This window comes from Tiliqua scincoides, chromosome 5 (genome assembly GCF_035046505.1).
Source record: "Tiliqua scincoides isolate rTilSci1 chromosome 5, rTilSci1.hap2, whole genome shotgun sequence".
In the NCBI taxonomy this organism is placed as follows: Eukaryota; Metazoa; Chordata; class Lepidosauria; order Squamata; family Scincidae; genus Tiliqua; species Tiliqua scincoides.
The window spans coordinates 64,228,275-64,372,453 of NC_089825.1; the positions used below are offsets into that span (position 1 = coordinate 64,228,275).

Sequence of the window (144,179 nt, forward strand, 5' to 3'; positions counted from 1 at the left end):
TGTGGGTAGCTTTTGTTTTTAAACCTGGTTCTATAAATCCATTGTCTGGTTAGAAAAAGGGTTTACTTTTTCACAGTTTGCTGAAGAGTAACTGCTCAATCCTTGCGTTTCCTTTGTGCTGAAAACCTGGATTGCCTGTGAAGTTAAGGTTCCTCTTTCCTAAAGACATGCTGAAGTGAAAGTTGTCTTATTTCAACAAAGAAACAATGGGATGATCCTTGGTGTTTGCCAGCTTGTAAAACAAGGAAAAAGGGCATAGCTGTGCAAAGCCCTTAAAGATTGTTCACAGTGGGCTGAAGGAGTTGCATTTAACTTCCAAGTGCCATTGTTTGTGAGACTTGGGTATATTCTCTTTCAGTGTTGAAATAAGATACGATAGTTCTTTAGGGTTTGAAATCGAATGCTGAAGAGAGAAATGCATATACTTCACTGAGCAAGCATCATCAGCTGGGGGATGTAGCTCAGTGGTAGAGCGCGCGCTTCGCATGTGTGAGGTCCCGGGTTCAATCCCCGGCATCTCCAGTGTTTTTGCTGTCAATTCAAGCCTTGTTCTTTTTCTAGTGCATACAAAATGCACCTTTTTATATTTGTCTGTTGGATGTATGCATTTCTTTGTTTGGAAAATGTTAAATGCAGACATACTTCTGCAGCTCCCTTCCTCATTTTAAGAGACACAACTTTTATTGACCTTTTAGAAAACAATTTTAGTGAGAATTTTGTGATGGTTGGAAATTGCAGTACAAAGAAAAAGGTAAGTTGCATTGGCCGGGAATCGAACCCGGGCCTCCCGCGTGGCAGGCGAGAATTCTACCACTGAACCACCAATGCAGATGTAGAAAGGCATGCTTCAAATTATCCTTCAGGGAAAGTTTGTTTTAATTCAGTAGGCCAATCCATGTCCATTTGTTCTGCACAGGCACCACTCTCTAGCCAGTACAAAGGTTAATGTTGCTATTCTGTTTTCATGAGTGGTGAACAGATTCCATAATGTCCAGGTCTTTCAATTTCTTTTGTTCCCTCCTCTGGACTGCAGCTCTTCTGCTGTTTTGAATGAGAATTCTGAGAGCCCTCTTTTATCTTCCCCTCCCCATTCTGTACTTTCCTAAATGTTTTGTTTTTCACAAATATGAAAGGAAAACAGAAGAAACCACACAGGTTGTATTGAATATTATAAATTCAGACCATTCAAACTCATAGATCAAAATGTATAAATCCAATCAAGGCTGTAAGATGTCATTGACAAGCCAAACCTCAGAATTACATAAGAATAGGCCCTCAGTTTGGCTGTACTTGTCGTAAGAGGCGACTAAACAGCCACTGGGTAGATGGGACTCGTTAGCCTGGGAAGGCAGCTCATCTGAGAGAAGGAAAACTCTGATGCCAAACCTCCACTGCCTTGTGGCTACATCCAGTTATGGAAAAGGCTTCAGGAGTCAACCTCGAGGCAAAATCCGGAGCCGGAGTCCCTGAGGCAGTTCATGGCTGAACACAGTCATGTTCTGGCAACTCCTGTGATGCCGCTGGAACCAACCGTATTGGCTTCTGCCTTTCCATTGGACCATTTCAGCAATGTGGAGAGGGGGGATTTGCTGCATGGGTAACAGTCTAACCTCCATATCTACCTTACCCAGGCTTCGCGCGCTGGAGAGGACACTCCATTCCAGAACACTATTCAGAGCGCGTTACCATAGTCTTCCGAGGCTGAAGGATGCCAACTACTAATTAAAATGTAGAATTCAAATTGTTTACCATGGAGGTTTGAACAAAAGATTCTTGTAGAATAATTCACAATCCTATGTTTGCAGTGTCTGAACAAAATGCAAGATTTAAATTCTGTTTTTTAATGTATGCATGATTAAATCAAAATGTGATAATTCATTTAAATACTGTGTTTTGTGCATTATGGCCAAACCCCATAGTTTTAATCAGCTGTCTAAGTTTAGGGAAAACAGCTGCCTTTGTTGGTTAAGATGATCTTGGTCTGGTTTGCTCTATACCTTTCAATCCAGTGCACACTTACATAGATGTAAATCCAATTGAACATTGGATGTATTTCTGAGTAAAAATGCCTAGGATTGAACTCCACTCTGGGGCTTAGTCAAGAATAAGAACATAACAGCCCCACTGGATCAGGCCATAGGCCCATCTAGTCCAGCTTCCTGTATCTCACAGCGGCCCACCAAATGCCCAAGGGAGCACACCAGATAACAAGAGACCTCATCCTGGTGCCCTCCCTTGCATCTGGCATTCTGACATAGCCCATTTCTAAAATCAGGAGGTTGCGCATACACATCATGGCTTGTACCCCGTAATGGATTTTTCCTCCAGAAACTTGTCCAATCCCCTTTTAAAGGCGTCTAGTCTAGATGCCAGCACCACATCCTGTGGCAAGGAGTTCCACAGACCGACCACACGCTGAGTAAAGAAATTTTCTTTTGTCTGTCCTAACCAGCCCAACACTCAATTTTAGTGGATGTCCCCTGGTTCTGGTATTATGTGAGAGTGTAAAGAGCATCTCCCAATCCACTCTGTCCATCCCCTGCATAATTTTGTATGTCTCAATCATATCCCTCCTCGGGTGTCTCTTTTCTAGGCTGGCCCAAACGCCATAGCCTTTCCTCATAAGGAAGGTACCCCAGCTCCATAATCATCTTAGTCGCTCTCTTTTGCACCTTTTCCATTTCCACTATGTCTTTTTTGAGATGCGGTGACCAGAACTGGACACAATACTCCAGGTGTGGCCTTACCTTAGATCTGTACAACGGCATTATAATATTAACTGCTGCTTCCTGTGTTGTGCCGACGCCGTATGGCGAAGTTGGAGTGTTCTCTCCATTGCGCGAAGCCTGGGTAAAGAAGGTATGGAGGATAGGCTGTTACCCATGCAGCAAATCCCCCCTCTCCACGTCGCTGGAATGATCCAATGGAAAGGCAGAAGCCAATACGGTTGGTTCCAGCGGCGTCGCAGGAGTTGCCAGAACTTGACTGTGTTCAGCCATGAACTGCCTCAGGGACTCCGGCTCCTGATTTTGCCTCGAGGTTGACTCCTGAAGCCTTTTCCACAACTGGGTGTAACCACAAGGCAGTGGAGGTTTGAGATCAGAGTTTTCCTTCTCTTAGATGAGCTGCCTTTCCAGGCTGACGAGGCTCATCTACCCGTTTGTCTCACCACTGCTCCCTCTTCAATTTCCTGATACCCACAAACATTTTTCTGGCAGGGAAAACCACCAAATGAAACCAGGGAACATGGTGTTGGCTTTGCGGTCAGAAATACCCTGCTGAAATCCATCATCCCACCTACTTTGGGAAGTGAAAGAATTTTGTCCCTGCAGCTCCAGTCATCAGCAGAACCTGTCACTCTCATCAGTGCTTATGCACCGACTCTGTCGTCTCCAGCAGAAGCCAAAGACAAATTCTATGATGACCTGGCTACTGCTATCAAGAAGATCCCCATAAAAGAGCCATTGTTCATCCTCGGCGATTTCAATGCTAGAGTTGGTGCTGATAACAGTTCGTGGCCCACTTGCTTAGGTCAGTTCAGCATTGGGAAGATGAACGAGAATGGCCAACGCCTGCTAGAGTTTTGCTGTCTTCACGGTCTCTGTGTTAGCAACACGTTCTTCAACACGAAGCCCCAACATAGAGTCTCCTGGAGACACCCAAGATCAAAGCACTGGCACCAGCTCGACCTGATTCTCACCAGACGCTCCAGCCTTCCCAGCATCAAGATCACACGCAGCTATCAGGGTGCTGCTTGCGACACCGACCATTCCCTGGTGTGCAGCAGAGTGAAACTGCAAACAAAGCGACTGTACCACACGAAAAAGGAAGGAAGACTTCGCATTGATACCAGCAAGACCCGGGATCAGAGAAAAATGGAGGAATTTGCACGAGCGCTTGAGGAATCTCTTCCAGGCCCGGTCGATGCAAATGCATCCAACAGATGGGAACATTTCAAGAATGCCGTTTACAACAACGCCTTGTCCATATTTGGCAAGAAGACCAACAAGACGGCAGACTGGTTTGAAGCCCACTCTGAGGAGTTGACACCAGTCATTGAGGAAAAGAGGAGAGCTCAAGCAGCATACATGGCCTGTCCCAGTGAGCGCAACCTGCAGGTCCTCCGAGCTGCTCGCAGCAAAGTCCAGCAGACTGCCAGGAGATGTGCTAACGACTACTGGCTCCAGCTCTGTTCCGAGATACAGATAGCAGCTGACACGGGCAACATCAAGGGGATGTATGATGGTATCAAGCAGGCCCTAGGTCCAACACAGAAGAAAATTGCTCCTCTGAAGTCTGCCACAGGCGAGGTCATCCAGGATCGGATGCAGCAGATGGAACGCTGGGTGCAGCACTACTCTGAGCTATATTCCAGAGAAAATGTAGTCACCGAAGAAGCGCTGAACAACATTGAGTGCCTGCTTGTGCTGGAGGAGCTTGACAGTGAACCAACCCTAGAAGAACTTCACGTGGCCCTGGACTCCCTTGTCTTTGGCAAGGCACCTGGAAAAGACAGCATCCCTGCTGAAGTCCTAAAGTGCTGCAAAGAGATCATCGTCACTGAGCTGCATGAAATCCTCTGTCTCTGCTGGACAGAAGGTGGAGTACCTCAAGACATGAGGGATGCAAACATCATCACGCTGTACAAGAACAAAGGCGACGGGTGACTGCAATAACTACCATGGCATCTCTCTCCTTAGCGTTGTAGGAAAGTTGTTTCCCTGAGTTGCACTAAAGAGGCTCTAGGTACTTGCAGAGAGCGTTTATCCAGAATCACAGTGTGGATTTCGAGCCAACAGGTCCACCACTGATATGGTATTCTCCCTTAGACAACTGCAGGAGAAATGCAGGGAACAGCGACAGCCACTCTTTATAGCCTTCATAGATCTCACGAAGGCCTTCAACCTGGTCAGCAGGGACGGCCTCTTCAAGATTCTCCCCAAGATCGGATGTCCACCCAGGCTCCTCAGCATCATCAGGTCCTTCCACAAGGACATGAAGGGCACTGTTGTCTTCGATGGTTTCACATCAGACCCCTTTGACATCCGAAGCGGCGTGAAGCAGGGCTGTGTTCTTGCACCAACCTTGTTTGGGATTTTCTTCGCTGTCCTGCTGAAACATGCCTTTGGAACTGCAACAGAAGGCATCTATCTCCAGACCAGATCAGACAGAAAGCTCTTCAACCTCTCCAGACTGAGAGCAAAGTCCAAAGTCCAGCTGAAATGTCTGGGTGACTTCCTCTTTGCCGACGATGCAGCTGTCACTACCCACTCTGCCAAAGTTCTCCAGTAGCTCATGGATCGTTTTAGCAAGGCCTGCCAAGATTTTGGACTGACGATCAGCCTGAAGAAAACACAGGTCATGGTTCAGGATGTGGACTCACCTCCCTGCATTACAATCTCTGCGCATGAACTGGAGGTTGTCCATGACTTTGTGTACCTTGGCTCAATGATCTGACACTCTTTCTCTCGATACCAAACTAAACAAACGCATCGGTAAAGCAGCTACCACATTTTCCAGACTCACAAAGAGAGTCTGGTCCAACAAGAAGCTGACGGAACATACCAAGATCCAGGTCTACAAGAGCTTGCGTCCTGAGTACATTTCTGTACTGCAGCGAGTCATGGACTCTTCACTCACAACAGGAGAGGAAACTGAACGCATTCCACATGCGCTGCCTTCGACGTATTCTCGGCATCACCTGGCAGGACAAAGTTCCAAACAACACAGTCCTGGAACGTGCTGGAATCCCTAGCATGTATGCACTGCTGAAACAGAGACGCCTGCGTTGGCTTGGTCATGTCGTGAGAATGGATGATGGCTGGATCCCAAAGGATCTCCTCTAGGGAGAACTCGTGCAAGGAAAGCGCCCTACAGGTAGATCACAGCTGCGATTCAAGGACATCTGCAAGAGGGATCTGAAGGCCTTAGGAGTGGACCTCAACAAGTGGGAAACCTTGGCCTCTGAGCGGCCCGCTTGGAGGCAGGCTGTGCAGCATGGCCTTTCCCAGTTTGAAGAGACACTTGGCCAACAGTCTGAGGCTAAGAGGCAAAGAAGGAAAGCCCATAGCCAGGGAGACAGACCAGGGTCAGACTGCACTTGCTCCCATTGTGGAAAGGATTGTCACTCCCGAATTGGCTTTTTCAGCCACACTAGACGATGTTCCAAAACCACCTTTCAGAGCGCGATACCATAGTCTCTTGAGACTGAAGGTTGCCAACATTATAATATTAGCTGTTTTGTTCTCAATACCCTTCCTAATGATCCCAAGCATAGAATTGGCCTTCTTCACTGCCGCCGCACATTGGGTCGACACTTTCATCGACCTGTCCACCACCACCCCAACATCTCTCTCCTGATCTGTCACAGACAGCTCAGAACCCACCAGCCTATATCTAAAGTTTTGATTTTTTGCCCCAATGTGCATGACTTTACACTTACTGACATTGAAGCGCATCTGCCATTTTGCTGCCCATTCTGCCAGTCTGGAGAGATCTTTCTGGAGCTCCTCACAATCACTTCTGGTCTTCACCACTCGGAAAAGTTTGGTGTCGTCTGCAAACTTAGCCACCTCACTGCTCAACCCTGTCTCCAGGTCATTTATGAAGAGGTTGAAAAGCACCGGTCCCAGGACAGATCCTTGGGGCACACCGCTTTTCACCTCTCTCCATTGTGAAAATTTCCCATTGACACCCACTCTCTGCTTCCTGGCCTCCAACCAGTTCTCAATCCATGAGAGGACCTGTCCTCTAATTCCCTGACTGTGGAGTTTTTTCAGTAGCCTTTGGTGAGGGACCGTGTCGAACGCCTTCTGAAAGTCGAGATAGATAATGTCCACGGGTTCTCCCGCATCCACATACCTGTTGACCTTTCAAAGAATTCTATAAGGTTGGTGAGGCAAGACTTACCCTTACAGAAGCCATGCTGATTTTCCCTCAGCAAGGCCTGTTCGTCTATGTGTTTGATATCCTATCTTTGATGAGGCATTCCACCATCTTACCCGGTATGGATGTTAGGCTGACCGGCCTATAGTTTCCCGGGTCCCCCCTCTTTCCCTTTTTAAAGATAGGCGTGACATTTGCTATCCTCCAATCTTCTGGCATCATGGCCGTTTTGAGGGACAAGTTGCATACCTTAGTCGAGATCTGCAACTTCATTCTTCAATTCCTTAATAACTCTTGGGTGGATGCCATCAGGGCCCGGTGACTTATTGATCTTTAATTTATCATTGAGGTCTGAAACATCTTCTCTTTTAACCTCTATCTGACTTAACTCCTCGGTTAGGAGGGGCCGTTCGGGCAGCGGTATCTGCCCGAGGTCTTCTGCCATGAAGACAGATGCAAAGAACTCATTTAATTTCTCTGCCATCTCTAAGTCTCCTTTTATCTCCCCTTTCCCTCCCTCACCATCCAGAGGGCCAACCGCTTCTCTGGCGGGTTTCTTGCTTCTAACATATTTGAAGAAGCTTTTATTATTCCCCTTAATGTTGCTGGCCATGCGTTCCTCATAGTCTCGCTTGGCCTCCCGTATCACCTTCTTACATTTCTTTTGCCAAAGTTTATGTTCCTTTTTATTCTCCTCATTAGGGCAAGACTTCCATTTACGGAAGGAAGCGTCCTTGCCCTTCACAGCCTCTCTAACTTGGCTGGTTAGCCATGCGGGCACCCTCCTGGATTTAGTGGAACCCTTCTTTCTTTGCGGTATACACCTCTGCTGGGCCTCTATTACTGTTGTTTTAAGCAGCCTCCATGCACTCTGGAGAGATTGGACTCTTTTTACCCTCCCTTTCAATCTCCTTCTAACCAGCCTCCTCATTTGGGGGAAGTCTGCCCGTCGGAAGTCAAGGGTTTTTGTTAGAGATTTTTCCTGGTATTCTTCCCCCAACGTGCATGTCAAAACGGATCGCAGCATGATCACTGTTCCCCAATGGCTCAGTAACATTTACATCTCTAACCAGGTCCTGCGTACCGCACAATATTAAATCCAGAGTCACCTCCAACACGCCCCTGCCTGTCCCTCCTGTAGAGTTTATAGCCCGGGATTGCGGTATCCCACTGATTCTCCGTATTCCACCAGGTTTCCGTTATGCCCACTATGTCAATGTTTTCTCTTGTCACCAGACATTCCAGTTCTCCCACCTTTGCTCGTAGACTTCGGGCATTCGCATAAAAGCATTTGTACATGGAATGCCCCAGGATGGGCTGCTTATTTGCTCCTTTGTCCCCCCCATCCTCTCATTGTGCCAAACCGTCTATCACATCTCATCACGCTACCTTTCCCAATTTCTTCTCCTACTCTGCCTTTGTCTTGTTGTTCTCTAACCTCCCCATCCTCATCCCATAGGTATGAGGAGTCCCGAACCGGATGCCCCTTGGCTCCTGTCGGCCTTCCCCCAGGGATCAGTTTAAAAGCTGCTCTGCCACCTTTTTAATGTTATGCGCCAGCAGTCTGGTTCCATTCTGGTTCAAGTGGAGCCCGTCCCTCTTGTACAGGCCCCGCTTGTCCCAAAACCTTCCCCAGTGCCTAACGAATCTAAACCCCTCCTCCCTACACCACCGTCTCATCCATGCATTGAGACCCCTGATCTCCGCCTGCCTAGCTGGCCCTGCGCGTGGAACAGGTAGCACTTCAGAGAACGCTACCTTTGACGTCCTGGCTTTCAGCTTCCTGCCTAAATTTGGCCTCCAGGACCTCCCAGCTACACTTGCCCACTTCGTTGGTGCCGACATGCACCACAACAGAACTGACTTGCCTGATTGTTTCCCCCCAAAAAGGACTGATAAGAGCAAATACAGATCCAACCTTGTTATACATGGATTTGACTCTACATGAATGGCCACTGCAAATGAGAAGGAATGTGCCAATCCCTGGAGAAGGGGAAAAATGCATCCCTTTAAAATCACAGTTTTAAAAACTGCTTTTATTGTTGTAGAAAGACAGTCATGGAAGTGATTGCAGGTATAACCTAATTATCCATGGATTTTTCATAGGGGGGAAATCCACAGATTTCTATCTCAATGCTGAGGAGGAGTACACTTTAAGTTAAACAGTCCTTTAATACTGTTTAATAATGGGAGAGAGGGCAGCTGGCTACAATCCATCAATCCTTCTCTATCCAGGCGTCACTCCTCTCTTCGCCCTGAGCACATGAAAGAAGGCTAAATGGCAGTTATTATCACCTTCTCCAGTCTTTCCCCCTCAGTGCACTCCTGGTGAAGAGAGGGATTGCTGCTTCCTAGTGAAGCCTAAGCGCCTGGAGAGAGACTGATTGCCTCTTTGTGCATTACCAAAGGTCAGCAAGGCTGTTTTTAAATCACTTGGGCAAAGGGACTTGGTTTTTTAAATTGATTTGTTTTAAATCAAATCAAATGTAAAGAAAAATGTTCCTGAATGTAAGAAAATGCTATATTCAATTTTTGTCTTTTCTATTACTACTGTTTCCTTTTTACTATAGTCTTTCAGTTTATTTCTATCACTATTCACTCTTTACCATCGCTATTTTTTCAAACTCCAAAAAAATTTTCAGTTTCATCTATAGGATTTTAAATGCAGCATTTCTTAAACCTTTTAGATCAAAAAGTTGTAGATATCTGATCTCATGTGGATTTAATCCAATGACAGAACACAGGTGCACTAGGCCTTATTACTTTCTCTGTATTGATTTATTTTATTTAAAGAATTTATACCCTACCTTTATACCCAATTTTTCTCTTGTTAAAGACAATCAAAGTGGCTTTCAGAGTTTAAAATTAAAACAAGACAAACCCCAATGGAACACATAAAACAGTTAAACATTACATTTGTTTAAAATACTAGTCCATAATATCAGGTATCGAACGCCACCCTCAATAAAATCTCTCTCTAATAACACCACCAAAATGTCTCTAAGGAGGGAGCAGTTCTTAATTCCAAGGGGAGGGAATTTCACAATTGGGGTGCCACCATGAAGAAGGTCCTTACTGCCAACCCCCTCACTTCCAGGACAGTGAGGACCCCCTCTGGTTACTTCAGAGGACAGGTCGGATTATATGGAAGGAAGTGGTTCCCCAAATACCCTGGTCCGAAGTTGAAAAGTACTTTGAAAGTCATACTAGCACCTTGAATTATGCCCAGAAATTAAATGAAGCAGCAGCCCAACTGAGTAGGCCCTGCAACCACATAAGCAGCCACATTCTGCTCTAATGCAGTTTCCTTTGAATTTTCAAAGGCAGCCCCTTATTAGATTATGATCCCTTGCCAGAAGTTGTTATGTGTATAAAAACTTCAAATGAGTAGGAGGTGTGATCTGAAAGTTGATCTGCCAATTTGCCTGAAAAAGCTAAGCAGGATCAGTTGCTGGGATGATAGACCAAGGCCAATGTCTGTGCAGAGGAGAGGAGTGGACGAGTCAGCTAGCCCAAAAAAATCCATGAGAATCCGCTCTGAAGCTTGGTTTCCAATCCTGTGAGAGCTTGGATAGTGCAGGAGTCAGCAGCCAGGATGAGGACTGCAATATGAAGGAAAACACCTGGAGAAATGGAAGTTCTATGAGATTGTCTCATGGAATAACACATGTAAAAATGTCATTGGGTGGATTTCTGTTCAGCTTCCCTATTTAAACTACCCAGAATCTATAATGAGGAAGGTGACATATAAATATCTAAATTGTAAAGTGCTTAATCACTTCTGCATCAAGCACCTTCAGTTGACACATCATTACTTCTGGTATGTCACTCATTTCTGTGGTGGTTTTCTTCATTGCTGGTGTTGGGTTCCATTTGAATGCATGTAGCACAAGTGTTCCTCTGTTCTTAGCACCAAATGATGTTTGGTGATGCAACCTTACGCCTTTGTGAGAACTGACCACCCCCTTGATTTGGAGACCATGTCGAGAGAATGGATTTTGGGGTGGAGAAATCAGGTTCAACCTGCATTGTCCAGTATCGTGCCAGGGGACAGTGGGGAACAGCATTGATGTTGTGCATCCAAGAAGCAGGGAAAGGATGGGAGAAGCAGAGAGTCATTCTAGGGAAAAAACTTTGTGTGGTAGAATGGCAGTTGGGAAAAAGCAGTTGGAAGGGCAGTTGGAATGTTGGAAAAGAGCAGTTGGAAGATGCTTGAGAAGGGCTGACGTACATGTGAAGTGTTCACTGAAGAAGAGCAGCAAGTGGGAAGGGACTGAGGCTCCAGCCCAATGAGTAGCAAATATGAGTACTTGCCTCACTGGTTAAAAGTTTATAGTAAATTTTTTTTAGAAGAAATTCTGCAGTCCGTGTTGCTTGATGGAGACTATGCACTAAACTGTCAAGTCCAGTTGCTAAAGAAATTGACCATGATGTTACACATAAATGCTGCCCTGGTGCTGAGGAATTAGAAATGTACCTGAGAGATGTAATGAGCACAAAGGTTGGGGTGAGCGAAACCTTTTACTGGAAAGAGGCACACTAACAGCAACCAACAGGAAAACAACTCCTTACATTTTCCTCACAGATACACACTCAGGCTCCTCCTGCCAGGCTATCTGACCAGCTCTGTCTCTGACAGGTTCTCACAGCAGAAGAACCGAACTTGGTTGAGCTGCTGACATGGCAACAATCTGTCCCCTTTGTCCAGGCTGACAAGCAGAAACAATCTCTCTCTTTCTCTGACAGGCAGAAACAGCCTTTTTGTCCAGAGCTGCACTGCCTTAACACTGAGCACACTTGACCCCACTATCTGATGCAACTGACTGGACTTTACCCCCCTCCCGTCAGTTGGGTCCATTATAACTCCCTAATCATGGAATGATCAGACCAACTGCCTAACTGTTCCATAACTGCCACTTGATCAGTTCTTACTCTGGTCCTGTAAATAGTTAACCATTTAAATCCCTTAACTTTATAACAATTTAAATTTTGAATTTTATAACAATGGTAACGTTACCAAGTGGGAAAAGGGAGTTCAGGATCCTGTTCTTATCAGATAAAAGTGGAAGCAGAATATCCTGAACTTACAGATATTGATCTGAAAATTCTTCCGTTTTCAGAAAAAAAGTGGGCCCACACATTCATTAAAAATAGTTTTCTTTTTTCCCTAAATAATGTATAGCGCCCTGGGAGCGGGTCCTTCAATCCTGGGGGTCCCAAGGTTGATCAGGTCCACGAGAGATAGTAGCGGGGCCCTGCCGAGCCTGGCCCAAGCATGGCCAGGCGAGCCCAGCTCCAAAGGCCTCAGGAGGGATGTGGGGGAAGGGGGTTATGCCACTCTGGTCCTTCTCCCCAGTGTGTCATAGGCTCATAGGCTGGCCAGCTTCTGCATCAACTGGCAGTCTCACCAGCACTGGCCCTCATCACAGTCTGGGCCGAGTTTTTATCCAGGAAGGATCAGGCCCCCGCAGGTCCGCCCTTCCCAGGGGTATAATAATGGCCAACCTGGAGCCACAGTCCCTTCCCACTTGCTGCCTGGATCTGGCCCTGCCCCAGGTCTTCTCTGCAGCTGAGGCTGCTAGCCAGAAGGGGGCAGTGCCCCCAAGGAGTTCTGGCCCCTTGGGCCAGCCGACAGGGGAGTGGGAACAATGCCTTGGTCTCCAGGGCAGCCACCGGTCTCCTCCCTGACCAGGTTGCCACCCACCCAGCTTGGTCTGGCTCCCTCCCCCCCCCCCCCCCCCGCAACCCAATCTCAACCTCTTCACCCACTGACGGGCTATCTGGGCAGCAGCACCCAGCTGTGGGCCGCAGTTGACAACAGTGGCCTGAGTTAGCACACCTGCAGCCCTGCCTGCAAGGCCCCAGCAAGGCTGTTGGAATGGTGGTCATTCCAACAGCACATTCTGTAAGATATTTGTGTCTTACACTTGACATTTTCCGCTTATGGTGTCAGTACTCAAAATTTTGGAGGATTTTGGATTATTTATTTTAAAAATTTATATCCCACAATTCTCATGCAGAAGCAACTGCCCAAGGCAGTTTATAAAGCTCTGAAATAAAATGTACTATGTATCACAGCAATAAGTAGAAGCATTTAAAAACAGAAGCATATACAGAGAGATATTAGGAGGGGGAGAACTATTTGGTTCAGAAAGAAGCAGTCAAGCCACACCCCCTGCTGCCATTTTCAGCATTGTGTCAAGTGCTTGTGGCCAGGTGATGAGCATCCCATGATGCCGCTGTGTGTTTGATGTGCTGTCTCGAGGAGCTGCACCTCACAGTGTAGAAACCACTTCCTTATAGGTTTGGAAATACCTCAGAATGATGCCTGAAGTCATAGCTGACCTATGCCAGATGTTTTCTCTTCAGGGTGCCTCTGTCTTAGGCGAGGGGTAGGAGTGGCTAGCTCCCACTCCTTGAGGAAGCACGTCTGTTTATCAACACTTTCCATATGAGAAAGTGCATTGGGACCTTTCAGATGATATTGTGCACAAAATCAACAGGTTCCCACAATAAAAACAAAGACACCACAAGGTGGCAGACATGTTCCTTTTCAGCAATTTTTGCTTTTGAAGCAGATCAGAACTAAGGGGATGAACACACTTTTCCACTGAACACCATATGCATTAATAAAAAAAAATACAGAGTGCCTTAGTGCTACAGAGGAATGTGTCATAGTATTGACAATTCAGAAAAGTAATGCTTTGAATGTTACATTTGAGACTGGAAAATAGTGGAAGATAAATGTTACCACTTTAGTTAACTCTTGCTATTACCCAATCCACAAATCAGTTGGCTCTCCCCTTAGCTTCTGGTTCAGGTTACAGTGAGCCACTCTAGGCACAGCCCTTGCCTTGCTGTAGTCAGAAACACTTAGCTGTTTCCTTTTTTTCTCATAAATCTTCCCCTTATCCTTCCTTTTGTTCCTTTTAGAGAACCCCAAAACTTCCACTGTTCTTGGATTTCCAACTCATCTACCTACATCCATCCTGCGCCCACATTTCCCCATCTTCATTCTACCCCTTTTTCTTTCTACGGGGCTTTTCTGTCTGCCCTTCTCCTCCTAATGTCTTTTCCCCAGCCACTGGATATGCTCGCTTTCTGCTGTCTCCCCCACCCCCCAGCACAGCAACTTTGCAGGAACAGCTGTGAAGTTCTCTGGCGGAGTTCTTGCACCAGATCACCCTGTGCTGTTCAAAAAAAATCTGGAAAAAATGTTCTATCTCTAGTCTTGTTTTGCTTAATATCTTCAACACACTTATGTGGACCAGCTTATGAACATGAGCCCAAGAACTGTTTTGGTACTGCCCCATGCCACCATTTTGGCAGGAAAACAACATGCTTGAGGGCTAAGAAGACAACCAGTGGATGTGTTCATCCACCTTGTTGAAAACTGTGGGCAAGGTTAGGGTGTGACTGACCTGGGAATCTACCATGATGCAAGGGCTAATGGCCCCTGAGAAAAGGTTGGATGTGACCATTTGTAGATTGTTACCAGATGCCACAGAAAAATAAATGTAGCAATAAATGCCATCAAAGGTGGCAACAAAAGCAAACATTAAAAAGCCAAACATGTAATTTTAGAAATCCTCACTCTTAGTTCGAGGATAAATACATAAATGCCAGTTTAAATGAAAATGTGTTTAACCCTCACCAGGGGCTACTTTCCTTACCTGGGGGAAGGAGACAAAAGTCCCCTTCTCCTGAGGTGCCTCCTGTGGCTGCTCGAGCTGCACAGGATGCGATGGTAGCCGTTTTCGGTGCCGCTACAACCACACGCCACAGGAGCTCAGAATTGGGCTGTTATAGGTATAACCTAATTTTCCACAAATTTTTCACCCATGGTTTTATCTCAACACAAATAGCCCTTTTAAATTAAAGGAAAAAAGTCATTTAACAATAACCACGTTAATGTGAGAGAGGGCAACTGGCTGACAATCCATCAATCATTCTCCAGGTGCTTAGAACAGCCTCACTCAGAGGCAAGCGACCCCTCCTTTCTCCTGCGCTGTGGCTCTTGGTGAAGGGAGGGATTTTGAATTCCAAAGACATTTTCTTGGAGGGTGATGGCTTGGTGATGGACACTATGTGAGTACACTTTGCACTGTGTGCCATATCTTGAAAAAGTTTTATGAAATGGCTGTGCTTCCCAGTCATTCCTCAAGCTCTGTCAGTACAAATACAGGTGAAGCCTCTTTATTCGCAATATTTTTAACTGTGAATCTGGCTCAACGCAGGTCCCCAGGACCTGCGTGGAGCCAGACTTGGCCCTACCTGAGTGCTCCAGAGGTGACTGCAGTTGTGCAACCTCCACGAGCCTCACAATGGCCTCTGGAGGTCCTAGAGAAGCACTTTCGGTTTTCTGCCAAAAACTGGAAGTGCCTCTCTAGGACCTCTGGAGTCCATATGGAGGCCTGTGGAGGCTGTGTGGCCTCGAGCCTCCACAGGCGACTGGAGCATAGCTCCAGTCACCTCTGGAGAAGTGGCCTCCGAGGCTTTCAGGGCCCTTTCTGAGGCCTGTGGAGGCTGTGCGTGGCCTGCACAGGCCTCGGAAAGGCCCCTGGAGGTCCTAGAGAGGCACTTCCAGTTTTTGGCCAAAAAAATCTCCAGTTGTGCTAGGCGGTGGGTGGAGCCCAAATTTTGCGTGACTTGTTTCCACGCAAAATTTTGTATTTGCGTGGGCTCCAGGAATGGAACCCTTGCGAATAATGAGACTCCACCTGTACCTACACACTTGATCTTGAATGTTCAATCTGCTTCTGGAGTCCTGAAATGCACGAAAAGGGCACCACGATGCTATTCGTCCTTTCAGTGATTTCCAGAAAAGCATCTCATTTCTTTGTTGTGGTCATGTACCCTTTCAGACATCTAACTCAAGCCAAAAGAAAACTGGGCTAGGGTAAGGAGTAGTCCGTTCCTTCACAACAACCATGTCTCCACAAGGTTATCAGTATAATTCAGTTTGTTAGGGTAGTTTGAGCCCAAATTTATTACAGAAAGGCAGCAAAAATCTTTAACATTTATGTAATCACAATTTTAAAACCAAAAGGTGGAGGGGAACACAAAAGGTTAACTTCTCAAGCTTACTCATCGAGATGACCAGAGAGAAAATGAAGCTCCCCTCTCCCAGCTCCAGAACTCCTTTATATTATCAACCTCCAGACAAATCAGTTGACCAGACTTTCCCCTCTCACTAATCAAGTTAATTCCTCCCAGTTTGTACGAGGCTATCTAAAACCTTACAAAGACAGAAATGAACTGAAGCCTTAAAGGAACCTATACCTTACACACTCCTATCGTTCTTGAAATAGTGAATGCCGCACAGTAATTGGGCACTGTTTTCAACATTGGTAGATTCATCGAACTGGACCAAAAAAATAAGGTGTTTGCCTCAGTGATCTCAAATGTCCTCATTCAGAAGTTGAATGCAGTGCACAATTATAGTATCTGACAAAGTGATCTTCTCTATTCTTTTCTTTGTAGCATTTCCCAACTCTAGCACATCATAGATATTGTTGATACATGCAGCTGTTAGTTTTTCAGCTATCGTAAATAGTTTACAAGCTAATGCAACATGTGATGCAACTCTGTAGGAGGCAATTACAGTACCACAATCACAGTGTTTCTTGAAAATATGAGTTTATTTCTGTTGCTGCAATCTGCAGAGTTTGCACTCCAAACTCCTGGGGTTTTGATGACAGCTGTGGGTGCTTGGTTTTCTGAGTTCCATTCATTTTTGATGGTTCCATACTCTTAGCACCAAGTTTGTTTGTTACAAACAATGCATTGTGGTCTTCTATTGTTATCCATAAATCCGAAATCAATATATGCTTCAACGTATTTCCTTTTCTTTGATGTCATGGTGGAGATATGAACCAAACTGAAGTGGTTCACTGATCAGATGACACCTAGCTGAGCAAAAATTCTGCAAAACTAAACAGCTATGCTGTTAACTCCACCTACACCTTAGTGAAGACCTTTGAGGCAGTGACTAAGTCCAGAGGAAGAGCTCTGTATTGACATTGCAAAGAGCCATAGGAGAAGCGGAGGTACTGTCTCTGTGTTGTCTTTGAATGGGTATATGCAAATATGACTCCTTCAGGTCAGATAATCCTGTCTCCAGAGAGACCAAAATCGATCTTGTCATCTCCATCTTAAACTTGTGTTTGACTATAAATTGGTTTAACCACTTGAGATCTAGAATGGCTCTGAGCTCTCTATTTCTCTTTGCCACCAGAAATAGCACCAAATGCACTCCTACAATCCTCTCTATGAGGGAACCTGCTCGATCGCCCTTATCTAGTAGGAACTTGATTGCCTTGATCATTGTCTTATGTTTTGCTGGTCTTCTGGAATTGGGTACCTTTCAGAAACAATCCCTCAAGAGAGAGAGAAATTCCAGGGGGTACCCGCTTGAGACCGTCTCCCAAACCCACACATCAGCAGTAGTAGGATACCACTTACCTGAAGATTGTGGCTGTTCGGGCCTGTGCAGGATCAGCATACAGTGGGAAAGCCCACTTCATGTTGTCCTGGTCTCAATGGCCTGAATTAAAAAGATCTGTCGGTAAGGTACTCAATTTGCTGTAGCTTGCAGAGCTACCAAAGACCCCAAGCTAGAAGACCCTTTCCCTAGAAGGAGAAGGAAGCTTTGTAGCTATGTATTCTACATAGCAACTTTGTAGATTATCAGTTAGTGAACCTTAGGGGAGGGGCTGATGTGAGAATGTAGGTGACCTTTCTCTACCCCTCCCCCACCCAGGCAGTTTCAGAATCAAGATAAACAGCTACAGACTAACAGCTTCTCAATGAGAACAGTCAGGTGGGTTTGTTCTGAGAAAGAAGAGGACTGACTAGAATTGGGAGGTTAGTGTTGGAAAATGTACCACACAAGTAAGTTTCCCCTCAATCTTTTACTCTTCAGGTTCCCCATTCCTACCCTTGTTCCTGTCAGTGGATTCACACCAGCTATGGTGGGATACCCCCTCTTGGCCTCTCACCCACCTGGTGGGATACCTCCCTTGGCCTCCCACTCACCTGATCCAGCAACAATAGTGGGATGCCTCCCTCTGCCTTATACCCACCTGAACTGTCTCTATCTAGCTAGTGCCGAGGAGCCCAATCCTATTCAATTTTCCAATGCTGGTGCTGCAGTGCCTTTGGGGTATGCACTGCTTCCTGTGTTGGGGAGGCAGTCACTGAGGCCTCCTCAAAGTATGGGTACATTTGTTCCCTTACCTCAGGCCTGTATTGTGGCTGCACGGGTGCTGGAAAGTTGGATAGGATTGGGCCCCAGCTAGGATCAACGCCAGGTCTAAAAGCAGGACCTGTTCTTCGTGATCCTGGTGGCCACAACTGTAGCCTTCTGGAGGAGAGTTCTGTTGGATCCCACTGAGTCAACATTCCAATCTCAATGAGACCCACACTCTCCTTACTCTAGTGGTGCCAATCCCTTACATTTGTCACTCCATTGGTAACCACCCTGCCTCCCAGCAACCTTGGAACCTGAACGACACAGAACCTCCTACTTAGGCTGCTCATTCAGCTTTATTGACAAGTGCTTGGTTCAGGACTGCTCGGCAGGGAAGTGATTTCAGCTCTTGGGCAACTTGGGCCAGGTCTTTGAACGTAGCATCACCGTGCGACTTTGTGAAATGTCTTTTCAATAATTAGCGATCCCCACACTTCATAGACTGAACTCAAAGCCTCCCATATTAGTCCCAGTTCCTTCTCAGTCTTATCCTTGCTACCCAACCTTCCCGCTTCCTGTTGGTGTTTGGTTTTCAATATGTGACACCCCTTCCTGGTTCCTGCCCTATAAGCCACCAGTGTGGATCAAATACTTTCCCTGGGATTTATTTTGATCCCCAAGGATAACTTGAGTTCCCTAACATCCTGCCAACAGTTGCTTAGTGTGTATGCCTATCATACTGGGCTCAACTGTTGGGCTCAACTGTTGAGCCCAAGACCAGCAGTGACTGACAGAGGGGAGCCACGGAATACTTGCAAAAAACCGCCTGCCCTCTACAATGTATAAGATTGTAACCCTAATGGGGAGCCATGACCAACAGCCCAGTAGGTCAAAGGAGCTGCCAATCGAAAAAGTTTGGCAACCATTGGTGTAAAGCAATGGACCAAAAGGGTGGACGACTTTGAGAAAACCCTTTTACTAATTCCACACATCTAGAGGTTCACTCATTCATTATTGTGGCGCACCTTCCTAATCTGATCATTTTGTCTCATGACTCTCAAGGTATTCCTCTCAAAACCAGCATTGAGAACATACAGAAATATCTGCAGATAAAAGCTAGAGAGCTACAGAAGGAGCTACCAGTGTTAATCTGAAGGCTCAGGGTCCACAGAGGAATCAAAGAACATCAGACTCTACAGGGCTGAGAAGGATATGGGACATGCCAATGAGTGGGGGGAAGGTCAGGCTGCATGCTGTTAGTGTGGCTGAGCAGGGTGGGGGTTTTTACATGTTCTTCCTTGCAATGTGTGTGTACGCCCCACCCAGCAGCCTCTTTAGAGCAACAGCCCTTCCCAAAGAATGACATCTCCCAGGAAGCTCTGCAGCCAATCATCCTATTGGTTGTGGCACCTGCCAGTGAGTGGCGGGGGGAGGATCAGGCCACGTGGGGTCTTCTAGGGCTGCTGTCCCTAGAGGGTTAACAACCAGTGCCGGGTACATGGGGACAATGCCGTCTGGTGCACACGTGCAGGATGAGAGCCACCACCTCATTGGCACACAGCTCAGGTTGGGCAGCTTTGGCGCCCCTCCACAAATGGTGTCCAGGGCAGGTGCCATGTGTTGCTATAGGGAAGATATGCCACTGGGGTTGATGGATTACTGTTACAAGGTGTGTTCCACTAAAAGAAAATGACAGTGGAATTTTTGTGTTCCAAAACTCAAGTATCTCAACATAAACCAGCCTGTCTGATTTTCTGAGGAAGACACGCCTACGGTGCAAAGAAAGATTTACAAGGCACTCTGTGAATGCTAGCTAATAGTTGAATAAAAGGAGGAGACGTAATTCTGTGAGACAATAACTTGGTAAAACCTGCTTCTTTAAAGAGATGAGGCTGGTCCATCACAGGTATGAAGTTTTAACCTTTATACATCATTGGTTGACAGTTATTCTGAAATTTTCAGAAATAACAAACTTGCTTTAACAAACAAATTTTCAAACATTGAAAATACACTTGCTTCAGAAAGCTAATTAACCAAGATGCAGGTAATTGAGAATCTGTATAAAAATGAGACAACTGTGAACTAACAGAATCAACCAACTTTGAAACCAATGTAAAATTTAAGTAATATATCCAGTAAAAAGAAGAAAGTCAGAAGTAGAAAAGAATACTTATAATATTGTCATCAGCTTTCAAGCTCACAGTATCAGGAGCAGGTGGAACGAACTCTCAGAATGCTACTCAGATTGTGAAAGGGTGATATTACCAAACTGTCGAGACAGATGGCATTATTGAGTCTGGAGAACAATTAACAACAGCAACAGCAGCAGTCTCCTCTACAACAGCTGCACCATTCCCTAAATCTTCAACATCCTCTGTTTTACACTTTCCAAAGACAGTGTTGTTGAGTTTTCCTAAGAATCGGATGGACAAATGCTATAGCAGTTATTGAATTCATACTGCATCAGTGCATTTGCAACCGCCAGAGGATCACAACACACCTCTCCTTCCAAAAGGGCTGTTTTTAATTTGTAGGATATTGCTTATAAGAACCTGTCTTATGTTAAAAGGAGTAGGGGTGGGGTGGGTATTCTAAGCTTGTTATTTTAATTGTTGGTTGTGTATTGCTTAATTGTATGAGTATATGCTGGTCCTTGGTTAATAGGCACAAGGCCTTGACAACTAACATCTTATGCCAACACAAGCAGACCCTGATGCTTCAACAAGTTCTTTTAATGGACATATGCACATTTAAGCATATGCATAAGCAGTGTCCAAGAGGGGAGACTGAAGCATGCAAAACAGAGCCATTGTAACTCCCATCTTGTTTGCTGCATTAGTTTCTACAGTGACTAGTCCCTGACCCTTTGGCAGTGTTGGGAAAATCCAGCATGGTGTGACTCGAATTGAGTTGCCAAGTCACCCCCCCCCCACAACTTGACTCGAAAAAGAGCTATCAGGGGCACTTTCCAAGTTGCCAAATCATCCTGTAGTGACTCTAATGGACTTGAGTCGAGTCCCCCGCTTTGAAAAGTCCTCCTTTAAAAAGTGGAAAAACCAGGGCTGCTGCTGCTGGTGTGTGTGTGTGTGTGTGCTGGAGTTCTCTTTACTCACTCCCTTGCTGTCCCTGCCCTTCTGTGAAGAGGGCAGGAGGGGTGGGAGGGATGGCAAGAGAGCTGGGACAGAAGTGGCAAGAGGGAGGAGGGACACGAGCAGCAGCTGGGAGGCTTACCAGGATGACCCGATCCTTGCAGCTCTACTCAGAAGTAGTCCCACTGTATCCATTCATTCAATGAGGGTTGCTCCTCCTCCTGCTGTCCCTCAGCCAATGGAAATGCCTGTCCTTTGTCCAATGATCATCCATTCCTTTGTATCAGAGATGAGAAAAGAGAGCCCAGTCCTGCCTCCCCCCTCCTGCCCATACACTGCATCCTGCATCCTGACTGGAATTCCCTGCTACTCACCATCGGAATGCTTGCCCCATGAGGTTTTCCACGCTGTGAAAACAGCAGGTACCCCCAGACACAGGCAGACTCAAGTCAGCATGTGTGGGGTTGAGTGATGAGTCAGGGGGGCCCTGACCCAAGTCTTATTTAGAGTCTTCCATGTATGTGACTCATGAGTTGCTGAGTAAGCAAAAGTCACACATTTTTGTGACTTGAGGCTGAGTCACTGACTCAAGTTCCCAACACTGCCTTTTCTAAGACTAATGCACACCACACGAAAGAGAGGTGCTTCATAGAGAAACATTGGAACAATGCACGTTATTAAAATGTTTGATGACTACACTAAAGTTTGTGCACCAGGCACTTCGCTTTGCATTTACTTACATTTTTGTGTCAGTTGAACTGTTTTGGCATTTCTGTAAGTAAATCTATGACTAGAAGACAAATGTATGAATAAGTGTTTGGATATTTGGAAGCCCATTTCAGAAGTGTATGTACAGACTATTAATATTTGTGTGTGTGTGCAATCTTTTTTAATCTTGTCCCCCTTTTTTCTTTTTACATTGTTATTTTGTTTAGCAATTGAATTATTGTTTAATTATTTACCAATAAAGGAAAAAGAATTTTAAAAAAATTCTTCCCAGGTGACAACCTAAAAGGAAATGGTCCTTAAGTGTCACTCTGGTGTTGCTTATCAGCAATACTGTTGGCTCATTCTGGGGCAAATACCTGACATCTGACAGGATTGGGAGGAATAAGCCAGTGGAGAGCTTTGAGAGGCATAAGAAAGCTGTGAAAATATCCTAGTTGTCATTTGTATGCCCCATGGAACATAATTTTGAAGAGAGGGCAGAAAATAACAGCCTGAAGAGGAACAAGCAGGAGGAAAGCTGCAAAGTTTATAGCAAATTAGGGCCAGCAATAATTTGAGCAATGTGTGGGTAGTGTCCTAGTGTATATCATGTTATGACAGCATGACACAAGGACAGCAACCTTTAACACTGACTAATCAGGTTTTGTACCGTAGAAGGTTCAAAACAGTGCTTGCACTGTTTTTTTTCTGAAGTGCCAGATACAGAAGAACTGCCAGTATATCCCTGAAAAGAACCTTGCTTAGTACATTTAGCACCCATTTTCAGAACCTGTTTCCCTCCTTTTGACTCCCGGAAGAATGGAGTGGAATAGAATAGGAATCGCATCTGAACACTGATGGCAAGGGCAAAGAAGTGTGAGCATTCACAACATGCAACTCTTGTTAAGTGTAGGGAAACTCTGGATCTAGACCAGGGGTCTCCAAACGCTGGCTCAGGAGCCAGATGCGGCCTGCGGCGAGCCTCTATCTGGCCTGTGGCCAGCCTCTTGTCCCCTGAAAACCTCTGGCCCACTTGGCCAAATATGACTGGAACTATGCTCTGGTTGTGTCTGGAGGGTGTTCAAGGGCCAGAGAGGTTAAATGAATGATCCCATTCATTCATTTATTCACGCATCTAAGTTCTATCTCTAATTTATCTTAATAAATTTTATATTTAATTTTTTTTTCCAGCCTTCAACACCATGCCAGATATTTGATGCGGCCCTCTGGCCAAAACGTTTATAGACCCCTGATCTAGACTGTGGTCACTCAGCTTGTAGGACATTCCTTCATAGCACAATGTAACATTAATCTGATCTAACATTTGGATATGGATAGCCAGGATCCAAAGAAGTGTATAGCTAGTTGGGTGAATCAGCAGGAGCTATAGGTTGCAGTCTTGAGTATGTTTATCTGTGAGTCAGCTCCATTAATATAAGGGACAAATAGATTGTGCATTGGAAGGCTGCTTTCCTTCATACAGCATTTGCTTCCACCCTCTGACTGTGAGGCAAACAGCTTTTGAAGCAGGGATGTTTAGAAGCAGTTTTTAATAATAAAGCGTAACAGGAACGAGCTGTTCACAGAGAGGCAAAACTTCTGTTAGGTTAGTGCAAGCCCTTTGCATGAACCTACATAGGACTATGGATTCGTCACTGTTTATGTATAACTGTACATAACTGTAAACACTGTATAAAACATAACTGTTGCAGCCTTTATGCAGCTTGCTCTTTAATCCCCAGAAAGACTCTCTTTGCAACTGCAGATGTCTCTGCATCCTGATGAAGGAGCTAATTTCATGTTTTACTTGTGCTCAGGCACAGTGTTGAAAAGGATGAAAAAAGCAGGTGCATCTTCTACCTTTTATGATGTGGCTAGTAATGAAGGGAATAAAAAGGTGTGTGTGTGTGTGTGTGTGTGTGTGAGAGAGAGAGAGAGAGAGAGAGAGAGCGAGCGAGCGAGCGCGTGAGCAGTTTTCTATTAACGCTCTTTGCTATTCTGGTGTGATTAAAGTCAGAGCCATCAACAGGCAGCTGAACTGTTCATTATGATATTGTACATTTTAGATCCCTGCCAAGAGAAATTTTCTGCTGAAGGGCACCCATTGTGATAAAGCATTATCTTGTCGGCACACTTCTGCCTTCTCAGCCAAGTATCTTGGCAAAAGTTCGTCTGACCCTTGAGATGTCAAAGTTGTCAGAGAACTGTTTTTTTGAGGGATGCAGCTGTACTGTTGTTTGTTCAGCAGAGGCAAGGTTAAAGCTTTTTAAAAGTAAAAATATTTGAGGAAAGGCTTGCTTCTAAGGAACAGGCTAGGGGGATGCTCTGTGAATAAAAAGATTAGCCGGAAAAGGGTGGCAGGATATAATATGCAGAAAAGTGATAGATTTGGTCAGATGCAGCTTATGATCACACACAGATTTAAAAAGGACACATAGACATGTTCCTCTTTCTCCTTCCCCGTCATTTTACAGCTCTGCGTTCTGTGAATGGGACACCATGACTGTGTCTTGTGGGTAGTTTCCAGCTGTGCCTTTTTCCCCCTGGAGGATCCTGGAATAGCTGCAACATCCTCATCCTTCTCAAGCCAAAGCAAGCAGCAGGGGAGAGGAGGGGGGGAAGGGGGAACAAGAGAGGAAATGGAATTGAGAGCTGACTGTTGGCAGCAGTGGCTGCTGCTTACATCTTTGTGTAAGGAGGAGCAGAAGGGTGGGATTTTGTGCAAGCAAGCCCCCCTCCCATCAGCACCAAGTTCCTGATCATGACTTGATGCTGTGGAATGAAGCACAGGTTCCCTTTTGAAGCGTGTGTCTGAAGAGAGAGAGGTGTGCGCTTCTGGAGGATTTGGGTTTCTTCGGAAGTGCCTCTTTCCTTCCTCCATGCGTGCTGCATCCCCCCCAAACTCCTGGTTGCACTTACTGCTATTGAAAGAGTCAGAATGGAGATTCACGCTTTCTGGTTGGCGCAACTTTTCTTCTTTGTACTGTGGGGTAAGTACAAAGATATTGCTGTTCTCAGTTCATGACATTTTCTGTGAAAGAATTGCTAGTACCTTTTTGTAGTATTTACTATGTTGGTGTGTGTTAGGTTTGAGAGATGCGTAATTTCTTTGAGTAAATTGCACTAGAGTGGTATGTTTTGGCAATGCAGTGGTATGTTTGTCTAGCTGAGAAAGACAGAGTTTGCTGAAGTAACAGAGCTGATATTAAATTCCTTTTTAATCTTGTCTGCAGAATCAAGGAGGTCCGTATAGAAGTGATTTGATAAAGATTTTTATTGCATACCCAAAGAAAGAAAAAAAAATAAAGTTTTCAGTTAAATGCAACCACCCACACTCCTCCTGAGCATCTCGCTGGAATTATAGCTTGGCAATGTTTACACAAGCTTATGCCTGCATGGATGCAATGCTTGTGGGTGTGCTTAAGGCAAAAGCACTGAGCTGGATGGTGTAGATTGCTTCTAGGACTGGTGCAGCTCTTCTTTGGTATTGCAGGGGTGATATTAACCACTTGCTGTTTACATTTTTAATTGCCCAAAGTGTTTTGCAATTTTCATCTCCATTTAAACTTATAACTCTGGCTTTCAAATTGATCAAGAGGAATTAACTACAGGAGCGGTGCTTGCCAAAGTCACCCAGTAAGGACCATTTCGAATTTTCAAACATGATGGGAGACAAACTCAGGTTTGCCACAATGTACATTAAACAGGGAGATAACCCATGCATTCACTTGCTGTTTGTAGGTGTACATTTTAATATATATCATCCTTTAAATGTGTGCAAAAATTTGAGAGGTGACTTCTGTAACTAAAGAGCTTGCATCCAGGTTCATTACCAGCACACTGTCTGATCCCATCTGGGTCAGTTGGAACAAGAGGTATCTTATATGTGGAGATGTTAAAACACTTGTATACTGTTTGTATCTGTTTTGTGTAGGCAAGGTGAGCATGGCTGTGGTTACTCTTTCTTTTGCTCCAGGTTGAGTTTGGTTTTCTGACTGTTGCTTCCATAAAATGAAACATGTATCATAAGTGAGCCTTGACTGAAAACTAGTAAAAGTGATTTGTCTTTAAAATAATGGATTATCTGACAGGAGTTTTCTTACAACTCTTCCCTGTCTGTATTTTCTTGGGACAGCAATCTTCTGTTCCCAGAACTCAAGTATCTGGTGGGAAAGGAGACTTTGCCTATTCCAGTTTTCTTCCTCTCCTCTTTATCTTCTTCCTCCCCCACTACCCGCTAGTTGCAGCATGAGAGATGCTTGTTTCACCTAAGGGCTTGGAAGTGATGTAACACTCATGGAATGGGCTTCCCTGCTGCACAGCAGATGGTTAGAGATGGAAACCTGAAACAACTTTAGAAATGAAGCTATATTTTAATTGTCTTGGCATAATTCATCTTTTATTGTATTTTTTTCTATGTGTAGGTGTAATTTTCTTAATGAAAATAAAATTAAAATTACATTATGTAAAAACAAAGTCAAACTTATACTTACAAATACTACCAATAATTTTGGACATTTACATTAAAAACTGTTACACCCTTCCTCCGGAAATGTCAATATATGACCATAATAAAGTTTCCATTCTGTTAGCATAAGAACTTAAATAATGACTTTGGAAATAACAAGTAGCCTAGCATATTATCTGTTCCCACATTGGAGCCATTTCACACATTAAAGAAAAAAATATGAAATGTGTGCCTGAAAAATGTAATATGTGAATGACTCAAATGGGTTTGGAAGCCTGTGCATCATATATTTGCAAGCTTGGTTGTAGCTCACAACCAAGTGTATTTTCAAGAAGTGCTTTATAATGAGTAGAATGGCCCTCCAAGGAAAGATTATATTCCTTGATCCATACCACATACCCTCCCTCCCAAATGTAAAGAACTTTAGTATGACTGAGAACATCTCACAGGATCACACAGTTGGCTCCCCCAAAGTCAGATCACCAATAAATCATACATCCTTTCACCACTCAGTGATCTATTAGCTATTAGTTTTCAGCTATTATTAGTCAGCTATTAGTTCTATGAGGAGAGCTGCTCTGGGCAATGGCTATGTGTGAGTATGTGGCTGAACCACCAACTTCAATGTCTTCTTCAGAGTAGGCTGCCAGGACCAGAAAATCTCAATGCCATAGCCACTATGGCAGAGAAAATCTGTCTCTGCCATAGCCAGAGACAGGATTCACATCTAGGTAGGTAGCTGGTATTCCTCAGGTTGCTGGATGTGGCACTGGAGTTTTGTGTTGCCCATTCAGAACAATAAAGCCTAGATCACATGCGTCATAAGCTGTTGAAGGAAATTAAAAGTAGTTTCCTCTTTGGGGGGGAAGCAGAGTAGCTTAAGCATCGGACCTCCTTTCTTGGGTATCACCCCAGGGAACTTCCTTCACCGGGCTGACTGCTATTCAGTGAAAAAAGACAAAGAGGCAATTGCTTGTTGAAGTTGCAAAAAGAAGTTTATTTACAGTTCCATTGAGTGTACATTTACAGCCTCTGATTAGGATCAGAGGTTCAGCTAACTTAGAGATAGCAAGGCCCTAGAGCTGCCTCGCCCTGCATGGACATGTGCTCAAGATGGCATAGGCAGCAGAGCTCTGCTGCGTGCCATCTTAACAGGTCAGTGGTCAGAGAGCAAGAGAGAGAGAGTGCTCAGAGGAGAAGGGAAGGAAAAAGGGTTAGGGCCACACCCCCACAAGGATCACAAAGAGAACAGGCACTAAGAAAGAGTAGACATTGGGCCATAGCTTGATCGCTTCTGGACAGCATCCTGCCCCCTCTGGACAGCAGACGGAGTTGTACCAACTCCAACATAAGCAAGATGCCAGACTTAACAGCACCAAAGTGATGACGGAGCAGTTGAAGCAAGTAAAACAGAAGGAAAAGCTGTTCCTTTTCTTAAAATATCATTAGCGTATCTGACCTGAAGCAGACTAATACCTGCCAGATCCCAAGTGTGGCATTTTCAGTTAACTCTAAGCACATTATACAAAGAGTATTAGAAATACAGTGTGAAGCCGGCTCACTTGTATATAGTGAATTCCACATTTGGTATGTTTCTGTCTGAATTGCTTTTAAGTTAGAATCAGAGTTTGAATGATGCTACAGCATACCTTTGCTTTGACTATTTTTTATATCAGGGTATAACGCTGAAATGTTTAAAGTAAGACTAGATAACAGTAGCCCTGAGTGGGTGCAGAGTGCATTTCTCTTACCAGGAACAAGGGTCTCCAAATCAGAGGGCAGTGTTTCTATGTATACCTGATCATACTTGCATCCTAGTGAAGTGAAGCACTAAATATGTAGTTTTCATGTTTCAGATGCATAGCATGATTGAGGGTGCAATGCAAAACTTGTGCCCAGCTGGCGCAAGTTCCTTTCACCGGCCTGGAAGGGTCACAAATGTGCCGTGTGTGTTGTGTGTTGGCTGGGCTGGCGCAGGGTTGTGTGTCCGCCTGCAGAGGATGTATTTAGCCTCTGCTGCGCCAAAATGAGGTAGGTTTGCGCTGACCTAGCTTAGGCAGCACAGGGTTCGGGGGGGAGGCGTGAGGAGGAGGCAGGAGGAGGCAGTTTGGGGAAGGGAGAGGGTGAGCAGCGGGCAGTTGCATGGGTGAGTGGGGAGTAGAAAGGGGACAAGATCCAGCAGTTATGCAGGATCCTAACCTCATTCCTGGGTGGTGTGGAGTGGCTTCTGGCTGCTCCAGTCTGCTTCGATCTGTGCCACCTTGTCAGAGAGACCAATTGGGGCCACTGTAGCTCTTCTTGGGGTTAGGGAAACTTTTCCCCCTTGCCTTGGGTTAAGCCTCAGCCAGCCCCAAACTTGCACTGACTACAGTGCAGGCCAACTGGCCTGCATGTTCCAGCGCAAGTTAGAATTGTGCTGTTTGTTTAGCTTTGCAGTTCACAGAGCTACATATAGAATCTGCAAGTAAGAAAGCTACAAAGGAGGATTTCTAGTTGTGCTACTTATAGAGCTAACTAGTTGTTACTTTTTTACTTAGCATGTGGAATTGCAACATTCCTTTCACACTATAACAATTGTAGTTATTTGGGGGACACACAGTGGACTGACCCTCTTTACCCTTCCTGTTGTGATTGGTCTGTTTTATTCGGACATGCATCTCTTAAAAACAGATGGAACAGTACACCAGCAATCCACAACTGCAGTCTTAGTTTTGCTGTTCTTAAACACGTTAAATTTTCTTCATTTATAAGTGTGAAAATGGAAGGTGTGGATGGCAATGGAATACCAAGTGAATAATAATGATTAAGAATATTTAGATACCACTTTTCAACAAAAAGTAGTTGACACATCATCATGTCAGTCTTCCCATAGTAAATACCTTGTCTGAAAGTTTGTTTCTCAATGCTTTTTGATTGGATAAAGGCCTACTTTAGTTTAGCAGTGCATGTAGGGGAGCTGTTTCTCCTCCAAAGGAAAGCTGAGGAAGCAAAGAGAGAGGTCAGGATGTGCGTGCACCATAAATACACAAGTCGTTTAAACTGGCATGAAGGCAGTTTGAGGAATGACTTAGGCTGCAATCCTATCTACACTATCCTGGGAGTAAGCCCCATTGACTATAATTGGGCATACTTCTGAGTAGATATGCATAGGATTGGGCTCTTAGTGTGGCCCAGGTAGAACACATTCATTATGTATCCTTTCATTGAATGCTATATCCTACTGAGTTTGGACGTTCTTCGATGAAGATACAGTTTGGCAAAGGCCTAGATAACAGTTCTTTTTTCAGGCTCATTAAACATGTATTGTATGGGTATCATTGTCAGGATTGGTTATCTGCCAATACATTCAGTGTACATTCAGTGGTTAATGTCATTTTGAGTTCTTTGGAGGACACGCAGGTTGTAAGTGATAATAAATAAACACACATCTTGTGTTAATACCACAATGTGAGTGAACTGGACTGAAATTCTGTTTCACATCCAAGGGTTGTAACATAGCTAAAGGTGAGTATGCTCATAATGTGAACAGGACAGGATGTGAAATGACCTCTGCATTTGCTCCTGTTTATCCCTTTCCTCATGCTTCAGGTAATCTGTCCACCTTCTTTGTGCTTCATTGAATAAATATTTACTTAAAAAAAATAGTTTACAGCCCAATCCTAACCTGCCCTGGAGCAGGCAGGCTGGCGGGTCTGCGCTGCATCCAAGGCAGGATTGGGGCTGAAAACGGCTCAGCCCAAGGCAAGAGGAATTGCTTCCCCTTACCCCAGGTAAAGCTGCAGCAGCCCCAATGGGGCTACTCGGATATGTGCCACCTCAAAAGGTGGCACAAATCTGAGCAGCCCAGGACTGTTCAGGAATGGGGAACGGGGTTAGGATCTGGCATAACTGCTGGATCCTGGCCCTGCCCCCCACTTCCATTTTGCCCCCAGGAATGTGCACCACCTGCCCTTTTCCTGCCCTGAAATGCCTCCATCTCACCTCCTCCCCGCCCTCCCCATGCCCCCCCAGACCCCTGTACTGGCCAAGCATGGCCAGCACTTTCTTACGTGGCCCGGAGCTTGCATTAGTGCAGGCCTATCTTCCTCTGGAGTGGTGCAAAAGAGCTTGACAGCACTTTTGTGACACTCCCGGGCCAGTACAATGTCACATTAGGATTGCGTCCTTAGTGTTTCTTTGAAGTATTTTAAAAGCTATTCAGAGAGGGCAGGAAATTGATTTTGACTACTTAACCAATTTTTCGCAACATAATATTTCATATACATATATTTATTTGTATAACTAATCCATGTTTGTTGGATGACCATTGTTTGTTGGAAAAATTGAGCGGTTAAAAGCTTTTCCTTTACAATTCAATTCTGTTGTTTCTATGTAAGCCGGACCTGAACAGAGTAGGATGAAATGAAAACGGCAGGGGAGGGGAGGGAAACTAAGATGGTAAATCAACCAAACCCAAGGGGTAGTGTAGTGAGAATTGGAAAGTGCAGGGGATCTTCATAACACCTTCCATAGCCAACCTCTGCCTCTGTAGCCAAGCCTCACCCCACTAGTCTTGACTTAGTAGTCTAATCTTCAGCACATTAGAAAACATTAACTTTTTAGTTATTTTTTAAATGTCAAAGAAAATGATCATACACAGAATAACATTCTGACATTTTTTATTGGCGATTCAAAACCATACTTAGTGATTGAAAACCATATTGTTGAGTATGCAGTTTCCAGAAATTCAGAAATAAAGACCATCTTTGAACAGTCACACACAACCCTCATACCTTCAAATTATTATCTGTAAAAAGGGTTTTGGGGGCAGCATCCAATTCAGGCAATTGCCTGGAGGGGGGTTAAGCTTGGGGGAAGGAGGTGCATTCCTGGTAGGGCAGGGTAGTGATGCATAGAGAAGCTATTGCCATGCCTTAACCATGCTTCTCTGCACAAGCACAGAGCTGGATGAATCAAATGCTCTGAGTGGCTGATCCAACAGGTATCAAGGCATACGAGGATGGGGAAAGAACAATGGTGTGTTGCTGGTGGAGCAGAATTACTGCTAACCCTGAAAAAACCAGGGGGAGCACTGATTTGGGGTATCTTCATTTTTGGACAAAAAAACCCCAATAATTTGTTTATGCAGTTCATTGTTTTAAACATTTATCTTCTAAAAATGAGAGGATTATGAACAGGAGCAGATAGATCCATGTTTTTCAACTGCTGTGCCACTGCACACTAGTGTGCTGCAGGGCCAGAGGAGGCAGGCAGCAGAGAAGGGAGAAGTGGCTGCTTTGACTGCGGCCACGGCTGAGCAAGAAGAAGAAGGCTGCAACCTCCTCATTTACCTGGGGATCCTCATTTACCTGGGTGTAAGCCCCATTGACTATTATGGGGCTTACCTCTGAGTAGACACGCGTAGGATTGGGTATCCATTGTTTGCCTGGAGTGCTGATTGGGCTTCGAGAGAAGCCTGGAGGAGGTCTGGGTGGAGTGAGTGAGCACAAGGGAGCCAGGGGCAGGCAAACAGGTGCTAAGGAGTCTGCCGAGGCCAGCAGCCTAAGAATGGGCTGGCTGAGGGTCCAGGAAAGTCCCTTCTTGCCACAGTTGCCTGCAGTTCCCCAAGGAGACCCTCCCTGCCTTGCCTTTGCCTTTCAGAGGAAGGGCGCTGGGCCACAATCCTATCTACACTTTCCTGGGAGTAAGCCCCATTGACTATAATGGGACTTACTTCTCAGTAGACATGCCTGAGCTGGGCTGAGCTCTCTGGATCCTCTCCTAGCCCCACTTTCCTGGGAGTAAGCCCCATTGACTATGGGACTTACTTCTGAGTAGACATGCCTGAGCTGGGCTGAGCTCTCAGGATCCTCTCCTAGCCTCACTTTCCTGCGAGTAAGCCTCATTGACTATAATGGGACTTACTTCTGAGTAGACATGCCTAGGATTGGGCTTTTGGTCACACTTCTTTCTGAAATACCAGAGCAGGCAATGGGGGGGACGGAAAATGTGAGGCAAATGATTCTGGATCTTTGGAAGGTGAGGGGAGGGACAGTAGGAGAGGTGCTAATTACAATTATGAGATGGGGGGAATGTGCCTGTGGGAGGGGGTGGGGTGGGGTGGCGGAGAGGAGGAGAGAGAAGTGCCAATTGCCTGCTCCTGTATTTGAGAAAAAAGAGTGCAACCAAAAAGCCCCATCCTAGTCTTGTCTACTCAGAAGTAACTCCCACAGGCACATCCCCCCCCAGTGTCCCCCCAGTCTTTGGCTGCAATCCTAACCACACTTTCCTGAGAGTAAGCCCCATTGAACAAAATAGGACTTACTTCTGAATAGACCTGGTTAGGATTGTGCATTTTGTAATGTAATGATTTAATTGTATTAATTATATTAATTAAAAATTAATTGCAATGTAGTAATTTAATGTAAGTAAAAAACTGGGAGTGTGCCTTGACAATTTTAGTGCCTTGACAGTGTGCCATGAGCTGAAAAAGGTTGAAAATGGCTGAGATAGATGAATAGAGGCATAAACTGTCCTCCAAGAGCAAAGGTCTGTTTTTTTGAGGCCTGCACAATTTCAGAGTAATTATCTGATAGTCATCATGGCTTTGCACTGCACTTTGAAAGCAAAGGAAACAAAAGCAGATATTCTGTACTTCCAAGTTTGGCTTGGATCTGGTACAGACTGAGTCAGTTTTGTCATCCATCTTTTTGTACTTAGGATAATTTGTATGTCCTTAAGACTATTCACATAGGACCCTTAGCGAAATTGATTTGTGTTGAAATTAAAAACAGGAAGCTAAAATGTGTTGCGGCGAACACAGGCATACAGTTGAGGGCAGCAGAGAGTATTAAATAGTCAGGACAAACAAAAATAATTAATAAAAATATAATTAATCATATTAATAAAATATATATTTATATTTTATATAAAATATAATTAATAATTGGTTTAACAAAATGAGAACAGAGTGAAGTAAGAAATAGAGGAGCAAAGGCAATAATGGATGAATGTGAGCAAATTCAGTTACATGCTCTTAAACGAGAACATGAATCCTCAACACTCTACCTCATATTACAAGATTTGCTGTTGGTTGATTACAGCTGTATGTAAAGTCACACTACTGTGCAGTGAGTGGGGCTAAAGTGTGCCTTGAAAAAACTAAATTGCCATAGATGCATTTACTCCTCTGTGCCTTGTGAGTCGAGGAGACCCTGTGCTGCACAGAAATTCCCTGACCTAGTCTGTGCTGTAGCTCATAGGCAGGTACAGTCATGGGCAAGGAGCACTATACAAGGTGAAGGACAAGGCAATGAGTGGTCACCAGTGTGTGCGCTGAAGTTAGAGAGATGAGCTGGCAAGGCAGCAGGACAGTTACTCTCCATTAACTAGTGCAAGTACTAGAACTAGAGCAAGGCTGGAGCAGTAGGCTCTCAATGGAGTTTCCCAGGGTGAACAGCAGAACCAACAGAAGTCTAGCTGGAACTGAAGGGTTGATACAGAGCCAGAGGTAAAAGCTGTGTCCTCCATCTGGGTTCCCATAAACTGAAAAGAATGCTCCCATCTCCAAAGGTCTCTAAAACCACTCCCTTTTCCAACAACTAGAAAGACTGATGCTGCCTGCTCAACTGTTTTATTCTGTAAACATCTGTGATTAACTCTTTAACCATTTGTTCATATAGAATCTTTTTCCATTCTTTTCTAGCTTACCCCACTGAATTTACATCTGTTTTGCTAAAACCTGCCGGTGTTTGATTGAGGCAGTGGCTTCTCTCATATAATTTGATAGTGGCTATTTCATCGCTGGTGTCAAATTGAAATTTATTTTTCCCCTTTCCCACCATGTTTTCTCCCAGATTGTAAAAACCCAGCTTTTCCCAAATATTTCCCATACAACATTTCTGTTTGTGCTTTCACTTAATGATTCCAGCTCACACTTGGCCCACTTAGTTCACAAGTTGTAGACCAGTAAGATCACTCTTGGGATCTTGGGGACGATATGAAAATGTGGAGCATGTAAGCACAATATTGCTATTTCTGTTGACATTATTGCTGGGCATGGTGTAGTGTCTCTGGCAAAACTCCTCTCGCACTGAGCACTTGCAACAAAGCAAGAATGGCTTTATTTTTTTTAAGACCAAAGTTTCTACTATATGCCTTCTGACAGCAAATTACCCTTATGTCAACCATTATGGCTAGTAAAAAGGGCCATGAAAAGAGGAGGTGGTTTCTGCAAACTGAGGAATGTTCCCAATGTTCAGGAAAACTAAAATGAAACAAAACAAACCCTTCCCTAATGGGAAGACTGAGGACTGCACATGTGTACAGCAGTCTCACAGCAGCAGTACAAGGTGCCAGGTTGGCTGAAGGGAATCTACTGCTGCCCTACAACTTAAGCCTTACTGATGGGGCTATTGTAGTGGGGGATCCTTTAACCCTACTTCATCCCCCAATCTTTAAGCTGTTAGAACAGTGGTTCCAAATCTATTGGTCATGACCCATTGGTGGGTTGCTGCCAAATTTTTGGTGGGTCCCGTAGCCATGAGCAGAGCCTCCAATTAAAACTTGGATAATGGAAAGATCAGATAACTAATTGCCTCAAGCCCTGAGGCTATTCAAAAATCATATAGTTGCTAATTGACCTGCAAAGAGCAGTTTGCAAGCATGTGTAAATATAGGGTTAATGTGTGAGCATCTCTTTTCTGGTTATTATTTGTAAATAAATAAATAAATAAAATATTTCTTTCTTGACCCCCTTTTTAAAAGTCTCATAACTCTAGGTCTCAATGGAGTGTCATTTTTAAAAGTGGGTTTTGGTGCTAAAAAGTTCACTTTTAGATCACTGTCTTAGAGGGTCTCCCACAGCAGCTTGAGGAGTAGTTAAAGTCTTGAATTAGACAGAAGGAAGAATTCCCTGTGACCCAAATTAATGTTACTAAAGAACTAAAGCTGTAAAGGGGAAATACTCTCATACTGTTTGAAGGATCCTGGAAGGAAGCAAGTTAAGGATGATAGCCATGCTTTGTGAGTTGTTTACCTTTGACTCAATTTTCCCCTGAGCTATACTCTGTATGAAGAGGAGGTTAACAATTGTCCACTTGCTGTATTGAAATGTTTCAAGGGTGGCCACCCCATACTTGAACCCAAGTGCTGTTGTGGTATTAGAGCAGGGGTGAGATGAGATCTCCCTATGAAAATGGTTCCCACACCATGGGCTGAGACCCACTGGTCACAACCTGATTTCTGGTGGGTCCTGTAGCAGCAGAGCAGAGCCTCCAATGGAAAGATCTGATAACTGCCTCAAACCCTGAGGCTATTCAAAAATCAGATAGCTACTAACTGCAAAAAGAGGTCAGCTACTGCAGTTTACAGGGAGCTGAGCACTTGCGGTTTGCAAGCACATGCAAATATAGGGAGATTAAATGTTTGTGCATCTTTTTTCCTGGTTATTATTACTTGTAAATTAAAATATTTCTTTCGACAGTAGATATCCTTTTAAAAAAGTCTCATAAACATAGGTGGGTCCTGGAAGAGTGTCATTTTAAAAAGTGGATACCGATGCTAAAACGTTTGGGAATCAATGCCCTATGATGTCTTGTGAGCTCCTAACTTGTTAATAATGCATAATGCCAAATTGCCAACTGACATATGAATTATCAGAAGCTCAAAGTTTGAGCTGTGTTGTTGGATCACATTTGTTGGAAAAAAATTAAAACAAACTATGGAGCTCTGTTTTGTAGAACCTTAATGGAGTTGGAGGTGTTGAAATACAGAACATCCAGAGTGCTTGTGGAGCTGTGAACTGAAATAAGAGATAATCCTCTTAAAATAAGGATAATTTTGCAACCTCATTTGTATGTGTTAAGAAGGCAACATGTGTTCTGTAATTTTACAATCCCTTTTCAGCAAGGTTAATGTTCTGTTACTTAACAGTATGTGTAGTTTCAATATGGACATAAAATATATGGTTATGGTTGAAGTTCTCAAACTCCTTGGGAGATTGAGAACCAAGGTAACTGTGTGTGGGGGAGGGGTTAAGGCAGCAACACGATCTCCAGGAACATGCTGCTGCCGGGGACAGGAGAGTTTTTTTTACTTACCAGGAGGCAGCACTATCGTCCTGGGGGGTCCAGGGACCCCTCCGCAGGGCTCTCCATACATCCAAATGTTTAAAAATAGGAAAAAGGGCACTTACCATGCATTCCCCAATAAATACAGCCGACAACAGGTATGGGATTAAATGGGCCACTTTATTAACTTACAACAAGCGCAACAAGGCAAAATAGGAAACAATACCCAAACTAAGTGTGGGGTTCTAAATGGGGGAAATGGCCTAGCCGTCTACGTCCCCCAGTCTCATGGGGCGTCCACCCAACTCCAGGCGTAGCTCAATTGTTATTAAGCCCGCCTTTCACTGTCGCCCAAAGAGGGTAAGCCAGCCAAACTACTCTGCCTTCAGGTCACCCCTGCAAGGCCCCAAAGTTCAGACCAGGGGCTAGCCAGCCTGCCTCCTCGAGCCGGACAAGCATCCAAAGAGCGGTTCTGGCTCACCCCTGCCCTTGCTGGCTTAGATTGGACGCCGGAGAAGGTCTTCTGTCTACCCACCCCGCACTTCTACCGCCACAAGGGAAGGTCAGCCTCGCGCTTGGCCTTCCCTACACCCAAAAACAGGGCCAAGCCTTGTTGCAACTCTGAAAGAAAGCGCCCATAACCCATAGGAGAAAGGTGAACCCCATCGCCACGGTAAAGAGCAGGCTCCTCAAAAGCAATGCTGGGATGATGGATAGCCGCTCCACCAAGCTCCGTGACGACCCTGCCCAGGTAAGCATTGACCCATTTTTGTGCTACCTCAATTCTTTTTACACAACTCGCCCAGCGCCAAATTCTCCTAGGCAGCATGTCAGACCACAGGATAGTAATCCCGGGAAACTGACGGACTAATGAGTCAAAATCCTTGCGGGCCTGGAGCCTCAAGGACATGGACGTCCTCTGACCCAAGTCGTTTTCGCCCAAGTGCACCACGATTACCTGCGGCAGGGGGTTACCAGCAATGTACTCCAAAATGGCTGGGAAAAATTGGCCCCAACACATACCCCTCTTGGCCAACCAATCAGTGTGCGCAACATCACCCAGCGCCAGCTGAGAGCTGAAACTGGATGACATGGCATGCTTCCAGGCCCAAAAAACTATGGAGTGTCCGCAGATCAAGACCCTGGCGGGGCAGCTCCTTCGTGGACCTGTGGGAAAAAGAAGCACATCGAGAGATAAGCTCACTGGACAGGCCAAGAGAAAGGAGGAATCCTTCCTCCGCTCTAATACTCACTCCCATGGCCAGTCACGGACAGTGACCTGGTCCACCTTAGCTAACTTACAGGACCCCACCTACCCCCTGCGCCGACACTGGCGCGGCAAACGCCCTCCAAGCGCTGCCAACAGAGCCTACGCGGCTCTGACACATCTCGCCAACACTGGTGCGGCACACGCCCTCTGAGCGCTGCCAACAGAGCCTACCCGGCTCTGACACATCTCGCCAACACTGGCGCGGCACACGCTCACTGAGCGCTACCAACAGGGCCTACATGGCTCTGACACATCGTGCCAACCTGGCAGTGCACACATTGTGCCCGCTGGCGTTGCACACAGAGCCCTGGCGGCACCTTTCCGCACTTAGGATTTAAAGGCACCAGAGCGCCATCTACTGATGCGCCTGATGCCCTGGGGGGAGAAACCAATGCTGGCCGCAATGGATGCTGCCCCAATCCTAAATGAATGCTGCCCCAATCCTAAATGGATACTGCCCCAATCCTAAATGAATGCAGCCCAAACAATTCAGGCCGCAGGCCTAATTGAGACTGCGCTCGTTTAATAAATGGCCCGAAACTGGTAAAGGGGAAGGGGTGGGGCGATCCTCGTGGCGGAATAGCGGGCCCACTCCTGCAGGAGCCATTAAGCAGCACTGTTCCCTGACAGATACTGGACAAAGACACCGGCTCGGAGCCTGTTACAACTGAATCCACTGCCCACGCCCTAACTGGTATGTTATGGATAAACTCCCAGACCGTGACACACAGTCCCCCCACTGAAGGACTCTGTTGGGGGGGCAAACCGTGACCTAACCAAAGCAGCCGTGGGGGCCTGGGATCCGGACACAGCCTGGCTGCAAGGCCAGCAGCCAAAAGCGTTCCCCCTGAAATCGAGAGAGAGCGTCGGCCATGCTATCTTCAAGCCCCGGCTCATGTCTGGCTGATAAAACAGTGGTGACAGCAAGACACTGTTTGACAAAGACTCTAACCAGATTCATAACCCGGGACTCTAGGGCGCTAGTCAACATCCCTATCAGCTTATCTAATTTGTCCCCTGGTAGGCGGTTGGTCTGTGTAACCGAGTCCAAATCGATACCTAAAAGGTGAGCTTGCCAAGGCCCTCTGTCTTCTCGTGTGCCAGGGGGACCTCCAGCTGCTCACATAGCACTGTAAAGTCACCCAGGAGCCGAGCACAGACGCCAGACCCAGATGGTCCCATAAAAAGTAGTGGGCAGTGGATCGTAACACGGTTCTGAAACGCACAGTCATTCCAAAATGTACTGGACGCCTCAAATTCCGAACAGGAAATTTAACACCCCATTGGCAATGCCCTATTGTCTGGCAGAAATCCTGGGGGTGCACTAGAAGTGATCAAAAGGCAGACTGAATATCTGCCTTGGCCATCAAGGCCCCAGGGCCACACTTCTTGAGGCAGGCAACCACCTCGTCTAAAGAAGTGTATCTGACTGAACACCGGTGGGTCGGTATCCCGTCATTTATGGAGGAACCCTTTGGAAAGGACAGGTGGTGAATCAGTCTAAATTGGCCCTGGGCTTTTTTAGGCACCACACCCAGGGGGGATACCTGCAATTCCTCCGTGGAGGAACCGCAAACGGTCCAGCTACTCTACCCGCTTCTAACTCCTTGGCTATTTTTACCTCGCGCCACCTCCTCCATGTCAGTCACTGACCGGAGGTTGCGAGCGAACGTGGGGCTAACTGGAGGCGGGGCTAGGATCTCGAAACCAAGCTGAAAACCCTCAAATACTCTGGCTGCAGAACGATCTGTATAAAATTGCAGCCAGTAAACCAAGGAGGGAATCTCAATTGGCGTCGGGCCCTTTGCCAACACCAGTTGAGGGTCCACCACCTGGCTTTTTACCACGGAAGGGGCGGAAACCTTGCCGTGGTCCACTGATCCTTGGACATTTTGCCACGGGATGCCCAGCCCCACACATGGGGCAGCCATGGGAAAACGAACATCCTGGCCTGTTGCATTTGCCAGTGGCATTAAATTGGAAGCAAGCGCGAGGGGATTGAACCCACTGCGCACCCTCAGGTGATGCAGGCTGCTCGGGTCTGGAACGAGCAATCAAATGCCCGCTATCCACCCTATCGCCCAACGTTGCCCTAGCCAGCAGGACTAATTGCACCCAGAGTTCCCACTGGGGTATAGTCCAGTCCAAAGATGGGTCCTGCGCGGCTCTGATGCGAAATTGACGGTCATAAGCCATCCAAGCCGCACCAGCATGATCACGCAAAGTGCGATGAATAATGTCCAGGTATTTGAACAGTTTCCCCACCTTTTTGGGGTGCAACTGGACAGTGACCCCAGCATAGACAATGAACCCATTCGGCCAATTGGTCCAATTCTTGTCTATCTTCCTCTGCCTGACGGTTTCCTCGTCACGCACAGGGTCTCCCACTTTGGGGGTAGGCTCAGGCTCAATGTGAAGGAGACTGAACATGTCCACAAAGTCACCCCGCCATATCTTCTCCTTGACCGACATGGCAAGGTGAGAGCCCAGAGGGATGGCGATGATGCCATACGAAACCGTAGGCTTCTCCCTCTCCACCACCAATCCCAATGACTCTTCCCCCCAGTCCACATCCTGCTGGTCCAACTCTGTGTCGGCCGTGGCAGGATAATGATCACACGGGGGGGGGTGCCCTGCTGGCCCTGGGACCAGATTTGGGACAGGGATACGTCCGACCCAGGGCCCAGGGGTACTGGGGGTAATTGGGCCCCTGCCAGAAGGAAGGAGGCCCCCAAGGAGACCAGGGCTGATCTGGTGCAGCCCGGCTAGGTGCCCAAGGAATGCCTTCCTTGTCTTCCCACACAGACTCTGCATTGTGAGCATAGACAGAGGGTTTATGGATTTGTGCTATTATATCTTTGAGCTAGTTTTATCATAACCTATTTTAACACAAAGAATGCAAAGAGGGAAAGGGCCTAACAGATTTCCCTCCGAATGCAATAAAATGACATTTCTGGCTTCAAAACAAGGGCATTTCCTGAGGAAATGTAAATCTGACATCCTGCACAAGTCAGGTGGGCATGAGCATTTGACTACGCAGGAGGTGAAATAGATCGGAAGTATTGAATCTGGGCATTGGGGATAAGCGCCTGTGTTTCCCACTAATCACCTTAAAATGCTTGGCAACTGTAATCTCAAAGTCTGGGGAATAAGCCTACAACACCCAGAATTCCCAGGCATTCTCAATGGTATAAGCCTACAACACCCAGAATTCCCAGGCATTCTCCATGGTATAAGCCTACAACACCCAGAATTCCCAGGCGTTCTCCATGGTATAAGCCTACAACACCCAGAATTCCCGGGCGTTCCCCGTGGTATAAGCCTACAACACCCAGAATTCCCAGGTGTTCTCCCTGTCCAGCAGTAACCAGGCCTGGCCCTTGCCTAGTAACAAAATGGCCCTGCGCCCTTATGGGCCCCCCCGTGCCATGCGGCCACCCTAAAATGCCTCCGCTGCCCATAAGGCGTGCGGAGCCCGCGGCCTCCTTGCCGGGTGTGCGACTATGCGGGCGAGCCTCAGCCTCCCCCTGCCTCGCCTTTCGACGGGCCTTTTCTTTTTGTCTCGTGTCGTAGCAAGCCAAGGCCTGCAACTGTGGCATTTACTCCTCATCATACGATAAGGAGGAAGGGAGGGGAGGGGGGGCCATGCTAGAGCTGCCTTTTTGGTGGCCTTGCCACCCGACTTCTGGGCTTTCTTCCCCATGTCCACCCCCCAAGTGAAGGAATATCCCCAGTGGGGCCCCCCGCCCCCTGTGCTCTAAGTTTTAACTGGATACGATACGCCTCAGCAGTCCGGAATCTTGGCCTTCCGCGCTGTGTCAGCAGACCGCTGTGACTGGAAGTTGCCCAACTCTGAAAATAAGAGACCCTTTTGGCAGTTGGGGCCCACAAAATGGCCGACAGGCTGTATTTAAATAATCAAAATGGCGGAGCACCACGAGGCAGGGCCCAAAATGGCGCCCAGACACGAGGCACCCCCCCAATGGCTGCCAAAATGCGCCCCAACAGGCAGGCCCGCCCCAGGAGGAACGCGGGGCGGCCGCCCACCACGGGCGCCTGCCGCCCCACCGGACCCCCCAAATTGCACCCGCAGCCGCGGGGTGCGCAGATCCGCGAAGCGCTGCAGCCCCGCGGCCGGCAGAGTGCGCAGCGGGCCGCCCCCTACGGCTGCCGCTCGGACAGAGCGCACAGCGGGCCGCCCCCTTCGATAGCACCCTGCAGAGCGCGCAGCGGGTCACCCCCCCTGACGCCGTCTGCAGAGCGCGCAGCGGGATGCCCCCTCAAGCTCTCACGGGGCCGCTCCGACGCTGAGCCCCGGAGCTAAAGTCGCAGAGCGCGCAGCTCAAGAGAGGCTACCCACTGCCCGAAGTGACGGGAGCCTGCAAGCGTGGATCTCCGCGCCTCAAGCCCCGTCATGGGGCAGCCTCTCGCCGCTCCTGGATAAGCGACCTGCTCGGTCGCTTCCAGGAACGGAACTGAGCCGGGTCTAGCGCCTGCGCGCTAGATCAGGCTCAGTTGTCCCGCCCCCAAGGCCAGCCAGCCAATCAGCTGGCAGCAAAGCCCTGCTGCCGGCTGATAGGGGGTTTAGCCTGGCAATCAGCGCTAGCGCGCTAGCTGCCTTTCTGGTTTTTGTGGTGAAACTGGAAGTGCCTGATTTTTTTTTTTCTATTTTTAAACATTTGGAGGTGTGGGGAGCCTTGGATGACTGCCGTGGCTCCTGGTAAGTAAAAAACAAAAACTCTCCCATCCCTGGCAGCAATGCCATACAGTGCCATTCAGGGGATCGCTTTGCTGCCTTTCCACTTAAAGTGATAGGGACAGGGCTTCCCTGGCTGGGGCATCACAATGCCCCATTTGGGTTACAGAATTAAACTGCATTTTGACGTTTGCAGACTGGCATCTTTATCTATTTAAACTATGGGTGATCTGTTAGATCTCTGTTAGAAATCTGTTAAATCTCTGTATTGAACCAGGACGTATAGTAGAGAATGGGCTTTTCCCCTGTATTCCAAATAAGTTTTCCTTGTTAGTCCTTGGTTTCCATTCTTCTCCAGCTCCCCCAATTTAGTATCCCTGAATTGGGATGGGGCTTACATGGATGGAGTAAAAAGTATTGTGATATTCTTGTCTATCCTTTACAGGTGGGGCCTCAATATCTGTGAGGGATCCATTATCGAACCCCTCGCTGATACAGAAAATCGCAGATAATCAAATTTGTGAATTTCTGCCCCTTTCTCTATGGCCCATAGAGGCAAAAAAACAACACCACTTCCATTTTCATGAGGGAAACCAGAAGTGACATTTTTATGCCTTTTAAGGCATTCTGAGGCCTGGGAAAGCCCTCTGCCGGTGGATGCATGCTTGCCTCTGCAAGCTTCAGAAAGCCCTTCAGAGGGGATCAGAGTGCAGCTCCAGCCCCCTTTGGAGGATTCAGGTGGAACTGAGTTTGGTTCAACTGAGTCTGGGGGGCCCGCGTTGGGCCAGATCTGTGGATGAAAAATCTGCAAATAAACAGGCTCTACCTGTATTTAACTGTTCCCATTCCTGTTACTCAAGTAGTCATTACCAAGTTTCTTAAGTCTAAACGTTTGCTCTTAGGTCTTCAAGTCTAGAATAACACCCATTCACAAAAATATAATACTCAGCATTTTATCCTGTTTAAAATGATACACATCTAATTCCCAGAAAAAGATGCCTTGCATAATCTCACACTCCAGCTGGTTCTTTGGTTTCAGCGATAATCTTAGACTGTAATCCTGTGTATATTTACTTGAATTAAGCATGACTTGAGTTGAAATTTAATATACGTATGCTTCAAAGAGTGCTGTTTGCATGTCACCTTTCACAGTCAATTTCTTACATCTTTAGCATGAATGCTACTTATCCATGTTGTTGCACAGCAGGCCTAATGACTTGTGATGATCATGTAAGACTGTTTTCAGCATTAGTGGTTTGATAAATGAGGGCCAAACTACATGCCTTGCTCAGTTGCTTGCAGTTGGTCTTCAGTGGTTTGTCTTTTACAAAATGCAGGCAAGGGATCTGCATACTAAAATGGAATACCCTCAAGGGAAAGGGCTTCTCAAACCCTCCAGCTGTTTTTGTTCAATACAGAGGAAGGTTCCTTGGGTGTGCCCCCCTTTTTTTGTTTTAATGGAAAAAAAACTGACAGGAAAAAGGCTCCCTCCTCCCACTCTTCTGCTTTATACTGCCTTTTAACTCCATTTTGTAAAAGGAATATTGTGTATAATTTGTCCTCAATTAACTGAGGTTCAGATGTAGTTTGGACCTGGGTGTCTTTCCATCCAGGAATGGGATTTCATAAGAACTCCCTTGCTGGATCAGACCAATAGATTGTGTTTCCAGCAGCCAGTCATAAGTCATCTAGAAGTTTGCAAATGAGCAAGACGGTGTTGGCCATTGCCTGGTATTGATCTTCTATTCATGGTGGTTGCATTTTGTTCTCGTACTACAAATGTTTCCTCTTTCACTTTCTCTGAACCCTTTTTAAAAGTGACTGGAAGCCCAATCTTAACTAACTGCCCCCCTCCGCCAATGCAGGTGCGCTAATGGAGCTCATGCTGCATTCGAGGGTGAGGGCAGTTGCAGATGTCTCCTCAGGGTAAGGGAACATTTGTCCCCTTGCCCTGGGGAAAGCCTCCACTTTCCCTATGTGTCTCCTTGGTCCTGTGCCAGCCATTTCATGTTTATTCTCCATTAGGGAGGGCCATGCCCTGGTGGTCAGAACCAGTTGCCTCCTCCCATGGTCAGGTCAACCCATAGCCCATTGTTCACTCCTTGGAGTCCCCCATGTGGGTTGTTGCCACCAACTTCCATCAAAGGGTACAGGGCAGGGCTCCTTTTCCAGGGTGTTCTGTGAAAGTGATATAGAGTTCCAGTCCTCCATTGTCACCCCTGAGCAACCTTGCCTTTCCCTTCTCCTTCTCCGGCCTGCTGCTTGTATCCTTTTTGTTTCTCCTGCACCTACACCCACTTGACCTCAAACTGACACAGCTGATGCTCCTTTGGCTCAATCACTGGTCGTACACTTGCTGTGACCCCTGCAGCTTGGCCTTCCTTGCCAAGGGAAGCTTGACCTAACAGGCCCTGCAATGGGTTGGGTCAACTCAGGTGCAACAGTGGGGGCTTAGGGGCATCTTCCTCCACAGTCCAGGCCCCCTCACGTGATTCAAAAGGGTCTCTCCAAACTTGGTGAGTGGGCAACCAAATGGCAAACGTGGTTCAATGTCTGTAAGTGTACAGTGATGCCCATTGGGGCAAAAAAAAACACACAAACCCAACTTAACTGATGGGATCTGAGCAGTTGGTGATGAACCAAAATATAACTTGGGGTTGTGATGGATAGCTCAGTGAAAATGTCAACCCAGCGTGCAGCAGCTATGAAGAAGGCAAAATTCCACGCTTGGGTTCACTAGGACAGAAACTGAGAATTGGACTACTAGTATTGCCCCTGCTATATAAATTTGTTTAGTTGTCGCATTTGGAACACTGTGTACAATTCTAGTTGCCACACTTCAGGGAAAATATTTTAGAGCTGGAAAAGGTGCAAAAGTGGGCGGCCAAAATGATCAGGGGATTGGATCACCTTCCTTGCAAGGTAAAGCTATAGCATTTGAGGTTTTTTAACCTGGAAAAACAGGTGATTAAGGGGGGGCATGACTTATAAAATGGTGCATGAAGTAGAGAAAGTGAATAAAGATTTTTCTGCCTCTCTCACAATACTCATCGTGAAATGGATGGGTAGGAGATTTAGGATGGACAAAAGGAAGTACTTCTTCACACAGACCGTGGAATTCATTGCCACAAGATATGGTGATGGCCACTAGCTTGGAAGGCTTTAAAAAATCTGTCAGTGACTATTGGTGATGATGGCTGTTGGTTACCTACAGTTTCAGCAGCAGTATACTTCTGAAAACCAATTGCATGGGAGCAGCCATGGGAGAGAATTAAGCCTTTTTCTCCTGCTTGTGAATTTTCCAGAGGTATTGGTGAGCCATCGTAGGAAACTATATGTACTTGTAGTCTGATCAAGCTGGGTTTTCCTTATGTATATATCGCAACATGAAGATCTGTGAATATTTAAAGCTTGGCTTTCTGTTTTGCCAGGATATTTTTTATTTTTTTTAGAAACATTTCCTCATTTAAACCTGGGAGGGAGAGTTTGGCATCTTTTAGTGGCTTATTTTATATTTAAGTCAACATGACATTTTCTTCTTGCATTCCGCTACGTGACCTCATATCACACATTCCAGTTAATTTGTTGTGCTTTGGGGGATGCTGGTTGTCACATAATTTTGTCTGATGAGCAGAACATTTGGTTGCCTTAATAGGCTAGAGATGTGCTTTCTTTAGCAATAATAGTATAGTGTGCGGCATATAAGCGCTTTGAACTATCTTAGATTCACATGAACAGTTCTCTTTTTGCAAGCAGTAGAAATTGATAGATTACCCCTGGGCAGAAATGCTTCTCAATTTTAGATGTACTCTTTTTATAACATGGTCGGTGCTGTGCGTGTGTGCACATGTGTGTTGGTGCTTGAATGTATTAGGTCTTGAGGCCATACTGAGTGTCATGTGGGAGATCTGTGATTGGATCTCCCCCGCCCCTCATTGTTTTATAAACTTCAAAGTGTCCATATGGACTCTCAGACAAGTTACTCTTGTCTAGACATAAATGTCTGTCATATTTTTTCATGACAATATCTTTGAAGGCTTCTGTTTATGCCCTGCATCCTTGCTTTTTGCATCCTTCATTACCCCACTTTGAACTTCATTTGCCTCATTTCCTTTTGTCTTTTTGCACAACTTTATGATTGTGCTCCTCCTTCCACAACAATCTGCTTTGTTCATGAAAGTCAAATAATATAATGGGCACTTAGTTAACATAACAAAACAGAGTCTTCCAAACAGGACATGGCTGTGTGATTTGTGTAAAGAAATGAGGAGAGGTTTTTTGCAATTTTAAAATAATTCTTTTTGACTTATAAGCCTTATTGAAAAAAACAGAGCTTTGATACTATCTTTGTCTTTGGTGTTGCCTGACACAGAGCCAAGGGTTGTCATCACACGTGAGTGCTGTTTTCTGAAGCATGCGGTCGAAAAGAATTTCTTCTTCATAGAGTAGTTTTTAAAAGATGACAAAGGTGCAGTTGTATGAATTTACTTTGGTACCCTTGTTTGTTTCATGTGCAAAAGATTTGATATTTGGCAAATGCAAATGAATGATCCAGTATACTTCACTGTAGAACGTATCTGGTGGTAAAGAATATGACCTGGGAAGTTTGCTCCAACCATGAACTCATGAGATGGCCTTAAGCCTCTGTTCTTTTAGCCTTGGCTCCCCCCCTGGTCCCCATTCACATTACTAGGATAAAACTGACAATCTTACAGCTAAAATAACATATGAACTATTTGAATATTTCAAACTGCTGTATAAATGCTAAATTTTAATATATTACCCAAATGCTTTATGTACAGAATCTTTTGCCTACCACTTTTGTCTGGCAACTCTTTCCCCACCTCCCCACCTTGATGATGCTTTACAGGAGGGCTGTGGCATCTCAGGTTTCAGTCTATAAGGGCAGCTGGCCCCATTTTCCTTCTCAGTTTTGTGACATTTGCATCTAACTCATTGTGGCATGTGCTGCTTCCTTTATCTCAGTACGCAGCAATTGGCCCTAGGTGAATTCTATATAAAGTGTTACTCAGCCTGCCTTGTTCTATTCACCTTAGTTCTTGTAGGCTAAACCCAGGGTACCAGAACTTAGTTGTTCATTCCTCACGTGCTCAGTTGAAGTTGTGTGAATGGATATGATAGGAGACTGTTTAGGTGCAGTAGCTATTAGATGTTTATGTGCAGTAGCCAGAGTCTCAAATACTTGCATGCTCTGTTTAGAGCAGTGTTTCTCAAACTGTGCGTTGGGACCCACTAGGTGGGTTGCGAGCCAATTTCAGGTGGGTCCCCATTCATTTCAATATTTTATTTTTAATATATTAAACTTGATGCTACCTGGTATGTAACTGCATTTGGGGAAATGTTACAGATCTGTGCTTTGAACAGGCTACTAGGTACAGGTAGAGCCTATTTATCCGCGTTAGTTCCGTTCCGTGACTTGGTGCAACTAACAAAAAACGTGTTGTGCTGAGTCCATAGAGTCCATAGAGCAAATAGGCTGCAGCCTGACACTTCTGGTTGGAAGGAAACTAAGGCAGCTGTTCTCAATTCCCTCCCCTCCGTACTCAGCCCTCCCCTCGCCAGCTGTCCTGCTTCTTTCACAGTTGGAATGGTGAGCTTGCTTGGAAAGCTTCTGTGTCCCAGGCGGCCTCCCAACAGTGCTGCAGGTTCTCCTCCTCCTCCTCTTTGCTGCTGCCGCTCCTGCAACCCTCTCAACTACCATCATGGAAACTCCTCTGCCCCAGAGCATTCTGGGACTTGTAGTCCAGCTCTCTGCTCACCTGTCTCTCCAAGGCTTCCCAAGAGCCTGCATCATGGGGGGGGGAATTCAGCAAAAAAGCAATTCCCTCTCCTCCCCCTCCTGCCTCCCCCTCCTGAGCCCTTCCCGTTGCCAGCTGCCCAGCTTCTTTCACAGGTGGAATGCTGATCTTTTAGGAGTCCAGCCCTATGCATTTCTACTTGGAAGTAAGCCCCATTCCAGTCAATGGGGCTTACTCCCAGGAAAGTGTGGAGAGGATTGGGCTGTAAATAGCATGCTTTGCTTGATGGGAAGGCTTTGTGATAGCCTGCACCATCTGGGGGGGGGGATTCGGCAAACACTCCCTGGGTTCTTTAAAGCAATCCCCTCTTCTCTTTTATGGCACCTGCCCCTGTGTGTGTGTGTGTGTGTGTGAGTGAGAGAGAGAGAGAGAGAGCTCCACTTCTATCTCGCTGCACCTGTTCTGGCTACAGAGGTTCTTGCCCCCCCTTCCCCTCTTCAGCCTCAGCTGGCTCAGGGGCTCCAGGAATGTTACTGTTTCTTTGCAAGGGGAACCTCTTCCAGGGCTCCAGGGCTATTCCCTGCCTGGGCGAGGCGGAGCCTTTTTGCAGTGTTTTGGGCTGCCTGGAAACAGAGCAAGATGCCAGCGCAGGGCAAAGGAGTGTGTGACATTCAGTACCCCACCCCATTTGCAAGTTAAGACAAATCCGCAGATAAAGAATCCGTGGATAAATAGGCTGTACCTGTATAGTCTTTAACAATGATAGTAAATGGGACTTACTCCTGGGTAAGTGTGGCTAGGATTGCAGCCTAGGATGGATAAAAATTTTCCTGCTTGATGACGTCGCTTCTGGTCATGACATCACTTCCAGTGGGTCCTGACAGATTCTCATTCTAAAAAGTGGGTCCCAGTGCTAAATGTGTGAGAACCACTGGTTTAGAGAATGGTGCAAAGGTGTGTGCTTCTGCCTGGAGCAACATGATTCTTCCCCCCCCCCCCCGCATTCCCGGTGATGGCAGGCCAGCTATAGAAATGTCAATACATAAGGTGAAAAACAGGAATGACCTCTGCACAAGTTATAAAATAGCCACTTACAAATATTAAAGATCATATCTCTGTCACGTCTGCATTCGGAAACTGTATCTGCATTTAGACTGTGGCCATTATGTGATGTGCCCTGCACATCTGCATTTTTCATTAGGCATGTTTCCCCTTGATTAAGTGCTAAGAGCAGGCACATCAACACTTGCTTTGAATCAATTCACATACCAGCCTATACCAATGCTGAAACCGCCAGAACCTCTTTTATATCCCAATAACCTGATTAACAGGAGTTACCCCAAAAGTTGCATGTAGGCATCCACTCAAAAACCCCTTCAATATGGGATAATTTTGACCAGCAAGCTGTTACTCTAACCTGGTATACAAACCCCCATGTATGATGTATTAGGTTAGGATCCACTCAGAATGTTGGGCTCCGGGCAAGATTACCCCCATCAGGAACCTGGGTAACTGTAATTGCACTTCAGACTCTTTCCTTTTAGACAGGCCTCCCTTATGTCTCTTCTCCTCCTTTTCCCATCTTGGCTTAGGAACTGGGGTAAAAGTATAAGGATTTCCTTGAATGCTTTTCCTAACTATTGCTATTTATATTTTCTGTTTCTGCTGATGCATGTAACACATATCACATTTACATGTGTTCACCCCTATAATTAGTAATACACGTAACATATCTGTCAGGGCAAATGGATACTTCTTTCATGATCTTGTGGTAAAAAGGGTATATATTGTATTGTTATATAATATTGTTTTGTTGTATATGTGCATTGTTTTTAACATGTTGTCTTGTATAAATCTGTGATCTCTTTGATTGAGAGACATTTCTCTCAGTCTCTTTGAGCGAGTGGGATTCTCTGCATTACACTAATTTGTAGGTAGCCCCAAGATTCCTGTTATCAAACAGCTCTGTGCTTTATTTTGGCAGTAGTTTCTCTCTGAAAGCTGCAGTAAGGGCTAGTCCTCCTGCACCTTAAAAGAAATAAGTATTAAAATTCCTCTCACTAGTTCTTTTGGTTACACCATTCCTCCATCCTATGGATAATCAGATGTCTCTGATTCTGATTTCTACAAAATAGCCCTGACCTTTAGTTTCATGCTGTGCATTTGTGCATGTGCACTAAGGTTACACATTACTGCCCCCCTCCCCAAAGGAGTTTGGACTTGGTATTTAGAAAGGGATCTATTATTTTATTCTTTTAAGTTTAGGATGCCTTTCAACAATAGAATGTAACAAAACAATATTAAAAAGAATGCCAGTGAGCAACAGAACTAAAACGATTCAGAGGAAGGGTAAAGGAGGGGAACAGGGAGAAGGTGGAAACCTCTGGCTCCATGAGAGGGGGACAGGGGGCGTGTGAGTTCAATGAGAGGAGGTGTTGTATGTAGTAATAATTTAATAGTGAAGTGTGAGTGACTGAATACCGAGTGGAGTGTGTGGTCAAGGTTGTGTGGTTTGTGGGTCAGCCCTGCCGAAGGGCAATATGTTTGACATCTCAAGGGAGTTGGGGGGGTAGGAGTGAAATACTTTGGTATTTCTTTTGTTAGCCACCTTGAGTGCTCTTTTCTGGAGTGGAAAGGCGGAATATAAATTCTGCAAATAAATAAATAAATAAATAATAAATAAATAATAAAACATGGTTTTCCATACATGTTTTAAAATGGGCAGTGTTGGAGATGATCAGGGCCCCTAGAGGAATGGAGGGAGTTGTACAAGTGGGGGACTGCCATTTAGTACCAGCCAGATTGCTGGAACCCTGAAGCAAAACTCTGTACTGAGCCCACCGTGGACCCCCTCACCTGTTCTCCTGATGAAGCATTGGGTGCTACCACTGCCACCAGTACTGAGGTTTCAGTTATTGCTCTGGCCAGATGGACCCTCTAATGGGCACAGGCTCTCAGCCAGTGCCTAACATGGCCAACTTTAGACGCTACCCCTGGCTGTCACTGAAAAGACGCTGTCCCCACCAATCTGCCTCAAATAAGGATGGGATTGAGCATCAGATGAAGAAAGCAGAGTGCAGGAAGATTGATTCAGGACAAGTTAGTCCAACTGTTATGGGTTTTAGAGGTAATGACTAGTTCCTTGAATAGGAAACACATTGGTAGCCAATATAATTCATGGCACACTTACACAATATGCTTAAAATGGCAGATAGCATCCTGTCTGCTGCATTCTGCATCAGTTGCAGTTTCCAGACAGTGTAAAAGGGTGGCCCCAAGTATATTGCATTGCAGCAGTCCAAATGAGATGTGATGAAGGCATTTATAACTAGACCTCCTTTCTCTAGGGAGGCTGCAGTTGCCTTACGTCCCATGGAGCTCTGATGTTCTAAGGAAGGGGATCATGTTTTTTGAATAATGACCCTCTAGGACAGTGATTTTCAGGTTCTTTCATCTCATGGCACATTGGCAAGGCACTAAAATTGTCAAGGCGCACCATCCTTTTTTTGACAAATGATAAGGAACACCATGCTGCCAGTGGGGGGCTCACATCCCCCAATGGCCCTACTAATAAATGACCCTCTCCTCTCTCAAACTCCCATGGCACACCTGGGGACCATTTGCAGCACAGCAATGTGCCACAGCACAGTGGTTAAAAATGGCTGCCCTAGGAGTTCTTTTGTGTGATGAGGTGGTTGCCCTCCTGCCAAATTTTCTCATATATGTATGCATATGTGTACATGTTGAAACTGCAAATAAGTCCACCTTGCATTTTCAGTGGAGTTTAAAGAATGCTGGATGAATGTTTTCTTTTAAATAGCCATTTTCAAATTTTTACTGGCAAGCATTTCTTCTCTCCTGTTTAATAATTTTTAAATACAGAGTAGGTTTTACAGACTTTTCCTTGATAATTTTAAATTTCTCTTTGAATGCAATGGCAATGGCTTGCATACATATTATTTTCCATGGATATTTTTATAAAGATACAAAATTTAGGGCAATCAGAGGAAGAAAAGATCACTGGCTGTAATCTAAGTTTCAGGTATGCCGGTATTTAAAATAATGTATGCATTGTGTATTTGAAAATAGTGCATGCAGAATGATACTCAAGAGATTAATTGGAAATACAAATTAATAGTCCAAGAAAAAGAGGAACATATGGCAGGGATCTGCTATCTCTGTACTGGGCCCCAAAATCCTAAAGGCATTGGTATTCCAATTGATTACTATGGTCAGTGTCTGTCACAGCTACTGGCAATATGGTCCTCTTAAAAAAACAGATTCACATTCCATTCTGAGCAGGCATTTCATGTTTGTTCAGTTTATATCCCACTGTATCCCATGGGCCCAGAAGGGCTTAGAGTGTTTTTCTGCATGTTAATAGTCCTGTCCCTGAGGAACTCACAATCTAAACTATAATAGTTTGGGGAAATAAAAGAGGCCAAATAAATTCAAAATGACATTGTAAACATCAAAGCTGCTTAAAAAGAGCTTAATCCTAAGTGCAGTGTGAATAGTGTCTCGGAGCTTCACAAGCAGGTGTTAACTTCCAAATCCTGGAACGCTCTTCCTTCTGTAGCTGGCAATTAACTGGTTTTTAGTTGAAAAAATGACTGTTGAAAAAGAAATTGCCCAATGGGATGTGTTGGGCGGGACGTGGGCAGAGTCCTAAGTGAGCTGGAGCTCCTAGACATTCTGCTTAGGAGACAAGCAGACGATTACCTCCAGGTCGAGGAATTCATGATCACTCTAATGAAACATTGGATATTTCCACTGTTGTATCTGCACTGCAAGCCGCCGAATATTTATTCCATCCTCACTATCTTATCTACCTATTGTGTAATTCACAGACAGCACATGCTAGTTTCTTACATTTTTTGGTCTCCAAAAATATTGCACCCCTGTGTATTTTCAGGTTCTGTTTGCCAGAGCTTCCAAAGCATTTATCGTTTAAAAAGAAAAGAAAACTAGGAAGGAGCTCTGTTTCTGGTGCAGTGAAGTAAAATTCCCCTATTTGATCTTTGAACTGATTCACACATTCGTGTGTTCTGCATACTGTTCCTTGAAAACCAGCTTTCTCTGTTTCCAGCTCATTTTGCTTATTGCTCCTTTCTTCAGACTTTGTTTAACTCTGGAATATCTATCTCAGGATTGATTTGCAGTGTGTCAGAGTCCAATCCTGAGCTGCCCAGGTGCACAGCTGTGGCGGCACCGAAAATGGCTGCCACCGCATCCTGCTCACCCAAGGCAGCTGTGGGCGGCACCTCGGGAGAAGGGGACTTTTATCCCCTTCCCCCGGGTAAAGGGAGTAGCCCTGCAATGGGCTACTTGATTCACTGCCGACAGCCTCTGTGTCAGGTGGCGAGCCTGATGTGGAGGTTTTGGATCCACCAGCTTTGCTCCACCAGTCCCACCTCCCTCCGTCCTCGCTCCCTCCCCTGTCACATCTCCTCCTGCCCTCTCCCCACCCGCCTCCCCCCTCCCCAGGATGCTGCCTCCCCTCATGTCCCTGCTTTCCTCTCCGCTGCTCAGCGGTCTATGTGACCGCTGAGCAGCAGAGGCCAGGCACAGGTGCTCGCCAGGTGTTAGTGCTCACAAACGAGCCTTATGGCACGTTTGCCACAGTGTGCGCCGGTGGTAAGCCAGTGCACGGAGCTCAGGTTTGGGCTCTCAGTTTTTGAAAGAAATTAAAACTAAATGCTATTTTAAACTGAAATGAGATCACAGGAGTTGATAACCATGTACTGTTCTGCCTATTAAAAGTCAGGATGACAGTACTGAATAAAGACAGAGCTACATGGACCATTTCCCCCAATTGTTGCTCCAGTTTAGAGGGAGAAGCTGCTTCTGTGAAACTTTCACTTTTCTTGAGAAGAAAACATGAATAATATCCCTCTTGGAATTTGGTTACCCTACAAAATGTGGCATTCATTTTAAAAAATGCACTGTCTTTACATGTGGGAGTTTTGGTGATAGAGTAAATCATAGGAATGATTCAAAGTGCCCCAGAACTTGGAGGCGTAGTGACTTCATGTTCATAATTATAGGGCAGAAATCCTCCACTTACAATTGCAGGAAATTCTGATTTTGATCACAATGAAACTGCCACTGGCGTTCATCAACAATTCTGCTGACAGGCAATCAAGGTAGCCATTTTGTTTGATGTGAAAAAGACATTCTGTAGGTGATCTGCAACTGGGAATTTTATCTTGAATCTTGTGGATTTTAAATTTTGTACATGGTGCACCTAAACTGCCATTTTAAGGGCATTTTTGTTTTTGTTTCTGTTTTGCCCTTAAGATGGTTGTTAGCATCTAATAAAAAGGCTCTGAGGCTTTGATATATAGGTCATGCCTTATAAGCCATGGGGGGGGGGTGTTCTGTTCTGTTCCATAACCCCCAGTGGATAAAAAATATCAGTGGAAAAATAACTTTAGAGACCCAGGTTTCTTGCTCCTCTGTTTTTGCCCCAGAATGCATTGGTATAGACAGAATACTGCATTCAGGGCCCAATCCTATCCAGTTTTCCAGTACCGGTGCAGCTGTGCCAATGGGGCATGCAGTGCATCCTGTGGTGGGGAAGCAGTCACAGAGACCTCATTATGGTCAGGGAATGTTTGTTCCATTATCTTGGAGCTGCATTGTGGTTGCACCAGTGCTGCAAAGTTGGATAGGATTGGGCACTGAGTCACTAGATGGGATGAATAATGGAATGAAATTATAATTATTTAACTGCACGAAGGTAGGGAATTGGATTTTGGTGCTTTTTTCCTTGTTACAAGGCATTTAAAGGTGGACCTTGGTATCAGAGGTGAGTGAAGTCAGTGGATACTGAAGCTCTACCTGCATAAACAAGTACACAAGGTTTGTTCCACGTCTGCTTCTGCAGATGATCCTGGAGTGCCACATGGCTAACTACACTTTGCGTGGAGAAGATAATTTTATTTGCGCAGAATTTTTTGAATTGAAAACCTTTCCCCGAACCTCATTTAAGCTGAGGATAAGGGATTAGTTGTTGTATGTACAGAGCATATAATGAAGACGGGCATGTGTTATACCAACCAAATATCTTTGGGGAGCTTCCAAGCAGGCATGAGGGCCACAGCATTGTTTCCATTTTTTGATATTCAGAGGTATACTGCCTTTGAACCTGGAGGTTCTATCAAAGCTGTGGTAGAGCATGTAGGAAGAACTTTGGGTGGGCAGATAAAACTGAGGACTGATGTGGATGAGAGTAATTTGACAAAGCTGATGGAACTTGTAGCACCTACCCCAAATTTTGAAAGCACAAGTTGCCCCTGCTGTGTACATATGTAACAATATAAAATGTTTGTCTTCAGGTTTTGGCTTACTTAATCCTGTCTTCCATCTAGCCTGTCATCATCACTACCCACTATGTCAATATTTTCCCTTGTCACCAGACATTCCAGTTCTCCCACCTTTGCTCGTAGACTTCGGGCATTCGCATAAAAGCATTTATACACGGAATGCCCCAGGATGGGCTGCTTATTCGCTCCTTTGTCCCCGCATCCTCTCATTGTGCCAAACCGTCTATCACATCCCATCTCCCTACCTTTCCCAATTTCTTCTCCTACCCTGCCTTTGTCTTGTTCTCTAACCTCCCTATCCTCATCCCATAGGGATGAGGAGTCCCGAACCGGATGCCCCTCGGCTCCTGTCGGCCTTCCCCCAGGGATCAGTTTAAAAGCTGCTCTGCCACCTTTTTAATGTTATGCGCCAGCAGTCTGGTTCCATTCTGGTTCAAATGCAGCCCGTCCCTCTTGTACAGGCCCCGCTTGTCCCAAAACGTTCCCCAGTGCCTAACGAATCTAAACCCCTCCTCCCTACACCACCGTCTCATCCACGCATTGAGACCCCTGATCTCCGCCTGCCTAGCTGGCCCTGCGCGTGGAACAGGTAGCACTTCAGAGAACGCTACCTTTGAGGCCCTGGCTTTCAGCTTCCTGCCTAAAAGCCTAAATTTGGCTTCCAGGACCTCCCAGCTACACTTGCCCACGTCGTTGGTGCCGACATGCACCACAGCCGCTACCTCTCCCCCAGCACTGTCTACTAGCCTGTCTAGACGAGAAGTGATGTCCGCAACCTTCGCACCAGGCAGGCAAGTCACCATGAGGTCCTCACATCCGTCGCAAACCCCCCTCTCTATGTTTCTAATAATCGAATCCCCCACTAAAAGAAGCCCCCGACCCCCCTCCCGCCGAGGAGTATCCCGAGTGCGCTCGGATACGGGCCCATCCCCTGGAGAAGGGACCCCCCCTAGGGGATTGTTTCCCTCCTCTCCAGGATGACGTCCTCCAGTCCCGAGACTTCCCACCCGGGCAGCCGAGGAGCTGCACGCCTGAGGTTGGGACGAAGCCTGATCGTCCCCAGAAGTCTCCCCACGGTCCTCCTCTGGCTGCCTGCGCTTCTCCAAGTCGGCCACCAAGGCTTCAAGGGAGCGGACGCGTTCCCTGAGAGCCTGGAGCTCCTTGCACCGAGGACACACCCATGACTTATGCCCCAGAGGCATATAATCATACATGTGGCACTTGATGCAGAACACTGGATAGCCCCCACTCTGCTGCTGGCTGTCTGACTGCATAGCTTTTTTGTTGTTGTTGTTGCTTTATTTAGGGGTCCTTTTAAAAACCGTACACTGGATAGCAGCCCTTTTCTCTAGGGCAGAGGAAGGGCAGTGTATGGGGCCCTAGCCTCCTCACCCTGCTGCTGAACTCGCCCAGATGCTAAACTCTTGTGCCTTACCTGGCACTTAGTTCCCAGAGGCCACACGCGTCTGCAGAGAGCCTCCCGTGATGGCCTGCCTAGCTTTATACTCCTGGCTGGCTCCTCCCCCCTCCTTCCTTCCTGATTGAAAGGGGGCTGGCCTTCCCAGGTGAGTTTACAAAAGCTCAGGAAGGCAAATGGCTGCTGATGACCTACTCTGCAGGCTCCTGAATGGACTGCTTGGATTAGCCTACTGGGGCTCTTAATGGGTTGGGAATTGGCCCTTCCTAGGTCCTTTCCCTCCTAGTTCTGTTCTCTTAGGCTGGACTGTTTTTGTAACCTCAAGCTAGTTTTTATTTGGGTTTGTTTAATTATTTATTGCTCTCTAGATCCTGTGTCCCAATTTACTGACCTGTTTAGGTTATGTTCTAACTTAGATTAGGTTTAACCTGGGTTAAGTATAGGTTTAATTTAAGCAAGTAGAAAACGTGCTTTTCACTTTATCCTCCTCCCTTTCTTCGATTAAGTGCTACCTTAGGTGCAGCTAACTTTCAATTTTGATTTAAATGCCTGACCCTTGGGCACTTACTCACGAGTAGGACTCTGCTCTTACTCACGAGTAGGACTCTGCTCCTACTCACGAGTAGCCCTATGTACCTCCCTTAGGTGCTAACTTTCAATTTTGATTTAAGGTTGCTTTAAAGGTAAGGTTAAGGTTAGAAGACAGGGAGTTAGAAAGACAAAGCGTTAGAATGAGTACACTTACCTCCTCCTCCTGCTCCTCCTCCTCTCCTTCTCCAAAACTCAGAGGTCTCCTTGACTTCTCCTCGCCCAGATGCTAAACTCTTGTGCCTTACCTGGCACTTAGTTCCCAGAGGCACTTGGTTCCCAGAGGCCACACGCGTCTGCAGAGAGTGTAGTAGTGATGATAGTTCTTATGTAGTGATGATAGTAGTGATGATGTTCTTATGTTTTTATGTTCTTATGTTCTTACTACCACCACCAAAAGTATTTCTTAGTATTCTATCAATGCTGTTTTCCTTCTCTTATATTGCTGCTGTGTGTATCTCTTCCCATATCTACTTTACATTGTTCTGTCCCATTTGCTTTAATTTTCCAAAATGCTTGCGTGGAATCACTTTAAACTTCTCTAACTATCCATGGGGAGTATGCTAAATGCTCCTATGGAGCACTGTAGATAAAATTAAACTTTGGACATCTGGTATGCTAATTTGAAATGGTAAGGGATTTTTTTAAAGTACCACTTTAATTAAGAAATTTGAACTCTTTGTTATGATTACTCAGCAAGTAGATTGCTACTGGAACCTCCAGCAGCGTAACTGCAGCATAATCTGTAGAAACAGTGTGCATTTTGCCATTGCCTTGTTTTTATTCTTGTAGATCTGGTTTTCCTCACTCAGCATCACTTGGGAAGGTTGCCCCATCTATCAAACTGCCCATGTTTCCACTACAGATTGGTTTTAAGGGAACTCCCCCCCCCCCCAATGTTGAGACTCTGTGTTATACTGGGAGGAAGGCTTTCCCAAGATTGCATCTTTCTGTCTGAGCTTTTTAGCTTTGACTGGCAGCATTAAAGATTACCTTTGTCCAGTTCAATCTCAGTTTGCCCAGTACAGAGGATGGAGCAGAGAGAATGGGAGGTGGTGGTGCCGGTCAGTAACCACTAGGGATTTTGCCCTTCAGTTTCTGTTAATAATGCCCCTGCCTTCAGATCTGTTAGACATGTTCTGAGTGTTACCTGATTTTATAAGGACAGGTCTGAAAACTGTTTCCCTTGAGATATTTTCAGCATTAATTTGACATCATTCAAACAGATAGGGCCCTGAACTGGTGCCAAACCAATGTGCAAGCCTGGATGAAACATTTTATTACAGTCATACCAAAATGCCTCTGTACCAGGAAGTGACCATTGGTTATAAATGGAAATGATACGTTATATATTTTACACAAGAGGACTGTTTACATGGTCAGTATCCAAGATACTAAATATATCACACTGAGGGCACAATCCTAACCAGGTCTACTCAGTTCTATTGTGTTCAATGGGACTTACTTCCAGGAAAGTGAGGTTAGGATTGCAGCCTGAGACTTCAGTTGACCCCTGCTCTGAACCTCCATGCATTCTGTGACCCTTTGAGAGCAGGGTTGACAAATGGAACCCTTTACACCTAATTGGTATCTGGGGAAGAGGAGCAGGATTGCAGAGAGTTTCAGAGTCCAGGGATGTGCGTGTTTCATTTACAACAAACCTGGCAACACTGGAGCTCCTCTTGATGAGTCACAGAAGTAGGTGCAAAGCTTTTTGTTCACTATGCTGTCAAGCGGGTGGTTGTACTAAATGTCTTTTCTGTTATACACAAGAATCTACAAAATCCCCATCCAGTTCTGAAGTACCTCTGGAACACAATGTCCAAAACCCTATTTTAAGTGTTTGGTTTGTTTTATTCATTTTGGATTACATTTCAAAGTGAGCACTGCAGTTCTTAGAAGAGTTTTACAGTCATATATTTTGGGTGGAGGCATTAACAGAAGTAGGATATCCAACACTTGGGAAATGGTTTTATCTGTCTGCTCAGTCCTTGTAACACTACAGTTGAAGCACTTTGTTTTGAACATGACAGTTGAAGTAGTTTGCTTACAAATTGCAGTTGTGTCACTAGGATTCACGTCACCCGGTGTGGGAGGCCTAAGCGTCACCCCATGCAGTGGGCGGGTAATGCCCCAAGTGGTGGGCGTGGTGATGTACCATCGCCCTGCCCCCGCTGGTTTTTTGGCTGTACCTTTTGTTAGAACACAGATATTTCAATGTGGTTTGTTTCATTGCATTCTGCATGAAATTACGCATTGATTGATATATAACATAATGGTATTATTCCTCCAAACTGTGATTTTGGTCACTAGTGGTGTCACCCCCCAGGGTGCCAGCTTACTAACACCTTATTGCAGCAGTTCTCAAACTTTTAGCACTGGGAACCACTTTTTAGAATGACAATCTGTCCAGGACCCATTAGAAGTGATGTCATAACCAGAAGTGACTTCATCAAGCAAATTAAAATAAATAATTATAAATAATTAAATTAAAATAAAAGAAATAGTTAATTAAGGGGGAGCCAGTCCTGCTTCACCAAGTGAATCTACTCTGAAGTAAGTCCCATAGTGGTCAATGGGGCTTACTCTCAGGAAAGTGTGGGTAGGATTGCAGCCTGTGGCCCAATCCTATGCATGTCTACTCTGAAGTAAGTCCCATAGTGGTCAATAGGGCTTATGCTCAGGAAAGTGTGGGTAGGATTGCAACCTGTGGGCCCAATCCTATGGATGTCTACTCTGAAGTAAGTCCCATAGTGGTCAATGGGGCTTACTCTCAGGAAAGTGTGGGTAGGATTGCAGCCTGTGAGCCCACTCCTATGCATGTCTACTCAGAAGTAAGTTCCATAGTGGTCAATGGAGCTTACTCTGTAGTCTGCCTGCAATAATACCCCCTGAAAAAAAGAATCAGTGAAATTTTCAGCCCTCCCCAGTGCCCAGTTTAAAATTCTTCTATTTAAGGCATATCAATACAAAGACCCACCTGGCTTTTCAAGTGCAAAATAGAAAACTTCCCCTTACCACCTGAAGCCTCTTTTTGGTCCTTTTTAGGATGGGGAGGCTGCCTTCTGGAGCTGCCTTCTGGAGCAGCTCCATCGAATTGGGACCATTGTGGTTTCCTCACATTCCCCTTTGCCTGGCCTGACCACCAGCCAAGGCACGTCTGCCTGCTCGCGAGTAAACACGACCGTGAGGCTGCTTTGCTTTCCATAGAGCTCAATAGTGCAGCTGGGAGGCTGACCTACTTCTCGGGTGTTTTGGGGGGCTGCATTCATTGGATCAGGACCATTCTGATGTTGTTGGAGTCCTCTCAGCCTGCCCTTTCCGACGGACTAAGGCAAGTTCGCCTACTCGTGAGTAAATGCGGCCACATGGCTTCGTTTCAATAAGGCTGAGAGGGAGGTAGGGACCTCCTTTTTGGGGGCTACATTCATTGGATTGGGACCATTCTGGTGTCGTTGGATTCCTCACAGCCTGCCCTTTGCAATGGACTATGGCAAGTGTGCGTACTCATGAGTAAACGCGCGATACGGCTCACTTTCACTTTCCACAGATATCCATTCATTTTTTCTTTCTGGTTTTTTGGCCATAACTTTTGAACGAAAGGAGCTATTGCAATTCTGTTTTTGCATTGCACTCCGCTGGCCATTCTGCATCCAACGGTGTATGGCACGACAGGCTAGCTCTTAATGCTGCGATTTTACCGCGTCCTCCCCCAGGATGCGTCACCCCCGGCACGTCACCTGGGGCGGCCCGCACCCCCCGCACTCTCCGAGCAATGCCACTACAAATTGTGACAGAGTACAGAGAAGAGAGATCATCCTCCTATCTCCTCTTTGCAGGCATGGGCAAATCCAGCGTGGCTTGACTTGAGTCGAGTCTAGTGTCGCCAACCCCCTGCAATTTGACTCAAAAACGAGTAATAATGGTGGCACTTTCTGAGTCCGTGAGTCACCCTTTCGCAATTCTAAAGGACTTGTGTCGAGGAGCCCCCTTTGAAAAGCCAGCTGTGGAAAAAAATTGGAGCTGCTGCTGGGGTGTGTGTGAGACAGAGTTATCTTTAAGCACTCCCCTGCTGTCCCCACCCATCTGTAAACAAGATGAGAGGGTGGGAGGGACTGCATGAAAGCAGGGACAGAAGTGGCAAGAGGGAGGAGGGTCACGCACAGCAGCTACAAAGCTTACCAGGACAACCCAATCCTTGGCAGCTCTACTCAGAAGTAGTCTCATTGTAGCTGGTCATTCAATAAACTGGCTGAAGCCCTCCCCCCCCCCCCCAATCTTATCCCCTTATTTGTCCAGGGGAAAAGCCTCCCTCTGCCTTCCAGGGCACACTCATCCTTTGTCTAATGATCATCAGTTTCTTCCTTCTTATCAGAGATGAGCAAAAGTGACCCCATCCTGGTCGGATACAAACGCAAACATTAACCCTTCCCTGCCTCATGGCTGGAACTTCCCTGCTACTTGCCTGGTATGAATGATGGCCCCATGAAGTCTTTCACGCCGTGAAAACCATAAGCAAGCACATCCAGACACAGGCAGACTTGAGTCTGCATGTGAGAGGACTGAGTGCCAAGTCAAGGGGCCCTTGACTTGAGTGGTTTTCAGAGTCTTCCACATGTGCACTGACGAGTCCACAAGTCTGCAAAAAACAAGCATTTTCGTGACTTGAGTCTGAGTCACCGGACTCGCGTTCCCATCTCTGCCTCTTTCTACCCTTCCCCCATTTTTTAAGCAAACTACTTAAAGGAGGCTTGAATGCAAAACCATACAAAAAGGTTGAGAGAGCTGAATATTGTCAGTTCAGGAAAGAAAGCAAGAGGGGTGATGTGTTAGTTGGCATGCACAAATGTTTGCCAGAAGAAGAGAAACAACTATTCTCTGAAAAGCAATTAAAAGGGAAATTTTGATTTAAGTAAAATACTGGGGAGCACTGTTCACAGAAAACAGATAGCTTGGGGTGGATGTGGAATTTCAGTTATTTTCAACCTTTTTCATCTCACAGCACACTGACAAGGTGGTAAAATTATCAAGGCACACCACACTGTTGGTCAGGCTCACGTCCCCCAATGCCCTACTAATAAATGACCCTCCCCCAGAGTCCTGCAGCATATCTGTGGACCATTTGCTGCGCACCAATGTGCCACGGCACACTGGCTGAAAATCACTGACTTAGGACCCAATCCATATGAATGTGTGCCAGCTTACTGCTGGTGTGCAGATGACTGAATAGCTGCTGTAGAACCGAGTAGCCCCATTGCAGGGCTACTGTCCCTACCCAGGGGAAGGGGATGCACAGCTGCCTGGAGTGCCTTAGGATGCTGCGGCAGCCATCTTTGGCGCTTCGGCAGCCCCACACACTGGGCAGCTCAGGATTGGGCTGTTAGTGGGTTCTCTCAGCATTGAGTTACCTGAACTGAGTGTATCCAGTTATAGAGGACTTAGAGCAGGATGTGGGGTGGGATGGGCTGTCTGAGAGCACCGGATTGTCAGGACTGTCAAAATTGAGATCTGTGGTCGTGTCATTCCATCTTGAATTGATACCTTCCAATTGGTTTGGGTTATTATACTCCATGTGCCTTTGAGCCATGAAATTTCTTTTTTCCCCCTCTTTTTTTATTTAACTATAATAAACATAAAATACATAAACAATACTCTAATGGTGTAGCAAGAGCGAAGCCAAAAAATTCCTACTACTTATATTTTAGATACATAAAGTCTAAACATTAACAAATGTTAATCTATATTATTTATCTAATCCTTTAAAACCAATCTTCAAATCCATAATACATTCAATTATTGTTTTCTCTCTGTTTCAAAAAATCAATAATTGGTTTCCAATTTTTCAAGAAGTTTTTGTTGAGTTCTCCTTAAGTAAAGTTGTGAGTTTGTCCATCTCTGCAAAGTTCACAAGTTTTGTCCACCATTCTTCTATCGAGGGTATGTTTATAGTCTTCCAATTTTGAGCATAAAGTATTCTGGCAGCACTTATCATATACAAAAATAAAACTTCATTTTTTCATTCCACATATTCATCTGTCATACCTAATAAAAATACTTCTGGCTTCAACTGTATATTTGTTTTTAAGATCAACTGTATCTGTGCATGAATTTGTAACCAATTTTTTTTTACTTTTGAACACGTCCACCACATGTGGTAAAAGGTTCCCTCTTGTTTCTTACATCCAACAACTATTGGACATACTTTCATACATTTTGGCTAATTTACTTGGTATCATACCATCAATAAATCATCTTATATATATTTTCCTTAATGTTAACATTCAGAGTAAATTTTATCTGTTTTATTCATAGTTTCTCCCATCTGTCCATTGAGAGTTCATGGCCCACATTTTAGCCCACTGGATCATGCATTGTTTGACCTGTTCATGTTCTGTTTCAAATTTCAAAAGCAATTTATGTATTTTAGATATTACTTGCTCATCTGATCTTAGTTGTTTCTCCAATATTGACTCTCCCTCTTCAAAGTCATATAATTTTTTTATCAATTTTAAATCTTTCTAATAATTGTAAATACATAAACCATTGGCAGTCAAAACCCTCTGCAATCAATTCTTCTCTAGACTTCAACATACATTGACCTTGGTTAAATTTCAATATATTCTTATACAATAACCATTTGTCTCTCTGTGCTATTCCCAAACCAAAATGTGCTTCTTGTGGTGAGGATGAGAGTGGAATTTTGTTATAAAACCTTTTCTTATAACGATTCCATATCTTCCACAGTGCATGTCTAACATAATGATTCTTAAATTCCATATTCACTTTCAACTTATACCAAAGATATCCATGCCAACCAAATCTTAAATCATATTCTTCTAATTTCAACAGTTTTTTTTTTATTTTGCAGCAATATCCATTCTTTAAGCCACAGAAAACAACATGGTGCATAATAAATCTTCAGGTCTGGTAGTCCTAAACCTCCTCTTTCTTTTGCATCTTGCAAAATCTTAAATTTCACTCTTGGTTTTTTCCCTTGCCATATAAAACCTGTCACATCTTTCTGCCACTCTTTAAAAGGTTTATCAGAGAGTAATATTGGTATATTCTGAAAAAGAAAAAGCATTTTCGGTAATACATTCATTTTGATTACAGATATCCTTTCCAAAAAAGATAATTTCAACCTTTCCCATCTTGCGAAATCTTTTTTGATTTCACCCCAAACTTTAACATAATTATTTTGAAATAACATACAATTCATGTTTGTCAAAATAATACCTAAATACTTAATTTTTTTCTCCACTTTGAACCCGGTCCTATTCATCAACTTCGATTGGTCTAGTATATTCATATTTTTAGATAAAATTTTAGTTTTCTGTTTATTTATCTTAAATCCTGCTAATGATTCAAATTTCTTCAACTTAACCATCAACAACTCGATGTCTTTTAAAGGTTTTTCTAAGATCAAAACCATATCATCTGCAAATGATATGGTCATTCCATCTTGTCTGATATCTCTACACAACACTTCTAGGGCAAGTATAAATAAAAGTGGTGACAGTGGACATCCTTGTCGTGTTCCCTTTTGGATCTCAAACACTGTTGATAGTTCTCCATTTACCACTACCTGCAAAGTTTGTGATGTGTAAACTGACTTTATCCATTGAATAAAATTCCCTCCAAAATTCATCTTCTCTAAGACAGTAATCAAGAAAGTCCAACTCAAATGGTCAAATGCCTTCTCAAAGTCTAAAAAAAATCAATACTAATTGTTTCTCTATTATTTTATCATAGTACTCCAACGAATCCAATAATATTCTGATATTATCACTCGTGTCTTTTCAGTAAAAAACCACATTGATCTTCATGTATGAGATTTTGTAATATCTTCTTCATTCTAGTTGCTAAAATTGCTGTAAATATTTTACAGTCATTATTCAACAAGAAATAGGTCTGTAATTTTTTATGTCCATCAAATCCTGTCCTTCTTTAGGAATCAAAGTTATATTTGCTGCTTTCCATGAATCTGGCATTTTCCCGGTCTGCAAAATATCATTCATCGTGTTAAGCAATGGTAGACTTACTACTTCTTCTAAACATTTATAAAATCTACCTGTTAGACCATCTGGACCCGGATGGCCCAAACTTTATCTGTATTAATCTTCTTTATTGCCTCTACAACTTCACATGGAGTTATTCTATTATTTAGAATTTTCCTTTGTTCTTCAGACATTTTTGGTAAGTTTTGTTTATCCAAGTAGTTCTTTACTTCTACTTGATCTATTTTCTGACTTTTGTATAAATTAGCATAATAATTTGTAATTATTTTTTTATATATCCTCCTGATCAGTATACATTTTTCCTGCCTCCTGTAATTTTAAAATTACTCTCTTCTCTCTCTCCTTCCTCAATGAAACTTACTTTGTCTCTCTTTTTTCCATTCTATACTTTTCTGAATAAAGTATCCTCTCATAAAGGCTTTACTAGCGTCCCAGACCGTCCTCATTTCTGTTCCCTTATTTAAATTCAGATTAAAAAATTCCCTTAATTTCTGCTTAGCATCCTTTATTATAACCTCTTTTTGTAACCATTCAATCTCCATCTATATGTTGTAGGTTTCTTCTTAATAGTCATAGTTATTGGTTTATGATCTGAAAAAGTCTTTGATAGAATTTCTGTCTTAGAAGTTTTTACTGCAATGTCCTTCGTCACCCAAAACATATCTATTCTTGAAAATGATCTGTGTCTTTCTGAATAATAGGTAAACTCTTTTGTATTTCCATTCATTTGTTGCCAAATGTCTACAACCCCTAAAGCTTCTACCAAATCAAAAAAAGTTTTTGGTAATTTCCCTTGAGAAATCTTAATCTCTTTCTCAGATTTTTTGTCCCTTTGTGGTGACACAACTGCATTCCAATCTCCCATCAAACAATAACTTGGGTATGAGTAATTTAAGAGTACATCCAATAGTTGCCTAAAAAAAACTCTTGATTTGGAGCATACAAGCCCAAAAGTAAAGTTCTTACTCCCGAAATTATAACTTCCACAGCCAACCACCTGCCTTTTTCATCTGCAAACACAAATTTTGGTTTTAAATAATCTTTAACATACATAACCACTCCATTTTTCTTCTTTGAATTTGTTGAAAAAAATTCTTGTCCTAACTTTTTCTGTATTAAGTAATTTGTATGACCTATTTTAATGTGCATCTCTAAAAGGCAAATCACATCTTTTTTAAGTTTTTTCAAATAATAAAATACTTTTTTTCCTCTTATTTGGAGCATTAGCTCCATTAATGTTCCAAGATAAAAACTTATACTCCATAGCTAATCTTCTGAACTAATTGTTTGAAAGTCTATTTGGGCTTGTTGCATGTCCTTTTGATTTTCCTGTTCTCTTCTTCTCCTCCTTCAAAGAGGCGGAGCGTGATCGCCCCACTCTCACTTTCCCTGACTGGAGGAGCCCTGCAGGCGCTCGCGCCCGGCTCCCCACAGCCAGGGATGGCTGCTGCAGGGACTGGAGGGTGCACCCCAGTTCCCAAAAGGGTGCACAAAAGGGGAAGTGGGCTGATCACACACCACTTCCAGTTTAGCGGAGCGGGGCGCAATCGCTCCGCTGTCACCTTCCCTGGCCTGGGGAGCCCTGCCAAAGGTTGCACAGAGCTCCCCGCACCCCCAGGGGGCTGCAGGGGGCTTGGGCAAGTGCACCAAGCCCCTGCAGCCCCCCTGAATAGCGCAGTCCTGGGGATCGTGCCGCTGCCTCCCCCGGCCCCCGCAAAGACCTATTGCAGAATCAAACTGCCTGCGAGTTTGAAAACCGCAGGGGTAGGGGAATGGGGGTCCATTTAAGTGTGTGCTTTATTTCTTGGGCTGTGTTCCTGCTTGGAGAAGTCCTGGACATTTGAGCCCATTCATTTATTCATTCATCCAAGTTCCATCTCTATTGTATTTATTTAAATATTTATATTTAATTTTTTTATTCCGGCCCTTGACCTGGTGCCAGATATTTGATGCGGCTCTTTGGCCGAAAAGTTTAGAGACCCCTGCTCTAAGCAATTGGTTGAAAGGTTAGCTGCTTTTCAGAGGCCTTTATGGAGTGGAATGCTGGAGGCAGAGTTTGAAGAGGGAAGCTGAGCTGATGATGGGGTATGAGGACAAGAGGACTGAAAAGGACAGGGATGTCTGAAGGAGTTAAAAAAAAGGGTCCTCTGAAAATTGGGAGGGGGGAGTCAGTTGATCGCTGCACAGCATGAAAGAGCAAATGGTGACTATATAAGCAAGGATATAATACTGCAACTAGATCAACATACTCCAGCAATAGTATTGAAGACAGCTGACAGGGATGAATATAAAACTGGATGGATCATGATTGATGTCCCAAACATGTCCCAAACATAAAGATCACTGTTCAGTACTTGAGAATGGAGAAGTTAGGAGTGGATTTATGGGCATTGTATTTCTCAAGGGGGATTAAGTGTTCTATAATTGTGTGCAGAGTTGATAGAGTAAAGTAGAAATCCATATCTATGGAAATGTGGGGATTTTCAACATTGACAGGATAGATTGTTCCCATTGTTGGGTTTAGAATAAACTCTCTTAGTAACTAATTTTGATGAACTTTTGGTAGTGCATTGCATAAACTTACAGTAGTTTTATATGTGAATTAATAATTTTGGTAGTGTTATGTTATTATATAAACTTTGAGAAACTAGATTATTTTGTAAATTGATTTTATCAAATAACATAGGCCAACACACATTTTGCTTCCTTAAACGTTACACCAATTCCTGGGTATATTTGGGGTGCTGATTCCAAATATGGCATCCATTTTGCCCTATCACGTCTAGTTTTAGAGACACAGCATAGCCTCTTTAGTGAATGGTTCAAGCAGCTTCCTCATGAGGAAGCCTACACCATGACTTCCTCATGAGGAAGCTGCTTGAACCATTCACTAATGAGGCTATACTATATCTCCAAAACTAGGCATGATAGGGCAAAACGGGTGCCATTTTTGGAACCAGCACCCCAAATTCATAACAAACCACCATAAAGTTGGGGGAAAACTTTTCTGACCCTCAATTTTGTAGGCCTGTGTAACTGATGCCGTGCAATGGTTTTCTAAAAATTTTATCTTTATCTTTCTATGTGACATTTGATCTCTCACAAGGTTTCCAGATTTACAATAAAAATGAGAATACTAAATGCTCCCGCACCCAGCACCAATGCACATCATAGCCACATTCTCTGGGTTCTGCATTTGTTTGGCAATGCTGAACTCAGGGACACATTCTCTCTGTGGTTTGGAACTCTGTTTAATCAGTGCTCCAAGTCATGGGGAAAAAGTGTCCCTGGGTTCAGTATTGTCTTCAGACAAATTCTGGATCCAAAGTTAAGAAACATGTTGGTTCCAAGGCCAGGACCAATTGGAGAACTTCGATTTCCCCTCTATCAGGTGGCTAATAAGCTTAACGTAGACTTATGTATTGCATTTGCCATTCATGAAAAAGGTCATTTGTAATTCAACCTGGAATAATTATATTCTAATCACTTCTTGTTGAAAAGCAGTATAATTATAAAATAATTTTTACAGTATTTATAACGATAATTTTTTTTCTTTCTAGTTAATGGTCTAATGACAATTGGATTAGCAGGTAAGAAACGTATACTATTCTTTTACATTGGTCTTATTTATGATAATTATTTAAACATGGCAACTTCTTAGAGAGATTTGTTGTGCTTCACTGTTTTGACTAAGTGAAAACATCATCATTCCTGCCAGTTTTCCACTGCAAATGTTTTCACTGCTACATTAGAGTTATATGAGAGACGGAGACCCCAATCCTAAGCTCGCACTGCTGACAGTGTCACAAATGTGCCGTAAAGCACGTTTGTGACCCACATCATCAGTCCAGCACCGATGCTAGCTCAATGCTAGCCAATGCTGGGCTAGCACTGGTGGATCACCAGTGCTCCACAGCTTGGTAGTCGCATGGACCACCAGGTGATGAAGAGGTGAGTGGAGGAATGGGGGGAGGTGGGGAGGAGGTGTTCCGGGGCCAGGGGAGGTAGAGGAAGGGTAGGAAGAGGGCGGTGAGGAGGTGTGCCAGGGGGAGGGAGTGGGGTGGGAGGGAGGAGGGACTGGTGGAGCTCTGTTCCACCAGATCCTGAGCCTCTATGTCAGGTCTGCCACACGACATGGAGGCTCTTGATTCTGTGGCGGCTCTTGGGTTGCCATAGAATCAAGTAGCCCATTGCAGGGCTACTTGCCTTACCTGGGGAAGGGGATGGAAGTCCCTTTCCCTCAAGGAGCCGCCAGCAGCTGCCCGGTTATGTTGAGATGCCGTTTTCAGTGCTGCAGTAGCCCTGTGCTCTGGACAGCTCAGGATTGGGCTGAGAGTTGGAAATCTCATATTTTTGTTCGTTTCAGAAAAATTTAGCTCACTGCTAGATAGCTGCCACTTCGTGGTGTATATGTGAATGAGCCATCACAGAACCTTAAATTCACATAGTAACAAAGGCTTTTCAATAGGATCAGTCCATCCATTCAGCTTGAAAGGATGAGAAATCGAGTGCATGTGATGTGCACGCCCGTGTGAACTAGTCCACACTTGCTTAGTGACTTAAAAACACAGTCTTCCAAAACTCCTGACTTTGTAAAAGGTAGGAAGAGTGATCATTGTTCTTTATTCAGTGCTGGTGCCAGGGTGCTGGAAATTCAGTCCTGCTGAGGCACAGTGAACCTCCACATCCTCCACTTACTTAATTGAAGGGGCAGGCAGCAACTAGGTCCCATCCTTCCAACCAATGATTGGAGGAAAGTCGTTAGCAATGGCTGCTTCCTTGATGTTGGCCAATTATTGATATTGTACCAAAATTTGATATTGTGTCAAATATGACACAAGGGCCTCTGGTGAACACTTCCATTTTAAAACTGGGCATAGCAACAGCACAAGTTTCTTGGCTGACTTGTGCCACCGCAGACATTAGCATTGAGGGTTTAGGGGTCAACCCAGCCAGGTAGAGCCTTCAAATGGGCATGAGTTCTTTCACTTCCCTGATTTGGCTGAACTCTGACATCACCCTTGGTTATTTATTTCTGGTTTAGAAGCCTGTTTGTGACCACAGTTTCTAAACAGGCCAACCATCTGAGTTTATGCATATTTACTGAGAAATAAATTCTGTTGTGTTCTGTGGGGATTTTCTGCCACATAAATATGTATAGGATTACAGCCCTCATGAACAAAAGTACTGGAATAATGAAATAATTCTCATGGAATTGAAAGCCTACATTGAATTTCCGTATAGAATTATAGAATAGTTTAATATGTTTGTTTTATGATTTACAAGGAACATGCATATACTGAAAGGTAATGCATAACTGAATATACATCATCAGAGTTCTAAATATTTACAGATATAAATAAACAGATCATCCCAGTTAATTTTGGGCTTCTTTTTAAAAGATGTTTCATGCACCTTTAGAATCAGTGATAAACAGCTAAGGGCCCAATCCTATCCAATTTTCCAGTGCCGGTGCAACTGTGCTAATGGGGCATGCACTGCATCTTGTCGTGGAGCAGCAGTCACAGAGGCTTCCTTAAGGTATGGGAACATTTGTTCCCTTACCATGGGGCTTCATTGTAGTTGCACCGGGGCTGGAAAATTGGATAGGATTGGGCCTTAAGTCTACATAATTTGCTTTTAAACTAGTTAAAGTGAAAAGTGTTATCCACAACAGGCAATCTGTGTCACCCATTCTCTATCAGCTGCTTTTAAAGTGCAGCACAAGCATGATATGTAGAGGCAGGGCTGGCCCATCCATTTGGCCAACAGATGCGGTTGCCTTGGGCAGCAGATTGCAGGGTGGAGGCATCTCTGTCTGCCTCCTTGCCTCCACTACTCCTCTTGCTTCTTCCACTGCTTGGATTGGAAAAGGAAGTGAGGGGCAGAGAGGAAGAGGATATGTGGAGGGGAGGAGATTGAGCATGGGAGCTTCTGTGTGCAAAGCCTTGGCTCTACCCCTGTATTATGGTATGGCGTCTCTCAAGGGTAGGACTGTTGACACTGCCTTATGCAGCTATTGTTGTGTCCTGATCAGCCCTGAAATGTAAAACACAAAACAGTCTTTTTCGTGTGTGCACGTGTGTGCGTAAGGGCACCTGCCATATCTTCTTGAGTGTTTTCAAATGCTGTCTCCTGCTGCTGTCCAGATATAAGATTTAAGAAGATTTCAGATTGTTTTAAAAAGATATTTCCGTTTTTTTCTAGGTGCACAACAGCGGATTGTCTGCAATGAATCCCTTATGTTGCAAAACTTGCCAGGGTGTGGAAGATCCTTTGAAGAAATGATGCACAAAGTGGACTCTAAAAAATGGTGCAATCTCACAGAATTTATCCTGTAAGCCTCATTTAAAAAAATACTAACTGATGAGAGTGGTGTTATACCTTTTTAAGGCATGGATATCCAGTCTGTAGTATGATTGGCACAGGTTGCAGGAGTTTGTGGCCTTTCTGGGCAGGACCTGTTGAGTTTGTAGACTTGTCTATGGCATTGTGTCATCTGTGCCACTGTGCTGTAGTTTTTGCCCAACTCAGGCTGCAATCCTATTCACACTTATGTGGAATTAAGGCCCATTGACTATAATTGTACTTACTTCTGAGTAGACAAGCATAGGATTGTGCTCTCAGTCAACGAAAACCAAAACCGTGTCAAGAAATGAGCCCTTTTTGAATGAGGTGTAAATTTTGACAGCATTGAAGTTTGCAGCATGCTCAGAAGTGCGTTAGTAACCTCTGTTGGGCTCCATAGCTCTACCCTAACTCTCTCCTACTGGGCAGTATTTAAGTAAAGAGACAGTGTCTACATTGTGGGGGTGGGAAGTGGGGAGGATCAGGAGGCAGAGTGGGCTGGTGCACTCTCAGGCCTTCCATAAGCAAGAATGGTGTCTGTCCTTATGGAATATCTTTACATGGCTGTGGTGGATGGCAGATGGTGATGTAGTGACGATTGTATTTTGGACTTGACTGGTGGCATATTTTCTATGACAGGCTAAATAGCAGAATTCCCAAAGCTATGATTGGTCTTTGGCTACTGCAGCATTCCACATATCCCAACATCTTATATTGGGGCACATTCCACACAAATGTAAAGAATATAATCCTAAGTAACTGTTGGTGTAAGCATTAGATGAGTCACAAGTCTGGCGACCATTAAGTATTCCCTTGGCTTTTCTTAACTGGCTCTTCCGCTTTCCATTACATACTATCTCACAGCCCAATCCTATGCATGTCTCATCAGAAGTAAGTCTCATTAAAGTCAATGGGGCTTACTCCCAGGAAAGTGTGGATGGGATTGGGCTGTAATACAAGTAGAAATTAGGAACATCCCTCTTGACACCTACATTTGTTCAAACAACACTGTAAAGGCTGTTTCCAGCTGCCATACATTGAGCTCATAAGAAATAGCTGTTAATTTAACTTGTGATAATGATCCATTTCTCCAGACTCAGCATTTGTAAGGAACTGACATCCTTGGTCCTGTGCTATGCCTATCTAGAGCTACACGACTGTAGGGAAAGCCATCATTCCTCCTTTCTGCTATTCAGTTAGTAGAACTTCTACTTCTGAATGATGGCTGCAGAAAACCAGTTTTCGACTGAATCCATCACATCCAAGTGGTTCCAGTTTGTTTTACTGCCTGCCACATGTTAGCTTTAAAAGCTTAATACCACCTGTTTCTTTTGTTTTTTCTTCCTCGCATACAAGGGATTATGAAGTTATAACAAAGTATCGTTCCTTTCTTCAAGCTGTCAGCTTCTTATCTCTTTCTTATCACTTTCTCTGCTTAGGAGGCACAAGAGACAGATGAAAACTGTGTTTAAAGCACTACTGAAAAAGTTGATCTGCCCCAAACTGTCAGAGCTCATCTAACTGGATGGCTTTTTTCATTAAAAAGGGAAAAAGACTCTTGTCTGTTCAGACTACTACATGGTCATGTCACATACAGTTTTTTTTTTTTTTAGTTCTAAGCGTCCTTTGTATTTGCATGAAATTTATTGGTGCTTCCAGTCATTCAGCATCTTGTATGCTCACGACAACTAGCTTAAATAATTTTTGAATTGAACTCTGAGTATCGAACCTTCCATTGTATCATTTGTCATCTTTGCTCTTCCCACCCCCCCCCCCCGGTGTTGGCTTTTTGGCTGGCCTTGCATATCTTGGACCTTTCTAGCAATCACCTCCCACCTGTTCAGCGGTCTCACTTCATCCTCATGACAGTCCTGTAAGCTGGCTCCTAAAGTATTATATGAACAAGTCTCCACATGTTCAGAGGCTCCTGATGTCTGTGGCAGCTATTGGTTCTGACAGCTGCTCCAGGCACCCGTAGAGAGCTGAGCTCTCCCCTCCAGCCATCTCAAGTCCACGCCACTGTTGCTCACTCGCTCTCAGGCAGTGCTTGGCTGCTTCTGGCAGCAAAGTCTCTCTGCAGCATTCCTTTACTATCACTTCCTTGTTCCTCTCTGGCGCCAGGACAAGCTAGGCGCTGCAGGAGGGTGAATGAGTGAGCAGGCCTCAGTGCCAACCTGACAGAGCTGGGAAGAGGCTTTTCAAAGGGACGTGGAACAGCTTTTGGAAGAACAGCCATATATACCACATGGAGGCTTCTGAACTGGGGTTTTCAACTCCCTCCTCCAAGTACTACTTTTCCAATATCTACTTTTGCACATATCGCTTTTGCAAGAGACAGCTGCTATGGGCAGGAGTTGGTGGTTTGCATCACAGTTGGGACTTTACTATATCTTCCTTCCCCAAACATGCCTCTTTCAAAAGGCCAGGCAGCTACCCAACCACCGCTTGCCCTCTGGTGCCCCACCACCAAAGACTCTTCCAGTGCAGTCAGATGAGGCAGGCAGTGCCACACAGTCACCATGGCAGTGGAGCAAAGTACCATGTTGTAATGTACCATGAGTACTGGTTGAAACCCACTACTGCTGGACAAGTGGTGGCTTGCTCTTAGGCTTCTCTGTGAGCCAGCCTTTGGTGGTACATTATGCTGAGAGTCAGAGCCAGAACAAATGATTCGTTATTATGTGGGGATTTATCTAGGTGGGATTCGTTCTTTGATTGTTTTCTACCTGAAAACGTGATCAGAGAATGAAGTTATGCACTCATGGGAAAACTCAGTCAGATCCCACCGCTATCTGTGTCAATCATCTTGTTGAGTGCTTCTGAAAACACACTCAGAATACTGCCTATGTGAATTCCCCATCGAACATTAAGTGAGAATCAGATGGGAAAGATGAAAACCAAGGTTTTGGGGAGGGGAAAAAGGAACTCTGTCAACTATGTGGAAAAGCAAACCATGGATGCAAATGTCTTCATGGAATCAGACATCATAAAACCATACGAAAACACCCAAACCAGGCTATGAGAGTCTTGTTTATTAATGCCCAAGTGTCTTGCTGAAGACAATACTGTGAGCTTCATACTCAATCCCAGGATTCCTAGTCAAAAAGTCAACCCCCCCATCCCTGTTGAAATTTGAACATGTTGCAATAGCACACTCTTTCCCCTCTTCCTCAGTGCTAACTGTAGGTGTTTTGACACTAATGAAAAAAGAGTATTTTATGTGCCCAAGCTAAAGATAAGCCTATAAATTGAATGACACAGTTGGGCAGCTGCAGCACATTTTCTGATCATCTGATAAATCTGAGGACAAGAAAGCAAAGACAGTAATTTTTCACTTGGCTGACCCAAATCCTTAAAAGTACTGAAATACCATTTAGTCCAGGGAAATAACGTACTTGCTGATATGAAACAGTAAGGAACAAACATTGAGGGGGAAAGTTGATTGTATATAATAAGAGCAAATATTTGCGCATCCCAAGAGGCAGACAGTGTAAGTGGCCATCTTTGTCTTTGTCAGGTCAAGTTCCTTTATTCAGCAGACAGCAGAAACAACTGACTTTTATTAGAGGATGTTTATATGTTTAGAAGTGTTAAAACAGTATAGGACTAGCACTAAATAAGAGAAATTGGAAGTACAGGAGGCATACCACACAGATACTGAGTACTTGCTGTTACAGAATATTTTGTTGAAAACAGATAGCTTTTCTATGTGTTTGTCCATCCATTGCAGTTATGTCCTGCCTTTTCTCCAGGGTGGTCTAGGCAGCATGCATAGGGTTTCCAGGTAGTCTACCATTCAGGCACTTAACAGACTCAGGTGCAATCCAGAGGGCACCCTCAATCGACGCAAGTCCCTTGTGCAGGCCAAAGAGTGTCACTCAAGTGCAGTAAAGCACTTTTGTGCCACATTCTGAGGAGGGAGACCGGTCCAAGTCCCATTGGGCTGGCGGATCAGTTAAGCCTGCACCAGCCAAGTCAGGCTAGTATGGGGGCCTGGGGTTGGGGAGGGCGGGTAGGAGACATTTTGGGGCAGGTGGAGGGTGGGCGGCAGGTGGGCCCGTTGGTGGGTGGCAGGTGAGCAGGGGCGGGGCCACGATCTGGCACTTGTACTGGATCCTAACCCTCGTCTCATGCTGTCCAGAGCAGCTCCGGGCTTTAGGTGGCGCAGATCCAAGTGGCCCCATTGGGGCTACTGTAGCACAACACGGGCTAAGGGAAGCCATTCCCCTTGCCCTGGGCTGAGCTGCTTTTGGCCCCAACCCTGCTCCGGATGCAGGGCAGGCCAGAGAGCTTTCCTGCTCCAAGATAGGTTAGAATTGGGCTGCTCAACCTGCTTAGTGTTAGCAAGTTTGCTGCATCATATAGCTTCAGACTATATATTCAGATTATGTACTGTATATTTTGTCAAATGGGATGAAATACAGAGTACATCAGTATATATCTAGTTTCAGTGAACAGGCTGTTCCTGTGCTCTGACTCCCATCAGAATCTCATTTTCCACATAATTGGTGCTGGCACGTTTGATTTCAGCCCAGCCTTTTCCTGCCAATTATTTTTTTAGCAGGTAGAAATATCAGAAGGGCAAGAAATTGGCTTTTTTCTGTTGGTTTTTTTATTTTGCTAGTACTTTTATTCTGAGTAAGTTGCTTGTAATATGTTATATAGTGGTTTGAGTACAATGCTTTTTGTAGAACGGAAATGTGTAAATTTTAGGATAAATAATAAATAAAGTCTTGTGCCAGGTTTGGAAAGTTCTGATGCGCTGATATCTTCATACATCATCTCCTTAGTTAGATTCTCATATCATTTGTTCACAATAGTAACTCTAGCATTTTGGATTCATATTGTTTACAATATTTTTGGTAGAGTAGCAAGCTGAAAGCAGTCAGTCTTCCTCTTCATAATCTAGGCATCTGCAGTATACCCAATAAAAAACATTAAGTATTTTTAAAAGTCTTGGTGCTTAGGGTGAGGTCATATGCCTTGCACTCTGTGACAGCTAAGGGGTAGGTTGCAACAGGAGATTTACTCGTAATGAGTTTATTGTCAAATACTTATCTGTTGTTTCTGGGTTCTAGTGTAGTTAAGTTGCTTGCACCCAACCACGGCAGTCACAGCATGAGAAGTGAGACTTCATGTCAGATTTGGGATTAAGGGTGAATAAAGAAGGGTCTTCACTCCCAAAGTCACCATGATTTTATCCAGTGACTGCTTGTACATTTTAAATAGCCATGATGATAGAACCCAGTGAGACTTATCTCACATTACATGGTCTTTCCCAGACAATCTATTCAAAGAATGTATGGATCTAATGTGATTCATGCTGCTCTCTTCTAATATTACAGTGTAGCCAACACTAAGTGCAATTGGTTGTAATATGTCTGTGAAGACAGAGACACACAGGAATTAGACAGGGTAGTTGATAGGAAGAGCACTAAATGGATGTTTCAGAGCTAGTGAATTTCAATTATCTGGCTTTCAAAGAGGCAGGGAAAAAGAGAAAGCAGCATTAATTTCCCCTTGAACAGTCGGACAAATTGTGAATATAAGGGGATGTCTGTTGTAGTTTTACTTGCTCTTGAGTAACTTGCTTGATTAATTCAATTCACTTCACACAATTGGAGGAGAAAATGTGTATTTGTACATGCTGAAGGACAGAAGTGAGAGGTAGGATTCTGTTTAAAAATCTTCCAACAGGATAATTTCAAATTCACTTAAGGAAAAGGAAGTTGCCAAATACCTTTAAATTATTTAATGGCTGAAAGATTTACTGGCATTTCATACGGAACTCTTTATTTTTATGACACCAAAGAGGAGAAAATCACTTTTGGCTTCACAGTTAGTCTTGTATTGTATGGATCTGAGGGAATATTTTCTCATTTTATGAGTAAAAGCAGCTAGACTGAATTACATTTCTTCTCATTAGACAGAATCCTTGGGTAATGGGGACCCCATGCTACTTGCTCGTTTTGGAGGGGAAAAAATGATTTATACACTAAAATAGAGAAGATAAATAGTGCAATTCTGAAATACTGGTTTGAGCCTATTACTGTTCTCTAATAGAATGTAAGGTGGCTTTTTAAAAAAAGAAAACAACCATCTCCTTTTTCTTTTTTTTCAATTTTTTATATTTTATTTAATTTAAGATATGGGTACAGGGAAAATCAAAAATACATATGTTAGAGGTAATACAAAGGGAAAAACACTAGGGAATCGCAGAACTGTAGCTAATACTATTTTGTTTCTATAATTATCATCACTTAGATGGATCATAATCGTTTATCCAACCATTCATATAACGGGTTCCATAATTTCTGTATTCTCTCCATACCACCATCCCTCAGTCTTTCCATCAAAACATCTATTTCAATAATTTCATACAGTTTCTTGATCCACATTTCTATAATGGGAGACTATTATAGAGACTAAACTACAAAGATGCCAACCAAGGAGAGAAGCGAAAATAAAAAATAAAAATATAAAATGATGACATCAGATACTCAACGATATTCTATCTATAAATCTTAACGGATTAAACTCACCACAAAAGAGAGAGAGGATTTTCCATCAGTTAGAGAAAGAGCATCTCCTTTTTCAAGACTAAGCTGATCCAATTTAATAAGATAGAGATGTAATTAGATGCTGTATTTTCTGTATATTTGCATTAAAACATTTATTTAAATGCATACTTTGCAAAATATTATCACATCAGTTCTTTGGGTAGGAAATATGTGGTAAAAGAAACTTTTTGTTTCAGGGCCAGAAAAAACATCTGAGAATTTTAGTAAAAGAGGACTAAATTGAAATAGAAGAAAATTGTACAGCATTTGAATTGGATGGAAACGGGAATATCAAGCCGTCCCTAATTGGAGCACACTTGGGATAGCAGATGGAATTGCTCAGAGTATAGGACTGTGGTCTTAAGAAGCAACTTTCTGTATGTGTCTACAGAGAAGTTGAGAAACTGAAATAGTTGATAAGGTTGGCAGTGGTTTTCTTCAGCTCTTGAGTTTAATGATTTGTCTGTACATTGAGATCGAAACTGGAGTGAATGGTTAGATAAGTGAAGTCTTGATGATGATGATGATGATGATGATGATAACTTCATAATCATGACTGAAGGATGACTTCAGATTCCTGTTGGAATGATGGCTGCTTACTGTTTTGGTAATGAGGGTTTTGAATGCCTTCTGGTTTGAATATAGTGTGTAGTGGATGTAGAGCCCAATCCTATCCAACTTTCCAGCACTGATGCAGTCATGTCAATGGGGCATGTTCTGCATCCTGTGGTGGGGGAGTGGTCAGGGAGACCTCTGCAGGGTAGTGAAGCATTTGTTTCCCTACCGTGGAACTGCATTGTAGCTGCATCAGCCCTGGAAAGTTGGGTAGGATTGGGTCCATAGTTAAGAAGTTATTTGCTATAGAAATAAGTATAAATCTACTGATTGCTGCTTTGGTTTGGACTATTCTGGCCTTGGGTGCTCTGATTTTGTTTAACATGGAAAATTATATTTAAACCATTTTCTGTCACCTTGCCAAGTGGTTGATTTATCACATGATGGAAAATAGAGCAACACTGGGGAGCCCCTTCCATTCCACTTAAGGGCTTCTCTGTGACTCATGGGCTTTTTCTTTTTTCTTTGAACAGCATTTGCCTTCTCTGTCCCTGCACATTGCAAACAGCTTTTAAAATTTCCTTGTGATTCAAAATGAGATTACTATGCAACAAGGGCAGCCGTTTATTTCAAGTATTAGAACATGCAAAATGTGTTAGTGTTCCCCATGTTATCCTTTTAGTCATATGTGAGCAGTAGATTTGCCTTATGTTAAGGATATTCAGTGTGCCTGATCTGGCAGAAATACGTATATGGCCCCAGACATGTAAGAAAAAAGCATGTGCGTAGTGTTTCACAAATCACAATACAGCAGCTACCACACAAGTCGTTTAACAGTGAGCAGCGGGTGATTCTTATGTGAAGGTGCTATTTGTGAGAATGGTTTGAGGAGGTGTCGTCATCTGAGCAATTGTGCAATCCTTTCTTATGCTTCTGTGCTTTTGAGTACTGAAAGCACTTCACGTCCCCATACCCACACACCACTCCATACAAATATCCTATAAGGGTTTTATTATTCACATCTTGCTCATTGACCTGAATGGGTTACAATTTCCAGTGTTTCAGTCCAATAACTGAATAACTGTTCTTTAGGGGTGACGCTAACTTTGACATTTCTGTTCTACAGAAATACATGGAGTACTGGGCTTGATATTATCTTTTATCTCTTGATTCACTAATGTGTTTTCAGTTCACGTGCAAAGTGTAATCCTCTTGAGTTAGGTCCTTTCTGCTCTTGCAGGTGACATTCTGCAAATGCAAGACACGCACTCTAGTTACCCAAAGGAACTCTCAGTTTTAATCCTCTTGCGGTACTCTGACCAAGCAATAACATTACAGATCTGTCTCAGTGAACAAAGTGATAGTTGGTAATGGTATCAGAGGTCTGGTGTGGTGGGATACACGTTTCGAATAAAAATGCTGTGTTAATCATTTGCCTTGGATGACAACACTTTTCTCTTATTTACTTTGATCAAGCTTCAAATTTTGATCAGATCGGATCGTTTTGATATTGTTTTCTTGCTGTCCAGTTTGCAAGCCAAAAATGCCCCCTTTCTGGCTAGTATTATATGCCTTATAATTCCCAAAACTTTCAGCAAGTGTTTTTCAACTGATCCTTCTTTTCTTTTTTGCATTCTCCCACTCATTACCTTCCCACTATAAATGCTAAAATCTATTCAAAAAAGTTCCATGAAGCTGCTGGAAGCCACAATGCTTGTGACAGAAATGACAAAAAATGTGTGGCACAAATTACCCCTCCCATGCCTTCTATTTTTTCCCCTTTGTTTTAAAAAAATGATTCATGAAATCACAAAGAAATACAGGATACAATCCTGGGTCACCCTTGGGCTGGCACAGGTCTCTTACGCTGACCCAAGAATGTCACAAATGTCCCATAAGGTACATTTGCACTTCGTGAGAGTTGGGAAGGTCGGCGCAAGGGCATGTGCTGGCCTCCTCATGCCAGCACAAGTTCTGGGACAGATGAGTGTGGGACAGATGAGATGACTGTGGCTTAGATCAGCTAGTCACGGAGCCCACCAGAGGACAGGTGACTCTGGATTTAATTTTGTGCGGTACGCAGGACCTGGTTAGAGATGTAAACGTTACTGAGCCATTGGGGAACAGTGATCATGCTGCGATCCGTTTTGACGTGCACGTTGGGGGAAGAATACCAGGCAAATCTCTAACAAAAACCCTTGACTTCCGACGGGCGGACTTCCCTCAAATGAGGAGGCTGGTTAGAAGGAGGTTGAAAGGGAGGGTAAAAAGAGTCCAGTCTCTCCAGAGTGCATGGAGGCTGCTTAAAACAACAGTAATAGAGGCCCAGCAGAGGTGTATACCACAAAGAAAGAAGGGTTCCACTAAATCCAGGAGAGTGCCCGCATGGCTAACCAGCCAAGTTAGAGAGGCTGTGAAGGGCAAGGAAGCTTCCTTCCGTAAATGGAAGTCTTGCCCTAATGAAGAGAATAAAAAGGAACATAAACTGTGGCAAAAGAAATGTAAGAAGGTGATAGGGGAGGCCAAGCGAGACTATGAGGAACGCATGGCCAGCAACATTAAGGGGAATAATAAAAGCTTCTTCAAATATGTTAGAAGCAGGAAACCCGCCAGAGAAGCGGTTGGCCCTCTGGATGGTGAGGGAGGGAAAGGGGAGATAAAAGGAGACTTAGAGATGGCAGAGAAATTAAATGAGTTCTTTGCATCTGTCTTCACGGCAGAAGACCTCGGGCAGATACCGCTGCCCGAACGGCCCCTCCTAACCGAGGAGTTAAGTCAGATAGAGGTTAAAAGAGAAGATGTTTCAGACCTCATTGATAAATTAAAGATCAATAAGTCACCGGGCCCTGATGGCATACACCCAAGGGTTATTAAGGAATTGAAGAATGAAGTTGCAGATCTCTTGACTAAGGTATGCAACTTGTCCCTCAAAACGGCCACGGTACCAGAAGATTGGAGGATAGCAAATGTCACGCCTATTTTTAAAAAGGGAAAGAGGGGGGACCCGGGAAACTATAGGCCGGTCAGCCTAACATCCATACCGGGTAAGATGGTGGAATGCCTCATCAAAGATAGGATCTCAAAACACATAGACGAACAGGCCTTGCTGAGGGAGAGTCAGCATGGCTTCTGTAAGGGTAAGTCTTGCCTCACGAACCTTATAGAATTCTTTGAAAAGGTCAACAGGCATGTGGATGCGGGAGAACCCGTGGACATTATATATCTGGACTTTCAGAAGGCGTTTGACACGGTCCCTCACCAAAGGCTACTGAAAAAACTCCACAGTCAGGGAATTAGAGGACAGGTCCTCTCGTGGATTGAGAACTGGTTGGAGGCCAGGAAGCAGAGAGTGGGTGTCAATGGGCAATTTTCACAATGGAGAGAGGTGAAAAGCGGTGTGCCCCAAGGATCTGTCCTGGGACCGGTGCTTTTCAACCTCTTCATAAATGACCTGGAGACAGGGTTGAGCAGTGAAGTGGCTAAGTTTGCAGACGACACCAAACTTTTCCGAGTGGTAAAGACCAGAAGTGATTGTGAGGAGCTCCAGAAGGATCTCTCCAGACTGGCAGAATGGGCAGCAAAATGGCAGATGCGCTTCAATGTCAGTAAGTGTAAAGTCATGCACATTGGGGCAAAAAATCAAAACTTTAGATATAGGCTGATGGGTTCTGAGCTGTCTGTGACAGATCAGGAGAGAGATCTTGGGGTGGTGGTGGACAGGTCGATGAAAGTGTCGACCCAATGTGCGGCGGCAGTGAAGAAGGCCAATTCTATGCTTGGGATCATTAGGAAGGGTATTGAGAACAAAACGGTTAGTATTATAATGCCGTTGTACAAATCGATGGTAAGGCCACACCTGGAGTATTGTGTCCAGTTCTGGTCGCCGCATCTCAAAAAAGACATAGTGGAAATGGAAAAGGTGCAAAAGAGAGCGACTAAGATGATTACGGGGCTGGGGCACCTTCCTTATGAGGAAAGGCTACGGCGTTTGGGCCTCTTCAGCCTAGAGAAGAGACGCTTGAGGGGGGACATGATTGAGACATACAAAATTATGCAGGGGATGGACAGAGTGGATAGGGAGATGCTCTTTACACTCTCACATAATACCAGAACCAGGGGACATCCACTAAAATTGAGTGTTGGGCGGGTTAGGACAGACAAAAGAAAATATTTCTTTACTCAGCGCGTGGTCGGTCTGTGGAACTCCTTGCCACAGGATGTGGTGCTGGCGTCTAGCCTAGACGCCTTTAAAAGGGGATTGGACGAGTTTCTGGAGGAAAAATCCATTATGGGGTACAAGCCATGATGTGTATGCGCAACCTCCTGATTTTAGGAATGGGTTAAGTCAGAATGCCAGATGTAGCGGAGAGCACCAGGATGAGGTCTCTTGTTATCTGGTGTGCTCCCTGGGGCATTTGGTGGGCCGCTGTGAGATACAGGAAGCTGGACTAGATGGGCCTATGGCCTGATCCAGTGGGGCTGTTCTTATGTTCTTATGTTCTTATGTTCTTATGAGTTCATGCCAATGATGGGCTCCTGGTTCAGGGGTCTGGGAAGGGTGGGGGGTGCCATTGGGGCATTCTGGGGTGGTCAGAGGGTGGGCCCATGTGTGGGCCAGGCCTGGGAGGGGGTGGAGCTAGAATCCAGCAATTTGACCAGATCCTAACCCCCTCCTGGAAGGCCTGGGCTAGCACCAGGCTGCTCAGATCTGCACCATTTCTTTAGGTGGCACAAATCCAAGTAGCCCTGTTCGGGCCACTGCTGAATTATCTAGAGCAGGGGTGCCCAAACTCCGGCCCTGGGGCCACTTGTGGCACTTGAGGATTTCCAATGCAGCCCTCAGGGAGACCCCAGTCTCCAAAGAGCCTCTGGCCCTCCGGAAACTTGCTGGAGCACGCACTGGCCTGACGCAACTGCTCTCAGTGTGAGGGCAACTGTTTGACCTCTTGAGTTAACTGTGGGATGAGGGCTCCCTCCACTGCTTGCTGTTTCACGTCTGTGATGCAGCAGCAGCAGCAAAGAAAAGGCCAGCCTTGCTTTGTGCAAGGCCTTTTATAAGCCTTGAGCTATTGCAAGACCTTCATTAATTCATATAAGTTCAACCTCTAGTATACTAATTTATATAAACTTATGTAAATTTATTCAAATTTTAAATGTAAATTAATTCTTTTTTTCCCCGGCCGCCGACAGTGTCAGAGAGATGATGTGGCCCTCCTGCCAAAAACTTTGGACACCCCTGATCTAGAGTAAGGAGAATTGATTCCCCTTGCCCTGGGTTATGTCGCAGCCAGCTGGGCTCAGAGGACCCTCCAGAGGTGAGGGGACTGGAGTTCCCCTTGGCTCTGGAGGCTGTGGGGCAGGGGAGCTGTTTGCCTATATTTGCAATTTCATGTAACTGCTGTGGGGGGTTTCCAAAGCGGAAACCCTGTGGATACGGGGGCACGCCTGTACTCTTCCAAACATCACACCTTAACTGAGCCAGCAAACATTACAGAAGTTGAGCAGGTTCTCTTACAAAGTCTCTGCTCCTGAAAAAGTTGTTGAAACTGATAATGGTTTAAACCAGGGGTCTCCAAACCCTGGCCCAGGGGCCAGATGCGGCCCGCAGCAAGCCTCTTTCCAGCCCACAGCCAACCTCTTGTCCCCTGAAAGCCTCTGGCCCACTCAACTGAATATGACCAGAACTGTGCTCTGATTGTGTCTGGAGGGTCTTCTGAGGGCCAGAGAGGTTGAATGAATGAGCCCATTCATTTATTCACTCATCTATGTTCCATCTCTAATTTATTTATTTAAATTTTATATTTAAATTTTTTTCCGGCCCTCCACACCACGGTAGGGTATTTGATGTGGCCCTCTGACCAAAAAGTTTGGAGACCCCTTGTTTAAACCCTAAGACATTTTTCTTGCTACTGTTTATTTTCCTCGCTACTGTGCCCATCACATCCTCCAACTTTGCACACAATGTTTTCTGGTGATGCAGTGCATTTGTTGGACTTTGTGTTTAATTCCTTGCCTTCCATGTCTTTGAAGCAGAGCCACAACACCTTTCATTTCTCCAATGATTGCCGGTGTTCCATCAGCTGTTACGCATACTAGCTTTGATAGATCCAGTCTGCAGTGCACTTGAGCAGTGCTTCAAGGATGTCTGCTCCTGTGGTAGTGCCCTTGAAAGGTATCAGTTCAACAAACTCCCTCAGCAATGTCAAAGGTTGAATTGACTCTATGTACAAATACTGCAAACTGTATCTTTGGTATCTGTACTCCCATTGAGCACTATTTAGAAGAACTAGAAATTTTTGCAGTAGTTCTTTAAACAGTTGTTCGCATCTGCTGACATTTCTTCTATTTGTCGTGTAACTGTCACTGCAGAGAGAATGACATTTGAAAATAAAGTCTTTTTCTTGGGACACAGAATGTCTCAGGACTTAGATCTGTCATCAAATACTCTTTCACATAATCCCCTGTCAGTGAAAGGCTGCAAATTTTCTGTTATCAACTTTGACATGCTTGGAAACAGTTTTTTTTTAAAAAGCTGTGTTAAGCTATGTTACCTTTCTGTGCATACCAGAAAGACAGTGAGAGTCCATAAAGGGGAAGACAGTAACAGCCCAATCCTGAGCTGCCTGGGGCACCCAGCCTTAGTGGCACCGAGAATGGCTGCCACCGAATCATGTGCGCCCCAGGCTAGCGCGGGCGGCACCTCGGGAGATGGGACCTTCGTCCCCTTCTCCCAGATAAGGTAAGCAGTTCCGCAATGGGGTTACTCACTTTACTGCCGACCAAAAGGTCGGTGGTAAAGGTGTCCGTGTAGGGCGCCGAGCCCTGTACGAATGCCTTGGATCCGGTGGAGCAGAGCTCCATGGACCCGCCTACCTCCCTTCCACCAGCACGCTTCCAAAATTCAAATTTTGGATTGTAAGTGAAGAAGAAAATGCCTCTCAGTTTAGCTATAAATAGCTGCTAAGTAGAAAAAAACAAGAAACACGCACACTATATGACAGACAAAACTCACCCGATTTAGACGAATCCTAATGAATGTTGCGGGTCACCTGGTTCCAGCTTCTCAATGTCTTTCTTAAAATGTGGTCAAGAATTGGACACAATATTACAGGGATGGAAACTCAAGTCAGGTGACATGAACACGAGTTGTGAAAATGCATGTTTTTGGCTGCCTTGTGGACTTCTGAGTTGTGTACGTGGAAGCCTCGGAAACGCACTCGAGTCACTGGTCCCCTGACTTGGCACTTGTCCCCACACATGCAGACTCAAGTCTGCCTGTGTCTGGGTGTGCTTGGTTACTGTTTTTGCTGCATGAAAAACCTTGTGGGGCCAGCAGCAGGGAAGTTCCAGCCAGGAGGCAGAGAAGGATTAATGTTTTCCTTTTGCATGTGTGGGAGTCAGGTGCGAGCTCTTTTGTCCATCTCTGATAGCAAGGAAGGAACCAATCATCATTGGACAAAGGATGGGTGTTCTATTACTTTCTTTGGCTGAGGTAGGGCAAGAAGAGAAGCCCAAAGGGGCTCTTTCCTTATGATTGGCTGGAGGGGAAAAAGGAGGTGGGGAAGCAGAGGGGAGGCAGCGGTTCATAGCAATCACACTTTCCAACTTTGTGGCTTCTATGGGCTCCATTGTTATTTGGGAGGGGGAAGCCTCATTGAATGACTGACTAAAGTGGAACTACTTTTGAATAGAGCTGCAAAGGATTGGGTTGTCCTGGTAATCCTCACAGCTGCTGCACATGACCCTCCTCCCTCTTGATGCTCCTGTCCCCCCCCCACAGTCCTTCCCACCCCCTCCCGCCCTGTTTACAGATGGGTGGGGACATCAGGGGAGTGTTTAAAGAAACCTATGACCCACCACCCCCAGCAGCAGCCCAACTTTTTCCACGGCTGGGTTTTTAAAGGTGGTGACTCAACTCAAGTCCTTTCAAGTTGAGACAAGGCAACTCGGAAAGTGCCCCAGTTTTGACTCATTTTTCGAGTCGCAGGGGGCGGCGGCGATGATGCTAGACTTAACTTGAGTCATACCATGCTGAATTTTCCCATCCCTGCAATATTAACATGTGACCAGCCTTAAACCTTTTCTCTGAAAATTGATGTGCCCCCACTCTCTCTCTCACACACACCCTGCTCCTTGGCTTTCACCTGCTTCTGTATATCTTGTGGAGAAATGTGGGGGCAGCATCAGGGGTCAGCCAAATTGGACACTGACATGGGTTTCAGGCTCATCATGGCTGACTCCTGAGGACTGCCTCCCTAGTGTTCACAGCAGAGTGGTGGTGATGTAAGAACAATGGTTAAAGAAAGGAATTACAATGGTATAAGAAGTATCTTTCTCTTTCTCTTGGAAGACTATGAAGTCAGAAAACCTATGTAAGGGGGGTAATTGATCAATACAGAGTTAAACTCTCCTCCTCAGCCCTTCCCAATCAGGTTTCCGATTGGTTGCACAGCTGGAAGATTCTATGAGACCAGCATATAAAAAAGAAAGCAAACTGCGGCTTGGGGCAGGCAGTTCTCTGTGGGCAAGGAAAGAGTCTCCAGGTGATGGGCTCACAGGGAGAAACCTTACCTGTCTTGAGGATCCGTTTGAGGTCCAGTTAACTTTCCCCAAATTTCATCTGTGGTCCCCGTTACCTACCAAAGACTGTTCTGCCTAAGATTGAGCTTTGCAGCAGCTGACTACCAGTCGAATGGGAAAACCATGCTTACCCCTCCCTTCCAATAACCTGCCCAGCAGAGGTTTAGGAAGGGGAATAGCTAGGTATATGTTCTGGCGGAGGGTCAATATTTTTTTTCAATTTCAATTTATCAATTTATTAATACGGCCAAAGACCAGCTTAAACAGAACATAGCAACATTGCCTGTGCAAACAAAATTTAAATTTTTTTAACAGTTAAATGCACATCATACTAAAAACAGGAAAACAGAAAAGATGACCATCATAATTTTTTCTCATAACTAATGATACCCTTGCGGGTTTTGCAGGCGACTGCCAAGAAACTAGCACTCCTTCTTGTGAACTGCAGGTTAGCTCCCATAAGAAGTTCCTTGGCTATCTCCTCATCTGGTGGGCCTAAGAATTTCCTCATCAGGGGAGTATTAAACTTAGCACGTACCCCCTGATAAAATGAGCAATGAAACAGAATGTGTTCAATTGTTTCTACCTCACCTGAGCCACAGGGACAAACCCTTTCAGGGATAGGGATCTTTCTGTAGCACCCCTCAACATAAGCTGAGGGGAGAGCACTCCATCTAGCTAAAAAGAAAGCTCTCCTATGCCCTAGAAGCTCAAGAAGTGAGAGATAGGTAGCTGGTGCAGGTATATATCTAGTGTCCTCCGCAGCTAAGAAATTTGGAGTTCTACTAATATCCTCTTGCCATTCGGTGTCCAACAACCTCTGCTTTATGGTTGCTCTTGCTTGAATCAAATCCATAGCCAATACAGCCTCTGGAGAGAATCCTAGGTGTCTCAGCTTTGAGGGGACTGCCTTGAGCCAGGTTGATTGGAAGTTATCACATAGAATTAAAGTCGTTAAACCCTGCACGTTAAAGTTTAAGTTGAGCCAGTGATAGACAGATGTTAAAGAACCCTGGCCTCAACCTTTAGCAGCCCCGAGTCCAAATGCAAACTTGAATTGGGGAGGTCTTTGTTTTATATACTAAAGCTTTACCTTTTATCTCTCAATACAAATCTTTGTTCTTCTTCAACTTCACCCTGGTGTCAGTATAGTCTGTGCCTTTCCATTACCTATGGTCATTTAAAGGTGGCCCTCACTGGTCGGGCTGAATATAGCAGCCAGTGACCAAAGGGGCCATGAGAAATTTCACTTGCAGTGTGAAGTGCCTAGCTGTGGGGGGGGGGGGCGCTACGTGAAAGACTTTACCTGGAGGTCCAGCAAAACCTGGCATCAGTCCCACCTGGAGGATTCCTTATCAGCCACTGTGGCTTCAACTAGTCAAGCATACATACTACTATCACCCTAGCAACCCAGGCTGCCATTTTCTTGCTTACTGTGTGACACTCTCTGGCCACTGTGTGTTCTTTGGCACAGCAGGAACATGTCCTATTGCCATAGCAACCAAGGCATTTCTGCCTCTTCAGCTGTACATCTGTTGGAGGCCTGGCGGTAGCTTCAGCCCTGCCTACTTTCTTTCCAACTTCTAGCTGGTCTAGCCATTTCAGTACGGAGTAAACGAGCATCACACTGTAGGTGAGAAGATACATCCAGATTCACATATAGCCAGTATGGTAAGGAAGATTGTGTAACCCCACTTTCTGTCACCTTGGGCAACCTTTCTGTCACCTTCTGGCAACCTTGGGTGGTAGAGGAACAATTGTGGGACCTGATTGTATTTTGAACTATGGATGACGAAGAGCAGTATAATATCAAGATCAAAATATGCCGTGGCTCTGGCACATTAGTCTCTTTTTTCCTGTAAATGAATGGGTGGAAATTTTCCTCTTAAAATAAGAGGAAAACAGTAACTAGGATTTATTCAAAAAGAGGGGAAACCCAAAAAATAGGAGGAAGGAGAGGGATAATAAGAATAACTATAATTTCATGGTGAGCTTTTTTAAAAACACAAGCACAGATTAAGAGACAAAGTTCCACAGATTAGTAATATACAGCTGGGCAAAGAAGGAAATATTTCAGCCTTATCTGCAGTTTTCAGACTTTCCCTTCCTCTGGCGGCTGACCATGCTCCTGAATAGATGCCCCCTCAGAGCAGAAGGCTGCTATGTTCTCCTCTCCACCACTGCTCCAAACCTGTTCATCTCTGATCTATTTCTCGCTCAAAGCTACAGACACCTTATAAACGTTTTCTATCCAGCCCTTTCTCTTTCCCCTCAGAAACTCTCTCTATGAGAATCTCCCCCAGTCACTACCTAGAGCAGTGTTTCTCAACGTTTGTCTTCCACCGTACCACTTCACACGATCCACGTATCTGAAGTACCGCCGGAAGTAACAGGTGATGACATCATTACCAGTTACTTCTGGATTGGGACACCAGATGTGATGCGACAAACACCAGTAAGAGGCTCGGGGTGGACGGAAGGGCTTTTTCGAGCATGGAAAGCATGCTTTGGAGCTCTGCCTGCCGAGCTGAGCCTCCTGCAGCTGTTTGTTGCATCACATTCCTGGTGTCGCTGCCAGGCAGCAGGTGTCCAGGGGTCCAGTGGGTACCACCAGACACCACCTCAAGTACCACTGGTGGTACCCATGCCACTGCTTGAGAAACACTGACCTAGAGTCACTCCAAAGGACTGGGAAGGATTGTCCCTGGCATCTAAAAGATGCTAATTACATAGACTACAGTTGTTTTGTGGATCAATCTCTCTTGCTGGATATGGTGAATGAGCCTTAAACGTGTTTGACTTGTACTAGCAACTATACTTCATTGTTTTTGTTTTGTTTGTACTGCAGATTTCAAGTAGGTGCTGGAAATTAAGAGCCCAATCCTATCCAACTTTCCAGTGCCAATGCAGCCTTGAAGTAAGAGAACAAATGTTCCCTTACCTTGAGGAGGCCTCTGTGGCTGCCCTCCCACTGCAAGATGCAGGTGCTTGCCCTGCTGGCATGGCTGCATCAGTGCTGGAAAGTTGGATAGGATTGGGCCCTAAGTTAACGTATCCCCTTTCAAGCATAATGCTAAGGTAGGAAATACCCTAATGCTCTGAGCTAATTGCTGATTGATCAATTATTTGGTCTTTTGACATTTGCTGATTTTTGGATTGGTTTGAATTTTCTTTAGCAGACCTTCTAAATTTGTTGTGATCTAGATTTTACTACAAAATTGTCTTAATTCTTTTCAGCGGCTGGTTTCATTGGCCACGCTTTTGGCATTTGCAGTCATAACAATGAAGGTGTAATTAAGCATCTCATTACACCTGCTCAATAATACTGCCATCAAGAAATAAGTCATCAGAGCACTGCCATCTCAACATAACAGCCCAATCCTATCAAAAACCAATGCAACTGTGGCCCTGGAGCTTGCATTGCATCCTGTGTGGGGTGGGGGGGTGGGGAATCCTGAAGGTCTCCTTTGTGTAAGGGAACATTTGTTCCACTGATGAATAGCACCCAGCCACCTGATTGTGTCTACTCAGTGCCAACAGTTGAACTGGCAGAAATCCACATGGACTCAGGAAGGGGACAGGATATTGCTGCTGATAGCACCCCTCTTCCCAGCCCCTTCTCACCTGCTCCCCATACTGACTTGATGGTGCCAAAAGCCGAACAGTTTTTAAACATGTTTACTCATGATAGAGACGCTGCCAGGAGGCTTGCACTGTATCCAGCGCAAGATTGGAGCCAGAAGTGGCTCAGCTGGAGGCAAGGGGAAACTCTTCCCCTTACCCCTGGGTAAGCCACCACAGACCCAATGGGTCTCCTTGGACTTGCGCCACTAAGTCCGAAGAGAACAGAGCTGCTTGGAGCCACTCCGCGCTGCTTGGGGAATGGGGTTTGGATTCTGCATAACAGTTGGGTCCCAGCCCCTACTCTTGCTCCCTGCCCACCCACCCACTGAAATGCCCTCTGCCCACCCTCCCACTGACCTGAAATGCCTCCCTCCTGCCTCCTCCCCACCCTCCCCTACCCCCTGCATCAACCAAGCCCAAGGGTAAGGGGGGCGGGCCAAGCTTGGCTGTTGCAGCTTACCTAGCGCAAGCTGCCACAGAGGCTAGATGCAGCCTCCATGCTGCAGCACACCTCCGTGCACTGGCACAGCTTGCAACCAAGTAGGTGCAAACATGCTTTACTACCCTCCTAGGCTGGCACAGGGGACTTGCACCAGCCTAACACAAGGTCAGGATTGCACCCATAGTTGTGCAAATAACCAAAACAAGCAATTGATTGTTATGTAACTGGTTATACCAGTGTTTCTCAAACTCAAACTAGGTGGGTTGCAAGCCAATTTCAGGTGGGTCCCCATTCATTTCAATATTTTATTTTTAATATATTAGACTTGATGCTGTCATGGTATGTGACTGCATTTGGGGAAATGTTACAGACCTGTACAAGCTACTATATATATTCTTTTAATAATGACAGTAAATGGGACTTACTCCTGGTAAGTGTAGGTAGGACTGCAGCCTAGGGTTGTCAAAAATTTTCCTGCTTGATGATGTAGCTTCTGGTCATGACATCACTTCCAGTGGGTCCTGACAGATTCTCATTCTAAAAAGTGGGTCCCAGTGGTAAATGTGTAAGAACCACTGGGTTATACTATATATCCCTGCTCCTTCTGGCCTTAGCCTAATTTCTCAAGCCAGCACTCAACAAACCTTTATTAGGCATAGAATTTTACTGGTAATATCCCTGCACATGGCGGATCTTGTCTGATCTTGGAAGCTAAGCAGGGTCAGGCCTGGTTAGTACTTGGATGGGAGACCGCCTGGGAATACCGGGTGCTGTGGGCTTATACCATAGTCTTTCGAGAATGAAGGTTTGCCAACCATCTCCAGACAGTCCAATATATAAATATATGTTAAAAAGAGAAATAAAAGTAAAGGATTAAAACACAGCAATTTACTTGCAAAGTTACTCCAAGTTGCTTAGGTCCAGCAGCTTAGCCCGCTTCAAGTTGCTCAGGTATAAAAATTTAGCAACTGGAAGGGTCACGAATTTAGAATCACCCACCAGCAGAAATTGTAGAAAAGCATTCTCAGGTAGACCTTTTTTAATTCTTGACAATGGAGAAAGATACTGGTCTCTGGGCACTTGATTACTAGCACAGTGCAAAACAATGTGTGTAAGATAGTCTACCTCTCTAAGGCCACAATTACAGACTCGTTCTTCCTTCAGGGCATTTCTAAACCTACCAAGTAGGTCTTTAGAAGGCAACACATTGCAATGAGCTAATGTGAAAGCCCTCCTTGCAAAGGGGCACTCTAAAAAGGTCAGATACTTTGATTGTTGACCAAATGTATTATTAAGATGAAAATTCAGGGGCAAACATTATTTTGTCCAGCACCCAAAATCTCTTGCCTTTCTATATTGGGTAATCTTGTTGTCAGGAGCCTAACAGAAACCTCAAGTGTAGCAGCTCCTTGTGGATCTTCCTCGAGACCCATTTGTCTGATTTTCTTATAGAAAAGAGCTAAGCGGGAAGATAACAGCGGGTCAGTCAGTAGCCCTTTTAATAGTGGATTTTGGTCAGCCTTGAAGAACACTTTGGTCCAGTATTTTAAGAAACTGGACCATGCTAGAAACTCCAGCCTATATTGGCCTGTCTCCAGGCAGAGTGCCGTGTAGGGAATGCAATGCGGTACACCTAAGATTTTGTATAGAAAATTTGAATGGATCTTTTCAATCAAATCATTTAATGCTGGCATCCATACAGGAATGCCATACAAAATTTGAGGTGTAACTTTGGCATTAAAAGCTTGGAGAGCAGCTGGAATAAAAGAGTTTCCCCAAGAGAAGAAAAAATGAGTTATAGCCTGGACAACTAGTTTGGATGAATTAATTACTGTAAGACGATGTGAAGACCAGATATGCCGGTAATGAAACCGGAGACCAAGGTACTGGAATTCCTTGATTTGTTGTATTAATTTACCATTGAAAAACCAAGACTGGTTTCCAAGAGTGCCCAAATACCGCAATCTTGGACTTTTCATAGTTTAGCTGCAGGGCATTATTGGTGAAATATTCTATGCAGGCGTTAACCAATCTCTGTAATCCTATTTTAGTACGAGATATCAGGGCCATATCATCAGCGTACAAAAGTAAAGGGATATCCACTGAACCTAATTGGGGGAATGCATATCAAAGTTGGAAATCAACAAGTGCTAGATGTGTGAGAACCACTGGGTTAAACTATATATCCCTCCTAAACTTTGCTCCTTCTGACCTTAGCCTAATTTCTCAAGCCCTTAGGAGAGCAAGCTCTACCACTGCAGCAGAACAGAATCTTTTAGGCCATGATTCAACTTCTGGTATGGCTCTTGAAGGCACCACAGATTTTATGATGGATGAACAAATAGTTTGGTTCTACTGCTCCACTGCACTATTGAGAATACAGCATACTTAGAATGTAGTGAAATTGAAGATGTGCCCCTTGATTCTGTTACTTCTACATAGCTGTTAAAGAAACAGAGTTATGTGACTCAAGACTTACATATGTTCTTCATGCTATTGTTGAATGATATGCTGCTGTGAATTCTGTTTTCAATAGTTTTCAATATTTCAATAGTTTTCAATAGTTAAGGGCCTAACTTGTGCCAGATCTGAGCCTCAAAACTCAAAACAAGGTGCCCTAAAGAGAAGTTCACTTGTGTAAGAGTACCCTTTTAATGCAACTCTTTCTCTTTCTAGAGCTGATGTATTGTTTTTAATAGTTGCTTTGGGTCATCTTTGTCCAGGCACTGCAGAACAAAGTGGAGCATTTCAAAGTCAAAAAGTCACTATATGCAATTTTTATTTATATACTTCCTTCCTTCCTTCCTTCATTTATTCATTCATTCATTTATAGTTATTAATATACTGCCTTTGGAAGACCAGAGACAAAGCTCTACTTTTAATTTAAAATCGGCAACAAAATAATCTGTTTTTCTCTCCTTTGTGGCCACATATGTTGAAGTGGCTGCATCCCTTAATACTGTTTATAGCAGAAGCTTTGCCTGTAAAAGAAGGGGTAGTTCGGTTTTGCTTCTGCTGCTGTAGCATATATGTATTCTTTGCTTTTTCCCTGACCAAATGCCATCTTAAAGATATTATCTTTTTGTGTCCATCTGTTTGTGGTAACATTTTATAGTTATATTTGTAACAGTGCAAATAAAGGGCTGCTTTCTGCACTACACCTTTTAGGCAATCGGCTATATGTTCTGGTGGGTCCCGCCTAGGTCTTAACTTCTTAAGTGAAGACAACGTAAAAGAGCCACTTTGGACGAAACATTTTGTATTCATGAAATAGTTCTTGGAATATTTCCCCTAGGTTCACATCATTGGACACAATTGGCTGCTCCATAAACTAGCACTATCACATAGTTTACTTGTGGTAAATCACAGAAACTGAAAATTTTCACAGTACAGCTCTTAAAAGTAATAACGGTTTCTCTGAGCATTGATGGTCCTGTGGAAAGAACTGTTTTCATCTATATTGTCAGTGTAATTTAGGTTTCTATCATGTTCATAGACTTTTTTTTATTTATTTACTTACTTACTAAGAGCCCAATCCTGTTGCAAGCGCCTGTGCTAGCCCAGTGCTGGCTGGTGCTGGGCTAGTGTTGGGCGGGTGCCTGGTCTCCACTGCTTGGCGGTTGCACGGACTGCCGAGCCGCAGCATGGTAAGCAGGGGCAGGGGGTAGGCAGGAGGAGACGTTCCAGGGAGGGGGGAGGCAGGCGGAGGGTGGATTAAGGGCGGGGAGGAGGTGTGACGGAGAGGTGGGAGGCAGGGAGAGGGCGGAGAGAGGGCAGGGAGGAGGCGTGATGGGGAGGTGGGAAGCAGGGAGAGGGTGGGCGGGAGACATGCCGGGAGAGGGAGCAGGGAGGAAGGGAGGCGGGCCCGGTGGAGCTTCAATCCACCGGATCCTGTTTGTTCATGTGGGGCGTGGCGCCCTACATGAACGCTTTTCCTTACCGCTGACCTTTTGGTTGGTGGTAAATTGAGTAGCCCCATTGTGGGGCTACTTCCCTTACCTGGGATAAGGGGATGAAAGTCCCCTTTTCCAGGGGTGCCGCCCGTGGTAGCCCATGGTGCACAGGATGCAGTGGCAGCCATTTTTGGTGTCGCCGAAGCTGCGCGCCACAGGAGCTCAGGTTTGGGCTGTTACTTATCACCAGTGCCCCACAAATCCTGAGTTGTATATAATTTTGTGTGTCATCTTCCACTTTCTGCGTTTATTCCTCTTCTTGCATCTCTTTTCCTTTTCTCTTTCTCTGTCTCTCCCCTTTCCTGTTTCCCCCCCATGTTTTTTTAGCCTTCCCCCCTGTTGCTTTTTGTAGCCTCCATGTTTGGAGAATGTAAGAGACTAGTTGGGTCCATCAGTAGACATTATAGCCAATACCTGTTGCCAATACCCTGATTTGTGAGAATATTGATTGTGGAGCCCTATGATTCTCCCTTAGACAACTCTAAGTATTCTCTAATACTAAGGTATTAGATATAATACTAAGGTATTGTCTAAGGTATTCTCCCTTAGACAACTGCAGGAGAAATGCAGGGAACAACGACAGCCACTCTTTATAGCCTTCATAGATCTCACGAAGGCCTTCGACCTGGTCAGCAGGGATGGCCTCTTCAAGATTCTCCCCAAGATTGGATGTCCACCCAGGCTCCTCAGCATCATCAGATCCTTGCACAAGGACATGAAGGGCACTGTTGTCTTCGATGGCTCCACATCAGACCCCTTTGACATCCGAAGCGGTGTGAAGCAGGGCTGTGTCCTTGCACCAACCTTGTTTGGGATTTTCTTCGCTGTTCTGCTGAAGCATGCCTTTGGAACTGCAACAGAAGGCATCTATCTCCGGACCAGATCAGATGGAAAGCTCTTCAACCTCTCCAGACTGAGAGCAAAGTCCAAAGTCCAGCTGAAATGTCTGCGTGACTTCCTCTTTGCCGACGATGCAGCTGTCACTACCCACTCTGCCAAAGATCTCCAGCAGCTCATGGATCGTTTTAGCAAGGCCTGCCAAGATTTTAGACTGACGATCAGCCTGAAGAAAACACAGGTCATGGTTCAGGATGTGGACTCACCTCCCTGCATTACAATCTCTGCCCATGAACTGGAGGTTGTCTATGACTTTGTGTACCTTGGCTCAACGATCTCCGACACTCTTTCTCTCGATACCGAGCTAAACAAACGCATCGGTAAAGCAGCTACCACGTTTTCCAGACTCACAAAGAGAGTCTGGTCCAACAAGAAGCTGACGGAACATACCAAGATCCAGGTCTACAGAGCTTGCGTCCTGAGTCATGGACTCTTTGCTCACAACAGGAGTGGAAACTGAATGCTTTCCACATGCGCTGCCTCCGACGCATTCTCGGCATCACCTGGCAGGACAAAGTTCCAAACAGCACAGTCCTGGAACATGCTGGAATCCCTAGCATGTATGCACTGCTGAAACAGAGCCGCCTGCGTTGGCTCGGTCATGTCGTAAGAATGGATGATGGCCGGATCCCAAAGGATCTCCTCTATGGAGAACTCGTGCAAGGAAAGCGCCCTACAGGTAGACCACAGCTGCGATACAAGGACATCTGCAAGAGGGATCTGAAGGCCTTAGGAGTGGACCTCAACAAGTGGGAAACCCTGGCCTCTGAGTGGCCTGCTTGGAGGCAGGCTGTGCAGCATGGCCTTTCCCAGTTTGAAGAGACACTTGGCCAACAGTCTGAGGCTAAGAGGCAAAGAAGGAAGGCCCATAGCCAGGGAGACAGACCAGGGACAGACTGCACTTGCTCCCAGTGTGGAAGGGATTGTCACTCCCGAATTGGCCTTTTCAGCCACACTAGACGCTGTTCCAGAACCACCTTTCAGAGCGCGATACCATAGTCTTTCAAGACTGAAGGTTGCCAACATGGCATGATCACTGGGATTCTTGGGAATCAAGCTCGTTCCTTTTTATACACAGGGCATGTTAATGACAAAAGTGAATAGCTGACTGAATCAAGTGAGAGGACCAAAAAGCTAATATGAACAAAGAAGTCAGAAAAAGGAAAAATCCAGTTAATCCAAAACTCAGCTTTGTCTTGCTGGTCTCTGGCATCAGATCAGGTATTCACTTGCATTAACCTAACCTGTTAAGGATTTTTCTACAGATGGAAATCATCACCTGGTTTCTCTCTTGTTCCTCCTGACAAATCTCCACAGCATCATTTTGTGAAATAAGAGCTGTTGGCAGGGGTCAAGCCTGATTAGTTCCTAGCAAAATGGCACTTTAATGTTTCTCTTGAAAAATGGGCTCTGAACATACATTGTGGTTGGCAGCACAAATGTCAAGATTTGAGAGCTCTCCTGAGTTAATCATCAACTCTCATCTCCTCCATTGTTCCCTCTGTGACTTTGAATTGATGATTCATTCCAGGTGTCTTTAATGTTGCAGCTTTTGGTTTCCAGCTGCATTACTCTCTTCTGGACCTGAGCCAGCCTCAATTTGCTTGACTGCTAACTCTCTGTCTATTTGTAATGAGAGAACATGTTTAGGGCCTTTGTGCTGATATGGAAAACATCACAACACACTGACTCACAAGTGGCCATTAAGGGTAGAGATCTAATTTCCGTTTTTGGTGTAGCTTTCCACCATCTGTTCTGAAGCTCTACTGAAGAGAGTTCGATTTGAAATTTTGGTGTGTTTTAATTTTGTTGTTAAAGATAAATACATATATTAATCATTTCAAGGAGCATCAGCACAATAGTTATTATGATGGAGGTTTGTATTTGAATTGAAGATTTACAGTCCAATCTTATATCTACTCAGTGGCGTAGCTAGTGAGGGGCAGGGGGGTCCGCACCAGGTACCGGCCTTGGGGGGGGGGGTGACACCACAAATGAGCCAACATCGCTAACATTGTGGAGGTTACGAGTAACCCCATCATGCTATATATTGTTGGATGCAGAATGTCCAGCTGAATGCAATGCAATGCACTGGGGTAAAATATTTCCTTTCCATCAAAAGTTATGGTCAAAAAACCAGAAACAAAAAATGCATGGAACCCTATGGAGAGTGAAACCGATCCATATCGCACATTTCCTTGTGGGTAGGCGAACTTGCCTTAGTGCATTGGAAAGGGCAGGCTGAGAGGAATCCAATGACACCAGAATGGTTCCTATTCAATGAAAGCAGTTCCCAAAAAACACCCAAGAAGGAAGTCCCTCCCTCCAAGCAGGTGAATGTATTGAGCCTTATGGAAAGCAAAAGTAAGCCTCCCGGTTGCATATACTCGTGAGTAAGCAAACGTGCCTTGACTGCTGGTCAAGTCAGGCAAAGGGAATGAAAGGCTAGCTGCATGGTCCCAATCTGATGAAAGTGGAGCTCAACAAATGCACCAGAAGGCAGCACCTCAGCACTTCCAGCCATGACTTCACTCCCAGGGGTCCCGGACAGATTCTCATTCTAAAAAGTGGGTCCCAGTGTTAAAAGTTTGAGAACCATTGCCTTAACTCAAAACAGGCAATGAGACATCCCGGGCGGGGTGTGTGTGTGTGTGTGTGTGTGTGTGTGTGTGTGAGACACCCTAGTGACCAAAATTCTGGAAATCATGACTTTTAGGAATAATACCATCATGTTATATACCATTTAATGTAGAATTTCATCCATTGCTTGTGGGGAAATATTCACTGCATTTATTTTCTGGCCATTATTATTATTCATTTCATGTCATGACTATTACTATCTCTGTCTCACCTTCCTCACAGGGTTGTTGAGGACAAAATAAGGGGAGGAACCATGTACACCACCCTGAGCTGCTTAGAGGAAGGGTGGTGTAAAAATGTGAAGTAATTAATAAATATTGTAATTATTATAATTAATAATATAATTAAATACTTAATTATGTCATATGGGTTGACAAAAATTTATGGGCCCCAGTTGTCAAATGACCGAGCTATGCCTTTGAACCTACTGGTCGTCATAGGTCTCCTGCTGGTGCTGATTGCCATAAAGCAGTCAGTGCCAGTTGCAAAAGGCACCCTGTCAGGGTGCCACCAGGTGTATTGCTGCCAGGCGTACCGGCAGAAAGGCCTGCACTTTCTCACCCATATTGGAGCTTCTCCCACTGATCAGCAGTGGAAGTGAGCCGGAGAAGTTGGGGGCAGGGAGGGGGGGTGGGTGGAATGGGCCCGTGAGGGGGCAGGATCAGAAGCATCAGCATTGCGAATAACCTGACCCCCTTCGCAAACCTGATCCTGCTGCTCGGATCAATGCCAACTTGCAACAGCACTTTGGAGTTTTTCCTGCGGGTTTGGGAACAATGGTTCCTTTACCTAGAGGAGACTTCTGCAACTTCCCCCCACCTGAGGATGCAGCAGTCGCCATTTTGGTGTGGAATGGATAAGATTGGGCTGTAAGAAAGAATCATGGGAGTGATGGACTTGCAACAGCACAATCCTATGTATGTCTTAGAAGTAAGTCCCACTGAGCAATGTGACTTACTCCCAGGTAAGTGTGTACGGAATTGCTGCCCAAGTATTCTGGGTGGGTGGGGGGAACCTGGAGCTGAGTTCACCCACCATAACCTGACTAAGTTCTGTGAGAGAGGGAGAAAGATTTATGGGTTCTTGCTGATTTTAATAATCTCAATCATGTCCCTTTCACTTATCTGTTTTAAAAAGGCCTGTCAATTTTAGCCTTGCCTCCAAATCGTTGACTGTTTGAGTTTCTATATCTCTTTCAGTTGTGTTGAAACACAATAACTAGGACTGCAAACCCAATTTAAAGTGTGGCCACGCTACACATTTGTATGTTAGTATTATACCTGTCCATTACCAGGAGGGACAAAATATCAAAATATCTGAAATTAGCTAAAATTGTTTTCTCTGCCTCTACTTTACTAACAAATATAGAAAGTGTATTCAGGAATGGACATTCACTGTGTCTTTTCAGGGGATAAATATGAGGGTTCTCTCAAATGGATCTGAGATCCCACTGATCTCAATGTGAGATCTAAATTGGCGGGAGATACTAAATTGGAGATTGAACCTGAAAGCTAAATATTACTAAAGTCACCCTGTGCTGGTATGGGCCCCAGCAAAAAATGGTTTGCTGGTTTACCTCTGATGGGAGAAATCATTTCTTACAATTTAGATGGTTCAATATATTGTTTTCAGTTGCCTACATTTGTTCTCATTGAGGTAATCACCTGCTCAGATATGATTTTCTTTATTGATGGCCTACTAAGTATGTTAGATGCTGTGATTCAGTGTCCCCTGTTCCGAACATGACCATTGAGTGGGAACACTTATGTAATTTAGAAAGAGGCAGCAACAGCTAATGGACACAGTGATGCTGAACAAGGATGAATAGTCACAGAACCTTTTTCAGGGGGAAAAAAAAAGTATCTTGCAGAAATCAGCAATTTGACATTGAAACAGAAGCTGGCAAATATTTGGTGCGCCTGTACAACAAACCAATTGTGTTTTATTTTGGCTTTGTATTTTTATTTTGTGCAGTGAGCAGAGGCTCTCGGGTTATATTGCACTGAGATTCTGTTGGTGATGTTTCTATTCTGTTGGAGCTATTGTCATGCCTCAGACTAATAAACTGCTCAAATAACTGTTGTACAGCCCAACGGAGCTCCACGGAGGGCTGCCACCGGATCCTGCGCCTCCTGCGTGGGAGGCTCCTCGGGGCAAGGGGACATTCGTCCCCTTGCCCCGAGTAAGGGAAGCAGTCCTGCAATGGGGCTACTCACTTTAGTGGTGACCAAAAGATCGCCGCTAAAGTAAAGGTGCTTGTGTAGGGAGAGCAGCCCTGCATGAGCGCCTTGGATCCTGAGGAGCTTAGCTCCGTGGAACCGCCTCTCCCCCTCCCCCTGACATGCCTCCCCCTCCCCCCAGAGCTCCTCTCCCACACCCCTGGCCATGCTTCCCCTCTCCCTGGAACGCCTCCCCTACGCCCCCGGCCATGCCCCCACCTCCCGTTCCGCAGCTTGGCGGTCCAGGAGACCGCAGAGCTGCGGAACCTGGGTGACCGCTGGGCGTTAGCCCAGTGCTGGCTGGTGCTGGGCTAGCTCTGGTGGGAGCCCGGTGGTGAGCCCTGCAAACGTGCCTTATGGCATGTTTGTGACTGAGGTTCACAGCGCGGAGCCGTGCCACAGACCTCAGGATTGGGCTCATAGTTAGCAGGTGGGTTTCTCTGAGGAAAAGCAGTCAGTTTGGATGGGATTAAAACTTTAAATGGGTAGACTGAGAACTGCTAATGTAGAATATAGGAAAGATAAAAGGAGGCCTGATGCAAGGAGGTTGAAGGAAGGTGCAAAGTAGGTAGTGTGTTGAGAGAGAGAGAGAACGCTGACGGAAGTGTAGATGGAAAATGATGACTGAGGAACAGAGGAGACCAGGAACTGAGGCTAGAATGGGCTTGTCTGGGAACATGCTTTCAGGGCCAGCTTTCAGCCAATTGGATCAATTGCTCCTAAATAAAAAAAATAGTTTTACTAAAGTTTTCCTACACATTTGATTGCTTACTTGTAGGTTTACTTGAATGCAATTTTACAATAAAATATGCTTAGATCCATTTGGTCCATTTACTCACATGCACTTTTTAAGCACACATTTTGATTACTTTCCATTATATCATACAGATATAAAGATATACAGTCTGTAATACATTTTATTTATGTTGCTAAGATTTACAGACCTTGGTGTGAACTTGGGGCCCCACACAAATCCTTTCCAATTGGGCCCCACAGCTCCTAAGGCCAATCCGGCATGTAATGTGTTAAGTGTGCTAGTTGCTAGGCATGCAAATGGCAGTGGGAAGGGAGCAATGCCTTTGTGACATCAGCAGCTATTATGCAAAGTCCCACCAGAAAGTGAGGATTGGTGTAGCGGTTACTGATGTCACAAAAGCATTGATTTTTGTCCCCCTAAAGCAGGGAAAACAGTGCTGTTCCTTCAATGCAGTTCTGAGGAGGAAAGGTCATTTGGAGAGTCTCTGCTGGGTGATGGGTTTTCTAAACACAGTTTGATACTTTGTCCTTCCTCTAATCTTGGCTCCCACGAACAATGTTTCCATTGAGCCCAGCATCTCCTAAGGCCGGCTCTGCCTGCTCTATGGCTCTTAAGATGAAAAGGCATCTGTATGCCATGTAAGTAGGAGAGAAGAGTACTAGAGAGGCTGGTCAAGAGACAGAGTGACTGAAAGAAGTGGCTCATTTTGGGCACTGGCCTGAAAGCAGGAACCAATAGACAGTGGGGACAATGTTGAACAAAAGAGGAGCTAAGAAGAAAAGACTGAGGAGGGACTGTGCACTATTGGTGGGAATGGACAGCCTAGTGGACAGCCTAGGAGCAGAGAATGCTTAGGTCAAGAATCACTTGTACTGTTACTGCAGCATTGCTTCCTGACAACTCTAAGGGGGCCAGGCAGTAGCGTAGCTAGGGGGGATGCAGGGGGTAGTAATTGCAGCAGGCAACAAGGTGGCTGGGGGCAACAATGTGTGGGCAACAATGCCCGTGCACGACGATTGAGCTGCTGCAGAAAGCCCTGCCAGGCACTTGGAGGGAGGAGGGCAGGAGGCTAAGGGAAGGCAACAGTCACAGCAACATAGTTTCCCCTCCCCACAGCCAAGATGGAAGGAATCGCTTGTTTGTGGGAGGGAGGGGCAGTCTAGCCCTTGCAGTGGTTGCAGGGTTGCAGCAGGCACCGTGGAGGAGCTGGTGGCAGTGTGCACATACCTTCTCCTCCGCCTGTTCGTTCAGGTACACACATGCATCCTCTTTCTTTCCTTCACCTACCCTGCCAGCCCTGACTCCCTCCATCATTTCCCCCACCTGCCCTGCTTGACATGCTGCCCCCTGAAGCCCCCTTTGGCTTAAATGGTGAGGGGGCAGAGGAGAAAGGGTGCCTGCCTGTGTTTGGAGAGGGAGGAAGAAGTGTGTTTGTGAGGAGAGCGGGGGCTGTCTGATGCTGGTCAGGACAGGGTGTGTGTGTGATGGAGCCCCTGCTAGGCAGAGCCCCCAGAGACCCTTGTGGAACCCAGCCTGGACTGAGGAGGGGGTTCTCCTTGTGCAGCGGACTGCCTGCTCATCACTCTTGCCCCCTCCCCGTGCCTCCTACTCTCCTCTACTCCCCACACGCCCTCTCTCCATTTGCCTGCCCCTTTAGCCTCCTCCTGGCAAGGCGGCAGCAGCCCGATTGTCTCTGCAATCTAAGCTAGTAGGGCTTACTCCTGAGTAGACATGCAGGAGATTGGGCTCTGAGGCTGCAACCCTATCCACACTTTTCTGGGAGTAAGATCCATTGACTAAAATGGGCTTGCTTCTAAGTAGACAGGGAGAGGATTGAGCTCCCCTCCGAGGCTGCAATCCTATCACCACTTTCCTGGGAGTAAGACCCATTGACTAGACTGGGCTTGCTTCCAAGTAGACATGCAGAGGATTGGGTTCTGAGCTGGCTGACCATGATGGGTTACCCGTGCACATGCAGGACCCTGAAGAGGTAGCACGCAAGGCAAAGCAACCTGGGAGAAAAGTTGCAGCAGGAGCACTGAGCAGCACGTGGCTCGGCCTCATCATTTATTCATGCAGTTCCTCAATTCCACTTCCTAAAGGTTAGCCGCTGGCTCATATGATTGTCTCCAGCCCTCTCCTGTACCTCTCAAACTGTATAAGGCTGCAAATCCTACCTTATCTCACTTACCAGAGAGTAAGCCCCATTGAACACAATTGAATTTACTTTTAGTAGACATGAATAGATTGCGCTATAAAAGTGCAACAAGTACTTTTAACAAGTGCTTGATATTTCAAAATATTAGCTAACATTTCTCACTCACTTTAACAAATAAAAAGACCCAATTTAATTAATTAAATTAATTAAATTTGATGTCATTGCAGCAGAGGGAGGCTATGGAATCTTCTTTGCACTGGGCAGCAACTTGCTTAGCTACGCCACTGGGGCCAGGAGGACTAAGAAACAATTTGACATCTCTGAACAGTTTGTGCCAGTACTGCCATCCCAGTATTATACTTCCTTTTCTAGTAGTTTGAAATGTCGAGCTACCTTGGATCAAGGAACAAATAAGGAAGATTACTTCACTGAGTCTTTTGTTCCAATCTTCCTGCTATATTTCTTATTATTTTTCCCAAGGGCACCTGCAACTTCAAGAGACTTACAAAAGCATTCACTGCGCCTAGTTTATTATAAACTCCCAATCCATACCTCATCAGTAGTTACACTTCCTGTTTTTGTAGTTTAATTTTTATAATGTGTTTTTTTTAAAGTGTATTGCAATATACAACATACATATGCATAAAGTGCATACAGGAATGATAAAGCAGGATGGGTCGAAGTACACAACTTGATGAAGCTTTTAAGCATGTGATTGTGGCTAGCATGTTTGGGCTTTTTTTCAACATTTGATGGCATGTTGTGTAAGCACAAGCTTATCTGATTGAGAAACTTCAGCTTTCCTGGAGTTGGCTCACCAGAAGGTATTTCACCTCTCAACTACCAGTAGTCTAGAAGCTTAAACTTTCATTTTGTTGTGTTGTAGACCTCAGACCATGATGTTTTCCTGTCTCATTTAGCTAGTCTGTCTATAATAGAATTTCCCTTGACTTCTTATCCTTGGGTCCAGAGCATTGTGTAGGGAATCAAACCATTAAAAAACTGGTTCAGGCACTTCCAGTGTTCCTTTTTAATATTGTCTTCCCTACCTCCAACTCTTCAGGCTCTCTTTGATTTCAAAATACTTTGTTAATTTAGTAAAAAAGAAAATAACTTACCCTGTTTTGGATGGATGGAATGGTAGCAAGGAGGAACAGGCATTTCAAGGAAATACAAGAAGCTTCCAACCTCAGCTTAAGAATCCTCTTTACTGAGACCGTGGTACTGGGCAACAGCCTGTGGGTGAGCAAGCTTCTGCCTGAGTCCCAGAAGGAATATCTATCCTAGGTCTTGCCTTCTAATTTCCCTTATTATTCCTCCTCTTTTTTTGGACAGTTCATTCAGGAGTATAGTTTCTCAATGGCGGACCTCCCCTCAAGGCACCCTGGAGCGAAGCGCCTTGAAGCCCCCCACGTGAAGCCACCCCCCCCACTCACCTCATGCCACTCCCGGGCCGATGGGAGAAGCCATCTGAGGCTTCCCTGTGGTCTTAAACTGTACTTCCAGAAATCCAGAAGCACAGTTTCCGACTGCATCGGGAGCCTCATTAGGGCTTCCTGCGCAGTCTTGGAGGCAAACAAGCTCCGTGCCCAGGGCTTTTGCCCCATTCTTCCTTCCTGTGGGAGGTCCACTACTGTAGTTTCCCAAAGTACACCTGGAACCCACATCACCACTCAAAAACAATCTAAGGTTTTGCCCAAATATTTTTATTTATTGATCCTCTTTTGAACCAGTCACAACTTTTTGTGTTTTGGAGTTCAGTTCAGATGCAAGGCAACCAAAAGATTTTAGGTTGAGGTTCAGTTCTGTTTCTCTGAAAAAAATAAAACAAAGATTTCCATGGGTTTGGGTTAAACCCCCAGATTGGTGAATCAAAGCAATCTTGTCAGCTTTGGGGTATTGTGAATGTATATGGCTCTTTAGTCTCCATCGTTCTGCAAAAACCTGTTTTTTAAAATAGTCCATGGTAACAAACTAATAAATTGTATTTTAAGTGGAGGAAAAGATCTAAATGAAGTTGGAATTCCATAGAATGTTTTCCGTTTAGGGAGAACATTTGTAGTCCTTGCAGATGTGGTCCAGGAAGGAAAAGAAAACACATGTATTGGGACCATGAATACACTCGTTCCTTCATGTACATTGTTCAGGATTCTTAAGACTTTGTTTACCCCAGCCCTGTTGACAGCAGCAGCAACAGAGTATGTCAAACATCTCTTCCTCCAGTTATAAATTTTCTTCAGCTCACAGCTGTGTTTCTCGGCAACAAGCAGTGAATAGAACAGATGTGTTTGTGACAATGAAGGCCAACAATAATTATACTTGATATTGCAAAAACATGCTTTGACTTTCAGTGACATTGCTCTAAATGTATTTGGGAGGTGATATGAGATCATTTGTATACTAAGTTCCAATATTAACTCAAGAATGAAAACACATGCCTTCTTTCAAGAAACTGAAGGCATTGCTGAATATTGTTAAATTAAACTTTGTGCTGAGTAGCTATAGTGCAGACATACCAACTGAGTTAGATGGTATAGTCTCTGTGTGAGGAGAAACCTTATAAAGCTCCCAATAGGGTGGCAATTCCCTAATTATATTACAAGGAAGCTAAGGCGGAGGGAGGTGGCTCCTAGCCATCCAGAAGAAATGGCATGGCTTCAACAGCATCATTGAATGACTAGCAATGGGACTGCAATGAATTGGGTCATACGGGTAAGCCTCCCAGCTGCTGCATATGACCCTCTTCCCGCTTCTGTCCCCACTCTCTCACAGTCCATCCCACCCCCTCCTGCCATATTAACATATGGGATGGGGACATCAGGAGAGTATTAAATGAGAACTCTAACACACACTGCCAGCAGTTCCATTTTCTTCCGTAGAGCAGCAGCTGAATTTTTTATGAAAAAGATTTGGGATGCGAATCTTTTAGAGTCCCCCAAAGGCTCTGGTCGACTTGGAATGTCTGCCTTTCAGGACGCAGTTTTTAGTCAAGTTAAAGGAGGCAGAGACTCATGAATCAACTCGAGTCAAGCCATGCTGGATTTGCCCATTTCTTCCACTTCAGATAGTAGGTGGTCAGATTGTTCAACAAAATACATTTCTTGTGCCTGAACTGTTGCTGAGAGAATGGAATGACCCCCTGCAATGCAGACATCCCCATCGTATGAAATATGAGTATGGGGACTCAAAATATGGAGGGCTTCTGTGATAATCTAGCATTTCTGAGATTTCAGTGATTCATTACATTTTGATTATGTTGTCCTCAGATAGACTATAGTTTTGTTAATGCATAAACATTCCTGAATGCATTGTGTTTCTATTTACCATTGTAATACAGGCAATGAGTAAGTGCGCAGTTACAATGAACAATCTTGTTTTTTCCATCCAAGGATTATTTGTCCCGAACTGTAACACACAAGCATGGAACATAGTTGAGAATATTATTTTTCCACTCTCTCCTCCCCTTTCATGTAACTTGCAGATTTTACAATCAATTCTAAATACATTAGGGGCTATTTGGGTTAGGAGTGTCAGAACATTTTAATGCGTGAGACTTACATTTCCCTTTGGGTTACTCTTGCGGTATTTAAATGAACCTCTGGTCATGGTTAATGCAGAAGAGAAAGGGGGAGAAGCATCTGAAATGGAAATTGGCACTCTGACCACCGTAGATTTTATTTTTATATTCCAAAGCTTTTACATATAAATTTTTATTGCAATTTTTATTCTCTCCCCCCCCCCCCCAATACTTGAACATTGAGAAAGACCAACATTAATTTTGCTGGAGAGAAGGGTCCCTAGCAGGAAAGAAAGCCAGATGGGGGTGAAGACTAAAAAGAGGGAGAAAGGAAAGGGTGGGGAGTGAGAACAGAAATCATAGCATGGTTGGTTATGACAATTGTATTTCAAGCATAAACAGAGAGGGTGGACAGGTGTGCTATCCAGGGGACAATTAAAGAGGAATGTAAACTAATCTTACAAAATTATCCAAGTTAATTCATATAACTATGAATCATATAGTTTGAAGTATCATAATCATAAGAATCCCTTCCCCTGGGGGCTGGGGATAAGAATAGGCCCTCAGTTTGGCTGAACGTGTCGTAAGAGGTGACTAAACAGCCACTGGGTAGATGGGACTCATTAGGCTGGGAAGGCAACTCATCTGAGAGAAGGAAAACTCTGATCCCAAACCTCCACTGCCTTGTGGCTACATCCAGTTATGGAAAAGGCTTCAGGAGTCAACCTCGAGGCAAAATCCGGAGCTGGAGTCCCTGAGGCAGTTCATGGCTGAACACAGTCACATTCTGGCAACTCCTGCGACACCACTGGAACCAACTGTATTGGCCTCTGCCTTTCCATTGGACCATTTCAGCGACGTGGAGAGGGGGGATTTGCTGCATGGGTAACAGTCTATCCTCCAAAATCTACTTTACCCAGGCTTCGCACACTGGAGAGGACACTCTGTTCCAGAACCACTATTCAGAGCGCGATACCATAGTCTTCCGAGACTGAAGGATGCCAACAAGAATCATATATATATATGATTATAACTATAACTATAACTGTGATGAATGATGCTTGGCTAATGGTAGGCTTGTTCTCTTTCAGAAATCATTCACATGCTTGGAAAGCAGTGATTTAACTGCTCTAAAAAATAAGATGTTTTGATATCTCTTCAAAATCCAGCATAGACTATTTAGCTCTATGACATGTCAGACATTTCCGAGAGTTAAAAAATTACTGATGAATGGTGTTGTTATTTGCTGCTTGCATTTTAATCTTTTTACCAATCAACCCTGCTTTTGTTGTAACTGTTTTTTCGATATGTACCTTGCTTGGATCCATTTGCAACACTCCCCCCCCCCACTTCTATTGATCTGTCCCTTCAGTCATTTAATGAACTCCTTTCTGTTTTTTCCTGGTCCAAGTTCATTTAGGAGAGAGTGTATTGTCATGCTTCTCAGATTGCTTCAGTTGCACTATGTTTAATTTCAAAAAAAAGGTGACCCCACTGGATTTAGAAGCTTTTTGTTCTCTAGGAGGGGAGGGAGGCTCCCCAAGGCAACCTTTGTCTATCTGGATTCTCTAGCATTGGTGATGGCAATGAAGCCTATTATTATTCCCAGCACATCCCAGTCTGACCAGTTAAGAGGAGCAGGGTGCAGAGCAAGGAAGAAAGGGCTGTTACTAATCGCTAGAAATTGCACCCATTCTGTACTGTCTTTTCCCCATCACAGCTTAGCAAGATGTGGCAGTGGTGTGGGTTTTCTACTCTTCATGCTCCTTTTTGTGCAAAAAGTAAATCTATCTTGCTTTATAGGTAAGTGGGCAAGCTCATGTTTAACAAACATGCCCCAAATGTTTAACTTGAGCCTGATAATGGGTGTTGGGATTTGCAACTTCCAAGGAGAGCCTGAGGGGCCTTGGTTGGAGAAGGAGTATGGGCAAAGCTCATGCTTTCTCACTCCCAACTTATCTTACCATCTCAACTGAGATTCATTGTAGATCATTTTCCTTCATTGTTAATGCCTCCCTAACATATTTACTTTCACATTGTTGTTCCAGTAAACACGTGAAAAGAAATGAACATTGACCTGGACATTAAAGAGCAAACTATTTTGAAGAATTGCACTACAGAACTGGGTGCTTTAGAGAAATCAGAGGCCTGGAAGCTATTTTCCTTATTATTTCTAACTTCTGACTCAGTGTGACATGATGAGATTCATGAAACATACCTCACAGCCCAATCCTAACCTGTGCCATAACAACCAGGTCGCATGGTCTGCACTGTATTTTACGCTGGTTAGGAGCAGGGTGGAGGTTCACATCAGGATAAGGGGATATATTTCCCCTTAACCTGGGTAATGCTGAAGCCTACCTTATGGGGCCACCTGGATCTATCTTGGATCTGAAATCTGAGCAGCCCATGTTGGGCTACCCCGGTCAGGGGTTAGGATATGGCGTGCGCTGCCACTGCTGATCCTATCCTCTTCCTGGCTCTGATCCTCCCCCAATTCAACCCCCACCCCCAGAGTGCCCTCCAGCCAAACTCTCCCACCTCCTGCACTGCCCAGTGCAAACCTACCTTCCTCAGCTAGCATAGGGATGGGATCTGTCCTTGTGCCAGCATTCGTGACACTCAGGAGTTGGCGCAGGCAGCCTATCCTGGCTCAGCATGATTTTAGGATTACACTGTCAGTTTATTCAACGATGATAAATAACACCATATTGATTATTTTCATTTGTGTTCCATGTTCAGTTCTATTGGACTTATTTTTTTCACTAAAAACTGGGCAGATGGATAAATCAGCTTCAGTTCTGTTTACATTTTTCAGCTGTTTATCTGGGCATCTGAGGCGAATGCAACTTCTGTAAACTGCAGTTTCCATTGAGGGTTACTAAAGTACTATTCAATTAAGTAGAAGGTTGCTCACACACCATTCCAGCTCTGATTTTTGCAAATATCTCAAAAGAAACCAAATGTATTAGTCCCCCCTCTCCAGGTCTGTAAATCTGTCAAAGTGTCATATAGATAAATAATCTAGCTGGATTGTAGTAATCAACTGCTTCTTTATGGTTGTTTCATTAATGCAGCTGTTTTTCACTTTGATGTTCACTGACTTTACTGTCCTTTGGAAGTTATTTTCAGGGCTGTGTGAGTTTTTTGCAAACAAACAAAAACTCCAACAGAAGTTCAGCAAACGGAACTGTGCAAATTATTGCAGGCTGTATGTAACTGCTTATTTTGCATTGCATGGCTTAAAAAATAAGAAACTGGATAACAGAAATATAGACAGGAAGTACCCAGAATTGTTTGCTCAAGAGAAAGGAACTGCTGCTCCAGAGGAAGAGTAATTGGATGTTACTGTGGAGGAATTAATTGGTGTTACATGATCAATAGATACAGATGAACAGAGAAAGTTTCCATTGGAGTGAATATTGAGGGTTGTGCTAAAGTCCACTCTCCTCCTGAATGCTCTGCCCAGACTTCAGCTTTCTCACCCATCAGACACTTTCTACCCATTTTCAAGCTTTTCACAACTAGTGTGAGAGCTCAAAATTAGCATTTGAAGAGTAGTGGATGTATAACCTCACAAAACAGGTTCTGTTATAATACTATCCCACACATCTGAGAGTGTCTGTCTTTGTCTCCATCTCCTAGCTCAGCTGCAGTAGTAGTAATCTTTATTACGGTCATAAGACCAGCCACCCTAGCTCAGCTGGTAGAGCAGAAGAGTGGTATAAAATTCATCCTTGGGCTGCTGGTTTGATTCTGGCTCGTGGATGAATAGTATTTTATATGTGAGCCATGATGGTATATAGTGATTGTGGTGTTGGTGTAGACCAGGAAAATCCAGATTCAAATCCCTGCTCAGCCAGCTCCTGGCTGACCTTGGGCCAGTTACTAGCCTAACCTATGCCAGATCCCAGCTCCGTACCAGGGGAGCTTGGGCCATCCCAGGCTGCTTGGATTTGCATCACTGATTTACGTGACATGGATCCGAGTAGCCCCATTGGGGCTGCTGTGGTGTTACTTGGGGTAAGGAGAATTTTTTTCCATTGCCCTGGGCTGGCTTGCAGTCAGCCTAAACTTGGGCTGGATATATTACAGGCCCACCAGCTTGCCTGTTCCAGCGCAAGTTAGGATTGCACACATGTCCCAATAGCTGATGCTTTGTTTTACAAACTCAGTTGCTGGTAGTAAGTAAGCCTTCTGTAAAAAAGGGGAAAAAAAGCATAAGGGTTTACCAGCCAGATCCCTATGGAAATACTTAGGCTGCTCACAGATCTGTGTCAGGGTGCCCTCCTCCCCACCAGACCCAGACTTACCTTGCAAGGCGGCCAAGGAGAAACAAGGGGAAGGCAACTTGGCCAGGCAAGAGGGAGAGCCACCTGGCTCAGGCAAGTCTGCCTGACAGCCTCACACATCCCCAGCTTGTGGGGAGAGACCTGCTGACAGGGCACCTCTCCCCAACTGGAGTACCTGGTGGGGAGAAGGTAGGAGGCCTGAAGGATCTGACCCAGAAAGAGGTCAGGGAGGAGGGAGAGACAAGGGAGGTAACATCAGGAAGAGAGGCCCTGGGTGGGGTCCCTTTAATGCCCTTCCCAGTAAGGAAGGGGCGGGAGTGGAGGAAGAAGCAGCCTATATAACTAATGGGAGGCCCATGATGAGGGCAGGAAGTCAGGACTGGAGAGGCAGGAGACTGTGTCTCCAACAGCTCCTGCCTTGGACTCAGTCTCAAGGGCTATGCCAGGGAAGAGGACCCCTCCCCCTGAGGCCTCCTGAAGGGCCCCAAACAGGGACTAACCCCAAGCAGAAGCTGCCTTCTCCCTCAGCCTGCCTGACACCCCTACAAGATGTTTAGTTGTCCGTTCAGATTCTTCTTTAATTGGTGAAAGTATGTCTTACAATCCAATTCTGTTAAAGGCAACATGGTTCCACTGTAGGCAAAAAGTGCATCCAGATATCTTTTCTGAAGCTCTGTAACCAGACTTTCACTCTTGAAATTCTACGTAACCCTTCTTCAACCTTAGCAAACAATATAAAATGCTTTAGTAGAATTGGTCAGTTCCTCAGTTGGAGATAGTAAGGAAAGTGTTACACTGTTAATGGGGAGGAAAAAGCAGGAGTGGATTGCTTTCAAATCAACCAGCAGACTGTCCTTTGCAATTTGCAACCTGAATAGAACTATTAATTCTGGAATAAGGTATTCCACCGAACTGTGAAGCAGAAATATTAGCTCTCCATCCTTGCTAGCATAATCTCTGTGGCACTGATTTAAATATTTTACATTGGTGTGGTTATATTGTATATATTCACACAGGCACTGTAACCAAGCTGATTATATCAAATTGAATGCTGTAACTCAAGCCTTTGGCTCACACACCATTCCCCACTAATGCATGGGGCATGTTTTTTACAATGTCTACATACTGCTGTGCTCTGCCCACTTCTCTTTTTTCTGTAGATGAGTGCATATGTGAGATATAATTGTATTTTAATGTAAGTGCATAAGCACCCATTAATACAAAAGATTATTTGCACAGTGGGTATGCCTGAGGACAAGGTTTGTTTTCTAAGCAACATCATCCTGAATGTTTGTGTGGAGCTCTGAAAGAGTTTGATTGACTTATTTTGGTTGTATCTCTGGAGTTATATATTTTAGTCCTGCTTCCTATTTTATAAATTATAGCATGCACTTATGTGTCCAGTTCTGGTGACAGAATAAGAGAATACATAAACAGGACTGACATAATAGGGACAGTCTCAAGGAGAGTCCAGACAGAAGTCCCTCTAACATAGTAGTATTTGAGCCCAATCCTGAGCTTTTTGCTGGAGCGCACTGTTGCTGGAGCACACTGTTGCAAACATGCCATAAGGTGCGTCTGCGAGGCTTACCGCCGGGCCAGCACCCATGCTAGCCCAGCGCTGGGGCTGCTTCCCTTACCTGGGAGAAGGGGATGAAAGTCCCCTTCTCCTGAGGCACCACCCATGGCAGGCTGAGGCGCACAAGATGCGGCGACAGCCGTTCTCTGTGCCGCTGCAGCTGCGCGCCCCGGGCAGCTCAGGATTGGACTGTTTGTTATGAGACCAACTTGCATGTGAATTTCTGGGATTAAAACCAATGTCAATGCATTCAAAGCACTAAATCATTCTTCTGTTATTGACTTTCGTGGTACATTTGATTGAAACAATAATTTGGCACACTTGGGACCAAACTTGAAATTTTGATCACATTATGACCAACTTGCAATGTGGTTTTTTTGTTCTGTTTTTTCCACCCTAAATAGTGCACTGGAGGGAAGTGCAGAATGGCTTTACTTATTTGCCATTGCCATGGTTCCCACCCCAGTTGTGACCCACCTGTGCATTGCTTATATTAGAATGGAAAATCTTCCGAGGAAAGTCAACTTCGGATATTTTTCCCAATAAAATTAGCAAGAGGAGGTCAGGATGGGAGCTAGATCCCCACATCCAGCTGCCATGGTTTCATCTCATTTCAGCCTCCCCCCCCCCATTGCATTCTATTTAGGACAAAAACAGGGCCACATTACATGTTGGTTGCAATGTGTAGTTTGGCTTTTGGATAGAAGTGGGATAAAAGTTGTCAGAGTTTTTACCAAGTATTTCTAATGCTTATTTCGTTTTTTCTTTTCTCTGCAGGTATTACAGCAACTTTACTCAATGTACAGAACATGAGGCCCATACAGCAAAGTGCTTTTGGCCAAACCCCCTTGCTGAGGGCTTCATCACTGGAATCCATAGACAGTTCTTTTCAAACTGTACATCACAAAATGTGCTTTGGGAAGATCCTCCAGATAGAATTCTGGTCACACTTATTTTCTTACCAATTCTCCTGACAATTGCCATGATTGGGCTGGTGGTATGGTGTAGCAAGAGGAGTGATATTCTGGTATAACCCACCCTTCATTGCCATTCTTTATTCCATTATTCTTTTTTTCTTTTCTGAGAATGACAGAAAAAGGATTATACATTTATACCTGCAGAGTTCAAACCTGTGTCAAGCAATAAGAGGGAAATATTTCTGTAGCCACACAAATACAGATATTTCCATATTATATGGATACAATGACTGATTATTGTGTTCTTGTAATGGAAGCCATACAGAGAGAACGGAAAGTGAGAACTGAGATCCTGATTTGAATCTATCTACAAAAGAGTTAAATGCAGTTGATGATCTAAAATTTACACATTATGTGTATGTATGCATTCTGGATCAGATACATACACCCACCCACTGAACGATTACTGCTAAATAGGTAGTTTTTAATACAGAAATGAATATTTGAGGCTTGTATCTTTAATAGACCTTCCTTGCCAAAGAGACATAACATGAGTCTTGCTGAAGAATATACTTTTCTTGTCCTTCTGTACATAAACCCTTGTAAAGAATGGAAACACTGTGAGCAACCACTGGCTAGCGAATCAACTCTCAACATTGGCTCTTCTCTTTGTAAAGAAATATCAAAAATGTCTCTGAAGGGTGGTATCTTGGAGCTGGAAGCTTGAAGAATAGCCTTCAGGGAGGATGTGGATTTCGTTTTACAAGTCTGGACAAAGAATGAGAGGAAATTGGATGTTTGTACATTTGTTAAAAGTGGCAAAGGAATTGTTCTATGCCTCTCTTTAAAAAAAAATACTACAGTTTTTATTGTTAATAGTAGCACTGTTTTCTCTGTGTGTTCTAGAATCTTTTGCGCTCATGATATGCTTTAAATAGACAAATCTAACAATAAGAAAATTCTGTGTTAGTACAGGTGCCTTTTAGAGTCTGTGTACTGGGGAGATACTTTTCATGCGAGGTGCTTGGGTATGAACATTCCAGACTGACTGGGACATGAAGGATGTGACAAAACTTTGTTCAGTTAAGTCTTACACTGCGAGACAAGCCACTTCTACATTTTAATGTGGCATGGCTATAAAAATAGCAACTTCTTTGCTCAAGTAAACATCAATTTGCCATGTATGAAGTGTCCTCCAAGCGAAATATTTTATTCTAAACTCTTTCAGTCGTAAACATTTTCGTTTTCATACCTCACACAATTAAATAAAGTTAAACTGCTTACTAGCTGTCTGTTGTACATGCAAAAATATGACTGTTACCTAGGCTGTCCATCTGGTGCTTATGATATATCACCATGTGAATACTGTACATGATGTGTGTCTCTTGACCTATGTTAACATGAAAATGCTCTTTGTCTTACTGCTGTGTTTGCACAAAACAGTACAGGATGAAACTCAGCAAGTGCTACTGTTGCTACTTGATCTCCATTCAGTTCTGCAGGAATTGCATACGGTCCGTAAAATTTAGCTCCATCAATTTCCTTGTATATTAGAGCAGTGTTCCTCAAACTGTGGGATGGAACCCACTAGTTGTGTTGCAAGCCTATTTCAGGTGGGTCCCCATTCATTTCAATGTGTATTTTATTTTAATAGATTTGATTTGATGGTATAATAGTATATGACTGCATTTGGGGAAATGTTACAAATCTGTACTTTTAACAGGTGACTGTAAATACTTTTAACAATGATAGTCAATGGGGCTTACTCCCAGGTAAGTGTGGATAAGATTGCAGCCTTTGGGATGTTTGGGGATTTTTTTTTAACAGATCAGCAACAGCTTGGGAGGGTTAGGTGGGTTCTTCTTTATTTTAAATAATCTTTTAAACTTATGTTTATTGTAAACTTTTAATATACTTATAGTGCAATCCTATCTTGCGCTGAAACGGGCAGGCCACGAGGCCTGCGCTATATCCGGCGCAAGATTGGGGCCAGAATTGGCTCAGCCAGAGGCAGGGGGAAACTCTTCCCCTTACCCCCAGGTAAGCCACCACAGCCCCAATGGGTCTCCTTGAATCTGCGCCACCTCAGTAGGTGGCACAAGTCCGAGAAGAATGGAGCTGCTCCACACTGCTCAGGGAACGGGGTTGGGTCCCAGCCCCATCTCCCACTCCCCACCCACGCTGGAACGCCTCCTTTGTGCCTCCTCCTAACCTTCCCTAGACCCCAGCATTGGCCAAGCTTCGCCAATGCAACCTTCCTGGCGTAAGCCGCCACAGAGGGTGGACGCAGCCTCCGTGCTCCAGTGTACCTCTGTGCGCTGGTGCAGCTTGCTCCCAAGGAGGCGCAAACGTGCTTTGTGGCATGTTTGCGACCCTCCTAGGCTGGGTTAGGATTGCGCCCTTAACTAAATAAATTGATTTGGTTTTTGTTGTATGGGGATGTTAAAAAGTGGGTCCAGGGCTTAAAAGTTTGAGAATCCTCTAATATTGCAGCTTGCATAAGGACAGGCATAACTAATCTGATCATATTTGCTACCTCTTGTCTAGAGCACCCAAGAAAGCCAGTGTTTTAACTGTATAGTCCCCAAGTGCCAACTTTAAAATCAAGCTTTTTGGTTTGTTGAGGACAAACAAAAAATATCAAACAAAACAAAGCAAACAAAAAACACCAACACAATTTTCAAGTTGTTGTATGCACTATATACTACTATCAAATCACATTATCTGTTGACTTACGATGGTGAAAGCCTGAACAAAACGTATCTGTATTTACTAAAAATTGATTTAAAACAATGTTTATAATGCAACCATCTTTTAAAAAATGAAATATATTCTCTGAATTTGAATACTTATATAAAGTGCTGTCTTTACTTATCTGAGGTCTCTTAGGGTCAAACATACACTAGTTAGGCAAAGGTATTTGTTTTTTTCTGTTCTTTCTGCCCCCTCCCTATCAAAGCAATAAACAGCAAACAGGAACCCAATTTCAAATTAGGAACCTTAGCAAATGGGTGGGTGTGGGCTTTAAACCTTTACCTGCCACCTGGAGAGGGGAAGGTATTCATATTGGGACTGCAGCAGAGACCAAGTGTTAAAGCGGGGCTGGTGTCACATGCAAGTCCGGACAGGTATGTTCTGATGCTCCACAGTACTGATAGGACCCACACCTGTGACCAGCCATGGCTTCCCTGGATTGCTTCCCTACACTCCTAATCTTGATCAGCCTGCATACTTCCCATTTGCTCTTTGCCAAAAACAAAAGAAGCACACAATGAAAATGAGCAAAAGTTTAACAGGGTCAAAGAACGTATTTAAAACAACTTGTAATTTGGATCAACATGGCAATAACTAATTCACTATAAAAATCTGAACAAATTAGGGCCAGTTCACATATCAATACTGGAATTTGTGTTGAGAATGGTATAGTTAGGATGATACCATTTGATCACTGGAACACTTGTGCGATAAAGCTTGTTTACATGCATTTTTCCACCCCCACCCCCCAATTATGTGGCAGTCCACCAACTGAGATGAAAGCATGCACACAATGCATGTCCCCACATTTCTTACCCAGCTGGTCAGGCAGTAGTGTCTGAACTGGCCCAAGACCATTCTAAATGAGATATCTGGAAGTAAAGGAGGAGCACATTTCCTCTTATGCATCTTAGGGCGCAATCCTAACCCCTTATGTCAGTGCTTTCCAGCACTGACATAAGGGCAATGCAGCTCCGAGGGAAGGGAACAAACATTCCCTCACTTTGAGGAGGCCTCCGTGAGTGACACCCAACTGCAAGATGCAGCACACGTCCCATTGGCACTGCTATGCCAGTGTTGTTAAGCACTGACATAAGGGGTTAGGATTGCGCCCTTAATTTGAATGTTGGAAGCTGAGAACTCACATCTCCTTCTCTTCAGGCAGGGATACACATGTGCTTCTACATGTAACCTCAGCTACAGGCTCTCCAAACAACTTTTGGGAGAACTGTAACAGAACTGAAGCCACTCTGACAGCCCAGTCCTGACTAGTGCTGACACAGCAGGGCCACATAGCCTCCGCTGTATTCAGCACTTGACAGGAGCTGTTGGAGGTCTCCTCAGGGTAACGGGATATGTTTTTCCATCTATTGCATTCTCAATCTATGTAGAGTTTTGCATGCGATAATAAAGCATGCCTTGCAACTCAACCATGTTGCTACATGGCTGTCTGATGTAGGTTTGATGAGTGGAGTATGTATTATGGACAAAACTGGGAGCAGGGCAACCAATGAACACATCAGAATGTTTCCAATAGGCTGGGCCTTCACAGACCTTGCCTTATTTACATTTTTAGCCCATCAATATGTTCTTGTGGTTTGGCTCTGAATAGGGAAAACAATTCCACCTTTTCTTTCTTTTTAAGCATGAATGAAAATGCATCCACAAAGTAAAAAGACTTGAATTAGCACCAATCCACCAGGAAGGTCTCCAGGATGTAGTTTTATCACCATCCACTATTCTGACTCATAGTCCTTTTGAGACTGTTATGTTCAGGTTGCACTTCATTAATGCCAAAATAATTTCTGGAGGACAGCTGCAGGAACATAAAAGCTATGGAACAACCACACAGCGGACTCTGCTGTTCTTATAAATGCCTTCATTTATATGGTGACTCATGTTGTTCTCAGTGGAGTTCATGTGGTTGGTAGCATAAATAAGTAAATACACAGCTAATGAGCAGGAATTGGGTCATCATCATCCCCCAAACATGTTGAATTTTACAAGGTATTTCAGGACTGGAAATGCTTCTTTTGCATCTAAAGCAAAAACAGCCATGCAGCCTTTCAAGTGTATAACTACTTAAGGACCTCAGTATAATGGACAATGTTACAGTTCTCTTCTGATGGTCCTCATCTTCTCAGTACCTCGCTCTTGCAGTCCCTCATGCGCCTTTAACTGTCCTGCCTCTCTTGATATAGTTGGTTGTCTGCTCTGATTGTCCTGGCACACCCCTTCTCGCTACCTTTGGTTTAGCTGCTCTAATGTCATAGAGGAGTTAAAAGCCTGAAGCCAGGCAGTTGAGTGCTTGGGAGTAATTGAAAAACTTAAAATCTGAATCTAGATTAAGAATACTTATACTGTATACCGCTATTCATCAAGAATAGTTCACAAGGCAGTTTACATAATAAAGTTAATCAATAAATAGTTTCCTGTCCCCAAAGGGCTCACAATCTAAAAAAATACAGAAGAGACACCTGCAACAGGCACTGGAAAGGATGCCAGGCTGGGATGATAAGCCTGTGTCAAACTCAAATGCCTCATCAAGGTCAGTACGTCTTTAGCTTTTGATTGACATATTGCAGACTGTTTGGAAATCTTGGAGCCTTTTATTAGGAATCGATAGATGATGATACTTGTGATAAAGAGAAGAAAGATTGTGAATGAAACAGAGAATGATGCATGCAAAGGGTGATGTGGATTAATAAAAAGGGCCGCTCAGTACAAGTCGTGGATGAAGCACCTTGTTTTCCAACTGGTGTGCAGCATTACATGTTCAAAGGTGATAACATGGTAAATCTTATCTACCTGGATCAGCTGTACTTGCGATTACAGAAGGACAGGTAAGTGGTCTTATCAAATACCAGTGACAGTGCCCATGACTGTAGTCAATTCATAGCGACTTGCAATGAGGGTGATAATTCCTTCATTCTACAAAAGGGACCAAATGTATTCTGCATTAAAATTCTGCACCAAGACTACCCAACTGTGATCTGCATAAATTGACCAGTCTGAAGATTTTTCAGAATGGAGGCTGATACTTATACTGAAGGAATTCTGTGGCACATACTAAAGAAGCTTCCATTGAGTGGTCCAGCCATCTTTTATCCTGCGCAAGAAGTGGGTTCAGTCTCTTATCCTCATACATGACGATCTGGTTCAAAAACTACTGAAGTAATATGGAGCCAGTCCCATGTAACTGGATCCCATGCTGCTCTAGAAATATCTGTAGAAAATATCTTTGGGTAGCATTGGTGTAGAAATAAGCACCATACGCTCCTTTCTGTGAATGTTACAACAGTTTGGGATCCAGCCATATGGAAATAGTTCCCATACTTATGAATTGGCTCATGATGAAATGAACTGAGTGGGCTATTTTCTTAAACCACATTATGAACTTTTTTATTCAACCAATGTGTGTAAATATTTTAATAATAGGAGCATATAATTAAAATGGACCCTTGCATCTGTTGCCCAAATCACACTACGCAGATGCCCATTGTCTTAGTTATACCATTTCGTAAGCCATAGAAATTGTTTCTTGTGCAGGGAAATGTTGGAGAGCATTAAAACTGTTCCCTCACTCCACAAGGACTATGTCTTTCTCAGAACCATTGCTGCTGTTGGTATGAGAATAAAAACAAGTCCATAAACACGTACTTTATATACTACTTTTATACTAAAATGCTCTCAAGATACAGCAATGAACTGACATTGTTCCAGGATGCTTTGAATCGTGGGTGACAACTCAAAGGGCCTGACTTGACTCAACCCTTGCAACAAAGCACAGCCAGCAGCTATGTGTGCTGTTCTCTGACAATTAAGCTTAGCCATTGACGTCAATGACAGAATTTGCATCACTGGAGAAATCCTACTTCAGCTACAGCATTCAGTTCAGCTGGGAAATGGTGAATCTTTAATCAAGATGCCTGTTCCTGCATGTGTTCTATAGATATTAATTAAATTGGAATTAAATACCAATCAAAGCAAAAGGCTTTTAACAGGCCTACACCTTATTGCCTGATGTATGACCCACGGAGGTGATGTGGTTTTCAGTCATTATTCAGATTCTGTCACCATCCAAGATTCAAACAAAAACAGCTCATATACTTGCTGCTTCTGGACTGTATAAGCCCAGTTTAATAGGGCTATGTGTATGTTATGTGAAATGATAGAATTTTCATGAAAATGGACATTTACGAGCAATGTTTAACAATTGAGGTGGTCCGGCAGAAAATGTCAGAGGTGTTCGTTGTCATGGCGCTTGTTTTTCACATTGACATCTGTGGTATGGAAAATATCCTACACTAGCAATGGGCTTTGGTATGTGACAGAATTAGGTGAGAGTGCCATCTGACAGCCCAATCCTATCCACACTTTCCTGGGAGTAAGTCCCATTGACGCTAATGGAACTTACTTCTGAGTAGACATGCATAGGATTGGGCTGTGAGTCTCTCAAAATCTGAAGAACTACTGCTACTAAGTAGATCTAACTACTAAGCGCCCAGATTTCTAATGCACATGCAAACACACACACACACACCTCTCTAAAAACCAAACAAAATCAAACTTATGCCCCAGGCTAACCCACATTCTGCACCAAGAAAAGCTGACACTGTGTTCTCTGCATTAGCAGTGCTGAGTACCCATATTGGTAGGTTCCCTATGCAGCATATAGGTATCCAGTGTGCTGGTACAGAATGCCTATCTCTTTATCTGTAAAGGTAGGGTTACAAAGGGTCAGGCACCTGCACCATTGGAAAGAAAATTGGCCACTTCCTCTTGCCTGGTCTAGAAGTTTCTGTTGCCTGATACACTACATTTTCCTCAGCTGGCTATGAATGATAGTTTATTTTATAACAAAGAAAAGGTTCTGTCTCCAATTTATCAAAACCTTGCTGATGCTGAGGGGTCCTTTTGCTAGTTTCTGACGGTGCTAAACCAATAGTGAAAAAAGGAAAAATCTGTCCTTTCTTAATTTTATTGCTAGACTAGAGACAGGTAATACCTTTAAAGAGAGCTGGAAGTGACATATAGTGATATTTCCTCTGGGGTATATCAGTGGAGGTGTGGTAAATTTTGCAGAACCTGAGTATAGCCATGTCCCACCATCATCATCTTCTTCATCATCATAAACGGGAGCTCCAGAGGGATGCCAGGCTGGCTGAGCAATATCAGCCTGATGGGCCAGGCTGTCCAGTGGAGACTTAAAAGAAGACATCTTCTCTTCAAGACGTGTAGCATCTTGCCCCAAGATGTGTAGCAGCAGGTGCTTGGTGGTCGAGTTCTCTGCTAGCAGACTTCCCAACATTACCAATAGTGCTGTTGAAAAGACGCAAGCTCTATATACAAACAGTCTTTAAAGTGAGCAGATCTATGCACAACACTCCCACTTCAAGTGTATTTAGGTTCAGGGATATCCTCCTTCTGTTGACCCTACAGCACAGCATCTCCTCCAAACCCATTTTCTACTGAGGGTGTGTTACTGCACTGTCACCAAAGGTGCATTTATGCACCAGGCTCAGTGGACCTCCAAAAAGACGGAAATGTCTTCAGAAAAAATTCAAAAATTTCAATATTCCTAAAACAAAATTGGTGCAAATATGAGTCTGTGGTTATTAACAAACTGTCCTTGAAGAAGAATTTTTGCCCATGGTTGGGGGGAGGGGTGGCCAAAGTCTTCCATTGCTGAGGGAACTATAGATCTTATGGGTGGCCTTGCATGAGGTGGAGGAGGGCCATTACTCCCTTCCTCCATCATCTACATAGGCACTCTGTATGAAGGCCAGTATAGTTCCTGATCTTTTTGAGAGAGAAGCATTGTATGAATCTGGTCACTTTGCACATGGGCTTCCCCACATAGCTCCTGTGGCACACATGACACTGTATCTACTGCAGGCACTCGAGCATAAGTCCATCTCGCAGATAAGTTGAGGGCAGGTTTGGAGCCAAACATGATGGAATGTTCTGTGACCCTCGAATAAGTTGGTGTGTGTGTATGTGTGTTAAACTTAGGAGGGTGTCAGGCTATAGTTTTGTCTGATTTTACCCAAGGCCAGATCCTGAAAAATAACCTACCAGTAATTGTTACCTAAGAACTTTACAGTCTCTAATTTATTAAAAATATTGTAAAAGTTCATAAGATACATTTTTATTCATTATCTTTTTTAATTCTAGTCTTTACAACCTTTTTGTAAACACTATCAGAGTAAGTGCACTGTAAACAATGTACCAGTAGAACAGTGACTCCCAACCTGAGGTACATGTACTACGAGGAGCACTTGACAGGACCTTGACAGGGGTGCTTGAAAAAGAATTGAATAATGGCAGAAAAAGGCAGGTAGTGCTCCAGAATGCCTTGCAGGGCCAACAAGACAGGAAGGGAGGTAGCTAGTTGACTGTAAAAGCCCACAAAATAGCTAGTTTTCGGTCATCAATTCATGTATGAATCAGTGATTGAAAACTAGCACAGTAAAAAAGCTAAAACATAATATGGAAAGTGATCAATCACCAAGAATTTCTCAGCACACTTCTGGTGCAAAACAGTGCAAAGGCAGAGTCTTCTGTTCTTCAAACAGATGAAAAGAGAAAACACTGTGATCTCTACATGAAGTCTGGTTTTTCATGTAGAGGAAATGAGGGCTTATACTATTAATATTAATTACAAACATTTAGCTAATATGAGGGGAAATTTATGGAATTTATGGAAATGGGCTGCCAAACGGTATGCAAATAAAAAGAGGTTGGGAACCACTGCAGGAGAACCAGGAATCAAATCCTTCTTGAAAGTGCCTGGTGTGTAAAGCAAGAGGCTCAACATATAATATACGACTTAATACATAACTGGGAGTGCGCAATTCAATTCACAGCACTGTGACTGTGTCCAAGTGCAACTGCACATAGTTGCAACCCTATTTACTCAGAAGTAGACCCATTGCTTTCCTTGGATGTTATTCTTAAGTCATGGTGCGCTGAATTGTAGCCTGTGACTTTGTTTCAAATGAAAAGAGAATTACATCCTGGTGTTTAATAAAAAAAGACCATTTGCAAAATGGAATGAAGCTGTAGCAGTATTTGCAAAATAGAATGAGGCTTGCTTGATTTCAATAGAAGCTTTTAGCCCTTTTCTCCAGAGAAGAATAAAAGGTTAACTTTTACTGGAGTTTGCCAGGGAGGTTACCATGGAGATTAACAGCCCTCTATCTCTGCTTTGCTTCTCTGGTGCTATAACTTACTTAAAAAGCCCTGACCGATGAGCAACCTCAGAGATAAGGTGAGGTGACGATCTAAGCTTGATTTATTGGCAGAAATTTCTCGCCCTATAGGTGAGTATCTATGGTAGGGATGGCATGTGTTGCTTTTCTACTACATGAACTGGAGCGATGTTTTTCTGGTGCATATAAAAACTGAACCTCATGCTACCAAGCCAATGTACCTGGATGCTTCCACTTGTTCCATCTGTAAATGAACAGTTCATTGCAAAAGGCACACAACTCTCCAGTATTCTGTCCTCACAAGGAAACTGACCTCTTTGGAAAACTGCTCTAGAACTTCTTGCTGCTCAGGGGAAATTGTGATTGTGAAGCAGCATGTGTTGGATTGAGGCAGTGACATGTGTTAATGTGTTCCCTGACTGGGTGATACACCTGGGTTTGCTACCATGTGATATGTGAATCCACAGAGAGAAAGGAAATTCCAAGAATGCCCCAAATCAAACACACCCTCAGCATTACAACTGAAGTTAGAGTCAATGCATGAGATTATTAGGCATATATATCCTACTCCCTCTTGTTCACTAAAATCCCAGCAGGGACAATTAGTAGCTTGTTATTTTTTATTCCCAGGATCAATTATTGCTCTTCAGGGAGCAAATCTGGAACAAAAAAAGAGAAATATTTATGGCTTCATTGCTCATGCTTTTATAGTGAGTCAGTGACATTTTCAGCTGCATCAGTGTCCCTGGGTGCACAGAGGATTTGTTTTATCTGGTCCCCTTGAGGTGCTCCTAAATGCTCACTGTGCTTTTGTTCCTTGCCCGTCTAGATGATTGAGTGCCTTATTGTTAAGGACTTGTTTATGTATGTTCACCTTTGTGAAGAGGCAAATAAACAAAAGATTCCTGCAGAGGAGGTAACTAGGGGGTGAATAGTGTTATAGGAACAAGCCCGAGAAAGAATGCATAATGAAAGGGAAAGTGCTCTCATGCTGTTGTTGTTCTTCAACAAGTTGTTTTCATTGAACCTGCTCTCTGGGATTGAAACTACTCCAAGAGTTGTGAGCACAAAGACCTTTTCAGATGCAGAATCACCTTGAACACCACTGGCAGATTGGGACTCACCTTTAGTTTTTCCTTGCCCTGTATTTTGCCAGCCTTTTTCCTTCTCTCTCACTGATGTTTTCTTGACCCAAAAGCAGCTTTGGGGAAGGGGGTGGTGGTAGTGTGTTCTGTGTGTGTGTGGGGGGGGGGGTAGGGTTAAAGACCTCTTCTTTGCACTGCAGTCCTAATTCAGACTGGGGCTATTCATATTTGTCCGAGTAATAATCGACATCATCTCCTTCAGTCCTGAGAGCTCTGATTGCCAGATATAAAGGACTTCAGGGCTCCTGTTACACAGTGACTGTGCAGAAAAGAACATTTGGCAACTTCTATTACAGCTGTCATTGCTAAAATTCTCTTTTTCACTACAACCATACAAGGTGAATGCACTCTCTTTTGTTGGTTATTCGCCATTTTCTCCTACTCTCACTCTCTCTTTTTAAAACAGGAAATGGTGGTGATGCCACTGCTGTTACTCTCCACCCCCTTCCCCCGGTGAGGTCAAGGTACTGTTTGGCAAAGTCAGTGCACCTCCTTCTGAACTTCTTGCATAGACATCTGCATGCCTGAAGAGAAAGGAGGTCAGAGTTAGCTAGAGGATATCTGTATTGTTGGATTTTTTTCAATGGCAACTTCAAGTTTTGGGCGACCCTGGGACAAAAACGCTGTGAGGACTCCCAGTAGCACACCCCACTCATCCTTTGGAAAGTGTTGTGTGAGCCAGATTAGCACATATAGCGACCAGGTGATAAACAGATGCAAGGCCTCCTTCATGCTGCCACCTGCAGTCGCAATGGCACCAACAAAATTGGAAACTTGCCGGTCTGCTGCCCAGTTCCTGCTTAGCTGACTTGGTTGAGCACCATCAGCAGTACCCAACTGGGAAAGTGAACCATCAGTGGACAGCTGGCAGCATTTCATCACCACTGTCACTGCGTTTCATCACCATTTCATCACCACTGGACTTGCTCTTCACTGGGCCCTGATCTCTGCCTGTCTTAGCTGGCCATGGTGGCAAGCTGTAGCAGCAGAGAACATTTGCTGTCTCATAGGTTGGGCAAACATGGCTGTGGGCTCTGGCATGAGCATCAGCCTCCAGTTTGTGCCCCACCCAACCCCACATGGTACCCAGGGTGGAACTGCTCCTGACTTTTGTTAAAGAAAGCTGTAGGTCAACCCAGTTTTGATACATGTTTCTGAATTTCCAGCAAGGAAGGGATATTTGTGTCTTCAGAGCCATTCCGCTTGGTCATAAATGATTATGACTGAGTTATAAATCCCAGAAGATTTTTTGAAAGAGCATTAGAAGGCTATTAGCTGAAGCAAAGCTATAGGGCTTTGCTCTAAGACATTTTTCTTGTGGCATCCATCAAAAGGTGTAAATTGAGTCTATGACTAGGAAAAAATGAGATCAAAATTTGAAACCCCAATAAAAATTCATAATGTACTGACTATTTTGTATGTGGGCTGGTGGTGGTGCTGGTGTTTGCTTCAGGCTTGAAGGATATTAAAACCTATATTCTCGGTATTTAAATCCTCAATATGAAATTAAAGCTTCAGTCTTATTTTGAGAACAAAGCAATAAATACAGTGAGTCAATCCCAACAGATCCAAGTTCAAATCTTAGCCTTTGTGATTGGAAAACACTTCCTGGAATAACTATGGGATGTTCCTGCATTCTCTTCCTTCAAATCCCTTCTTAGAAACCACCTTTTCCCTGAACCTTGAATCATAAAGGTAGCTCACAACAAAATATTTTAAAAAACCAATTAGAGTCATAAAACAAAACCAGAAGAGGGCAATATAAAAACAATATATCAAGAAGCAACAGGAATAAACACAATCAGATAACAACAATAATAAGTGCGGATGATGACTTGGCATAAATATGTCTAAAGCCTTCTCTGAAAATGGAGGAGGGAGGGAGCAAAACAGGCATTCTGTGGGAGGGAGTTCAATCACAGAAAAAAACCTCTTATGCCCCCCCCCCCCGAATATACAGGAAGACCTTCCCAAAAGATCTTGGGAAATGGGTAGGCTCATATGGAGGAAAGTGGTCCTTCAGACAACTGGGTCCCTAGCCAACTAGGGCTTTAAAGATAACAGCTAGAATCTGGATCTCACAGTGGACCATCAAATGTCTCAGGGAGCACACAAGACAATAAGAGACCTGCATCCTGGTGCCATCCCTTGCATCTTGCATTCTGAGACAACCCACTTCTAAAATCAGGAGGCTGTACATACACATCATAGCTTGTAACCCATGATGAACTTTTCCTTCAGAAATCTGTCCAATCTCCTTTTAAAAGCATCTAGGCCAGATGCCATCACCACATCCTGTGGCAAGGAGTTCCACAGACTAGCCACATGCTGAGTAAAGAAATATTTTCTTTTGTCTGTCCTAACTCCCAACGTTCAATTTTGGTGGATGTCCTCTCATTCTGGTGTTATGTAAGAGAGAAAAGAGCATCTCTCTATCCACTCTATTCATCCCCTGCATAATTTTGTATGTCTCAATCATGTCCTCCCTCAGGCGCCTTTTTTCTAGACTGAAGAGCCGCAAACACTGTAGCCTTTCCTCATAAGGGTGGTGCCCCAGCCCAGTAATCATTTTAGTTGCTCTTTTTTGTACTTTTTCCATTCCACTATATCCTTTTTGAGATGTGGCAAGCAGAACTAGACGCAGTACTGCAGGTGTAGCCTCACCATTGATTTGTACAATGGCATTATAATATTAGCCGTTTTATTCTCAATCCCTTTTCTAATGATCCCAGGCATAGAATTAACCTTCTTCACCACTGCCGCACATTAGGTTGACACTCTCATCGAGCTATCCACCTGTACCCATTTTTTTCAAAATGAAACCTGAAATTCCAGGAAAGGGGTTGAGCTAACCCCGAAGAGGTCAGGGAGAGATCTCTGCAGCCTCTCACTGCTGTGACTGGGGATTTCCAAGATTCCGAAAGAGCAAGTCCTATTCCAATGGACTTTTAAAATAACCATTTCAGTACATGGCAGTTTTGTTAAAATTGCTGTACTGTAAGTAAGAAGTAAACTTCACAGTATTCTTAAGAATGATGGGAAATCTGTTGATCTAATTTACTTTGCTTTTTTGGTCCTCCTTCAGCCTACTGAGAATTATTTGAGGTCATGCTAACCCATTGTTCACGCAAACAAGTGTAGCTAATATTAAGCATTTCTTATTAGTTTCCAAACATGTAGGAACAAGTTCTGAGGACAGCTGTGTTGAAAGTACCCGAATATTAATTACTGAGGTATAGCAAGGCTTGAGAAACCCAAGTAAATAGCTCCCAATATTTACACACATTTAGCTAAAAGTGCTGCACATGTTTTAAATCAAAACAATACTATGCAGCTGTATTCTCTGAGGCAGTTTCATTATTCTCCATGTTTAGACCCCGCTACAAAACCAATAAGGCAGAGGAAAATATATAACTAGATTACATGAGATATTTGCATGATGCTGCGTGCTCAATCGACCTGGGAACGATTCAGAACAAAAGAAAAAGTAAAATATTTCAGGAAAGCTGATTGGAAACTGAGACAGTTTTGCAGATCATGAAAATATTCTTGGAGCTGGTAACAGAATCTGTAGGCCTTCAGGTGTGAGGCCATCAGTGGCACACTTAACCCTATCCTAGTTTCTGTTACCTTCCTTTTTTTGCCGTGGGCATCTCTGTTATGAAGAACATGTCAGAAAGGGAAGGTAAAAGAGATGTTTCAACTAGCCGATTTAGGATCTCCAGAATTACTTCCCTTCCCCATAACTTCCAGGAGGCCCTTCTTCTCTTTGGGCCCAAGACTGAAGTCCAACTAGTTCACCCCTAGTCATTGACCGGGATTGTAACCTAGGTCACCAAAGGCATATATTGGAACTGGAAACAAGCACACGTTTTTCCCTGAGAATTTTTTCTAAATGTGCACTACTTGGCAAAAACTAAATGAGGCACATACAAGTGGAATCAATCTACACATAAACATAGCCTTACAATAGTAGCCCCCTTGAAACTATACATGACTAATGACCTTCAGTAACTCAAATAAAATTAGGAAAGGAAACCACATCCCAAAGGTGTAGCATCAAATGTCCCAAAGGAGTAGCATGCAGTATTATGTCCCAAAGGAGTTCAGCAGTATTATCTGATGGAATAAGCCCCCCTAACTCTACTAGGAGTGGCTGCGTAGGAGTTGTACTGCATGGGAATTAAGTTATATTTCGTGGACTTTAGTTTTAAGTGGCACAGCACTAAAATTTTTGATTCAGCATTTTCAAAATGAGCTATGACAGGGCTTTTCAAACTGGGGTGTCACAACACCCCAGCCTGAGGGCCCTGGCCTCTTTCCCCTTGAGGGGCGGTAGCCAGGAGGCAGGGAGGAGGCAGCAACATGATCCCCAGGATCACACCACTGAGGGGGCCGCAGGGGCTTGACTGCATTTGCCAGAGCCTCCTGCAGCCTCCCGGGGGTGCAGGGAGCCCTGCGCAAGTGTCTGCAGTGCTCTCTGATGCTTTAGAAGTGAAAGTTGAGCAATTGCACCCCGCCTCTGCTAAACCAGAAGTGGAGCGCGAATGCTCCACTTTCACTTCTAAAGCATGGGGGAGCTCTGCAGATGGTTGCACAGGGCTCCCTGCACCCCCGGAGGGTGCAGGAGGCTCTGGTAAGTACAGTCAAGCCCCTGTAGCCCCCTGAGCGGTGCAATCCTGGAGATCATGTCACTGCATAAATTTTGACCCATCAACTGAACATGGACTATATGTCATGTATGGGGCCTCTCCACCCTATTTCTGCAGTCCCAGGTGGGCAGCCAAAAAAGAAGCCTTTGGTACACTGCTGGTCATAGCAAGTGTGGTGCATTTGATTTGGTGGTCTACAAATGACTGCCTTGTAAGGGGCCAGCCTGGTATTGGCTCCATTGAAGGCCAGTATCTCTAGACCAGGGGTGTCCAAACTAGTTGGCAAGAGGACCACATCATCTCTCTGACACCGGGTTGGGGGCCAGGGAAAAAGAATTAATTTACATTTCAAATTTCAATAAATTTACATAAATGAATATATTAGAGATGGAACTTATATGAATGAATGAAGGTCTTGCAATAGCTCAAGGCCTATAAAAGGCCTTGCACAAAGCAAGGCCAGCCGTTCCTTCGCTGCCGCTGCTGCATCACAGATGTGAAACAGCAAGCAGTGGAGGGAGCCCTCATCCCATAGCTCACATGAGAAGTCGAACAGTTGCCCGCACACTGAGAGCAATTACGTCAGGCCAGCGCAGGCTCCAGCAAGTCTCTGGAGAGCCAGAGGCTCCCTGGGGGCTGGACTGGAAGTCCGGCATTGGGAGTCCCTGAGGTGACCGGACTGGGAGTCTGGCATTGGGAGTCACCAAGGGCCGCAAGTGGCCCCTGGGCCAGGGTCTAAACCAGGGATGTCAAACATAAGGCCCGGCGACCGGATATGGCCCCCAGAAGCTTTTTATCCGGCTCTCAGGCTCTCAGCTGATGAGTAGTGCTGAGGTGTTACTGCTGAAAAGCAGTCTACATGAAAATTGGGGACCTCCATATCTTGAAATATGATCAAGATTTGGTATTTTCTCTTCTGTCATTTGCAGTTAATGAGTTTTTTTGTGAGAACAAAGTGTTGATTTCTGGCCATCAGCTGCTTAACGATGTCACTTTCTGCTTCAAGACATCACTTCCAGCCCTCAGCAGGTGCCCTGAATGCTAATTTTGGCCCTCTGTATAAAATGAGTTTGACACCCCTGGTCTAGACCATCAGGATGAACATTCTTTTCTTCCTTACATTTACTGGTGCTCTTGGGCTCAACCATTTCATTTGCTTGATGATATAATTCGCAAACATCCTTCTCTTTTCCATTTGGTTTCAGGGACTTGGCTGAAAGCTTCTTCTCATCTAATAGTAAAAAATGAGCCTACAACAATTTAATTCACTTTCAAGGTTTGCTGCCACAAGCATGGTGCTGTATGGGAATCAACTAATCGATGGCTAATGAGATCATGGGAGGCACTTGCGTATTTTTCAGAGGCAATCTCTGTTTTGCTCTAAGCTCTTGGAATATTACCCTGGGAATATGGCCCTGTGCACAGTTAGTCTACAGTAATAATCACGCTGAACATCAATGGGATTTAAGCAACCCAATGGTGTACAGAATTGTAGCCTAAGTATTTTGGATTCTTGGGTAACCAATTCTACAGAGGGAGATATGTGTTTGCTTTCTTAACAGAGATCTTCAGTTTGTTTCCTGCACATCAACTGATAGCATTTTCACTGTAAACCACTTTGTGAACATTTTTGTTGAAAGGAGGTAAATAAATAATCTGAATGTAAGAAGAGCCCTGCTGCATCAGGCCAAAGGCCCATTTAGCTCAGCATCCTGTTTCCCACAGTGGCCCACCAGCTGTCTCTGGGAAGCCCACAAGCAGGACAGATGTTATGTATTATTTATTTATTAAAAATGTATCGTCTACCTGCAAAAAAAGAACCCAAATGCTGCAGAAAGTCTCATCCAAATAGATTTGAGATGCACAGCTTACAGAAATGAAAAAAAGTTTTATATTTTCTATGAATAATTATGTTTAACACAAGGAGAGAGGGCCCCCATACTTGTCTGTCCTGCTAAGATCAGCATTATTATGTTTAGCTGAGGGTCACCTGCAGCTGAAAGGGGCTGCTAGAAAAACAGGTCCTGGTGTTCATTCCCAGCAAGATAATGCTGGGAGATGAGTCTTTGGTCCGGTAATGGCACCACATTGCTTGGGGCACCTGGGATGATGTTCTGCACTGTACCCCCCCCCAACCTGTCCCCAGATAGCACACAGGATGTTACTACTGTCACAGTCACTGGTCAGGTGGGCTTTTGATGGGTGTAGGCCCTTGGCCCGTGCTGGACCTTGCTTCTCCCAGCTACCCCCCCCCACTTCACTCAAATTATGCCCCAATTTCTTATACTGAAGTTCTATAGATTTGCATCAAGTGAGCAGGTTGAGAACTTCTATCTTGTTGGCATCCTTCAGTCTTGGAAGACTATGGTATCGCGCTCTGAACAGTGTTCTGGAACAGAGTGTCCTCTCCAGTGCGCGAAGCCTGGGTAAAGCAGATATGGAGGACAGACTGTTTCCCATGCAGCAAATCCCCCCTCTCCACGTCGCTGAAATGGTCCAATGGAAAGGCAGAGGCCAATATGGCTGGTTCCAGCAGTGTTGCAGGAGTTGCCAGAACGTGACTGTGTTCAGCCATGAACTGCCTCAGGGACTCCAGCTCCGGATTTTGCCTCGAAGTTGACTCCTGAAGCCTTTTCCATAACTGGATGTAGCCACAAGGCAGTGGAGGTTTGGGATCAGAGTTTTCCTTCTCTCAGATGAGTTGCCTTCCCAGCCTAATGAGTCCCATCTACCCAGCGGCTGTTTAGTCACCTCTTATGACAAGTACAGCCAAACTGAGGGCCTATTCTTATCCCCAGCCCCCCAGGGGATAGAACTTCTATATGCTCATTTTAATCAACTGATCTTACAGGCACCTGTACTTTACTGCTATTGGCACCATGCCATTTCGTGTAGCTGCAAGTGGCTATGGCCTTCCAATGAGCCCTGGTGCTGCTAAATCAGTGTGGGGGTGGGGTGGGAGAGAGTTGGGGGTGAAAGAAAGGGGCAGGGGGGAGGGCAGAGACTTGGATGGGGAGGGCCAGGAAGAGTGTGGATCGAGGGCCCAATCCTATCCAATTTTCCAGTGCTGGTGCAGCTGTGCCAATGAGGCTTGCACTGCATCTTGTGGTGGGGAGGCAGTCACAGAGCCCTCCTCAAGGTATGGGAACATTTATTCCCTTGGGGTGCATTGTAGCTGCACCAGTGCTAGAAAGTTGGATAGGATTGGTCCCTGAGTCCAGGAAGAGGGAAGTATTGACAGCAGTGGTATCCACTGAATCCAAACCCCATGCCTGGATCCTTTATAAAAAATTATTGCTATATTGTGAATTTTCTTCATTATAACGTTCTACACGAAGCTCCGAAAACCAAGGCATTCAAGAAGGGAAAAGAGCATTGTTGTCAATATATAACTAGGTAATGTAGCAATCTCCCTAGTTTTGAGACAGACTAATAAAACAGTAAATCGTGATCAGCAACTTTGCCATGCTTTTTAAAAATATATGGAGGTATGACAAAATATGGCACTCATTCTGAAATGATTAGAATTCTGTCAAAAGACAAATGAGAAACTTAGAAAATGGAGGCGGGGGAATGAAGCACAATAGACCATTGTTGTCAAGGGAAACAAAATTCAAATATGCAACTGCCAAAGGATTTTTCTTTAATTTGGGGAAAAAAAATCTTTGAGTTTTAAAAATCTTATTTTTAGGTTGTAGAGGGTTTTTTGTCCTGGAAAAGACAGCATCCCTGCTGAAGTCCTAAAATGCTGCAAAGAGATCATCGTCACTGAGCTGCATGAAATCCTCTGTCTCTGCTGGAGAGAAGGTGGAGTACCTCAAGACATGAGGGATGCAAACATCATCACGCTGTACAAGAACAAAGGTGACAGGGGTGACTGCAACAACTACCGCGGCATCTCTCTCCTTAGCGTTGTAGGAAAGCTGTTTGCCCGAGTTGTACTAAAGAGGCTCCAGGTACTTGCAGAGAGCGTCTATCCAGAATCACAGTGTGGATTCCGAGCCAACAGGTCCACCACTGATATGGTATTCTCCCTTAGACAACTGCAGGAGAAATGCAGGGAACAACGACAGCCACTCTTTATAGCCTTCATAGATCTCACAAAGGCTTTCGACCTGGTCAGCAGAGACGGCCTCTTCAAGATTCTCCCCAAGATTGGATGTCCACCCAGGCTCCTCAGCATCATCAGATCTTTTCACAAGGACATGAAGGGCACTGTTGTCTTCGATGGCTCCACATCAGACCCTTTTGACATCCGAAGCGGAGTGAAGCAGGGCTGTGTTCTTGCACCAACCTTGTTTGGGATTTTCTTCGCTGTCCTGCTGAAGCAGGCCTTTGGAACTGCAACAGAAGGCATCTATCTCCGGACCAGATCAGACGGAAAGCTCTTCAACCTCTCCAGACTGAGAGCAAAGTCCAAAGTCCAGCTGAAATGTCTGCGTCACTTCCTCTTTGCCGACGATGCAGCTGTCACTACCCACTCTGCCAAAGATCTCCAGCAGCTCATGGATCGTTTTAGCAAGGCCTGCCAAGATTTTGGACTGACAATCAGCCTGAAGAAAACACAGGTCATGGTTCAGGATGTGGACTCACCTCCCTGCATTACAATCTCTGAGCATGAACTGGAGGTTGTCCATGACTTTGTGTACCTTGGCTCAACGATCTCCGACACTCTTTCTCTCGATACCGAGCTAAACAAGCGCATCGGTAAAGCAGCTACCACGTTTTCCAGACTCACAAAGAGAGTCTGGTCCAACAAGAAGCTGACGGAACATACCAAGATCCAGGTCTACAGAGCTTGTGTCCTGAGTACACTTCTGTACTGCAGCGAGTCATGGACTCTTCGCTCACAACAGGAGAGGAAACTGAGCGCTTTCCACATGCGCTGCCTCCGACGCATCCTCGGCATCACCTGGCAGGACAAAGTTCCAAACAACACAATCCTGGAACGTGCTGGAATCCCTAGCATGTATTCACTGCTGAAACAGAGACGCCTGCGTTGGCTTGGTCATGTTGTGAGAATGGATGATGGCCGGATCCCAAAGGATCTCCTCTATGGAGAACTCGTGCAAGGAAAGCGCCCTACAGGTAGACCACAGCTGCGATACAAGGACATCTGCAAGAGGGATCTGAAGGCCTTAGGGATGGACCTCAACAAGTGGGAAACCCTGGCCTCTGAGCGGCCCGCTTGGAGGCAGGCTGTGCAGCATGGCCTTTCCCAGTTTGAAGAGACACTTTGCCAACAGTCTGAGGCTAAGAGGCAAAGAAGGAAGGCCCATAGCCAGGGAGACAGACCAGGGACAGACTGCACTTGCTCCCGGTGTGGAAGGGATTGTCACTCCCGGATTGGCCTTTTCAGCCACACTAGACGCTGTGCCAGAACCACCTTTCAGAGCGCGATACCATAGTCTTTCGAGACTGAAGGTTGCCAATAATAATAAAGAGGGTTTTTTGTTTGTTTGTTTGTTTTTGGTCATTGTTTGTTTGAAGGATGTCAGCTCCCTTTTGAGCTGAGCTAATTGAACAACCTTTCATTCAAAAGTGGACCAAAACAGCAGTGTTGACACGTGTGCTCAAATTGGTAGAAAAGGCTGGGAAGGACAGCACCAAACTTCACTGCACAAACATGTCTGTAGTGGCTGGACCACTGTAGGTTGCAGCAACTTCATGCATGTGTTCATGCATCTTTCAAATGATATGCACATGCATCATGTGATGCCAGCCCAATCAAAAGTAACATTTTGCACTAGCCTGGGAACCCAGTACATAGATGCCATCCTTACATTCCACCCCCTCTAAAATTGTTCTAGGTTGCATCTCATGAACTGTGTCCCACATAATTTAATCTGTAACAGTCAAGTTGGGGACAGTGATAAGCTGGAGTGGTTTCAAAGCAGGGCAACAAAGCTGGTGAGAGATCTGAAAACCAGGTCCTATGAGGAATAGTTAAAAGAGCTTAGGATGTTTCGCCTGGAGAAGACTAGGGGGAGATATGATATCTGTATGTGGAGGGCTGTCACAGAGCAGATGGAGACTTACTCTCTGTGGCTGCTAGCTGTAAGACTAGGTACCAAGGGTTGGCACTACAAAGAAGTTGGTTTAGGCTAGACATAGGATGAATTTCCTATCTGTAAGAGTTAACCAGAGCTGAGTCTGCCTCATGCAGCTTTGGACTGTCCCTTGGTGGTGGTTTTGAAGCAGAGGATGAAAAGCTATCTGTTGTCTACCTTGAGCAGAGGGTTAGACTAGGTGATCTCCAAGGAACCTTCAAATTCAATCATTTGTCCCCAAATTTGTCCCCAGGGCAAATAGCAGCCAGGATCTTATCAGGCCATGAACTTTATGTTAATTTTTAATTATGTTTTTAACCTTTGTTGTAAGCTGCCTTGAGTCCCTCCGGGGAAAAAGGCGGGGTGGTGGTGGTAGTAGTAGTAGTAGTAGTAGTAGTAGTAGTAGTAATGTGTACAGTATATCTGTCCCTTTCTCCAAGGAGCTTTCCAAGGAGCTCAGTTCCCCACCTCCAGCACTTTTATCTTCACAACAGAGGTAGGTTAGAATGAGAAGGATTGACTGGACCAAGTTCTTTCAGGGAACTTCATGTTTGAATAGGGATATGAACCCAAGTCTCCTTAGTCCTAGTCCAATTTTCTAACTACTACACTATACTTATTGGGAAATGCATAGCTGCTGCTCAGAGCAGAAGCCCTCTGGCTTTTTTCCTGTCTCCCTAGTAACATCTAGTAATTTTTAAAAAATGTCTAACATCATTACCATGTTGGGAAGTGTCACCTCTCCCACATAAGGCAACTGATGAAATTGAATGAGACGGGGATACTCACAGCATGTAACCTCCCCCCCCCCACAATTTTTTATACTAGACATGACTTGGAAGACAGAGGAGATGTAGAGCTGGTGTTGTTATTATTATTATTATTATTATTATTATTATTATTATTATTATTATTATTATTATTATTATTATTATTAACAGTATTTATATACCGCTTCTCAACTAAAAGTTCACAAAGTGGTTTACAGAGAAAAATCAAACAACTAATGGCTCCCTGTCTCAAAAGGGCTCACAATCTAAAAAGATGCAAAAGAACACCAGCAGACAGTCACTAGAAAAGACACTGCTGGGGTGAGGTTTACAGTAGTAGCCTCACATCTCCCATAACATCTGGTTCAGGCCAAAGGCGGCTTAGAGAAGTCACTGATCTCTCCCTTTCAGAGCACAATATGGAAATAATCACATGCAGGGATGGCACTATATAAATAGTCACAATTCTAGCCTGTCTTGCAGGAATGCTTGGATAACAGATGTGACATCCTTTACAATTGAAATGTGCTGTTTAGTTGCTGAGAATTAGTATTAAATGTGTGCCTTTAATGTTCAATAACTATGTGCCACCCAAATGCAGTTGTGTGCTATGGTGCAGTGGGTTTGAATAATGCCTCGTAAAATTTTATAATGGAAAGAACAGACTTCTTTCTTCTAGTAACAGAATGATTAAACTCTATGGGAAGTAATCTGATAGCAGGTAAGTCTCAAGGATGCTGTTGCCCAGGCTGGAATTAAGTATAGGTTTATGTATTGTTCTTTCATCTGATGTGATTTATAAGTCAGAAATCTGTGAATGCACAGGAAGGTTACCATTCAATGTGCTTCCTTGGCTGTTAAATCATAGTATACCTCAAAGAAAATTACCTACAGATGAAAAAGAACTATGTGCACCACACTTACTGTGATGCTACTGTGTGTACCAGCTGTGTGTATGTATATGTACCACACAACAGAACTTGTGTTTTTAACCCACTGTTCTGCTACATCACAACAGAACGTAGGCTGCCCAGTGGTTGGAACACAACAGTATTTAGGGTGAAAAGAACATCATGCTGGGATTCAGCAGGTATCCACAGAAGCATGAGAAGCATAAATGACCAGAAATATCATTGTAATGAGACTCATTTAAAAAGAAGGGGGGAAAGTAGAGAAGCAATTGCACATGCATTTTTAATTTTGATCAGTGCAGCTGTCTGCATTTTTGTGATCTGAGAAAGGATTATTTGTCAATAAAATGTAATTTGAGGGCATTTTTCCTATTCACGTCTTGAACAACATTGGAATACTGAAGATCCTGAGCTATTCCTGATTGGATCTCAGTGATAAAATAAAAAAAAACCACGAAGAGAGCAAAATCATTAGAAATCAGAAAAAAATTGTTTTGGGAGCCAACTTGACTGTTACAGGTTTAAAATGAAGTAGAATAATATTCCTCAAGGTTTGACTTCCACCGTACCACTTCACATGGTTCACCTATTCAAAGTACCACCAGATGTAACTGGTGATGACATCATAGCCAGTTACTTCTGGGTTGGAAGGCCAGATGCAATGCAACAAACATCAGTAAGAGGCTCAGGGTGGTTAGGAGAACTTTTTGGAGAGCAAAATTCTTTGGAGCCTTCGACTGGTTAGTTGTGTCGCGTTCCTGGTCACTGGAAGGTGGATGCCAGGTGGAGGATGTCCTGGGGTCCCATGAGTACCACCAGACACCACCTCAAGCACCACTGTTGGTACCTGTACCACTGGTTGAGAAACACTGAAGTAGAAGATCATTATAAGCCTACAGTTACTCTAGCTTTGTAAACTATCATGGTAATGCAATTTTAAAAGTTTCAGCAGCATTGCGGCTTCGCTTAGGTCTCTGCAACATTTCAGGTGACAGAAAAACTGAACAACATAGTTGCTATTTGCACAGCTCTGAGTACCCCATATTCTCTGTTTTTACTTAACTATCTTGTACAATCTCTTGTGAACATTTCCTTGGGGATGCTGAAAAGATTGCTGGGGTTGTGTTAAAAATGGGTCACGCAGTCTTCTACCTGCTTCCGCCTGCTGTCTGAAATGCTGCAATCCATGAGCAGTTTACTAAATGAAAGTGGAGAACTTGCTGTTTGTGTCACATTAGATCAGGGGTGCCCAAACCCCAGCCCTGGAGCCACTTGTGGCCCTCGAGGACTCCCAATGCGGCCCTCAGGGACACCCCAGTCTCCAATGAGCCTCTGGCCCTCTGGAAACTTGCTGGAGCCCGCAGTGGCCCGACGCAACTGCTCTCAGCATGAGGGTGACTATTTGGCGACTGTTTGACCTCTCACGTTAGCTGTGGGATGAGGGCTCCCTCCACTGCTTGCTGATTCACATCTGTGATGCAGTAGCGGCAGCAAGGAAAAGGCCGGCCTTGCCTTGTGTTATAGGCCTTGAGCTATTGCAAGACCTTCATTCATTCATATAAGTTCCACCTCTAGTATATTAATTTATGTAAACTTATGTAAATTTATTCAAATTTTAAATGTAAATTAATTCTTTTTTCCCCTGGCCCCCGACACAGTGTCAGAGAGATGATGTGGCCCTCTTGCCAAAAAGTTTGGACGCCCCTGCATTAGATAATGTGAATGGATAATGTGAAGCCTTGAGATGTTACCTATATGGACATTGCATGTAATGGGAAGGGGATAAGAGTGTGCTGGTAGACCCTGCACAGATAGTTCTTGAAGGCCCCTGCCCACCCACACCTTCTGCATTTGTCTGCAGCGACAAACACTGAACACATGAAAGAGCTTCTCTCCACAAAGTGCTTCTTATGGGGGAGAAGCTCTCCTTGTGTTCAGCAAATGGAAACAGTGATAATCAGAAGACTGATCTTTCCTATTGCTCAACTCCATGCAAAAAATGTAACATTTACTATTACTCGCTTCCCCATTTGTCCCAACCTTTAGCTGCCGGTGGTTTTAATGAGATGTTTGTGCCACTTTATGTAAGATATAATAATTGCTTTTCAGTCACAGATGATTCTTTTTAACAGAATCAAATTGTCTGCATGCTGCCTTACACAGCTGCTTTGCTCCTTCCCTATAAACCTCAATTTAATTGCACATGAAACCACGTTCTTTAAGGAAGGAAGTCTATGAAACAACTGGAGTGAAGGATTGCAATTAAGAAATGGAGGAACCTTTGATTTACTGGAAGCAGAAGCCAGCACAGCAAAAGAGCTGCATTTGCAAAGGTTGCATACCTTAAGGAGCATCATTATTTACTATCTGGCTGACATAATCTGACAAGCCTTTCACATATAATAGGATATTTTTAATGCAAGCAAGAGAGTGGGGTAAAAGACCCAAAGGTTACTGTTGCATAATGTGAGACCCAGGAAGCAATTACAAGACCCAAGACTTGCCACTTTGCTGCTTACAGGGGGATTTCTGTGAATACTATTGTGACCTTGACTTTTATGGGTTCAGATTTGTCTTCCCTTTCCCCTTCTTGGATAGGTTCACTAAATGATAAATGCCACTACCAGCTTCCTTAATTTATCTGCAGCAATGGCATTCATGCAAGCTGAGGATCAAGCAGTTGTCTGCTTATATACCAAGTATTCATGATCTATCAGAATAGTCCAAGTGTTGGATATAGATGAATGATATAGATAGATGAAAGGCCTGCCAACTCAGCTAAGCTGGGGGGGGGGAGGCAGAATGGGGCAGTGGGAGCGTGAAACAGGGGTGGTAATAGGGATGGGGAGAAGGGCAGAAGGGGGTGGGTTTAGAAGCAGCAGTGACATACGTAGAATCCAGACCCCCTTCCCATATTCAAACCCCAACCTGGGTCCACATGAATTTCTGCTAGCGATTATGCTGGTACAGGTCCAAGTAGACCCAATCCAAGCCTTGAAGGCTCTCCCCCAGGTAAGGGAACAAATGTTCCCTTACCTAGCGGAGACCTCTGGGACCGCCCACCTGCAGGATTCAGTGCGTGCTCCAGTGGTGTGGCTGCATCAGCAGGAGGAGAAGAAATAGGACTGGACACAGTCCTGAGCCAGTGACGTCACAACATTGTGATGTCAAGATTCAAGAGATCTTTATTGATATAATTAAAATACATACAATGTAAGACAAAAGTTGGATGACTGAGGGCACAATCCTAAGCACCTCTTTGGCCGGCACAAGTCCCTTGTGCCGGCCAAAGAGTGTTGCGAAAGTGCCGAAAAGCACTTTCATACCACTCTTTGGAGAGACAGGCCAGAGCACAGATGTGCAACAGCCTCCCCGCACTGACACAGGGACGGATGAGATTGTGTTGCCGATCTCAGCTGGAGCAGGGGTTTTTGGGTGGCGTGGGGAGGGTGGGGAGAAGGCGGGAGGGAAGCATGTCAGGGTGGAGGAAGGTGGGCAGTGGGTGTTCCTGCGGGCAGGCAGGTGGGGAGCAGGAGATGGGGCCAGGATCTGGCAATTATGCCGGATCCTAGCCCGATTCCCAGGCAGCCCGGGGCAGTACTGGGCTCCTCAGATTTGAACCACCACTCTTGGTGGTGCAGATCCTAGTTGCCCCATTGGGGCTGCTGTGGGGTAAGCGGAAATGTTCCCCCTTGCCTCAGGCCGATCCTCAGATAGCCTCAAACCTGCACTGAACACAGCACAGGTCCACTTTTTTTTTGGGGGGGGGAGGTTTCTTTGCTGTTAAGAGTGGCATGGCAGGTAGAAATTAACCAGTAAGCCTTTACTTAGCATGGCAATACAATGCTGGGAAAGTGTTTATTTGCTGTATTTCTTCCAAGATGTTTCATATAATTATAGTTGATACCTTTGGGGACCAGTTTTATAGTGTCTTAAGTTTTTGGCACCCCCACCCCAAATGAACAAACAGAAACAATTTTTTTTTTTAGTTGCCAAGCATGTTAGAACATGCTAGCATGTTAGAATTTAGGATATTTTTGGGGTGCTGAATCCAAAAATGGCATTGGTTTTGTCTGTCTGACTCTAGTTTTGGGAGTAAGGCATAGACACCTTATACGCTGATTCAAGCAGCTTCCTTGTGAAGAAGCCAATGCCATGGCTAGAGCAAAACCGATGCCATTTTTGGATTCAGCACCACAAATAAACCCAAGAATAGGTCTAACTTTTAAGACAACAAAATGCATGTAGGCATGTGTTATAGATTTCAGTGTGCATTCTGCTTTTTCACAAATAATTGCACCCAAAAGCTGCTCACAATACCCAGAAAATAACAGCAATTAACATTCATTCATAAAACATAACTACATCAAAGAACATTTCAGTTCTAATCGATATAACCACATGAGAAGAAATATTAAGAAACAATGTAATTAACAATAAATACAAACAGCAATAACAGTACATCAAATAGAAATAGAGACGCCGTCACAATAGAGACATGAGCACACCAGACACCAGCTAACTAGCAAACCAACGTCACCCACCTGGAAATCTGTACACACTAAACCACTTGCCCGCAAGTAGTTTCAGCCCCCACAACACAATTCAACTCCAACACAACTCACCCCTAAAACAGAACTTACTGTATTGCCACCGTGAATGTGTCAGATGGAGGGGGCGGGGCCAGAGGCAACTGAATGGCTGTGCTTTTCTGAGCTCTTGAAAGCTCTTGGGAAAGCATGCTATTTCCTCCCAAAAAACTGTGGGTCTGAGGAGATCTGAGGATCTGTGATCAGGAGAGATTCCATCCTACAGATGGTGTACGGTTTCAGAGTGGAAGGGCCCAGCCGGGGCTGTTTTTTCTCCAAGGGAACCCAGCCATCAATGTCAGTGTTGGTGAGGATTCATGTTGAAACTAAGCTGAAGGCCCCAAGCAGGGAAGGACATTGGAAGAACTAAGTGAGTGCTGTGTGTGTCTGGCATTGATTGATTAATTGACTGCCTAATTAAGCTTTTGCCTGAGGGAAAAAGAAGGAGGGGCAGGTTTTCCCCCTCTGGGAAGAGGAAGGGGGGGAGGCTTTCTCTGCTCATTTGTTTGCTTGTGTGAGAAGCTTTGCAGGAGACCTGCCGAGCTTGTTATGGAAATATGAGAGCATAACTCTAACTTTACAAATCTAAAACTCGTTGGATTACAAATTAATCATTTTGGAATATAAACTTTGCTTTGAAATGCTCAGTTTCATTTTCCTGTGGAGATCTTGGAGTGCCTGTGGAGAGGGCTGGAGATCTGCATTTCTTTGTTTTGCAAAAGTGGTTTCATTGTTTTGAATTCCTCCTGTTTTGTTTTGACTATCTCCTGGAATGGAATGCGGTTGATATAGCAACAAACGTAAGCAATAGAATCAAAACAATAGAATAAGAAGAATAGAACATCGGGGACATCTAGTGGATTTAAAAAGACATTGAAAGGATAAGAACAGGACTTGACAAGTGCAGTAAGGATGATGATATGCTGAGGACATCTAGTGGCACTAAAAAATATTGCAAGGCAAAGGTTTATTTGACTTAAAATTTCCTTGTGTTGGTTTTTATGGGTGAACAGTTTATTTTTTTGATGATGTAACCTGATGAGGCTCCAGGTACTTGCAGAGAGCGTTTATCCAGAATCACAGTGCGGATTCCGAGCCAACAGGTCCACCACTGATATGGTATTCTCCCTTAGACAACTGCAGGAGAAATGCAGGGAACAACGACAGCCACTCTTTATAGCCTTCATAGGTCTCATGAAGGCCTTCGACCTGGTCAGCAGGGATGGCCTCTTCAAGATTCTCCCCAAGATTGGATGTCCACCCAGGCTCCTCAGCATCAGATCCTTCCACAAGGACATGAAGAGCACTGTTGTCTTCGATGGCTCCACATCAGACCCCTTTGACATCCGAAGCGGCGTGAAGCAGGGCTGTGTTCTTGCACCAACCTTGTTTGGGATTTTCTTTGCTGTCCTGCTGAAGCATGCCTTTGGAACTACAACAGAAGGCATCTATCTCCGGACCAGATCAGATGGAAAACTCTTCAACCTCTCCAGACTGAGAGCAAAGTCCAAAGTCCAGCTGAAATGTCTGCGTCACTTCCTCTTTGCCGACGCAGCTATCACTACCCACTCTGCCAAAGATCTCCAGCAG

General features: G+C 44.5%; 1 protein-coding gene and 2 non-coding genes across 3 annotated transcripts; 2 read left to right on the plus strand and 1 right to left on the minus strand.

Annotated features, from left to right (window-relative positions):
* The first annotated feature begins 450 nt into the window (after positions 1–450).
* Positions 451–522, plus strand: TRNAA-CGC (transfer RNA alanine (anticodon CGC)). Its single transcript has one exon. It is a non-coding gene; the product is annotated as a tRNA-Ala (tRNA).
* Positions 523–757: 235 nt separating this feature from the next.
* Positions 758–828, minus strand: TRNAG-GCC (transfer RNA glycine (anticodon GCC)). The gene has a single exon. It is a non-coding gene; the product is annotated as a tRNA-Gly (tRNA).
* Positions 829–24,587: 23,759 nt separating this feature from the next.
* Positions 24,588–115,864, plus strand: RAMP3 (receptor activity modifying protein 3). The gene is made up of 4 exons (XM_066629076.1): positions 24,588–24,863; positions 69,027–69,056; positions 71,674–71,803; positions 114,365–115,864. The coding sequence occupies exons 1-4, from the start codon at positions 24,812–24,814 to the stop codon at positions 114,618–114,620; spliced, it is 468 nt and encodes a 155-aa protein (XP_066485173.1). The 5' UTR covers positions 24,588–24,811; the 3' UTR covers positions 114,621–115,864.
* The last annotated feature ends 28,315 nt before the right edge of the window (positions 115,865–144,179 follow it).

Coding starts and splice junctions, on each gene's coding strand:
- RAMP3 (XM_066629076.1), top strand. CDS start 24,812: ATGGAGATTCACGCTTTCTGGTTGGCGCAACTTTTCTTCTTTGTACTG. Junction 69,057..71,673: donor AATGACAATTGGATTAGCAG/GTAAGAAACGTA, acceptor GTTTTTTTCTAG/GTGCACAACAGCGGATTGTC. Junction 71,804..114,364: donor AATCTCACAGAATTTATCCT/GTAAGCCTCATT, acceptor TTTTCTCTGCAG/GTATTACAGCAACTTTACTC.